This window comes from Fringilla coelebs (genome assembly GCF_963513975.1).
Source record: "Fringilla coelebs genome assembly, chromosome: 4".
Taxonomy (NCBI): Eukaryota; Metazoa; Chordata; class Aves; order Passeriformes; family Fringillidae; genus Fringilla; species Fringilla coelebs.
In genome coordinates, this window is record NC_140032.1 from 2,343,755 (window position 1) to 2,486,676 (window position 142,922).

General features: G+C 44.7%; 1 protein-coding gene across 1 annotated transcript; it reads left to right on the forward strand.

Annotated features, from left to right (window-relative positions):
• Positions 1 to 4,085: 4,085 nt before the first annotated feature.
• DNAAF9 (dynein axonemal assembly factor 9) lies at positions 4,086 to 74,536 on the forward strand. The gene is made up of 38 exons (XM_084204927.1): positions 4,086 to 4,180; positions 14,679 to 14,758; positions 20,996 to 21,115; positions 21,936 to 22,060; positions 25,325 to 25,421; positions 27,126 to 27,232; positions 30,391 to 30,468; positions 31,676 to 31,774; positions 32,524 to 32,579; positions 33,562 to 33,697; positions 36,063 to 36,144; positions 37,026 to 37,062; positions 39,642 to 39,729; positions 40,167 to 40,243; positions 40,511 to 40,555; positions 41,019 to 41,064; positions 41,353 to 41,464; positions 42,803 to 42,873; positions 43,645 to 43,695; positions 44,503 to 44,590; positions 46,685 to 46,788; positions 49,389 to 49,535; positions 52,129 to 52,217; positions 52,440 to 52,535; positions 52,792 to 52,909; positions 53,697 to 53,785; positions 55,797 to 55,973; positions 57,794 to 57,919; positions 59,897 to 59,934; positions 65,057 to 65,192; positions 65,539 to 65,625; positions 67,067 to 67,173; positions 67,813 to 67,887; positions 68,356 to 68,558; positions 70,126 to 70,191; positions 70,490 to 70,583; positions 72,002 to 74,225; positions 74,505 to 74,536. Exons 1-37 carry the CDS (start codon positions 4,098 to 4,100, stop codon positions 72,112 to 72,114), a joined length of 3,543 nt encoding a protein of 1,180 aa, XP_084061053.1. The 5' UTR covers positions 4,086 to 4,097; the 3' UTR covers positions 72,115 to 74,225; positions 74,505 to 74,536.
• The last annotated feature ends 68,386 nt before the right edge of the window (positions 74,537 to 142,922 follow it).

Consider the following 142,922-nt stretch of genomic DNA (forward strand, 5'->3'; position numbering starts at 1 on the left):
TTTCAGTGAGAGCTCTGTAGGCAGCAAGTCCATTCTCTGAGTGAACATCCATTGCCTGGAGGGTGGACTCCTCTGAAACATTCATGGGATCCCATAAATACAACAGGATCTCATAAATCTGAGCAAAAAGGAAGAAAAACAGTTCTAATGAAGCACAGCAAGGGACTACCTTGTTTGTTTACCATGCAAGCAGAGCACAATTCATGCTTTTTCTCCAAGAAATCAGAATTATTTCCTTAAAAGTGCCGTTGCAGTAGGAAAATAGCTCCTTGATGCTACAGAGGGATAAGGAAAAAGCAAATTGAAAGCCCTAAAGGATGGATCCTTGGCTCCTAGGATGCTGAAAGTGGGATTTGTGAGTCATAAAGCTTTTCTGTTTGGATTTTTTGGAGCTGCTGACTCTGTGGTTATTTCTGGGGTTGCCTTTGCCCATCAGGGATGGAGGCAGGTCTTCCTGGGGTTCCACCATCCTGCAGGATGGCTCATGGATGGTTCCTTAGTGTGCACCAGGACGTCAAAGCCATCCCACAGCCCACATTCCCAGCAGCCAACATTTTCCATGGGGAAGGGCTGTGCAGGTCCCAATAGAATGGGATGTACCCATAAATCTTTAAATAAATAAAATTCAGCCTCCAGCCTCACTGAGCAACCATCAGCCCAGGGTGGGAAGTTTAGGCATTCCTCATGGATGGGGGAATAAAGAACCTCTCCAGGTGCACATCTCAGGGCGAACAGCTAATTTTGGCCTCTCTGTGTGTACTACATTGTTTTCTCCAGCAGGGATTTGCTAAAAATAAACAGGTATCCAGGGAAGAGGGTGTGAAGGCAGCTGTCTCCATGGGGAGATGCCAAAGCTGAGGTACCCAAGCTGAAAACACAGCGAGGATCAGCCCCACCAGGTCACACGAGCAGGCTCAACCCACATCTGCTGTTTGCTTTTGGACAACATCTAGGTCAGGAGGATCCACCAAGCAAAGAACATCAGCAGCAACTTTCCCCCTCTTTCCAAACCACTCTGCCTGCCCTCTTCCTCTCTTTGGGAATTGTTGTGGGTTTCATTCAGCTTTTGCAGCCCTCAAAACGTGCAACAATAGTGGGATAGGGAAGCTGTGGAAGCTGGAGAGCAGGAACAATAGCTGATGTCATGTTCTTTCCTCTTCCACCTCACCTCACTCCTTCTCCAGGAAGCCTGACCTCTCTGTTGGGTGTTTTCCAGGTTGTTGACCTGATTTGTCATCCCGAGGGAAATACAAGGCTGCAGGCCACAGCAGTGGTGTGAAATATCTCCTCTTGTTGGCTGAAAGAGTTTTGGGGGCAAAGTGTCCTCCCTAAATCCCATCCTGGGAATATCTCTCTTCTCTCTCCTCTCCCACCACAGTCTTGCTGTGTTCCTGGGGCTTTGGAGTGCCTGGGCAGGCTCATGGAGATGAAGAGGAGATGGAAGAGAGGAGATGGAAGGAGCCAACACAGCACTCAGAAGTTGCAGGGAAAGGATGTGCTGTCAGGACGTGTGTCCTTCCTTATGTGGGTGTTGGATGTAGAGGGGGCATGGGAAATCTTCTGGAAGCTGGACTGGCATGGGACAACCAGCAGGAGCTCTGCAGGAGACTGTCCCACTCAGCAAACACAAGAGAAGCAGGAGGGATGCATTTCAGGATCCTTCTAGAGGCAAGCCAAGGGTTTTCAGCAATCCTCTCCACTTTCCTTCCAGGCCTTCAGCTCCTGTTGCTGATGCTGCCTTAGCAAGCTCAAAGCGTGTCCAGGGGCTCAAAAACCAGGAAGAATTTGGGATTGGGATGGTGCCAGCTCCTTGTCAGCACAACCTGTGCCGTGGGGACTTGTCCGTACATGGAACCATCAGAATTTTATCAAGGGCAGCTAAAATGCTTCCCAGTGGCTGCAGGGCAGCTGGGCCATGGCCCAGAATATTTATTTATCTTGTCTTTGCTCTGTGGCACTGAGCAAAGTCCGATTTGGTTTTGGGGGAAAAAAGAAAACAACACTTTGGAACGGGTTCTCACCTGCACCAGGTTAAAAGCGAGGTGGGAGTGAGAGCCCCTGAGTGTTCCCCACTGGATTGGAGTCCTTTGGGAAGGGAAAAGGAGCTTGCTCCAGGCAGCCCCATGTCTCCATCACACCCCAAAGCTGCAGATTTGGGGCTTTACGCTGCTGCTGGCAGATACTGGTGTAATTAAAATAAGATGCAGACAAGGGGTCTTATCCCACTCTCCACCAGGGATGAGGAGCTGGGGGGATTAATGGTGCAGGGAGCTGGTCACAGATTAGCACTGGGGGATGGGGATTAACGTTCTGGGGGGGAATGAGAGCCTCCACAGCAAATTCAGCTTTCCTTGATGCTCACTCAAGCTCTAGTCCTTCCCTAGGGGTGGGTGGTGAGGCAGGAGCTTGCAGGAGGAGCAGGATGTGTTCCCTCAGCTGAGGGATGTGTGATTAAGGGGTTTTCAGCCTTGTGCCCCTCAAAGCCCGGCTCCAGATCCTTCCCTCAGTCCTTTATAGCTCCCTGCAGGTTTTCTGTGCAGGACCCAAAATCCCTGCTCCTGCTCCCTGCAAGCTGGGGGTGCTGGTTTGGCAATGGTGACACATCAGTGAAATAGGAGAAGGGAAGGTTGGGGAAAGGGTGTCAGAGGCCAGACAGGGCTGGGATCTCTGGGCAGAGCAGGATCAGGCAGAGGAGGTAACACTCCTTTAATTTCTGGTGTAAAGAGAATAAAGAGTGTCTGCAAGGATGGTTGTGCAGGTTATAAGGACATAGCCAAGCACAGAGGGGTGCTGGTTGGAAAGGGGGGTTATTTTTTGGATCATGTGGGGTGCTGGTGACGCCCATGGGGTCCCATGGGGAGGGCAATGCTGGGGTGACACAAGGAGCCAGGGCATGTCTGTGCGCTGTAGGGGGTTTTTGGGGACAACACTTTGGGGACACTAGGGGACATCACTCTGTGGAGCTCCAGGACACACCATCCCTCGGGGCTCGGTGGGATGTCGAGGGTCTCCGTGTCCCCCTGCTCCTCAGGGCTCGGTGTCACCCCTCCCCAGAGGCTTTTGTGTCACCCCTTCTTGGGGGTCTCCGTGTCACCCCTCCCCGGGGTCTCAGGGGCCCCTTGTCCCCCTCTCCGGTGTCTCAGGGGGTCTCAGGGGTCCCTTGTCCCCCTCCGTGGTGTCTCAGGGGGTCTCAGGGGTCCCCTGTCCCCCTCCCCGGGGTCTCAGGGGTCCCTTGTCCCCCTCCCCGGGGTCTCAGCGGTCCCTTGTCCCCCTCCTTGGTGTCTCAGGGGGTCTCAGGGGTCCCTTGTCCCCCTCCCTGGTGTCTCAGAGGGTCTCAGGGGTCCCTTGTCCCCCTCCCTGGTGTCTCAGGGGGTCTCAGGGGTCCCTTGTCCCCCTCCTTGGTGTCTCAGGGGGTCTCAGGGGTCCCTTGTCCCCCTCCCCGGTGTCTCAGGGGGTCTCAGGGGGTCCCTTGTCCCCCTCCCCGGTGCCCCAGGGGGTCTCAGGGGGTCCCTTGTCCCTCTCCCCGGGGTCTCAGGGTGTCTCAGGGGGTCTCAGGGGGTCCCTTGTCCCCCTCCCCGGTGTCTCAGGGGGTCTCAGGCGTCCCTTGTCCCCCTCCCCGGTGTCTCAGGGGTCCCTTGTCCCCCTCCCCGGGGTCTCAGGGCTCCCTTGTCCCCCTCCCTCCCGCCCCTTCCCCGGGACTCCCTGACATCGGACGAGCCCACGCCCCATCGTGGGGGGAGACATCAGCAGCGGTGGGGGCTGGACGCGCCCAAGAGCGAGCGGGGGGGGCGTGAGGGGTGTGTGAGCAGGGGGCTGGACTTGGACGAGCCCATTCCTGCCGAAGGGGTGAGCAACCTCATCTCCTCTATGTTTACTCCCAGACAGGACCGGTATCCAAGAATTTCTGACCTCTCTTCCTGAAAGAGGAGATAAAACTCGGGATAAATCCTGAGCGGACAGAAAAGCTGGGAGCGGCGGGAGCGGAGCGGGTGCGCCATATCCTTCCCCCCCCGGGCCGAGTGGTGCGCGCCGGGCGGGGCGGGGCGCAGGGCCGCAGTGGCGGAGCCGCCCCGTCGCTCGGGCGCATCGCGGTCGCCATGGCGCTGTGCGGCCGCTCCGCGCTCCTCCCGCCGCCCCCTCGGCACCGGCCCCGGCCCCGAGCCCCGGGGCCCTTCGTCAGGTACCTCAGGGGACAGCGGGGAAGGCGAGGAGAGGGGTGACAGCCAGCGGCAGGGCTGCGCTCAAAGGGCTGTGCGGTGGGGAAGGGGTGTGCAGGGTGGGGGGGTCTGTTGGAGGGGCGCTGAAGGGGGGATGTGAGGGTTTTGATGAATTGAGGAGGAATTTGGTGTGCGAGCAGCTGAGCTTTTCCCAGCCGTGGAGCTGCTGTGCAGGAAATAGCGTTGAACGCCAGTTTGGGGGCGTTGGGGTGCGAGGGATGGGGGGCGCAGCGCTTCGGAGGCGCTGGAATAGAGGGGCTGGGCAGGGATTTTAAGCCTTAGGATGGGGTCTTGAGGGGTTCGATCTGGGAGAATTTGGGGTGTTCGCAGAGCTGAGGGGCTGATTTAGGGTACAGTAGGGTTTAACACCTATTGAAGGTGTTGGCGTGGGAAGGATGGGGGTGGGACAGAAGGGATGGGGCGTTCAGGAGAGGTTTTCCGGCGTGCCTTGGCACTGAGCTGTCAGATTTGGGATCCTTAAAGGGATTTGGGGGCGCTGGAGCTGCATGTGAGGGGCTGGGAACGAGAAGGAGAGGATTGGCCATGCTGGGGACAGGTAGATTGGGCAGGTGGCTGCCGGGAGGGAGGCGCAGGCCGGCAGACAGGGGCCTGATGTGACCTTGTGGATGGAGGGATTGTCAAAGGCGAATCCTGCTGGAGGAGGGAGTGTGGGTGAGGAGCAGCAGGACATCCCGGGGGGCTTGGAGCGGGGCTGGTGTGCACAGAGAGGCTCTGGGGTTGTGTTTCTGTAGGGGATAAACCTGGCACTGACTTGGGAGAGGTCAGCGTGGGCTATGTTGGCAATAAAAGAGAAAAAAAAAAAAGGCTTGTGAAAGGCAGGAAAAGTGAATTTTAGGGTAGGGTTAGCTGAGGGTTGGGAGGGGCTGAGGGATTATGGAGAGAAACAAGAGGTTGTATTTGTGTGGAGGGTTTGTGGATACAAAGGTAATAAAATTTCCTGAGCTCTGAAAATATGTTGGGTAGGGCTTGACAGGAGCTGGGGTGTGGGGACATGTGAGATGGTGGCATTGGCTCTGTGGGAGCTCAGGTGTCAGCTCAGGTATCCTTAGGTTGCCAGGGCTCTGTTTCCTTTTGGAGACTTAAGGTGCACCCATGTGTATGATGCTGCAACCCATTATCTGAATGCTTTGAATAGAGGAAACGGCCTCAAGGTGCACCAGGAGAGGTTCAGGTTGGATATTAAGAAATATTTCCCTGCTGGGAGGATTGTCCAGCACTGGAACATGCTGCCCAGGGCAGTGGTAGAGTCTCCAGGTATTTAAAAGGCAGTTAAAAACCATTTTTGTGGTGCTTAGTGATGAGATTGAATGGTGGCTTTGGCAGTGCTGGGGTAGCAGTTGGACTCGATGATCTTGGAGAGCTTTTCCAGCCCAATTGATTCCATGATTCTGTTTTATGGTACCACAAAGGACAACCCAGGAACTGAAGTGCTTGATGCTTTCAATAGTTCCAGCACAATACATGGAAGTATTCAGCAGTGGGAAGCCAGATAATCAGGGAAGGGAGACCTTGCACGTGAATTGCAGACAAACACTTGGCCAAGCTACCTGGCTCTGTGCTTGCTGGAGATTTTCAATTAAAAAACAAACAAACACCAAAAACAAACAGCTTTTTATCTTAAGTACAAGGGAACAAAAGCATTTTCACTTTTTGGATGATTTGCCAGTGAAAGGAGGAATTCTGCAGTGAGAGAGAGAGAAATGGAGGTTGTTCTGCTTGCTTGAAACATGTGAACACGGCTGGTTATGTTCCCTCTCTCCCTCTCTGAATTGAAAATAAGGCAGAAGGAAAAGTGACCTTTTCAAATAATTTTTCCACTGAATAAATGAATATTAATTATTTAGAAAGAGCTTAGTATTTCTTTAGAGCTGTAAAGTATCTAAAAAGTCATGATGGGTAATGAAATGTCAAGATGGTTAAAAAAAAATGCTGAAAGAGAAAATGGTTTCCACTCAAGCCTTCCTCTTCCTGAGTGATTTTTGTAATCTGAGACCCTGTTTTAGAGTCGTCATGAGAACATTCAGACTCTCTGAACATCTGCAAGCTTTTGAGCTCCACTGGGAGATGCAGCCAGCAACTGTAATTTGGTGCATTTGTAGGAGCCATGTCATCTGTTAATTTTTTTTCTTCCTTAACATTTATTCTTGTGCAGTCCTTTTTTAAAATTTTTTTTTATTGTCAGGCCAGATGGAGGCCAGTGCTTGCAATAAATTTCCCAGGCAGTCAGCAGATAGCAGGCAGTTAATAAAAATAACTTAAAACAAAACAATCTGTTACCCTCCCCTTCCTACCCCCAAGTTCCCAAACAGGAATGGAAAAATTCTTCAGACTATATAAAGACTAGAGAAAGAGCCAGAGATAATTCCTGGAGTTCTTCCACATACTTGAGAGTTTTGGTCTGCCATGTGGCACCTTGGGAGCTGGCGACCCTCAGCATTGTAACAAGTAAAGAATGGGTTTGAAAATAGAAAGAAAAAATCCCTGAAGTAAGAGAGGAGTGCTGCCCAAAAAAGGGGAAGTGTTTTTGGGAGGTGATGTCATCTTTCCTGTGCCTGTGTTTGGTGGGGGATGAGTGTTTTCCTTGTGAATGCAGGCATTTCTGAACAAAATTCCTGAGAAGTGCTTGTTTTAAATATCTGCATCAGAAAGTCAATGCAGATTTGTTCTATTTCAGAGCCTCTGCACCCACCCAATCTGAATTACCTTTATGTAAAACAGAGTAAGCACATCCTCATTATTCATTATCCGTGCTGGTAACATAATACAGATGAGTTCTCACCATGTGTCCATGTGGGGAAATGCAAAATGAGTCCTTGGGTTAATTTTTCTGTTGCCTCTTCCTTTGTGCTTAACATTCTCCTGCTCTAAACCGTTCTGTTGTTAATCACATCGTGGTTAAATATGTGGCTTTTTTTTTTTTTCCATGAATGGGGTATTTGGGAACATGGGACCAAAGAGTTGTTGTGCTTTCCCAACCAGGGGACTTGTCTGTGATGAAAGATTAACAAATTTTTCTGTGCCTTTATGTTCCTTATGTAATGATGCTGAGGTTCAGGATTTTGTAAGAGCACAGTTGCACTGGAATTAATTATTTTTTTTTTTTAAAGGAACGTGCTGTATTTTAGCAATGCAAAGAGAGAGCTGATTTAACTTGAAGTACAGGAAGAAAAAAAGAGAAACAACCCCCATTCCTTGAATATGGATGATTTTGTGCCCCCTTAGGGAAATAAGAATGCTTAGGGTCTGCTGCAGTGAGAGTTGAGGGGTGTGCAGCCATTTGATTGATGGGAATAGAGAAGAGGAAGAAGGGAAATTTGCCAGGGAGAGGAACAGAGCTATGGTGTGGACCTTAAAGCTGGAATTCTCCCTTTGTGATCATCTCAGCATCTGATCTGGAGCTTTGTGGCCACGTGGCTGCAGAGGTTCTGGACCAGGAAAGAGCCCTGAAGGTGAATGCAGTTTTGAGGCACTGAAAATCAGCTTTGATTTCTGCCCAAGTGTGCCTATCCTTTAATCACAGGGTGAGTGATGGCAGAATAATCACCCTGGAGCTGCTGCTCTTTGTCACTTTTTCAATTATTGTCATTTTCTCAGCGGATAATATTTTTAGAAGGGAATAGTTGATGTCCTCCATAATGTGCTGCAACATAAGAAAATGAAAACACAGACATGGTTTTTGTAATTCAGCCTGTTCAAGAGAGAGAACATCAAGGCTGAGGGTCTGACTGATGGGCAACCCATCATTTATAAATGTCCTCAAAAAGTTTGTGATTGTGCAGAATGGCATCAGGCAGTCCCAGATGTTTAGTAAGGAGAGATTCAGGCTTATTCATCTCTGAATTACAGAATTGAATATTCCTGTCCACTTCAGGTTAAGATTTGGTCCTGAAAATACATACAAAATTAAAATTTATTCATCTATGTCCATTTTTTTTTCACTGTTCCTAAAAAATTACTTGATCTCCTGTTTATAGTCAATATCCCCATGCTCACTGTAGAGAAATTTGCAAAATAGGTGGAAAATTGACTCTCATTTAAGGTGGGTGAATGTTGTCTTTTATGAATACCAAGCAGTGAAAGAGTTATTTTGAAATCAATGAAATTCTGAGAGTGTTTAGCTCAATCTGACTTCTGGTGTCTGTTTTCTTACCCACTAAGGTGGGGATAATGTCAGACTGTGGGAAATCCAGGAAAATCCTGGATTCTTAATAGAAGCAAACATTCCTGATAGAAATCATGAGGTCAACAAAAGAAATATAAACCTGATTTTTCGGGGACTAAAATGGAAACAGATGTTCACAACAGCGAGTTAACAAGAGGTTAGACTTGGGAAAAAAACCCCCAAAACCTGTGATTTATAATTCTATTTAATTTATTTATTTATGGTAAATTGGGCTGTTAATGGTAAAACCATTGAGTTTGGTAGGATCTATCTCTGATTTTCTTTTCCCTGCCATCCATCCAGCCTCAGCCACGTGGGGGTTTTTAGGGCTGCCAGGCCTTTGTGGGGGAGGAGTGAAACATCTGCCAGGAGGAGGTGAAACACAGGGAAAGCAGCGAAATGCCAGCCTTTGTCAGCTGAAATGGGCACAATGAGACACAGCTGCAACCTGCCAGGCTGTGGGAATGCACTGGGAATTGGGAATCCATCCCTGCCAGGCTGTGGGAATGCACTGGGAATTTGGAATCCAGCCCTGCCAGGCTGTGGGAATCCACTGGGAATTGGGAATCCAGCCCTGCCAGGCTGTGGGAATCCACTGGGAATTGGGAATCCACCCCTGCCAGGCTGTGGGAATTCTCTGGGAATTGGGAATCCATCCCTGCCAGCCTCTGGGAATCCTCTGGGAATTGGGAATCCACCCCTGCCAGGCTGTGGGAATCCTCTGGGAATTGGGAATCCACCCCTGCCAGGCTGTGGGAATCCTCTGGGAATTGGGAATCCAGCCCTGCCAGGCTGTGGGAATGCACTGGGAATTGGGAATCCAGCCCTGCCAGGCTGTGGGAATGCACTGGGAATTGGGAATCCAGCCCTGCCAGGCTGTGGGAATGCACTGGGAATTGGGAATCCAGCCCTGCCAGGCTGTGGGAATGCACTGGGAATTGGGAATCCACCCCTGCCAGGCTGTGGGAATCCATTGGGAATTGGGAATCCACCCCTGCCAGGCTGTGGGAATGCACTGGGAATTGGGAATCCAGCCCTGCCAGGCTGTGGGAATCCTCTGGGAATTGGGAATCCACCAGGAATCCCAATCTGGGGATTCTCAGCTTCTTTTCCTGCCTCTGTCAGGGTGGGGATTGAAGGCATTTCAGATGGTATTTTGTGTTCAGGCTTAGATTTGTTATTTCTTACTTATATTGCAAGTCATGAGTTCTACAGCATTCTACGAACAAGGCATAAAATGGTTAACTTTCTTTTGTTACGAAGTCTTTTAAGCCTAAACTACCCAATTAAGAAATGACACCTAAATTATTTTCATTTTTAACCCAATAACTAATCACTCAAAGTCCACAATGTGGATTTTTCTGTCCAGTTACAAAATACCACCCAAACCCACGAAGAAGAAGGTGAGGAAGAACAACCAGCCACCACCCTAAAACCTCCATCTTGTTTCATATATATATTACTGGATTCTAAAACATTAAACTCTAAGTTTTCCAGCCTGTTATTTTGCATTCTATATTTTGTATTCTATAATCTATATTCTGTATTCTGTATTATGTATTCTATATTCTATATTGCACACTTCTAATCAAACTACACACCTATAATCCCAGTGCTATCAGTCAATTTTTGAAGCGTTCTCCATGGTATTAGATCAAATAGAATATTTTCTTGTGGGTCTGTGCCTTTCAGCACAGAAATTTCAAATTCTCAGCATCCAGGATTCCAGCAGGGATCAATGCTGATGTCGGCGCTGCCTCAGTTCTGGATTACCACGTCAAGAAAAGGCAGCTTGCACTCAGGTTAAATCCAGCCAGCAGCCAGGGGAAAAAGCATTGTGGGAGAAGAAACAAGATGGAAATTCAAGCACCATGTGGCTTTCTTGAGGAAATGGATTTGTTCTTTGTGATTGAGAAAGGCACAGTTGTTAATATTCTCTTTATTTGCCAACAGACGTGCCTTGCAGCGCCGTGTCTGTTACCAAGCTGTGACAGGCTGGCTGTTGTAAAGCGAAGTACTTTGCATAATTAGTGTGAAGACGTGAACAGATGAGCGCTAATTCTTAGAAGTTAATGATTGTCAATTATCTCCCCCTTTTTTTTTTCTGGATCTAGTCCAAGATTAGTGGAATATCAAGTACCTCAAGGTACGGTTCCTTAATTGGCCCAAGCACACTTTATTGCCAGATGTCACCCCAAAACGTGGCTTTGCCTTTTGACCTGCTTTCATCAGCAGTCAGGTCAGCTTGCTGCTGTTTGAAAGCATTATTTTCTTTTTAATTCCTGGGCTGGAGGTTGTTTGGATCCATAAGCTGATCTGACCTGACACATGGCTTCCAGATCGTTAGTGCAGACAGAAAGGGGGTGACAAGGGTGAGGCTGTCCCTTGCAGCACCAGGAGATTTTATCCTTCCTTAAACCCCCGGAGAAATCCCAGCTCAAAAGTGCTGCAAAAATTCCCACTTCACCTATTTCAACTTCTTACCTGCTCCTCATAGGTGCATAAATAACTTCCAGCTCTTGTCTTGTCCAAATCTTGTTGGAATTCAGGATTTTGGAGCTTCCTTAGGACCACATTTCCAAACACACCTATTTTTTTTTTTTTTTTTGTTTCAGCAGCAGGTTACTGTAGGTTTAGCTGTGGTTATGTAGATGGGGGACCCAGAGACACAACTTCCAGGGAAGCATCCCAAGGCCCACAGGTTGGTGTGGAGGTTGTTTCTGTTTGAATTTGTGCTGCTGGAGCAAAATGAAAAGGAGTGCTTGTTTTAGAGATGGGAAAAGTCATGGATTTTTGTTCCCAGGACAGTCTTTTTGTTTTTGGGAGATGACTGTTTAATGTGAAATCCAAGAAAATGCCTTTATTTTCCCCTCTCTGACTTTATACACAGTTTAGCCTGTATTGTTTAAAAGCATGTTGTAAGAATTTTAATTATTCTCTTCCCTATTTCTGAATGGCATCTTTCTTCAGGCACACAAGTCTTCTGTGTTTAGTGTCAGCCTTTGAATATAATGATTTATCCACACTTGAAATGACATTGAAAATTTTTCTGTGAAGGAGCTTTTTCAAAGAATTCTCTCATTCTCTCACTTCTTAAATAAGGCTAGGAAAAATATTCTGCTAAATGTCTGTTTAGTAGTAGGAATGAAATAAATACCTTTATTGGACATAGCTTCTTACTGGGAAATAATGAATGTATAATTTGCTCTGTGCAAATTACACATTTTATGTCAGGACACACAGCAGTGACATCCAGATTTACCTGGCAGAAATATTTTAGCAGCTTAATCTGAGATCTTTAGGTATTTTTAAGGGCTGCACCAAAGTTAGAATTTATTTGAAAAATAATGAAAGTAATTTGAGGAGAGTAAACTTGCTAACCTGAAAACTTAAAATAAGGAAGGAAATGCCCAACCTGTGAGGTTTCTCCTCCCCCAGTTGTTCTTCCCTTTTTGTACCCAGCACTTGATCTAATCAGAAAATACTTCCCCAGAGCTCAAGAAGACAAAAACCTCATTTATTTTGCTTTCTCTGCTCTGGTCTTCTTGCACAGGCTCATTAACACTTCTTCTTTTAAATAATAAATGTGTTTTATTGGGTCACTCTTTTGTGGAAGCCTTTGAAATTAAAATTTAAATATCTTAGGAATAGCTAACCTTGTTTCATAGGTAATGTTTTTTGATAAAATGGAAGAAGTCTTTCCCCATGAGTTTCCATAATTGTTCTTTGTCAAATACAGTTCTAAGCATTTTTCTGTAAGTGATCAGTACAGGTAGGGAAAAAATAGTGGGAAAATCAAAATATCAAAATGTGTATTGCTGCTCTGTTTATGATGCATAAGAAATTCTAAAAATGTTACAGATCCTTAAACACCTGTTTTTGGCTGGAGAATTAAATTTGCCTTTACAGTTTACCTTGAGTAGCAAAAGAATTATTGCATCTTGTTTTTGAGGAGCTGAAGGAAAATCTCCTTCTTGTGCCCTCAGCATTTTTCCTGTTGACTGTTTCTTTCCTCACTTTGAGCAGGAGCAGGAACGAGCATCCTCTGATATGGAAAATGTTTGATTAAAACCACTCTGGGAGCTGCTTGCTGTGCCAGTGCAAAGTCCTTGAACATGCTTTTTCTCCCAGTCCTTCCAATTTACCCTTCAGATCCTCTCAGAAATCATGGGAACAATTCCTTTGCAGGCAGGTCAAGAAGCATTTTGAGAAGGATTTCACTTATGGATAGCTTTGTACAAAAAGTTGCTTTCATGTTTTTGGTCTTTTTTCACAGAGGCTCCAGCAATCCTGCAGCTGCTCCTCAAATAACTGTGGGCTTGTGTAATTTGTGTTGCTGTTTCCATACCAACAAATGAAATAAGTCCAATTTGTGCCCACAGTGAAGAGTCTGGGGATTTTTTTTCTGCTCTCTATCTCGTGATATGGGAAGTATACAAAGATGAGCTTTGAATAGCTTGGAGTGAATCATCTGTCAGCCAGCTGCTCTGGGCTCCTCTTTAATGATGGGATGGAAATTTTCCAGAATAAGATACAAAACCTTAATTTTGTGTTGCTGTGAGGTTCGGGTTTAGGTGAGGTCTGAAAGAACGAATAATTAGGAGTTGTTTAAATGTGCAGCATAAAGTTCAGTGTGGATTTCCTGGCACCACCCGTGTGGGCAAACATCTGATTGTGCCTGATGAAGTCTTTGCTCTCATCAGTGGCTTTAATTGCTGTTTCCATATCTAAGAGTGGATCAAAATGTCCATCCCTTCATCCATCCATCCATCCATCCATCCATCCATCCATCCATCCATCCATCCATCCATCCATCATCCCTCCATCCCTCCATCCATCCATCCCTCCATCCATCCATCATCCATCCATCATCCATCCATCATCCATCCATCCATCCATCCATCCATCCATCCATCCATCCATCCATCCATCATCCATCCATCATCCATCCATCCATCCATCCATCCATCCATCCATCCATCCCTCCATCCCTCCCTCCCTCCCTCCATCCCTCCCTCCCTCCCTCCATCCATATAATATAAATTGAAATATTTCAGGTAAAAAAAGCAATTCAGGGATTCAGAATTGAAACATTTGACTTAAAAAGGGATAAAATGAATGCTGGGGACTGCAGTGACTTTGTGCTTCCCCTGGAAGTATCTCCAATGAAGTGTTGTCTGTCCTTTATCACTGATATTTGAATTTCACTTAGATTTGCCATAATGGAAACCTTTCATGTACATTCTTTCTTTCAGAGAAAGTAGAGCATAATAATTGTAGTATTGCTGAAAAGACCTATTTGCTTTTTTACTTGGCCTAAGTAAAGCTGAAAATAGAAATATTTGACCTTACTTTATTGTTTGTTTGAACTGCTCATAAATTTAGCTCTGTTTGAGTGTTTCTGTGAGAGACATTTGTTTCCTGGAGCTGAACAGCTCATAGTTCTATAAACAAGTCTATAAACAAGAAATCCCATTCAGTAATATCAACAGTGAAATTTCTTGTCTTTTATCTGTATTTAAACAAACTCCCAGAATGGTGCCTGGAAGCACAAATTGTGTTGCTCTCTGTGTGGCTGTTGAAGTTTGAAAGATGCATATTGGGCAACTGAATTCAAATTTATGTAATGAACTATTCACTTTGATTAGAGAAAAATCTGTCTGGCTGTTGCAGATGGAATTTTTGCCTGGTTTAAAGATAAATATTGGACAGCTGAATTTAAATTTATATAATAAACTATTTATTTTTATGGTAAAAAAATCTCAGCAGTACTTGGCATTGTTTAATTTCTCTTTGATGTTTGAATTGATGATCTTGGAGGTCTTTTCTAACCTTATTGATTCTCCTGATGGTGCTGGAGGTGCCAAAACGTTTCCCCAAACTCCTGTTGGGATATTGGTGCACCCGTGGTCCCTTCTGATGTTAATTTGTTTTTACTTCTCTGGTAGAAAAGGGAATTTCTTCTGGCCAGGGGAGAGCAAACCTGAGCAGCAGTTTTTGTAGGTTGGAGATTAACAGAGCTCATGGGTTGAAGGAATAGTTAAAATTCCTGTCTTCTCTCAGTGCTGTGGACTTCATCTTTTAGTGGGCAAAAATAATCAGGAATGGCTTGATTTAAGGTTCATATCTCAAGAAAAAAAAAAACCCAAATTGAAGTGTGTCTATTTACTTTCTGTAACAAAAAGAAAACAAAGCTGGGTCAGCTCTTCAGCCTCCCAGTTTGACATTTCACAGCAGTGACCTTGAGGACAAATTCTCTTTTCTTTTTTTTTTTGCAGCTGCAGCCGCCTCCGAAATATTCAGACTATTCTGACACAGAGCAGCAAATCTCAGCCTGATGGAATCCTCTGCATTTTAGGTTAGTGTTACAATTTTTGTTCTCATTATGCTGATAAAGATACCACGAGTTTCTGAATGAAGAAATTCATCTTGCTGCTCCTGGCCCCAGCCTGGTTTCTCAGCTGATGTTACATTCTCTTCTCCCTAAACAATTCTTCATTCTATTTACTCATTTTGGACAAAGAATTTTAAAAAGTGGCCTAAGAAATCTGGAAAGCAGTTAGGAGTTAAATGTTGGCACATAAAATTCATGTGGTTTCAGTGGTTTATTTCTTCTGGGATTGGGAGAAAAGAGCAGCAGAAATAAAGGTGCATGTGCAAGTGTGCTGTGGGACAATAACAGGGGTTTTGTGTTGCTTTAATAGCATTTCATTGACTCTTGTTTCATATGAAATAATCAGTGTCAGGATCCTAAAGGAAAAATGCAGACATTATGATAGAAAACTTGAGTGCTTAGAGAAAAGGACTGAGGAGTAATTGTTTAAATAATATCTTGCAGTTAAACAGCAGAAATCTGATGTAGCCCTAAAAAAGCTCTGTGTAGGAAGTGATACCACAGTCTGCTTTTTTTTGGCTTTTATTCTGCTTTTTAATAATGTAGCAAGAGAACTTAAAGCTCATTTACTGGACCACAGAATAAAATTTATAAATAGATATATAGATGTCACCCCGTTCTTCTAAAGTTCTTCTAAGCCTTCTAATATTTACATTTTTGTAATGGAGTTTCTCACACACTTTTCATGTAAATAATGATTGTTTTGCATTCCTTTCTAGAAGAGCAGTGAATTGATGGACTGTTTGACCAGTGTGGTTAGAGAGGTAGCAATTTTATCCTCCAATCCATAGTCACTTTTGGAATTCTATAAATATCAATATTAAGAAATAAATGTACCTTTTTGACCTTAAACATCTCAGCATGTGAGTGCCATTCATTCTGTGTCATATTATGACATACATATTTATAAAAGCTGGTTTATAATAGATAATAATTTATAAAATTTCTAAATAAATAATAATTTATAATAGGTAACATTCTCTTCTAGTCAGTGCTAACTGTACAACATGAGCCTTTCTAGCCTGCATTTTCTGGGGTAAGAGGTTAAGTCTCTAAGTAGGAACTGTACAGCCAGAAGCTCTGTGAGGTCACTGTGTCAGCCTTCCAGTGAAACTTAATCATACAGGATAAACTCCTTGGGTTTTGCATTTGCTGCTAATTTAATTCCATAAAACATGTTAACTGATGACACTGCAGGATTTCTTAATTATTATTAACTCTGAGACTGCAGAAAGTCCCAGGTAAGGAGCAGTCACTGAAAGCATGGCCCAGCTTTAAGGAAAGCAGAGGAATTGCTTTGTGTAATGCTCAGTGTTGTGTGGAGGATTTCATTCTCCTCAGAAGAACATACCTCTTAATAAATAAGCCCTTGTGGTATGGAAATATGGGAGGTGTGTTTTGTTGGGAGATTTGTGCATTGCCCTGATCTCTAAGCACCCACAATGGGACTCTTGTCTGCTCTGGCCTGGCTCCTGTAGCCTGCAGAATTTCTGGCATAACTTCCATGAAACAGGCATGTCCCTGTTGTAAATGCATTCAATCTGTCATCAAACACGAGCTTCTGATGACAAAACCCATGTAGTTTTACATCCTCCTGACTTGTGTGGAAGTGGATACTCACAGCTAAGGTTTTTTACAGGCAGTGCATGTTCTGTTTCACTTGGCTGCTTTTAATGGCCTGGAGTTAATGCAGTTCCCTCACCTCAGCTTCAGTTTCATACTGGGCTGGGAGATAAAACCAGAATAAACTTCCTCAGCTTTCCTTCAAATTCATTAATATTTGTACTGAAATGAAACCCAGCATTGTGAGACCCCAGAGAGAGATGAGAACTGACCCAGTGTTAAAAGAAGTATTTAAATGGAGTTACAGCTGATTTTTAAAAGGAATTCTCTAATCTGATTTTGAAGGGGTTGCATGGTAACATTCCTGCATTCTTTGCTGGGGAGAAAAGGCCTCACAACTGGCAAGAAAAAGGAATTTGGAGGTTGGCATGTCAAATGGCTTTAAAAAGCTGTCATGTCTCAGCTGTGTTGCTGTTCAAGCTGATCTACTTAAATTATTTTCTGTCATAGTGGTGTTTCTTGGCATCTCATCTTTCAGCAGAGATTTTCAGCTCCTGGTTGGGTGATTTCTGAGGATGTGCTGTGAGCAGGGGGTGTCTGTAACTACTGGAATTGTAGCTGCTCTGATTGTGCATTAAACTGTTTCACCATTCAGCTCAGCTGAACTGATTTTGCAAACATTGATATTTATTTTCTATTCTCCTCAAAGAGTCTGGGGATACTTTCAAGGCCGTTCCAGTAAATATTTATTTTACTTTGGTTCTGTTCACATTTTGCTTTTTTAGATTAGAAATAATCTAGATTATTTATTTAGATTATATATTTAGATAATATATTTCATTTACTATATAAATATATCGTATATATAGAATCTAAATATATAATACATGACTTATAAAATGATAATATTATACAAAATATAAGAAATATAATAGTATTATATAATTATATAATCAAAATATAGACTATATAAAATAATATATAATATAGAAAATATAAAATAGAGATAAAAATATATAGTTTCTCCCCCATTCTGAGAACCTTTAGCACATTGTTCTGATTGTTCATCCCATTCCCTCTCCAAACAGAGACTATTTTAAGGATTATTTTGCAGCAGTTCCAGAATTCTGTTGCTTTTGGGCCAATATCTGAAGATGAATGTCCATTCCCTCCATCCTCTCCCTCCTGCTGTCCCAGGTGCATTTTCCATCCCTGCCAGTGCCCTTGGGTGTCTCACAGCAGACAGATTTCCCCCTGCATTTGGCCAGAAAGCTTTTGTGAAAAACACATATTTTATGATTGGCTCTTTGCAAATATTAAAATGAATATTGTATGGGTTGTGTTGGAAAGTTATGTTGTATTAATCTCTTTAAGTAGTGTGGTAAATAGAGTTTTTAGGCTATAGCATAATATTAAAATAGAAACTGTGTGATGTATTTTTGTAACTGACCCAAGAAATGGAAAAGATAACCAAGAAATTCTTCTCATTATCCTCTCTGGATGGAGATACAAGAGGATTCCAAGAAAAGAATGATTGCCTCCTTATTGGGAAGGCCCAGACTCTGGGGAACCAAGGCAATTGATTTACAAGATGAAGGGGGGAAGTTGACAATAAACAAAAAACTCCTCAGTTTGAAAGGAATTTTTGCATAATGTATGAGATATATGCATATGCAACAGGCAATTGCTTTTAAGGGTTAATCCTTTTTTAGAGAGCTCTGCTTTTTGGGGCTTAGTGCCCAGGAAGCATCTGTAGAGATCCATAATTCTTTGCTTTTATTGTCCTAACTCCGATTGTCCAAATTCTTATTGCTCTAATTTTTTTTTATTACTACTTTTTTTATAACTCTTTTATGACTCTTAAACTTTTACAATTTTCAGCCAAGTGATTGGCGTTTTTCACACTTTCTGCCAATTTCACAAGCCGAATGGGCTCTCTGAGGGGGAGCAGAGCAGGAGCCTCGGGCTCAGCCTGGCTCAGGGTGTGCCCACAGCCCTGCCCCGGGCTGGGAACAGGAGGGGGAGTTCCAAACTCCCAGCTCAGCTGGAGACAGGCGTCGGGCTTTCCTAATTAATGGCCTTGCCCATTGTTCTGGGGAGGATTCCTGATATGCTCTTATCTTGGTCATTGTTTCATTTCCTGTTTGTTTGCTGCTACATATCAGTTCCTTTAACTCCAGATGTTTTTGCTGTAGAATAGCATTAAAGCTCCTGTCTGGGCAGGATACTTGAAAGACCCAAGTAAACCACAAATTCCAAATATTCTGCAGAATTCATGGTTTTATGTTAAACAAATGCCTTCCCTCTGTGGCTGTCAGTGCTCTGCAAGCAATAATTCACCCATGTCCTCTATTAGAAGAGTTAAACTTGTCAGCTGTTCCCCCTTTAAGATCTTTTGTTTTCTCTTCCCCTCCTTCTGTCACTAACTGAAAAAGCAGGGGTCTGTCTGGAGTTTGGCTTGGAAGATCTTCCCTGCTCTAAGCTGCTGCACCCAGATAAAATCTCAAACTCTTCAAGTGATGGTGACATCAACTTTTTTTTTTTTTTTTTAAGTGAGGGCATTTTTCTCATTTTTCTTCTGATCTTCTGAAAATTAGAATCACAGGATCATAGGATGGTTTATGTTGGAGGAACCTTAAAAATTATATAGGTTCAACTCAGTGCCATGGCAGGAACACCTTCCACCATCCCAGGCTGCTCCAAGCCCTGTCCAAGCTGGCATTGGGCACTGCCAGGGATCCAGGGGCAGCCACAGCTGCTCTGGACACCTGTGCCAGGGCTCAGCACCCTCCCAGGGAACAATTCCTGCCCAATATCCCATCCATCCCCCTTGTCCTGTCCCTCCATCCCTTGTCCCCAGTCCCTCTCCAGCTTTCCTGGAGCCCCTTTAGCGCTGGAAGGGGCTCTGAGATCTTTCTGGAGCCTTCTCTTTTCCAGGCTGGACATTGCCAGCACTTTCAGTCTGTCTGTGCCAGATTATTGCTCCTGTGAGCCTTCAGAAGGTGCCTCAGTTAGGCAGGTGATCAGTGGAACAGATTATCCTCAGCAGATTGTGTGTGCTCCCTTCCCAAGGCTGCAGCTGATTCCATTAAATGGAGTTCCCTAAAACAATGGGACAGTTTCTTCCTGAAAGAAGGGAGTCTCCACTTGTTTGTAACTAAAATCCCACCTAGGCACAAGGGCTTTGGCAGCAATATTTGTGTGTTGAGTCCCATTAAACTTCAGATTACATTGGTGTGCCTGCTTTCATGGGGCTGAAAGTGTAAATAAAATAGAGGGACACCTATGAGGGAGAGGTCAGAAACAGCAGGAGAATGAGGATTCAAGGATTATGGCTGGAAAAAAAACCTTTGAGGGCTGAGAAAGCTGGGACAGATGTGAGGCAGCTTTCCACCAAATATCAGATACCTTGGAATACAAATACAATACAATTATCAGATACCTTTGAATACAAATACAATCAAATTATCAGATACCTTGGAGTGCATGTGAGCTACCAAAGTTACTGAGCAAACAAAGAGTTTGTTAAGATGTGGGATTCAGTAGCTGGACAGACACATCAGCTGGTTAGCACCCTAAAGCTGAAGCATAACTTGAAAAAGGAGCATAAACAGGAGAACCTGAGGTTTGTTCCAGTTTTTGCCAAGTCCAGGTGACTCCTGACTGGTTTGTTTTCCAGTTCAAGTGCTGAGACTCAGATGTTCAGGCCATGTTATTACATTATCAATGTCCTGATCTCTCTTTTGGCTGTGCTAACAAATCCTATTTTGTTGGCAGCCATCCCACTGTATCCTAATGTAATAAATCCAAATTTGTTGGCAAGGATCCCACTGAATTCTAATATAACTTGGTAGGAAAATTTGCCATTAGAGGAATTTTTTGGCAGTCAGGACTGGTGAGCTCTGTGAAATGTGAATGGCAAGGATGCTGCTTTATGTGCACTTGTTTGAAAACACTGGGTTTATGACAGTAGAATTATGACTGTGACTGTCATCCAGAGAGATGAAGATTGATGAAAATAGTTTCTAAATCTGTGACCTCATTCCTTTCTTCTTGAATTTATCTTCTATCTCTTCATGCTCCAGATCTTCAGTTATTTTCATTTAATTTTCCCAAGGACCAGGAAATTTTTTCTTGGAAGTTCTTTGTGCCCTATATTTTTTGTCAGAACATCTTTTCACAAATTGTCAGAAGTCTGCAGTGGCTCTCTGGTGACTCAGGGATTGCTCTATAACACTGATAAGATAATGTTTAATCATGTATTCTAAAGCAGGAGATTTGGGTCACAGGATTAGTTTGTTAGGAAGCTTCAATCAAGAACATATTAATTAGAATGCATCCAGACAGATGTTTAAATTACTAGAAAAAACCAGAATTTTGAATGCACAGCCCTGCAGAAAACAAGACATTTAAAATGTTTAAGGAATACTCATGGGTTTAGGTCGAAAGGGAGATGTCAGCATGTGGCAGTGATCTTGCAAAAACTCCCTTCTCCCTACCCTGTTCTCTCAGTGTGTTCTTGTGAGGAGTTGAGTTCATACTCCTGCTTTAAAGTTTAATAAATTGAGGAAAAAAATAAACTTTTCAGGTGTGCAATGTGAGGACACACACCAATTCTGCTGTGGTTTTGTTTTTCAGGGATAGACAGTCGATACAATGAAGGGTGCAGAGAGCTGGCAAATTATCTGCTCTTTGGTTTGTACAACCAGAACAACAATGACTTCGAAAGGACAGGTTTTCCTGAGGAAGTTCTGGATGGTGAGTAATGTTCTCAACATTTTTTACCTGTTCTGGACAGAAGATGAGCAAAAAAAGGGATATACAAAAAAAAAATTAAAATAAAGGTCATTAAGTCTCAGGTTATCTGTATATGTCTGAAAATACCTTCTTAGAAACACTGCTGAAGGACTCATTTTTAAACATATAAAGATATATTTCATATGTTTTATACTCCCCAATTTATCTCAAATGTTTTAAACTCACACAATTACAGTCCATTAGTTCAGTCAGTGTGTGTATGTACATGTGAATAATATTGTGTGATCACACCTCTGCACTTCTAAACTACTTGAGCTCTTTTTTACTTCAGCACTTTAACTCACCTTTGTAATACTTGGGATGTGGCCAATCCCTGTGATCACAGCTTATTCTTCTCTAATTTGCATGAAACTTTTGGATATCTCCCCTGTAGGCTGTGGTGTTGATAGTTCTTACTTGAAGCAGCTCTGATGTAACATCAGGCAAGAGCAGATGGAGTTTAGAATTCTGGAAGTGCTCTGGGAAGGCTCATCCTGAATCCTCTTGGCTGCACAAAGGACAGGCTGATGCAAGTTCTGTGCAAGACTTGGGAATTACCCCCCAGTTGTCTGGAACAGGAACAAGTGCTCTTGTGCTTGGAACTGTCTGTGGCTGCCAACTGCTCCTTCTGTTTGTTGAAAAGAAATCAGGAATTGCACTGCATTCAGATAGCTGAACAGTTTTCTTTTTTAATGAGGTGCATAATAGAAAAAATGTTTTCTGTTCAGTGTATTTTGTGTGTGGGTTCCTGATGCTGGAATATTTGTTGTGCTTGTTGCAGATATAATCATATTAATAAAACCTGACAGTGTTCATCTGTACTGTAACCCTGTGAATTACAATCATCTTTTACCCTATGTGGCACACTGGAGGAACTTGCATTTCCACTGTCTGACTGAAAATGAGGTAAGTGAAAAATGAATGCAGACAAGATTTGCTAATGAACTTGTTAATGAACTGCTCCTTAAAGTGAAACTTTAAAAAACATTCTTTCCAGAAGCCTTTTTTTCTCTTTCCTCCTCAGCAGGGGAGTGATATGTGTGTACATCTGGGTATTAATCATTTGCTAAAGTGTGCAAGAAGAATATGTTGTCAATACTTTTATTTGTTGGAGTGTGAGGACAAATTGCTCTTCTCTCCCACTAATTGCTGTTGTTTTGATCTGAGTCAGTGATCTTTGAATGAGGAAAAAAATGTGGCTTGTGAAAAATACAAAATGTGAATCAAGTATCACAGTCAACACTGAGATTTCCCACATCAGCCTTGTTTGCTGCCAAAGCAATGTTTGCATTGGCTGCCAGTAGTTTTAGAATATTAGGAAAGATGGGTTTAGCAAGTCCTTTAAAATAAAGAAATTTCATTATGTATTTTCATTTTAACTATTAAATCTGTCTGTTAAGAACTATTAACCTCACTTCCACTGCATTCCATGACTGATGTGACTTTCATCTTGAACTTAAAAGTCAAAGTATTCTAAAAAAAGTCCATTATTGTTGTGAAGTATTTTTAGAGGAGTAAAAAATGAAAATACTCGTTGTGGGGGTGTAGAATAAGGACCTTTTCATTCCAGTGGAGACTGGAAATGCTTCTTCCTCCATTGAGTTCTGTGTAGTTCCTTTTCTAAGTTAGAATTGTTCTGAATTCTGCAGGGAGTGGGTTTGGAGCCTGTGATGGTGGGTGAAGCCAGTGGAAAAAGGAGTGGGAAAGTCAGGGAGAGAAGCATTTTGTTCCCTTGAGTTTCCAGCTTGGAAGTGATGGGATTTATAATAGACTGATTGTGTTTTTATGTGTCTGCTTGATAGCTCAGAGCACAGAATTAGGAAATAATTCAGATTACAGGGGACCTCTGGAGATCCTCTTGTCCAACCTCCTGCTTCAGTGGTGAGATCAGATCAGATTTCTCAATTTTTTTTTTGCAGCTGGATGTTGAAAGCATCCAAGGATGACTGCAGAGCCTCTGCTGCATTTTCCCACTGTCCTCCTAGTGAAAAAGTGTTTCCTTTTGTCAAACCCAAACCTGATTGTTTTAAATCAAGACTTTTGTCATGGCCACTGTGGAGAGCCTGACTTCACCATCCCAATAATATTTTGCTGGGTTTGAGGTGCAGATATTGAGCCAGCCTGGATCTCTCCTTCTGGGACAAGTGCTGCATCCCACTGATTGTGGTGGCCCTCCACTGATCTTGCTCCAGTTTATAAATACCTTGTCCATGGACCCCAAAACTTGTTGTGGATACAATTCCAGGAGTGCAGCAGAGAAGGATAATTCTTGTTAGGATAGAACAGCTGAGCTCCAGGTTAAAACATGCCCCAGCAAAACCTAAAGCCTGGCTTCACAAGGCTTCTTTGTTGCCAAAATCCTTGCTGAAAAGGCAAATCTGATGCCATGTGCACTTTGGAATCAGGAGCAGAGAAGTTCTTACCACACAGTTGCCAGTGCAGCTGCAATTTCAGCTATTGAATTTTAAGCTTCATCTGCTTATGGGCTTTGATATGATTTATTATGGTAAAGAACCTTAATCACACAGTGTTACCATGATGTAACTGGCAAGGTGAATCTTGTGCCTTGTTCTTTGTGGAAATGAGGGGAAAGGTTTGGTTTTGGAAACTGAAAATAGAGTTCTGCTTCATTGCTGTTTGATGTGAATGAGCTGAGCACTTCCAGTCCCATTCCCAATGTATAAGAATTACCAATTTCTTAGATTACTGCTGAAAGACAAACTAAACCTTGCTGTGTCAGGTTTAAGTGCATCCTGTTTACAGGAGAACTGCCTGCAGTGGCTTTTAAGTACTTACTTTAGTGATAGAAATAACTTCGTAAAAATGAAACCAAAAAAGCACGAGAATTTTAGAAATAAATAAAGCAGTGCTGTACCTGGCTCTGGCAAAACACAGAGCTTCTGCTTCCTTTTTTCCTTCCTACTTGCTTTAACTAGACCACAGGAATTTATGAGAATATCCAAGTTATTGGGGGAAAAAAATCCCATATGACTGAAAAAATGCCCATGTTCAAAGTGACCAAATAAGATAAAATACAGAAATTTTCTGCAGTAAATTTTGGGGTGTCACAGTCAAACTGGCTGCAACAGCAGATTGTGAGCAAGCCTTTAGCACCCTGCCAAAACCCAAGTTCTTGTTCCAATGACATTTTTAAGTCTTGAGAAGCTGGCAGTTGTTTGGGGCTTGGCTTTGAGCTGCAGCTTTGATCTGGCTTCTGGTATTGAAGGAGGAACCCACCACGGAGGAGCTGGGGCTGCAGCTTAAATTCAGGCTTGGCTTAAAAGAACTTGTTCTCAAAAGAAATGTGTTGGGTGTACCCTGAAGCTCACAAAAAGCTCATAATCATGTCATTTGCCTTGATAAGAAGCTCAGAGCACTGCACATAAAAATAAAATAAAATAACATAGGCAAAACACCTCTGCCTTCTGATCTTGCTCCAGAAAACAAGTGGCTCTTGCAGAAGCCAGCAGGGCTAAACCTGTTGGTTCCAGGCTTGCTGCTAAACTGCTTTTCAGGTCAAAGTCAGTGTGTTTGCAGCTTTGTGTTCTGTTAGAAAAATGACTTGAGTGTGGTTTATCTCTTCAGTCTGGTTTTTATGCTTTTCTGAGTTAGGATATTTGCACTTCAGTCTGCTGAAGTCTTCAGACAGCGTTGCATGAGGGTTTCTCCTCTTCTTGCCTCCTCCTTTTCCTGCAGTTCACCTCTCCCTGAGATCAAAATTTTTTCTCCTTGCCTCATCTGTGACCTGGGGCTTATTCTGTCATTGATTTTCCTTGCTCAGTGTTGTTTAGCTGGTAATACAGTACCTTATATGAATTTTTTTCCCTCAGTGACACGTTTTTTGTGACACATCAGTTGGTATCCTCACAATGACTTTTATCTTTCAAATCTGGATGTTGAAAGACTTCACTGAAAGCTGAAAATAAAGTCTATAATTATGCCTTCATGTGTCATGATTAAAAACCTTGCTTTGAAGTTTGATTTTTTTCAATTTTCCATTGGCTTGAGTCCATCCCTGCCATGATGGGATTTCCAAAATACAGAAAGAGATGTTGGAGCTTCAGGAGGCTGTAGGTGATATTTTAGTGCTTTGAATGCTGCATCTTCTCTTTCCTGCCAATCAAATTAGGGCATGCCTAATCCAATTTGATTTGAAATGGCTTCTTTCAGTATGAAGATGAAGAAGCTGCAGAGGAATTCAAGATTTCCAGCTTTGTGGACATGGTCAGGGATTGCAGCCGCATTGGGATCCCCTACAGCTGCCAAGGTAGGGTGGGTGATGCTCAGAATTGTTGGTTTTGGGGTTTTTTTTTGGTCTATTTCTTGGGGGTTTGTTTTTTGTGAAGGTTGAGATTGAAGGTACTTGAGATGGTATTTCACATTCAAACTTAGATTTTTTTTAACAAATTTATGTTACAGTTTCATAAGCAGTGAGTTCTGTAGTATTTTACTAACAAGGTATAAAATGGCTAAGTCTCTTTACAAGGTCTTTTAAGGTTAAACTATCTAATTAAGAAATGATCTTTAAATTATTTTTATTTTTAACTCAATAACTGATCTTTTGTGTCCTGCAATGTGGACTTTTTTGTCTAATTACAAAATATTACTTAAACTCATGAAGAAGAAGGTGAGGAAGAACAACTTTAAAGCTTCTTATATAGCTTTGTATATATTATTATATTTTAAAGCTTTAAACTCTTAAGTTTTCTACTTTGTGATATCCCACACTCTTATTCAAATTGCACACTTATAATCTTAGTGCTGGTAATCAATTTTGGAAGCCTTCTCTACAGCCTTAGGTTAAATACAGTATTCTCTTGTGGGTCTGTGCTTTTCAAAACAAAAAGTTTAAAATTCTCAGCATCTAGAGTTCCAGCACAGAGTGGAAGTGTTTTTGCACCCTGCAGCTTCAGGGAATGAAGATTTCCTTGCCTTAGGAGAGAAATAAGGATTAGTAAGTCATTAGTTTCCTTTTAGCATCTTTTCCCTTAAGAGTTGAATTTCTTTCTGAGAGCTGGAAGCGCTCAGAGTTCATCTGGGGAGCGAATGCCCCCAGCGTGAGGCAGAGAAATGATTTGCATTCAGAGCAGTGTCTTAAACTGCTACAGAACTTCTCTGTTCCCATGGGAGCTCCAGATAAATCCTCCTTTATGGAAGGGGAGAATAAACATTTCTTTATGCAAGTTTCCTTTTTTAGAACTGAAAAAAACCTGCCCTGCACAGCTTCCTGTTGGGATCTGGAGCCAGCCTTGAGCCTCAGCAGTGTAATCTTGCATTCTTTTTTTATTCCTAATTCTTTATTGCTTCCCTTAGGGAAGACTGATATGCTCTGACTGCCTGAAAAGTCATTAATGGAAGTGCCAGGAGGAAGTTTTAATCTCCCTCAACTTAAAATTCTGATTAAATGGGGATCATGGAAGAAATTCCTCCTTGTGAGGGTGGTGAGGCCCTGGCACAGGATGTCCAGAGAAGCTGTGGCTGCCCCTGGATCCCTGGAATTGGATTCAGGGATCAGGATCCAAGCCCCATCCAACCAAGGCCAGGTTGGACAGGGCTTGGAGCACCCTGGGATAGTGGAAGGTGTCCCTGCCATGGCAGGGGGGGAATGGGATGAACTTTAAGGTCCCTTCCCATTCAAACCATTCTGGAGTTCTGTGATGTTGTATTTCAGTATTTAGTTAAGGCCAAGTATTTGATTGACTGGAGTAAGCAAAACTCCCTGTTTATTATCTTGAATTTTAATTTGTTGAAGTTTGCAAAGACATGTGAAATATCCTGAAAAAAAGGGACAAAATTTAGGGTGTAGAGGAGCTTCCAAAATTGCCGTGTGCACAAAAAATATTTTTCGCCTCAAGATTTTCGGTTGTACAAAAATGGGATTTTTCTACAACTGAATCTGTGAATCCAAATGTCTCAGGCAGAGCTGAAATGCCAGGATTTGTGAGGGGAGCTTGCTGTGCTTGCTTTGCAGGCCACCTGCAGATATTTGACATGTTCATCGTGGAGAAGTGGCCGATCGTCCAGGCCTTCGCGCTCGAGGGGATCGGGGGCGACGGCTTCTTCACCATGAAATACGAAGTGAGTGCTTCCCTTGGTCATCTCCTTCCTGAGGCAGAGCTGACTCATGAGGTTATTTCGTTTGGAGAGCGCTTTTGGAGATGATCTGGTCCTGACTCACTGCTCAAGTGAGCTGCTGAATTGGATGGGGGTTTTTGGATCTTGTAAAACTGTGGCAGGATGGGGAGCCTGTGGTGTGGCTGAGGTTCTGTTCTGGGCTGCTTAGCACTTTTCCCTGGATAAACCATTGTTTGAACATTCACCCCAGGCCTCTGCTGGGATTTAGAACTCTCTTTTCCTTTCGTTTTTTACTTTTACTTTTCCTTTTTCCCTTTCCTTTTTATCTTTCCTTTCTTCCTTTCCCTTTTCCTTTCCTTTCCCCTTTCCTTTTTTTCTTTTCTCTTTCCCCTTTCCTTTATCCCTTTCCTTTTTTATTTTCCTTTTTCCCTTTCCTTTTGTTCCTTTCCTTTTCCCCCTTTCCTTTTCCCCCTTTCCTTTTCCCCCTTTCCTTTTCCCCCTTTCCTTTTCCCTCTTTCCTTTTCCCCCTTTCCTTTTCCCCCTTTCCTTTTCCCCCTTTCCTTTCCCCCTTTCCTTTTCCCCCTTTCCTTTTCCCCCTTTCCTTTCCTTTCCCCCTTTCTTTTTCCCCCTTTCCTTTCCCCCTTTCTTTTTCCCCCTTTCCTTTTCCCCCTTTCCTTTTCCCCCTTTCCTTTTTCCCCTTTTCCCCCTTTCCTTTTCCCCCTTTCCTTTTCCCCCTTTCCTTTTACCCCTTTCCTTTTCCCCCTTTTCCCCCTTTCCTTTTCCCCCTTTCCTTTCCCTTTTCCTTTCCTTCCTTTCCTTCTAGAGCTACCTCTACCAATAACCAATTTTTTTCCCCCTAGATGGATTTTTTTACCCTAATTTTTTAGATGGGTTCTAGATCTTCAAGAGCAGAGCAAGAGGAGCTGATTAGTGCTGAACACCTTGAGATGAGCTCAGAAAATAAGACAAGACTATTCTTGGGTCCCTGGTTTTGACTGAAAGGATGCATCTCCTTCTCTCCCTGACCTTGTATATTCATGGGCCATCCTACCCTGCTCAACAGGGCAACAGTCAGAATTGAATTGCTCTTATATTTAATAATGATTTAACTCTGAGCAACTTTTGTCATTGATTTGCCCATTTATTAATTTTGCTCTGAACAGCATTTTCAGATGACAGCTTTGCATTTCTGTGCTTATTTAAAGCTTCTTTGCTTTCATTTTTTGAATCTCTGCCACAGCAATGCAGATGTTCCATTTTTCTTATCACTCCTCCATTTTTACAGCCACAATGGGTTTTTGTCTGACTCCTGATAACTGGAAAACCTCCAGAGAATTCATAGTTCCATTTTTAAAGTCTCATCATATCTATAATTGTACGTGCTTGCTCAGAAATATCCTCTGTGAGTTCCTGTGCCTTTCTGAGCACTGTTCTCTTTCCACTAGCTGGAAAATTTTAAGCTTCAAGGTTTTTTTCAGGGATTTTTTGTCATTCCATCACTGGTACTGTAACACTCTGTGGTGTGAACCTGCCCATGCAGTAAACACAGAGTACAAACTGATGAGACCTTTGGGGAGGGCAGTCACCCTTCTTGATACATAAAATGAGTTAATGAAAATTTAACTGCCAATTCAGGAGCTGTTGGGTCTTTAATTGCCCTTTAATTACCCCAGTTCATTTCACAAATCTGTAAAGGCTGTAGAAAAAAATGTTCAGACAGGGTGGCACAGACAGAACCTCTTCTGTGTGATCCAGGGAGCTGATTCTGTCCCCAAGCACTCCTGAGTGCTTCAAAAGGAGCAGGGAAAATTCTTGGACTCCTTTTTTGAGAGCAATCATGTTGGCTCTGGCAGTCCAGGCAGCTCCAGCTGGAGTTCTTGTTTGCTTCCTCCTTGAACTCGTGAGGGGATTTCAAATGGGAAGTGACATTCTGAACTTTGTTCATGTTTGTGTGGTTCTGTGTCACTGAGGGGGGAGGAAACCAGACTGGAAGCACATTTGGGATCACTGTAAATCATCTGTAAATTAATTCTTCTGCCATTATTAAAAGGGGAGGGTTTTGGTGCATTTTTAGCTCAGACTTTCCCTCTGAGATTTTTCCTCTTCTGTATGTTCTCTTAGATTGGAATATATGAAGGATGATAATTCAGGATTTTAAAGGCAGTTGCTCTTTTAGTGGATAAATCAGAGTTGTTCATGATGTTGTAAATTAGAAAATTTCCTGTGTTTATAGGAATGGAATGGAAGTGAAGTCTGGGAAATCATTATTACATGAATACCTGGAATAACTGTAAAGCAGTGGGTTAAGAAAATTCTAGCCAGTGTTGCATTTTTAACTGAGTGGGTGATGGGGAGACTTGTAAATGCAAAATCATTCAGATACAAATGTCCCTTAAGAATAGATTTTAAAATATTATTCTCTATATGCATCATCTGTAATTTAGAAAATTTCCTGTATTTATTGGCATGGAATGGAAAATCATTATTACATGAGTACCTGGAATAACTGTAAAGAAAACTGGTGAAGAAAATTCCAGCCAGTGTTGCATTTTTAACTAAGTGGGTGATGGGGAGTAAATGCAGAATCATTCAGATCCCAGTGTCCCTTAAGAAGAGATTTTTAAATATTGTTCTCCATATGTATCATCCTGCTACTTGGAAGAAAGTATTGCAAAGATAGACTGTCTTTGTCTAAATTTAATATTGCAAAGATAAACTTAGTCTAAATTTAATATTGCAAAGATAAACTGTCTTAGCCTAAATTTAATATTGCAAAGATAAACTGTCTTAGCCTAAATTTCCATCAGCTTGGAGCAAGTGTTGGCTGATATTCAGGATGACTAAACCTGGAATTGGTTCTTGGATGTTCTAACTCAGAAAACTCATCCTGCCCTTTTGCCTGCCCCAGCTCATGCAGTTCTTTGCTATTAAATTGAGAAATATTGTGAAATGATTTTTTTGGAGGATGCAGAGAAATCTTTGCACAGGGTTCAGACCCTCAGTGGTCAGGTCTTTGTAACAGAGTGGAAATAGTTGTGAAATCAGAATTAAGGAGCACTGTTAGACAGGGCAGTGTTCCCTAATTCTGTCTCAGCTTAACCCTGGATCTGTGGCCTTCTTTGTGATGTTTTTCACAGAAATGTGTTTAAAATCTCTTTCAGTTAATGGATGTCAGTGCTGATTTATGGAGGACCTACAGCAAAATGGATCCTGTGTCCTTGGAGGATTTGCTTTTTGAGGTAATGCAGGTGAAATGTTCTGCCTCAGCTCCTGCTTGGTGTAACCACAGAATAAAAGTTTGATTTTGTTTGGTTTTAATTAAGTTTATGGGCTTGATTTACAGGCTTTGCCTGCTGTTGTGTGCAGGGTCTCCTCTCATTCCTTAAATCTGCCACAAACACTGCAAAACATTAAAATAACTTGGTTTCCTTGAATTTATTGCTTTGTCTGAAAATCTCCTAAAAACTTTCCTTCATGTCATTAAACCATGTACAAAATACATGAAATTTCTCTGGTTTTTTGTGTTAATCCTCCTTTTGCAGCAAGGAGGGTTAAAAAAATCCCCTTTAACACCCAACCATTCTTCCAGGAGAAAAAAAAAAGCATTTTTCAGATTTTTGTAGCTCCTTTAAGTGGGAAACAGTGACACTCAGTGGCTGCCCTGATGCTTTGGGAAATCCAAACAGAGGGAAGGGATTCTCACATTAATGCCATGCTCTCATCTCAGAGGAGAAAGCATTGTACAAATATTAGTAGATGTAATTATAATTCATATTTATAATTTATTTATATCTATTTATATTATAATTCAGTTATCACAATTTATTATAATTTATTATAATTATAACAAGATATTTATAGTATAATGTAATTTATTTATATGTATAACTTATTAAATTAATATTTATACTTTAATAGCATATATTATTTTATAATTCTTGGTCTATATTAATTTTTAATCTGTTCCTAGCTTGACAGCAATTTAATATGTACAAAATTCAGCAGTAATTATCCTTTATTAATAACATATTGGTAGTTCACACCAATTTGGTTGTTCAGTCAACTGCTGTAATGAAAATTAAAATATCATAGAGTTTTTACAAGGCTCTCAGTTTAAGTGATCACTCTCTGATATTTCACTTCCCCTCTCTGTGTGGAAGTGAGATTAATGTCTGGGACTTGTCCTACACCCTGAGCAGACCTATTTATTATAATTTGAAGTTTTCAACCTGAAAGTTGTTGTTAAATTGACTTAAATTTTCTGAAAACAATAAACCTAAACCACACACCCACAAAAAGACACCCTGAAATCCAGCAGAATGTCCTTATCATCTAAAATATATTTGTTTTCCTGAGCTTATTGTTTCATTGGGCACTCTGTATTCCAGTGAAATGTCACCTTTGCCTTCATTTCTCTTAAAATAATATCAGCTATTTTCCTTCTAGGATTTAAAGATTTTTGAACACCAGTGGACCAACTTTTTTGCTAATTTTGACACTGAAATTCCCTTCATTCTGGAACTCTCAGAATCTCAGGCTGGGGAGGTAGGCCTGCTTCAGCAATCCTCCAGTATCCCTGCAGAAGGAATAATTACTCACCATTAATTTGGGTTTTTTTTTTCCCCCATCCCATCTCACTTTTCATGTTTGAGGGTTAAAAACACATAATTTGAATTTTTTAAAGTCACCACCCACCTGAAAAATCCGTGGTATGATGGCTTAGGACTGCAGGGCTAATTCACTCAAGTGTTTGCTCACTGCTAATTCAATTTCTATCTGCACAGGAGATATTTGGAGGTAGATTTCACTTGCATTTGGATGGAATCTGGTTTGTGCAGGGATTAACAAGTTCAATTTGCACATCTCAAACCTCAATAAAAACTGAGGGGGTAGCACAGAGCCTGGGAGGAAACAGCACAGCATTTCTGGGGGTGGCTGTTGCTTTTTGGATGCATTTTGTTACATTTTTGATGCTTTTTTGATGCATTTTGTTGCATTTTTGATGCATTTTGATGTTTTTTTGAAGCATTTTGTTGCTTCCTCTAGGATGGTGGAAGGTGTCCCTGCCCATGGCAGGGGGTTGAGCTTTAAGGTCCTTCCCAACCTACACCATTTAATGATTTAATGAAATGAGAGATTTAGTGGTGTTTGGGTTTGTTTGTGGAGGTTGGAAGTATTTTCTGAGGGTTCAGGAGTTTTCTCTGAGAAGGTTAATTGAAGTTTAATTAATGAGAGGATATTTCACACTTCTGTCCATGTATTTCTTAATAATTTTTGTTTCCAATTCTTCACAGCCCTTCAGAAGTTATTTCAGCCATGGCATGATCTCAAGCCATATAACAGATAACAGGTAATTATTACTCATTATTATTATTATTATTTCTCATTACTCCCTCTGGTGTCACTAGTACATCAATATTTTATTTCCATATCCCTGATGCCATAATGTTTAAATTTCTTTTTGGTATCACCTCAGTAGATCAAATCTCCTACTGAAAAAGCCTGTGCAGAGTTCCTTCATGTCCTGGAAGGATAAGCTGAATTTTCCCAGGGTTTAATGCTGTAATTCTTGCCTAGACCATGACATTTTGTTCATTATGATCAATTCCTTCCTTGTTCCATCCCTGGAAAAGGTTGGATGGGGCTTGGAACAACCTGGGACAGTGGAAGTTGTGAATAGTAAATAGCTGGAATGAGAGGATTTTTATTGTTCCTTCCACCCCAAAGCATTCTGTGATTCTATGAGAGACTTTTAACCAAAAGTTGTTGTTTAGCTGAAGGTTCTGCTGCAAAATCCACGTTCTGCTGTTGTGAGCTACTCAAGGTTTGTTCAGCTGATTCAATCTCTGCACATTCTGCTCTATTTGGAGTAAACCAGTGGAGTTTAATGCCCTTTATTTCTGGTAGCATCCTCTGCTGTTTGCATTGCATTCAAGAAAAGAAAATCCTTGACCTCTCCAGCTGAGTTTTGGGCCCAAAGCCAGAACTAAACCCAAAATAGTTTTGTTTGTTTCCAACACAGTCATTTCAGGGTTTTCAAGATGGTAAATTTTAAACTAAGCTGCTTTTCAAGGCAGTTTAAGATAAAAGAATATTTTCAGAGCATTTGGGAACAACCTTGAGATAAGTTCATTGTATTTGAAAGAAATTATCATTTTATAAATACAAGTAGATTTTTTCTTTTGAACTTGCTCGTTTCACTGTGAATCTTTGTGCAGCTTTAGTCATTTTGTATTATTATCATGAGAAATTCAGCAGCTGAAAGCTTTGATTTCATTTGTTTGTAAACTTCCTGCAAGTATTTTGGTGTTGATTCCCTGTCTCTTGCTCAGCCCGAGCAGGCAGCCCTTTGTCCTGTTTGGCAGCCACTCCACAAAGGAAAACTTGAACACTGGGAACTTTAATTTTCCATCTGAAGGGCATCTGGTCCGAAACACTGGCCTTGGTGGAAGCACTGCCAAGCATATGGTAAGGCTTTGGAAAAGTTTTCTGAGATTTTGAAGCATTTTCTCTTTTTCTTTGTATATTTTTTGTACTTTGATGAGTTAAATGCCTAATTCTTAACATAAAGCACCTTAGCAATCCATCAATTCAAGGAAGAAATGTGATTTTTCTTGCTCTTTCCAAGTGGAACCATACTGGATTCTTAATCAGGGACTGCTGAATGAATTAAAATAATTTATTCTCTAGAAAAAGACAACTTTTGCTGTAAGTGGGTGGGGGAGAGGGAAATGCTCTTTGTGTCCTGGCCTTCTGTGATACACTTAACTGTGACACACAGTTTCTACTTTAATCACATTTATTTAGCCATTTCTTAAAAAAGAAACAAAAAGCCACTTTCTTTGATAACACCTTTGTGAATAAACCTGGGATATACCACCATGTATCCAAATTCCAGTGTAAGCTTCAACAACTATTGACAAAACTCCAAAAAACCTTTCATAGAATTCCAGGACTGATCAAGTTGCAAAGCTTAGCTTATTTCCACTTCCAAATAAAAACTGGGTTGTTAAACATGATTAACTTGTTTCTATTTCCCAGGAAAAGCTGGGATGTTAAACATGGTTAACTTATTTCCACTTCCCAGGAAAAGCTAGCATGTTAAACATGCTTTAACTTGTTTTGTTAAACTTGAGCTTTTACTTTTACATGTTCAAGTAAAAGCTGGGTTGTTAAAGATGATTGGCTTGTTTCCATTTCCAAGTAAAAGCTGGGATGTTAAACATGGTTAACTTATTTCCACTTCCCAGTAAAAGCTGGGTTGTTAAACATGGTTAACTTATTTCCACTTCCCAGAAAAAGCTGGGTTGTTAAACATGGTTAACTTATTTCCACTTCCCAGGAAAAGCTGGGTTGTTAAACATGGTTAACTTATTTCCACTTCCCAGGAAAAGCTAGCATGTTAAACATGCTTTTACTTGTTTTGTTAAACTTGTGCTTTTAGTTTTACATTTTTAAGTAAAAGCTGGGTTGTTAAAGATGATTGGCTTGTTTCCATTTCCAAGTAAAAGCTGGGATGTTAAACATGGTTAACTTATTTCCACTTCCCAGGAAAAGCTGGGATGTTAAACATGGTTAACTTATTTCCACTTCCCAGGAAAAGTTGGGTTGTTAAACATGGTTAACTTATTTCCACTTCCCAGTAAAAGCTGGGTTGTTAAACATGGTTAACTTATTTCCACTTCCCAGGAAAAGTTGGGTTGTTAAACATGGTTAACTTATTTCCACTTCCCAGTAAAAGCTAGCATGTTAAAATGCTTTTACTTGTTTTGTTAAACTTGAGCTTTTGTATTTCCAAGTGAAAGCTGGGTTGTTAAAGATGATTAACTTGTTTCTTTTTCCCAGTAAAAGTTGAGTTGTTGAACATGATTAACTTGTTTCCATTTCCAAGTAAAATCTGGGTTGTTGAACATGATTAACTTGTTTCCATTTCCCAGTAAAAGCTGGGTTGTTAAACATGTGCTGAGGTCCATCACCCCAGGGATTTGGGATCCTCTGGCTGGAGGGCCTGGGTGGCTCCAGAAGGCAACTTGGCAGCGAAGGAGGAGAGAGGTAGAGTGTGGAGAGAGCTCCCTGCTGCCTCCAGGGGCTCTGGGAGTGGTGTGAGCCCTGAGCAGGTGGATGTGGCCATGCTGGAGTGAGAGCATGAGTGAGGCCATGAGTTGATGAGCTTGTCAGCATTTCATGTGCAGCTGCCTCAGGGATGGATGGACGTGGGGCTGCTGGGCACAAATCACGTGTGCAGAGCCTGAGAAAAGAGTGGTTTTGCATCTTGGTGAAATCTCATCCTCCATTTGCTGCTCTTAACGTTATTTCTGTGAAAACACTTTCAGTTCTGTCTTTCCTTCCCTTGTTAACAATAAGATGCCATCTTTGATACCTTTGAAAATGCAAGTACTGTGTTATTGTGATGTACTTGCTCCATCTGTTGTCCTCAGATTCTGATGCTGTTCTTAAAAAGGTGGTTTATTTACAGGTACAGGTGATACTGTTTTAATAGGGTGTCATGAAAATAGTAAATAAGACCAAGTGCCAGCCTAGTTATGGGAACCTGACCCACTTTCCTCTTCATGAAAAGAGCAGTTGGCATAGGAAATTGAAAACACAAGTCAGAGCTCATCTCCTTTCCAAAGTCTTTCAACCATTCAGGTCAAGTCAAAAGTGAAATAGACCTTTGAAAACGTAAGTTGCATTTTCACAATCCAGTTCTGTGTTGTAAACTTCTGTAGTCTGTCAGTGCTTAGAAGACTTAAGGGGAACGTAGTTAATTGTGAATTATTGCACCAGTTTGTTTTACTGATGTCTTTTGTATCTCATTAATACTGACTGCTAGGTAGTGCAGTGTGTATCTCCAAAGGGACCTCTGGCTTGTTCAAGGACCTATTTTTTTGGAGCCACTCACATTCCTTTCCTGGGTAAGTGCATGAAACACACCAAGGCAGTTATTACCTCTGATTCCATGGAAATTTGTAGCAATTAAAGGCTTTGCTTCCTTTTTGAGTGGTAGATTCTGTAGCCAGTGCATGAAATCAGAGCAGATTTTGTGGGTGAAATCTGTCACATCTGAGTGTTGAATATAAAATCTGTCAGATCTCAGTGTGCAGATCCTTTTTAAAGCATTAAACAAATATGAAAGTCCATGTTCCATATGGATTTATAAAAAAATAGTCTCCAAAATATATACTACAAACTGAGAATTGTCAAGTAACTGAGGATTTTTAGGATGAAGGAAATTCTTTCACTTCCATCTTTTATCCTGAGTGTAATGAGTTACAGTAGCTGTATTCCAAAATAAAAACAATGTAAATCTTTTAAAAACCATATTTTTATATAGTTTAAATGGCTGGAAGAGTCCATGAATGAAGTCAGTCCTTAGGGTTATCTTAAAAAAAAAAAAGAAAAAAATTTAATATTTTATAACATATATGTTATATGTATTATGTATTATAAATTGTATATCATGTACTATACATTGTATATTATATATTATATATTATTTAATATATAAAAGATATAAATATAAATATAAAACAAGTAAATATTTAAATATATGAAATATATATATATATAAAATACCTATAAAATATATATAAAGATATAAAAATATATATGTATATTAAAAAAATATATATATCTGGGCTCAGAACAGCTGAAGAGAGGATGATTGGAAAATTCGAATTACAGCCTGTGTTTGCCCTAGTAGCATAAAATACTGGCTAAATTCCATGTAAGATGTGCAGCAGAAATGTTTTTTTATTATTATTATTTTTGTTTTGGTATTTTTGTTTTAATACAGGGAATGACAATGAGATCCACAAGCAAGCTGAGCAAGTGTAAGCTGCCAATTTTTTTATATTATTCCTTGACTCTTCTCTCTTTCTACCTCGTGGCAGTAGGTGAAATCTGCTTTTAGTGGCTGTTGGCATTTGCAGGGACATTTTTATTCAGAATAATGTGCATGGGACAGGGCTGCAAAGGCAAAATCCTTGTGGGGAGTTTCAGTGAGTTGTTAGGAAAGGAAATATTAGTTAATTTTGCTCAAATTGCAGTAAAAAAATAATCTTGAATAATTTTTAAAGATACTTTATGTGAACCAAGGGGAAAAAGTCTCTCACACTGTAGCATCTTGCACAGATAGAAGAAAAAGCGATTTTTGGACCGGTTTCATTGACAATGTGGAAAATTTCTGATGCTCAGTAAAAATGCCAACAGGGAACACTCAAACCTGGGAAGAAATTCACTGTGTTCAAGTCAGATCAAACTTAATTTTCCCTAAAATTTGGGAAGCTGCAAAGTTTTTGCACATTTTAACCTTCTCAAAATCCCACTTTGTTTATCCATGTTGATGTCCACTTCTGTGCATGTTGTAGATCCCTGTCCAGCTTGGAGAACACAGTAGAAAATCTGCTTTGGTTCTGCTCTCTCTCTTGATTAACCAGATTTTTCCTTGGAGATTTTTGTCCTCCTTATTAGTTGGGATCATTTTAGGAGCCTCTTTTTGCTTCTGCAAAGCTTCATGACCTGGTAGCAAGATAATAAAAATATTAAAGATGTGTCAATGCTGTCACACTAAATACTGTTGACTCTTGTTAATTTTGAGACATAAAAATGGAATTACTGCACTGAGCAGCAGAATTTCCTTTTTTTAGAGAAAACTGAACTCCAAGAGGTGTTTTTTTTGCATCTATGTTCTGCTCATTTTTTATCCTCCTTCAAAAATCCTTTGTACTAAATACATTTAAATCAAGATGAGCAGAGAAGCTCTAAACAAAGCAGGGGTTGATAAAGGCAGTAATTTGAAAATAATATCTTTTTTCTTGGAAGCATCCCTGTAATGCTTCAAATAATCTAATTGCAACAACAGTAGTATAATTGACTTTTTTTGACAAACCTGAACTCTTGATTTTTAGCTTAGTTTGCAGTTGTGTCCTGCTTCTTACAGTTGTCAATATTTTTATAAAAAGTGAAATAAAAAGCATTTTATGAACATTATTCATTCCAAATTTGGCTGTACTGATTGTGCATAAACCAACTCTGAAAATTGAATGATAAACTGGGATAAATTTGGTGGTTTTATTTTTATTTTAAGAAGATGCTTCAGAAGCAACATGAAATCCTGTGCTGGTTTTTTTTTTTTTTTTTGTTTTTTTTTTCACTGCTAGCTTTAAAATGTTAAAATGGGAAGAAGAATAAGACAAAGGACACCTCACTGAGGTGTTTTCTTGCAGATATATGTGTGAATTTGAGGCAAAATAGGAATGGTTGCAAAGTCTGGAAGAATTGCAATGTAAAGGAATTACATTGCTTGAATGCAGTGAGAACATACTGAGTGCTTATGAGAGCACAGGAAATTACAATCCAGAAACCTGAAAACATAGTGAAAAAGCTGCATTTTCAAATCACTTGCTGCTGTTGGGGATGATCCAAGACAAGCTTTAGTGCATTTTGAGATTCCTCCATGTTTGGGATCTTCAGATGCTTTATTTCCATCCTTCAGGAATGCTTTGCATTTGGCTTGAATGCTGTATCCTTCTCTTCCCTCCCTCAATCTTGGCAGTGGAGTGATGAGAAAACATTTAGGGAGTCATTTTATTGATCTGCTCATTTTTTGATTGTAATTTAGCAGGAAAACAGAGGCTGATGTTGCTTGGTGGGGCACTCGTGGGTTTGTCCCCAGTGGTTCTGGAGCTGTAAATGTGTCAACAGCTGAAAGTCACTCCTGGCTTCACCTGACTTTGGTTTATTTTCTCAGTCCCCTTTTAAGAAGGGAATTGGACTAAGCTGGGATGGAGGTTTCATGGAATTGTGGAATGGTTTGAGTTGGAAAAGATCTTTAAAGATCATTTCATTCCAGTCTCCTGCCAGGAGAGGGAGGGACAGCCAGGGACACCTTCCACTATCCCAAGTGGCTCCTTGGACACTTCCAGGTGGCCTTGGGCACTTCCAGGGATCCAGGGGCAGCCACAGCTTCTCTGGGAATTCCATCCCAGGGCCTCCCCACCCTCACAGGGCACAATTCCCTCCCAGGATCTCATCCATCCCTCCCCCTGTCAGTGTGAAGCCATTCCCTCTGTCACTCCAGACCCTGCATTTAGGATGTGATTCTTAAACCCAACTGCAGCAAAAGGCAACAGTAAACCAGATTTTTTAATTCCTGACTAAGAAAAGCACCAGATACATTTAGATCAAGAGTCATTTCCCTAAAATATCCTGTAATTTCAGCAATTTCCTCGCTCTAATTTAATTTTCTTCAACAGAAAGCTTAACTATAAAACTACTTCACTTATTCCAACAAAGACCCCTTCCTTATTATTAAGGGAGTTGTGCAATGAGAGGAAAAAGTGCTCCTTTAAAGAGAGGAGGAAGAAAACTCTGCCTGTCCAGTAAATGTTGTGTTTGTATTTCTCTTCAGTACGCTGTTGTCGCAAATATATTCTGCTGTTGTAGAGGCTGTGCTTGCTGGCATTGAGTGCTATGCTAAAACTTCCACTGAATCCAAGGTAAATGAAGTTGGTAAATGAAATTTCATTGTTCTCTCTCTGTCATTGTTGATTTGGATTGCTTGCAGTATGAGATTGACATGCAAACCAAAATGAAAACCAAAAGAATGCCAAAAGTGTTTCTCTCGATGGAATAAATAACACAAGGTTCATACCCTGCCCTCCAAGCAGGCTCTGAATTCTGTTTAAAAAAAAAAATAAAAGAGAGATTTCAGAGTGTGTCTAATTTTACCCATCTCCAGTTGGTTTTCCATCTTCTCCTGAATTTTCCTGACCTCCTAGTAAGGAGAATGAGATCTGTGAAAGAACAAATTTTAGCCTGGTGCATCAGTGTGTTACTGTTTAGTGTCTCCTCTTGGTCTTAGGGTGCTCCTGGAGCTGCTGGCATTTGGAAAAGGATGGGAAAGGATATTTTAATTTTTATTTCCTTTTTTCAGGCAAAGGAGGTGGCAGAGCAGTTGCTGCTGTCTGTGTTAGACACCCTTGGCTTAGCACAGCTGAAATCTGCTTTACGGTGTGTATTTCCAGAGTGACTCATTTGGCTACTTTGGGGGAAAAAATATCAATTATAAACTGAAAAAAAGATTAATTTTAAACTGAACTTGCCTGACTGCCAGATTTCAAGACTTCATAATGCATTCAGCCTTTAAAAATCAGTATAATTATTCCATTTTCCAGTTTTCTTAATCACTTCTTTAGCTTTAAGTCTATTCCTGCTTATTTTTTTCCATTTAAAAATATAAAACCCACACATTTCACCTTTACAATTTCTGTTCTACAGCTCCAAAATTGCTTTTCAAATCCAGGCTGTGAACAACCATGGCAGGTTTGTATCACTGTCTTACAACTTCTTGTTATTATTTAGTGCTTTTCATACACAAATAAATAAATTTTTCTCCTCTGGATCTCCTGCAAAAACCTCTGTGTTTGATTATTTCACACAAGATTATCCTAAATGCTTTTGTGTATGAGGTAGTTCAGTGATTTCATATCTGTAATTCTGTGGAATCTTAAAAACACTAAAAGGAATAAAAAGCAGTTGGGCAGACTAATTTTTATTAACTGTTAATGAGTAGAAGCAGCATAAGCTCATTAAGAGTTTCCTTTAAAAAATGCTTTTAACTTAGTTGATATCACAAACTTGTGTTTATTTATTCCTCACACTAATTGACTGAAATGACCTGCACAAATAAGTGTTTATTTTAAAATAAAACAGCTTTTTTTGGTTGCTGTGAAGTCACAGAAAGATGATCTAACTTTTAAATAATTAATTATCATTGTTGTTCTAGAATTACTCCATTAGATAATGAGGACAGCCTGAGTTTGATTAAAACGGTAAGAAATAATAATATTTATTTAATCAGAAAACACAGCTCAAGTGTTTGTTTTTCTGGGACATACTGAGATTTTTATGTGAATACAAATAAAAGGGGAGACATGAGTGAGATTTCAGATGCTGGCCCAGGTTTAACAAGAAATCAGAATTCAGAATAAAACATAAACACAGATTTATGATCTCAGGCTTTAGTGGTTTAGGATGTTTGAAAAATACAATTTTTGCTTTTTCAATTGAAATATTTCAACTTCTGCTTTCTTTTCTCTCCAACTGCTGGATGGCTGCAGGCATCCATGATGGTGTTTGACATTCCAGACCTGTTCACAGGAAGAGGATGCTTGGGATCTGTTGTGTTTTCAGAGTCCTTCCTGACATCACAAATACAGGTCAAAGAAAAAGGTCAGCACTTTAAATTCTAAAATTCAACTCCACTCTTGTCCTTCTGTTGGCTTTGCTGTCATGGGAAAGCCAAAGGAATTCCAGTGGGTGTTTTTGCTCTTGCCTTGATGGGTTTGGAGCATTAAGAACAAAGGGAGGAGCCATGGAGAGATCAGAATAAATCAGAATTTCTGTGGAACTTGGGAGCATCCATGGAAAGATCAGAATAAATCAGGATTTCTTTGGAACTCTGTAGGTGCACAAGAGGACTGGGAGTTACTCTGCTGTGAAAGTTTCATTTAAACCCTCAGAAATCTTTAGAATAATCAGATTTTCATATTTATTACAGAAATTTCAAGTCTGAACAGTAGCATACTGGGCATTCTGAAGTGTGGGGGTGCTGTAAGTTTAGTGGCCATGGGGATATTAGGTCAGAGGTTGAAAATTCTAAAATTCAACATCACTCTTGTCCTTCTGTTGGCTTTGCTGTGATGGGAAAGCCAAAGGAATTCCAGTGGGTGTTTTTGCTCTTGCCCTGATGGGTTTGGAGCATTAAGAACAAAGGAAGGAGCCATGGAAAGATCAGAATAAATCAGGATTTCTTTGGAACTCTGGAGCAGCCATGGAAAGATCAGAATAAATCAGAATTTCTGTGGAACTCTGGAGCAGCCATGGAAAGATCAGAATAAATCAGGATTTCTTTGGAACTCTGTAGGAGCTCTGTATATATCAGAGCACAGGAGGACTGGTAGTTACTCTGCTGTGAAAGTTTCATTTTAACCCTCAGAAATCTTTTAAATAATCAGATTTTCATATGTACTATAGAAATTTCAAGTCTGAACAGCGACATACTGGGCATTCTGAAGTGTGGGGGTGCTGTAAGTTTAGTGGCCATGGTGATATCAGGTCAGAGGTTGAAAATTCTAAAATTCAACATCACTCTTGTCCTTCTGTTGGCTTTGCTGTCATGGGAAAGCCAAAGGAATTCCAGTGGGTGTTTTTGCTCTTGCCCTGATGGGTTTGGAACACCATGGAAGGAGCCATGGAAAGATCAGAATAAATCAGGATTTCTTTGGAACTCTGTAGGAGCTCTGTGTATGTCACAGCATAGGAGGATTGGGAGTTACTCTGCTGTGAAAACTCCATTAAAACACTTAAAAATCCTTAAAATAATCAGATTTTCATATTTACTATAGACATTTCAAGTGACATACTGGGCATTCTGAAGTGTGGGGGTGCTGTAAGTTTAGTGGCCATGGTGATATTAGGTCAGAGGTTGAATTTGGTGATCCTGAAGGTATTTTCCAACCTCAATAATTCCCTGATTCCTCTGCTTTGCTTCCCGTGGCTCCCCTGCAGATGGCAGCATCCACCCAGACTCCAGGCACGTTATCCTGACTGCAGCTATCCCAAGATTTGCTTCCTGGCTGGTGAGTGAGAGCACAGAGCTCAGCTCAGCTCATCCACAAGGCAGAAAACTTGCTTTGGGAGTGGCCTTGGCTGAGGGAAAATCTGGAACCTGAGCACTGAAATACAATTTTGTAATATTAACATGCCCTGGTTTTTTAGATTTGGATGATAAGTGAAAAAATTAAGCTGATGGTTCCATGCATAGCAGGAGTTTTAAATTATTATTATTAAAATTATTAAATATTATGAAATAATAACACTATTATTATTGTTCTTGTTATTATTATTATTTTAAAAATTATTTCATCTTCATCTCATCAGGTTTTTATCTTTTTAAAGGTCTGGTTGGTTTTGAAGTGCACAGTGTGACTTTTGAAAATTCTGTTTATTGTGGGGCATTTTAGATCACCCCAAGAGAAAGCAAAGTCTGGTTCAAGACCTCTGATGAGCTAGAATTCCAAAGAATGTAACAAAGCTGAACATTAGCCCTGGCAGTGCCAGCTTGAACAGTAATAAAAAATAAAACTGCATGCTTTCTATCCATATAATATTTTAGGCTATAAAACAAATTAATGGGGAGAATGTGGTGCAAGAAATTATTTTGGTCCCATGGTAACACAGTATTAAGAGCACAAAATTGTTTTTAAAACACTCTGGGCTCAGGGCTTTTTCTGTCTGTGGTACCTGAGGTTCTTGTTGGCCTCAAAACTTCTTTAATGCTTTTTATTTAATGTTATACTGTCTTTATTTATATAAATCACGATTCAAATGGAAGCTGTTTCTGGCTGCAGGTTGAAGACAGTGATGTGAAACTGTCTGAAAAGGCACAGCAAATATTGAAGGTAAAGTTCAATATTTTTGTTAAACTAAAGAAGTTACACTTTGATGAACCAGGATTTGAAAAACTTGACCTGCTACCAGACTCTCTTTTTATTATTTGTGTTACTTCTCCTCTCCAGGACTTGCCTGTTCTGCCCTGTCTTTTTCAAACTTGCACATCCAAAATAATATATTGTGTGTAAAAGTTTGAGGGTTTCTTTATTTCAAAGAATCATAAAACCCAAGAGCAAAAAGAGTCCTAATAAAACTATGATTTCATGGAAGTCTCACTAAACATTACTCATGGAGCTCATGTGTCTCCAAAAGCTCCTAAAACCTGATGCAACTTTCTTTTAACTTAATTAGCATGCTAATGTCTAAAGGAAAACACTCTAAGCACTAGGGGAAAAAAAAGAGTTTGGAATCTGGAAACATCTTAAATCACATGAGTTTCACATTTGTGGTGCAATTTGTGGTTCCCAGGAATGTTCATTATAAATAGATTTATTTTCATGTAATATACTTTTAGCTCAGCAAATGGACAAAGTAAAAACAAAAAGCTCAGCCTTGTGGTTGTGACAATAACTTGTAACTTCATAGCTGCTGGCAAAACCAAAATGGGGGGAAGGCTTTTAAAAATGACCCTCTTGCCTTGCTCTCTTTCCCTGGTCCTTCTCTGTCCATGTAGGATAAAACTCTTCTAAAGTTCTTGACTGATGCTGTTTGAAAATTAAATATTGTCTCTGGGAGCAAAGGCAGGAGAAAATGTTCCTGCTTGGGTTGGTCCTTGATCCAGTCTGTGATGTTGCTGTTTGGTTTTTCCTGTTTAGGAGGACAAATCTTTCCTGGGCACTTTACTCACTGGGGGTGATGGAGTTTATATCTGTTCCAGCAATCCACAGGCCATGCCTGCAGAAGGTGAGATGTAGTTGGGTGGTTTTCTTTTTTATTTTTGCTTGTTTTTTCTTGTTTTGGTGGGTTTTTGTTCTGGGATTCACACTCTGCTGAGCCATCATCTTAAACTTCCAATTTGCCTTTCCAAGTCTCTTGTCATTAGTTCCTCTGGTTCTTTTGTCCCCAATCTCTGCCTGAAAGTCCTGGAAGGAGAATTCCTGCAGAGCTTTGGGCACTGAGGCTTTGCAGCCCTTTGGTGGCAGGAGGCTTTTCCCCACAGCTCGCCTTCCCAAATGCACACACTGGCACCTCCTGTCCTTGCCAGATGAGCTGCCAGATGTTTTCTGCTTTTTCTGTCTCTTAAAAACATGAGGTTGGAAGGTTTGGCCATTGCAGAAGTGCTGTGGGCTCCCAGCTCAGGAGGAGAAGGCAAATATTCCTCCCAAAGCCTCCTCCTGGAGCTGACGTGTTCCAGCTTTCTGCCACTGCCATTTTCTCGCAGGAATTCAGAGTTTGGCAGCTCAGCTGCTCCCTGTGGCACAGAAAAATGCCTGAATTTGGTCCTTCTCACATCCAATCCAGTCACAGCTTTTTGACACAACATCCCTGGCAGCACTCTTGGATTATTCCTTTTTTTTTGGTGCCTTTTCCTTCAGGAACTTAAACATGAATATCCCAGGAATAAGACTGAAAACAATTTGATAGGACTGTTAAATTTCCCTCCCTCCTTGTGCCCTGAATGAATACAGACTTTTTAAGGCACAATACTTTAATTTTCTATATATTCTCTAATATATAATTCTATTCTATAAAATATTTCTATATATTTTCTATATATTTTTTCTACAGAGCAGGTGCTGCTGTCACAGTGCTGATGTGCAGCAGGAGGTGCTGAATATCTGACATTAAGTGCTTGGTGCTGACAGTCTTTAGAGGAGAACCTTCAGCTTTATTGTCTTTGCCCTGGGGTGTGGAGGATAAATAATGATGTGCAAGGCAATTAAACAGCAACCCTCACATAAGGGCAGCTGCTTTTGCTCTAATTGATCAGATTTCAAAGAGGAGAGGTTAATGCAGAGTGTGATGTTCTGCTGTTTTGCAATGCAGTGCTGTGGGCACTTATTCACTCAGTAAATAACTGGAGAACTCTGGATTCTATTTTATTTTATTTTATTTTATTTTATTTTATTTGGGCTTTTTAAAACTGGCTTGGTGTGCTCCCAAAGGAGCAATTTTTTCCTTTTAAAAAATTAAAAAAAAAATTTTTTTTGAGATTTGTGAAGTTCAGTGTTTTACCAACTCCTGAGCTGGAGAATTACAAATAGATGCTGTAAAGACCATTGGGAAACTCTGCAAGGAACCTGAAATATTTTTCATGCCATGACACTGAAGATGATTTTGTTCCCCAATTTGTTGTGCTCAAATTTGGGCTCTGCTGAGGTTGCAGCCCTGTGGTCTGGCACTGTGAGGTGCAAAAGGTGCATAAAATTCATGGAATAGTTTGGGTTGGAACATTTAGATCCAACCCCTTGCCATGGGCAGGGACACCTTCCACTAGCCCAGGTTGCTCCAAAAAAATTAATTATTAAATAAATTTTCATTTATAAATTATTTCTTTTAAGTCTAAATTAATGTTACATTTTCCACTTAAATATTTTTACACTTCAGTTTGTTACAATATTTAAATTTTCAATTGTTTTGGATGCAATCTTTATTTAAATTCTTGTATTGTCAATTTTGTACTTCTGGAAGTTTGAAATTTGACAGGATGAAATTTTTTTCTTTGCTTTTAATTTCAAAAACTGCCTCAGAATATTTTTGATAAGTGGTTCTGTGGGGTCAGATAAACTCAGATGAAGTTGTAGTCATGATTCCTGCTTTTGGTAGTGAAATCCAGTAAAGACTGAATGGTTGTAAATATTATTCCAAATAAAATAAATGTTTTTATTTAATTTTAAAAAATCACTAAATATTATCCCAAATCAAATTTTCTGCTTGTTAAATGCAACAAAATCCTGCAGGAACATAGATTTCTTCCTCAGGAAGACGAGACAGTCATCATGAGAAGCTGAAATGTTGATTTACACCTCATACAATTCTTTTTCCTTCAAATTCTAGGCAAATTGTATTTCTTCTCTGATGGAATTCTGTTCTGTGATCCCCACCATGGCAGCATTTCCATTTCCAAAAACCACATGAGTTCCATTTCTCTCTATGATGGGGTGAGTATTTTGTCTCTTTTTTTCTTTCAGAAAGTTTCCATCAATTTCTAACAACGATTCTGTTGGATCCTGGTACAAAGTTTAGATTTAAGTTTGAAGTCTCTGTAGAACTGTAATAACTCATGCAAATCAGTTTTGGTTTTTGCAGTTTTGGTGCTGATTAACTGAAATTAGTGAGTAAGGAGGAGAGAATTTTGTGTTGGAGTTAGCAATGTGCTGTTAGCAGTGTGAAAACTGCTTTTTGTTAAAGGAAAATGACACAAGGTGACATTCATCAAACATCTCACAGTGTGAAGGGATGGATAGAGAAGTGTTCAAGGTGTGGTGAAGTCAGAGGGTGTATTGGAAGGTGAAATTCTGCCTTTTATTAAAAATATATTAAAATATATCTCTTACTTGGCCACCAGAGCAGTGTTCAGGCTCAGTGGGAATTGAGAGGTTAATGATGGCAGCTCAGCTCTGTCCACCTCGAGGCACAAACACTGGCTTAACCATCACTTCTTCAGGGTGGAAAGGAGATTATTTGTGTTGGTTACTGTTTCCTAAACACTGGGGAAAAAAAAAAAATCAGTTTCCTTTGGTCTCCCTTTTGTTCAGGTACAGTATTCCCCATTTATTCAGCGGCCTCCTGCAGCATTGTGCTGGGTGATTTCATCCCACAATACAGGAAACCAGGAAAAAATACAATCAAAATGAGATTCAATTGAGATGAAAACCCAGCAGCTCAGAGAGTCTTACCTTAGCTGCCTTTTCTTGGACATCATATTGATTGCCCCTCGTTTAAGAAGCTATTTTAGCACTGACCTTCCTGGGATTGTTTGAGTCAAGACACTCACTTTCATAAAAGTTGCTATTTCTGGGACCTGGCCATCATTCTTGAAATGGTGCCAGATTTTTGTGTGAAGCTAAGCCTTGACAGGGAGTGTATTATTGTTCTACTGACTTGGCAGAATATGAGGGTGTGGAGGGTTTTGAAACTGTTAAGAAGTGACAGGAGGAGCAGGGGAATCGTTGGTTGCTCTTTCCAAAAGTTCCTGCAGCGATATGGATGGAAAAGAAAAAGGAGAATTTAATGTTCTGATTAAAATAAAAGATAGCCAACTTTGAAGTAATGCAAAATGCAGTTTTTTAGCAGCTTTAGCATGATGACTGAGAGATATTTTTCTTTTTAACTTGAAAATATCTGGAATTCTGCTCCAGCACATGCTGCAGACTCCTGTGCTGGGAGGAACTGGGCACTGAGCTCCTCAAATCCCTGGCACTCATGCATGGAGGGCAGGGGAGATTCTGGCCATTCATCAAGGGAAAAAATATTACCAAGCAATATTTGGATTTCCCAATGACATGAGCATCTTGTAAAACTTGGAGCTGGCTCCTTTCAACCTTGTGTCTGTGGGGATTATTGCTGCTGCTGCTGCTTTTCAGCTTTTTTCAATTTGTGGAACCCAAAATGTTTTCCAGGAGCAGATTTTGTTGGACACTTCTCATGCTGACAGCAGCATGGATGAGTTGGCCTTGGAGTCACTTCTCAGGAAATCTCTAAACCATCCTGCAGAATCCAGGATCTGTGGATTCTGTTCCAAAAGCCATTTTCTCTTAAAAGAAATTGTTCTCTTTGAGGAGAATATTTTTGTATGTTCTTCAGTGACCTCAGTGACTTTGAGAGGATTATTTTTATGATTAATCCCTCAGTCAGCAAAGCAGAGAGATTCTGTTTGCAAATGTCTCTGAGTTGATACCAATTCTTATGTAACAGTTCCCCAACTTGAGCTTTTTCTTCTCAACAATGAGTACAGTGAGTTCTTTGCCCATTTCTATTGAAAGTGAAGGGGATGCCACTAAAATTCTGATTTGAGCCCTAAATAATTGAATTCCCATTTCCCAGAAATGCTTCATGCTTCTAAATTGTTCTGATTTTCTAAAACTTCGATGTGAAAAGGACTTGAATATAAAACACTTCAGCATCCTGCAGGTTTGTATATAAAATCCTGTCCTGGATTCCACAGTCATGGAATGGTTTGGGTTGGAAGGGACCTTAAAAACCATCTTGTTCCATCCCCTGCCTTGGAGCTGCTTCCACTTTCCCAGGTTGCTCCAAGCCCCATCCAGCCTGGCCTTGAGCACTTCCAGGGATGGGACATCTCCCACCACTCTGGGAAAAAAAAAACTCCAAAAGAAACTAAAAAATAACCCAAGAAAAACAAGTCAGTGTTTTCACAGAACAAAAATGAAACCTGAGTTCAGTTCTTCTGAGGGAAACACAACCTGGGGGCTTCAGCCTCTCTTGTCACCTTTTTAGGTGGCATTGAATTCATTTTTCATCTGCTGTCTGTGTTGGAGATGTGGCTGTAAACAAAGAGTTGTTTGAAGCAGTAGCAGAGGATGCTGTGGACAGATTTTGGTGTGGACAAGAGAAGATATTAAAATTTAAGCTTTGTTTTCAGGACAAAAGTTTAGTGCTTCACTCAAACTCAGATCCTTTGTTTTGAGCTTGTGATACCTCCAGTAGCTGCAGATATTTGTGCTCCACCCCTCCTGCTTCTGTGTCATGCAAAGTAGAAAATATTAATTTGAATTTGTCCTATTTCTTTCTTTTCCAGGATTCCAACAGCATTGTTGCTGCTCTCTTTATAGACTTCAAAAGTTCCCTGCTTCCTCATCTCCCCATTGAATTCCACACCCAGAACAACTTTCTGATGATTGCACTTTTCCCCAAAAGAAAGATTTATAAAGCTTTTTATTCACAGGTAAAGGGAAAAAACTTGGGTTGGGGTGAGGGAGAAACCACGTAATTGCTCTCTGTGTGTTTAAGATGTGTGAGAAAAACTCAAATTTCTGTATGAATTTCCAGTGATGCTGCTGCTTGTTGTGTTTAATGCTCCCATGTGCTTTCACTTTGCCTTCTGGAGGCAGCCAGGGCTCTAAAATCTCCTTTTCTGAGCTTCATTTCAGTGTAGCTCTGGTGTCTGATTTGCTGCAGGGATTGTATGGAGTGGCAGAGGTTCCATTGTGTGTTTTTGTGGTCAGACACATTTGGATCTTGATCCTTGGGGAAGTGGAGTTAAAGATTTTCAGTCTCCCATATGGCATTGTATTATTCCCTAAGTAGATTGGCTTCTTGCATTGTGCTGCAGAGGCTTTTAATAAAGCCAGCTTTATAACAATAGTGCTTTTGAGGAAATGAGCCTGGAGATTCTGGGGCTTCACAAGGGTTTTAGGATGTGCTCATCACACTGGGTTGGAAAAGACCACCTAGCTCAGTGAGTAGTCCCCACTGGTCATGTTAATGGTCCCATAAAATGTCTCCTCCTTTTATCTTAAGTGTTTAAATTCCTCCCACTGTTCCACTCTGAATGGTTGGCAATCTGTTGTTTGTTTGTATTTAAATTTTCAGCCTATTTTATTAATTCTACTTCTAGATCTGATTTATTTTTCTTTTCTCTACCAGAACACATCCTTGAGATACTCACAAATCTCAGACCTATTCTTTCTGCTTTATTTGGCCTAATAAAACAAAACCAGATTTTTTTCAATCTCTGCCTATAAAAAGTTCTTTTTTCTTCTGATAGTTGTAATGCTTTTCTTTTGATCTGTTTTTTGGCTGTAGATATCCAAACTGTTTGTAGTATCTGAGATGAGGGTGTTTGTTTCCTCTGTTGCTTTTTCTCTATTTATTCCTGTCCTCCTTTGAGTTAATTTTTTTGAGGTTCATTTTGGGCAGTTTAAGTTTCTCATTTGGCACCACACTGCTTGCTTTGCTCAAGCAGATAAACCAAATCTTTTGTCTTCAGGATGTTGTCATGAACAAAACTCTTCATCAAATTGACTCTGCCTGATTGTGTAAACTATGGAAATATATTATTGTATTTTGTCAGGATTTACCTTCAGGGGTTTATTGATTTCCACCAAAATTCTTTCTAAAAGTCTGTGTGCCTCACAGCTTACTAAGATTCACTAAAATTTAGGTGCTGCTTCTACTCTTCTCAATTATCTGGCTTGATACCTCACTCCAGGAGCTGTACTTTGATTATTCCAAGCCTCCTGGAATCAGGGAATTGCAACTGCCCTGTTACCCAAATCTGGTTTGTTAAAAAATGAGATGAGCCCACAGAGGTGAAATCTGCTCTGCAGGATGAGGTGATGCCTTTCCCATCCTCACTCTAAAGGGTGCAGGAGGAAAATTTATTTAGGCTTTGGAATGTGCTGATTTCTCTCATTTTTTTTCTTTGATACCAAAGCAGCTCTTTTTTTAAACTTTCTTTAAGTTATACAAAAGGTTCTGATGTATTTCTTCTGGGCCTGATATATTTCTATATTTCTAACACTTGGTAGCCTGACCCATGTTTTCACTTTATCCCCAACCCTTTGACTCTTACAGAACACAAATTTCCCTTGACCATTCCTTTTTTCCGTCCCTCCCAGGCATTTCTTTGAGTCCTTTCTGTATGTTTTGAAGTGGATGTTTCTTTAGTTGTGTGGATCCTTCTGCATGAGCAAAATTGCCTTTGTTAATATCAAAAGTATCTTTTATTTTGATGGTTTTTATCTCCTACCCTTGTGTTTGGGATGCTGAGTTTTTAATGGAAAGCAGTCGTGTCCCCCCCAGTTGTTTTGTCTTGCAGACATTATTGTGAAAAATGACAATGGCTGTTGCCTTTACTTATGAAAAGAAGGGAAATTCCAAACACTGACAGGACTTTGTGATTCATCTGAATCTGATTTTTAGGTTCCCAGTGCCATTCAGATTAATGTGTCTTGGCTGGAGCAATTGGATGGGAGCCAGAACATTCCCTAGAGAAACGAAGGGTTTCCTTTTCTTTTGGGAGGGAACAGAGTTTTTCTTCAATTTTGAGTAATGATTGCTGCAATCTCACCTCATGAAAATTACAGCAGTGCTTCCAAGAGACTTGGATTAATTCAGTTCCTGCTGTAGAGCACTTGGGTTATAAACACCTACATTTCTATCAGGGAAAACAAGGCCATGTCAGGAAATTCCTAAAGCTCTTCCTGTTTAGCCAAAAAAAAGGTTGCAAAATCTGATCAGTGGATTTGAATTCTAGAATTGGAAGGGATCTCAAGGCACATCTCATTCCACCCCCTGGCATGGGCAGGGAACCTTCCACTCTCCCAGGTTTCTCCAAGCCCCATCCAACACTTGGACACTTCCAGGGATGGGGCAGCCACAGCTTCTCTTGCAGCAAAACCTTTATTGTGCAATATTTAATGGCTTGTGAAAATGTGTCTGGTTTTTTAGGTGAGCAAAACCAATTCCTGAACAAATTCACAGCAAATTTGGGAAAATAATTTGGGACGCTCATGCATAAATCTGGTTTATTCCAGGTTTTCTCTTCGTGGCAAAACCAGGCAAACTCAGGATTATCTTTAAGGGTTGTCCCAGAAGAATTCCTGTCTGAGGAACAAAAGAGGCTGTAAGTTCCTGCCAGTGCAGTGCAGTTACACAGAAGCTGCAATCAGAAAAATGCTGTTATTTATTGGTTTTGATAATAATTAGTTTTAAAAAAATGGCGCATTCTTTGTGCAACACTCACATTGTTTTTTTTATTGTACCATTTAATATGAGCCCATGTGGTTTAAAGAAGAGAAATTGTTAGGTTTCTCCTCTAAGTAATTAATTAATTTCCTTCTTTTAGGCATTCCAGCGTCCAGAAGCTCTTCAATGCTTCTTTTGCTTCTGGGGAAAGATGCAGGGAGCTGAAACTGTCTGCTGCCATTCCAGGATTGGAGAGGTGAGAAATAACTTTTGTGTTCAAGGGATTCATCCTGTCAGAAATGAGACAAAAATGTTTTGGTAGATGTGATAGCCATCTAAAAATATTTCTTAAATAATTCTGTCTTTACACTAGGATGTTTTTATTCTGAGATAAATTATTTCCTCTCTAGCTTGACCTTTTCATACTCTTGTTTTAGTAATTTCCCAGCTATTTATATGGATGAAATCTTTTGCTGTCAATTGTAAGGAAATAAACCTTTTATTTTTGGAAGGTTTGTGCAGCACTTCACAGTCAGCAGTGTCAGCACCAAGCCAGTGATGAGGGCACATCTTCCTGTCCTTCTCCAACAGTCAGAAACCATTTCTGACAGCAAAGCAGAAGGTGATAAGGTAAGGAAACAACTCCACAATAATTCCTAGCCCTCATATAGAATATTTGGAATGTTCTGTCAGTAGTTCTGTTGCAGTGTGATAAAATACTAATCCTGTTCAGCCATGCTCTGCCTCCTCCTCCACTACCACCAGTTTTTTCTCTTTTTTGTTTTCTGGTTATATACTTAATTCTTTTCCATTTAAACAATCTTTTGGAAGTGCAAATGATCTTTCAACCTGATGAAATAGAGGCAGAAAATGAGGTGTAGATCTTTAAGTGAAGTGTTTTCTCTAATGTCCAGAGAGACTTTGCCCTAAAGCAGGCAGCTTGTTTTTATGAATTGCTGAATAATTTAACTGAATTGTTCTCTGGAACATAAAAGTCCTTTAAATAGCATAGAGGTAGCACATGATATTTAACATTTGCTGATATTATCTGTACAACATTCCTTTCTCTATAGGGGCAATAACAATTGTCCAGTTTAAGGTGGGCTTTAAATAGCATTTTCAGAAAAAATGTTTCCTTGGAGCTTCCCAGCTTTTGAAATCTGCTGAAAACAAAGCAGCAGGAATGTAATCTTTGCTTGCAATATTGCTGGGGTCTGGTTCAGAGACCATTCTGGGAATTAATAAACCCTCAGGAATGTTTTAAAATCTGATTTTAAGCTTGGTTTAACTGTGGATTTTTTAAAAAAAGAAAGAAAAATCAATATGAATCCTAGAAAACAGCCTTTTTGTGTCTAAACCAGTGCTTCTGTGGTTATTTTGTGTTTAGACTTCCCTTGTCCCTGTTCCTGTGTTGCAGGTGATCATCACCATCCTCACTGGGCTGCCAGGGTGCCGTTCCAGCGACCTCTGCTCTTTCCTTGTCACTTTTACCAAGGAGCGTGGGAGGTGGGTGCAGCTCTGCTTACACTGATCACTAAAAACAGCTTGGCATGAAGGCAAAAAAACCCCAAAAACCCAAACTGTTTCATTTGGTGGTTTTTAAACCTCATTTCAGACTGACAGGTAGATTTGCCCTTAAATTTATACATTTAGACAGAAAAACAGCACAGGAGATTTCTTTGTTGCTTATTCCATGTGGTGAAGAGCTTCCATTTGTTGATTTGTGGTGATTCTAAAGTTCTAAAAGCCTTTTTTTCTCTTTTTCTTTTTTTGAGAAAAGACTGTACTAACAGTCCTTGCCACAGCATTGTTTTTAATTTAGCCTGATTTGAGGTGCATTCAGGACATCTGTTGTATGGCAATGAGATAAATCTGCTATAGGAATTTGCCACTCTGTCTTGATAGTACTTTTGGAAAAAAACCCAAATCATATCCTTTTAATTCTTATAGCCAAACACCTTAGCATTTAATCTTAGCCATGTTCTGCACTGTTCTTACTTTTAACTCAATTTTATCAGGTTGATTCAGAGCAGTTTTGTGGCTCTGTTATAGGGCAGACACGTAAGGTGACTTTTGAAGGTTGTGTAATAACACATCTCCTCATGTTTTCCTGCAAATGTCATTGTTACTTTCCATTTTTGCAGTGAAATATTTTCATGCCCAGAGTCTTGAATTGGATTTGTCTAATTTTTGTTTACTGCATCACTGCCAGTGATCAGAATTACTCAGATGATGTACAGCTTTGAAAAAAAGCTGGTGAACATTGTTTTATTGAAAAACAACAAAAGACACCCACAGACCCCTTTGGCAGCCATGTAAAGAATGTGCATATGCTGGAAATGATAGAAAGCCAAATAAATTTCCCTTCCCCATGTGGCCACGTGGAATGAGATCATGATGAGAGATGTGAAATCTTTGGGCTTGTCAAACTTCATTTTGGTCTGTTGCTTGAAAATAGGTGTTCTGATTTGAAAGCAGTGAGAGACTCCAAGTCAGAAATAGAATTTATTTGGAAAAGAGAAAAAACCCCCTAAAATACACACAATAATACATAAGAGAAACCTCTGAGAGAGTCAGAATACAACCTGACACCCTGTTGGTAGCAGTCCAGTTGGAATTGTGGCTGCAGCCCTCCTGGACTGTCAGGTGTGGTTCTGCTGGAGCAGGGATCCTGTGGAAAAGGCTGTAGTCTTCCTGTGGGAATCCAGTGGAAGAGGCAGCTGCTGTTCCTCTGGGAATGCAGTGGAAAGGCTGTTCTGCTGTCCCAGAATCTCAGATTGTATCTGGGTAGGAATGCTTGGCTCCTCCCCTGGGCAGAGCATCTCCCCATGGGATGATGGAATTTCATCAGCCATGCAGGGACACTCACTGGCCATGGACAGAAGATAATTAATGATTAATGGCTCATGAACAGAACCTATGTCACAGACATATTTTATGAAAAATCTTTTCTTGAAGGTCTTTTGAGAAGCTGAGAGACCTCAGAAATGAAATGTAAACACTGATTGTCTGCTGCTGTGGAATGCAACAGGTGGATCTGGGATTGGTCTCATGTGGTTGTTTCTAATCAATGGCCAATCCCAGTCCAGCTGTCTCAGACTCTTTGGTCAGTCACAAGATTTTATCATCATTCCATTCTTTTCCTTTTAAGCCTTCTGAAGAAATCTTTTCTGCTATTCTTTTAGTATAGTTTTAATATAATACATATCATAAAATAAGAAATCAGCCTTCTGAAACATAGAGTCAAAATTCTCATCTTTTCCCTCGTACTGGGAGCCATGTGAGCACCACCACAAACATAATTAATAATTAATGGTCCATTAGCAGAAGATATCTCCCCAGAGGGAGGATGGGTTGTGGAAGAGATAAAGAAAACTGCCCAATGAACAGCAGAGAACTGCCCCACCTCTGACAGATGGGGATAGAACACATCTTGCCTTGCACTCTAGGACAGCAGGGAGGATGCAGAGCTGTTGTGTGCCAGCTCCTGACCTGCCTTGCTCCCTGTGTGCCCCAGGTGGATTGTGTATCGGCAGACCATGGACAGCCCGCAGTGTTTCAGTGCCTCCCACTTCCAGCGCTTCCTGGCCGGGCTCCTGGAGGCCCAGCAGAACCTTGGGGTCCATCCCCCCACCCTGAAGAGCACTGGGAAACCCAATGGGAAGAGAAACAGGCTCCTGGTGGTGCTGCAAGGGTAAAGAATCCAAACTTTTAGAACTGTTGTGTAGAATAAGGCAGTTCTGGTTTATTTACGGACCAAACTCAGCTTTTCTGTCCCTGTTGGTTTTGTTGCTCCTGTAAAAAAAGGTGTGCTTAGCTTTCCTTCCATGTTCTGGGTGCACCCCCTGTGCTGGGCTGATCCCTCAGTTTGGGCAGCAGGGATGGGGGGATTCTGCCCCTGTGCCCTGCTCAGGTGAGATCTCACCTGCAGAGCTGCCCCAGCTCTCAGGTCCCAGCAGCAGGAGGAGCTGGAGCTGCTGGAGAGAGCCCAGAGGAGGCCACAGAGCTGCTCCAGGGCTGCAGCCCCTCTGCTCTGGAACCAGGATTGGAGAGCTGGGAATGCCCACAAGGCTCCAGGCAGAGCTCAGAGCCTCTTGCAGGGCCTAAAGGAGCTCCAGGAGAGCTGGAGAGGGACTGGGGACAGGGGACAGAGGGACAGGAGCCAGGGAATGGCTTCAGATTGAAAAAGGGGAGATTTGGGTGGGGTATTGGGAGGGAATCCCTATCTGTGAAGGTGCTGAGCCCTGGCACAGGGTGCCCAGAGCAGCTGTGGCTGCCCCTGCATCCCTGGAAGTGCCCAAGGCCAGGCTGGAGCAGCCTGGGGTAGTGAAAGATGTCCCTGGTTGTTACAGGAGGTTGAACTAAGGTGACCTTTAAAGGTCCTTTCCAACCCAAACTGTTCTGTGATTCTGACTCCAGAACTGCCAGCAGAGATCAGACTGTCAAAAATCTTGTTGCCTGACAGAGCAGGTGATAGCAGAGGAGGACTTAGTGATGTGTTTTGGATAAATGCCATTTTCCTTGTGGGATAAAGGTGAAGACTGAGCCACCTACCTGTGTTTGACATTTCCATCTCCAATGTAGCATTTGAGAACCAGGATCATCTTCTGAGTCATTGGAAGGTGACACAAACCAGTGTGAGGGAGGCACTACCCTGACCTGGTGCAGTGATTTCCAGTTCATCCTTCTCACTGAGGATATACAATGGAGCTCAGCATTTTCTTCATTATGGCCCATTCTGATAGTGTTAAAAACCATCATTTTTTTCCATGTTGGAGCCAGATTGATTTATTTTTTTTGTATAATTAGTAGGGATGGTGTTAAATCCATTGATGGGCAAAATAAGTGATGCTCTGGTAGCAGCACTGGCTTGAGGAACAGATAATTGGAAGTTTTCCATTCTTTATGGATAGTTGGGTGTTGGTGTAGACAGCTTTAGAGTAGCTGGAGTTCTCTAAATATCCCATTCAGCTGATAACTGAATAAAAGTTTGTAGATCAAAGTTTGTAACTGGCTGAGAAATCAACACCTGAAATGAAAACTCAGGTTCACCTAAGCCTTGATGTGATACAGAGATAAAATACAACAGTGGTGGAAGTCCTGATGAAAAATGGATTCATTAATGGTAGAAACATGTTGAAATTGGGATGCTGATAGCTGAGAGGGGCTTTTATTCATTTTTTAACTCAAATTTGGTTTAATTTGCTTGGCATTAGGCATAAAATGTTTGTGTTATATTGTGCTTTCTGTGCTTTCTGCAAGCTGCCAATTGTGCAGTGCAAAGTTTACACTGTTTTTCTCTGGATTGTTAATAATTTATTTTTAATGTAACTTCCAGTCAGTTTATTTGCTGGATTTGCTTAATTTGTTTGGATTAAGCCAAACTCTGAGCTGCTTTCCATCTCTTTTGGTAGCTCTTTTGGAAATCCAGCTTTCCTCCAAGCCATCAGTTTCTTCCTGAGTAGGGAACTGTTCTGGGTCTCTGAACCCATTTTTCATTTTGGATTCTTGCAGGTACACTGATGTTATTGATGTTGTGCAAGCTCTGCAGACTCACCCTGACCCAGATGTGAAATCTTCTTTCATCATTGGAACAGTCAACACCTGTGTGGAGCCTCTGAGCTGCTACATGGAACACAGGTGTGCTTTCAAATATTCTTACAAGTTTAACAGCAAATATGTCAATTTTTGGTATCACTTTTATAATAATTAGTGATTTGTGATGGTTAAAAGCCACTTAAATCCCATTAAAATTGCTTAATAATCCATCTTGGAGGAACTTGGAAGTGCTGTTTGGTTTATCAGGACAGCACTTGGTTTCCACTGAGTTTATAATTATATAGAATATCAATAGAAGTTCAGCTCCAATAGAAGTTCAGCTCCTAGAAGAATAAACAAAGATTATTTAAATACAAATCCTCTGGTTAAGGGCTTTGTAACATTTGGACAGTCATTTGTCCTTTGAATAATTCTCTTTCTTGCAGTCTTGTAGTAAGTCAGATTAAAAATGGAGATGTGCATCTCGTGGGTTATTGATTCTGCCCATACTTTTGGATGTTTAAAAAGAATTTACAGGTTTCAAATATGGAATTGAAGGGAAACAATCCCTGAAACGGGGAAGGGAATGACAAAGCACGGAAGCCAAAGCATTGCAAGTGTTAAAATCTGATATCCTGGGTTACTGCAGAGCCAGGGTGGGGAGGAAATGGTCACAGAGCCAAGTCACTGACCTTTGGAAATAATTTGGTTTCATAGTAAATGTGTGTGCTCCAGACTTCAACAAACATGGGAATCGTTTCTCAGACCTACCTGTAAAATTGTAACACTCCAATTTTTTAATTGTCCCTTGCAGCTGATTTGATAAAAGTAAGTTCCAGCAGTTAGAGTTTTTGGAGTTGGTAGCACTGCTTCTGTTTGTGATCAAACTGTGCATCACAGCATAGAGGAGAACTGCCCAAGCAGTTTCTAAAAGTGCATTCCTGACATTTCCTGGCTGTTCTTAAACACTAACCAAGGTGCTGCTTGTGCTTTGCAGTAGTCAATAAATAGACTTTACCTTGCTGCTTCTTCTTGTCTCTGTGACAAAGATACCAAACAAATATTTAAAGACTACATTAAAAAATTGGTGAATTGATGCTGGAGTGCTGTTTAAACTTGTTCTTTCCATAATTCTAGGAAAGACAAGTTCCATTTCTGTTTTATTTTTAACTTACTAACGTGTTACTAGTCATGGTACTGTGTAGAGTTTAGCAGCAGCAGCCTGCAGTCCTTTCACACTGTTTTTCTCCTCAAGTGCAGAAGCAATTGAAGGCAGAGGCTCAGCCTGTGCTGGAGATTATTTCTATTTTGCTTTGGAGTTTGTTCTGATAAGAATTTCCCAAGTAGCCACACAGTGCCAATGGCAAACAAACCTTGAAGTTGGGGAGCTTTGGTGATTTCACTGGGAGAATGGAACAGAGTGGATTTCATGTCTGGCTTGAAAGTTGCACTCAAGAAAATCAAACCCATTTCCTGCCTCAGAGTTCATCACTGTAGAGATCCAGCTCTTCCATGGGCATGGCATGAAGCTTTTCAGCATTTTTAATGAGCAGACCAGGGCAGGGGAGAGGGAGTTGAAGGGAACAGGTAAAATGCTCTTCTTGAGGTTTTGTGTCCATGATAAAGCTCCTGAAAAGAATTGTCACTTGTCTGACACAGCAGCAGAAATTGGCATTCTGTACATCCAGGCTTTCTATGGAAAGTTCTCACTCTTTGAAAGGCACAATTCTTTAGGGCAAACTTTAAATTCCTATTGTTTAAATAAGAATTGAAATAACATTGAAGCTTTTCTGCTTCAATTCTTAGAGTTCTGCTTCTATTTCTTAGAGTACAGAAGAAATTACACAGTGGGAATTAGCTCTTAAATCTGTTGGAGAATTAAAACCATCTACAAAACTGATTTTTGGGGGAAAAGTCCTGAAAGACATAACCTGTGAGGATGTTGCAGTTTCATGGATTGAGGAAAAGAAGCATGAAAATGGTTTGGTTTGTGAGACTCTGTCAGCATCCAAGTGAATGTAAATGTTTTACTTAAATAATAATATCCATTCTTGATATGTGAACTTTTTGGTTTTTTAGGCTTCTTTTTCCCAAGTTCTTGGACCAGTGTTCACAAGGTATGTGTCACTTTTCCTGGCTTTGAGCTCTACAGAATTGGTCATTGTTGAAGGAGAAACTGCAAAATGCCCAGGACAAGAGTAGCTGATTTTCTTGCAGTCAAAATGATGCAAGAATTACAAATTCCTGAGCCATGTGGCCAAATAAATACCTGTATTTATTATTTTGTGCTATTAGTACATGTAGCCAAAGAGTCATGATAAACTCTTGGAGGTAAGAACAGACAATCTCTGTCAAACTTAGGCAGAAAATGAAAAAATTCTGGAGTGTGATCCATTTTGAAGTCCTCATGTGCAGGATGGGTTTCATAAAATTATGAATGAAACATTCATTAAACTGCTCACACTGAACTGTTGTAACTGGGAGTGAAATGGGTTGGATTGGAGTTCCACCCTCCTTTGGGGATGTGTGAGGAAATAGAGCTTTCCTTTCATTTCTGCTCTATTAAAAAGGGAAAAATGAGAGGTGACCTTGTTCCCCAAAATGACCTTGTTCCTCTTGGTGTGGCCTGGAGGGTCCTGAAATCTGTCACTGGCTGCACTGTCCTCCTTGTCAGGCTTGGGAATTAAAGCAGGACTTGGCATAAATGCCCTCAAATCCCTGGCCCAAGTGTTCAAGGCCAGGTTGGGTTTATTTATTTTTGGGTTTATTTTTGGGTTTATTTTGTCTTCATATTTAAATGCAGTTGTTGGAAAATCAGAGTAGGACTCTGTGCTCTTCTTGTGGTTGCTTAAACTCTGATTGCTCTGCTTGGCTGCCAGAGTGCTGCCACCTCTTTTTCATGTGTGAAGAGAACTTTAAAGAATGAAGTTGTGAACAAGCTGGACAGAAAGTGGGTGCTGTTATATAAATCAATATTTTATTTGGAGAAAAGTGTTGGTGCTCTAAATTGGAAAATTATTATGTGTACAGCAATGGTAAAATTGAAGAGAGCAGGAGAATGTTAAGAATATGAAGAATTATTAATAACTACAGAGAAGTTAAAGGTGCAAATTGTTTTATGAAAGAATAAATAAAACAAATACTCAAAGCTTTGTTTTTCTTAAAGTGAATTTGTACAGATTGGGTGAGAATTGGTCATTGTTGAAGGAGAAACTGCAAAATGCCCAGGACAAGAGTAGCTGATTTTCTTGCAGTCAAAATGCTGCAAGAATTACAAATACTGGAGGTTAGAGGAATGTTCTTGTGGCAGGGAATAATTTCTGCACATTGCAAAGTGTTGTCATCCAGTTCTGTGATACAGAATGTGACATCAGATGGCTGAGAGGTCCCTTTGTGGAAAGAAATTGTTTCCCAAAAATAGGGGTAATTTTTGTGTAAAAGGTTCAGGAGGAAAAGGATGCTTTGAAGCGTGATGTGGCACACTTCAACTTTCCAGACAGATGCAGAATTGTGCTTTGTGTGTAGTAGTAGAGAATTCACATCTACATAATTCAAAGAATCACAGACTGGTTTGGGTTGAAGGGACCTTAAAGAGCATTTAGTGACACCTCCTGCCATGGCAGGGACACCTTCCCCTGTCCCAGGTGAATCCAAATCCATGCAACCTGGCCTTGGCACTGCCAGGGATCCAGGGGCAGCTGCAGCTGCTCTGGGAACAATTGAGAGAGAATTCATTGTGGTTTCACACACCTGGGAGTTCATTTCTGGTGCAACAACAGCAAGATTTAATGAGACATTTGCACAGAGATAATAATTGGTATTTTTGGAATGTTGTGCACCCCAATATTGTTTGTTTTGCTGTGTCACCAAAGGGCCAGGACTGTGCTGTGTTGGTTTTTGGATTTTTTTTTTAATTGAACTTGGGATTGAAGGTACTTGAGATGATACTTTCTGTTTAGTTTTGAATGTTTATTTTTAAAATTTATATTACAGTTTTATAAGTAGTGAGTTTTGTATTTAGTATCTTACTAATTGTAAGATACCTTGTATTTGTTACAAGTTTTTTAAGGTTAAACTATCTAATTAAGAAATAATACTTAAATTGTTTTTACTGTAACTTAATAATGAATTCCTTTAAGTCCACAATGCAGACTTTTCTGTCTGATTACAAAATGCCACTGAAACTTATGAAGAAGAAGGACTAGCTTTTGTTCTAAAACCTTTATTTTGTTTTATATATATTACTATATTTTAAAACCCTAAACTCTTAGTGTTTCACTTTGTGATATTATATGCTTTTAACTAAATGATACACTTGTAATTTTATTGTTATTAAAGAATTTTGGAAGCTTTCTTTATAGCTTCAGGTCAGATGTAGTGTTTTCTTGGGTCTGTCAGTGCAGGAAGTCTAAAATTCTCAGTATTTAGAGCTCTAAGAGTGCTGTATTGGGCTTTGGAGAGATCTGAAAGCAGAACTTTGTGGGTGTAAGAAAAGCCAAGTGCAGCCTTAGGCAAGGAGGAATTAATGCAACTTTGGATCTGTGATTTTTCCTTCTTCCAAGTGTGGGGAGTGAGTTGGGTTTGCCCTTTGGTGCCTTTCTGTGTATCACAGAGGTTTCTGGGCATGTTATCAGTGTGACATTTTCCAGAATTTCTGTTTGGAGAGCCCCAAGCCTGACAGAGGCAGATGGGGACTGGGGAGAACTGACAAAGCCTTGAGCAGAATGACCAACAGGAGTATCCTGTGCATACTTCCTTAAATTCTTAAATATCCCCAAAAATTCCTGCCACCATCTGTGTGCTATAATTCCCTTTTGTCTCTCTTTATTTTTTTTTTTTGTCTTTCTGTCCTTTCTTTCTTTCTTGCACAGAAGCTGTAAGATGATACCTTCCTAGTCCAAGGGCACCCTGGCATCCCTTGTGAAACAATTTCATGTAGAACACAAATTAAGACCTCACCATTGTTAAATATTCCCATTGTAAGTTTGGGAGCAAAGAGGAGCCATTATTTTCATACAGCATATGTATTTTTAATCCATCCCTCCTGTTCCTTTCCTGCTTCCATTGAACATGCTATTCCCCAGGCTGCAAGGGTTCTTTTCTTTAGAGGAGTGTATAAATAAAGATTTAAACAAAACTGGGTGGTCTTCAAAATGCATCTCTTAGAAACAGAGATGGCAGTGGCAGTTTAAATAGAAGAGGTTAAATTTGTTCATTACTGAAGCCTTGGAGGCACCTTCCAGTTCTCAGGAAGTTGTTTTCCTTTGGATCCCACTCCCTGTGCATCAATCCAGGGTCATGAACTGGTGCCTGTGACCCCAACACCTCCAGGATTTCTGCTGGGTGTGAGCAGAGCCAGGGCTCTGAGCAGGCTTCTCCTGCTTCCAGGGTGCTGTGGGAGTTCCAGTCAGGAGAGACAGAGGCCAGGCACACCCAGAGCAGGGACTGATGGAGGAGGAGCAGGGTGCTGAGAGGAGATGAGCTGCAGAGCTGTGTCATTTGCTAGGTTTGATTTTCCCTGAACCTTTTTTTTTATTTTTTAATTTAGAGCTTTTCCAGCTTAATCCTTGGCAGTTATGGATCCTCTCCCAGGCATGGTGCTGCCAGTTGTCACAGGGACTCAGTGGCAGCTCTGTGGCACAGCCACAGGGTGGTGGTGGGTGATTCAGGAATCCCAGAATGGTCTGGCTTGGAAGGGACCTCAAAACTCATCTCATTCCAACCCCCTTCCACCTTCTACCATCCCAGGCTGCTCCAAGCCCCATCCAACCTGGTCTGGAATAGTCCAGGGGTAGAATTACTATCTTATTCATGGTATAATTATCTCATTCATATTTTTATCCTAATTTCATGATTAATATCCCCACACCTGATATCATTCCAAGCCTGCACATGGCTTAAATTTCAAAGGGTGCTTGCTGCTCTCCTTCCCTCCTCCCCCTCCTCCAAGAGCAAGTATGTATTGGAGAAGACATGGCTGTTGCTGAAGTTGGAGTGGAAACTTCTTTGCAAGGTTAAAAAAGAAATGCAGTGATGGAGATCTGTGCTGTTAATGAAGTTCTGGCTTGGAAGGGTCAGTGATGCAAAGAGCAGTGACTGAGAGTTTGTGGTGCAGTGGAAGTGCCCCAGAAATGTTTGGTGCAGGAATTTGTGTGTAAAGCAGCCTTTGCATGGATTAATGTGATTTAAGACTTGTGTAAAGAGCAGGAATTGGTGTGATCAGTTGTTTCATCTTTGCTTTGAATAGTTGGAGGCAGAGGAAATGCATCTTGGCTCAGTTGTTCCTGGATATTGGAGATTTTCTATTCTTCCTTCCACTCTACTTGTAGTCACAGGAAAGTGTCAGAGCAGGGCTGCACATCTTGAGCAAAGAAATAACAGTTTTTGTAAAATTACAGAATTGCTTAGGTTGGAAAAGACCTCTAAGATCATCAAATGCAATGATCAACCCAGCACCACTCCCCATTACCCCTGTCAGGAGCCACATCCACGTTCTTTGAACCCTTCCAGGGATGGGGGCTCCACCACTGCCCTGGGCAGGGCTGGACAACCCTTTCCATGAAGAAATATTCCTAATATCTCATCTCAACCTCCCCTGGCACAGCTTGAGGCTGTTTCCTTTCCATTTCCTCTCCATCCCTCCCTTTCAGGACAATACAGACATCCTGGGGAGGCACCAGTGTTGACACTGAAGTTTCTTTGAGGAACTGGGCTGAAAGTCAAATCATGTCTCATTGGAAAGCAGGGATCCTAGAACTGAAATGAACTGCTTGGTTTTCTGGTGTCTTTTTGATGCCTCATGGGTTCAGTCTTGCTGTCTGAATAACCTTTTGGAGTCTTTAAAGACAAAAAATAACCCTCAACCCTTCTCTTGTGGCAACTGAGTGTCCAAAATACTGATTTTTAGCTGTTCAGTCTCTTCCTGCACACTGAATTCACCAAGAGATTTTACACCTTAGTGTTCATTTTTTGTTAAACTAGTCCTGCTCAGATTGATTCTTGTATGGATTTGTTATTTTAATTAATTGAGTCTGTGGATTGAGTCTAAATTGATTCTGTTAGATGAAAGATTCTCTGCTTGGTTTTTTCGTTGTAGTGGATTTTATTTGTCTTTAATGAAAGAATGCAGTGAGAGGGAAGGAAAATAAGAGAAGAATGGTTGGAATATCAGTGAATGGTTTATTAGTCACTGCTTACATGCCTGAGCTGTGTAAAATATCCCCTGATTTCCTTCCACAGGACTGGTGAGCAACGTGGTTTTCACAAGTCATGCCACAGAGCAGAGGCACCCACTGCTGGTGCAGCTGCAGAGCCTGATCAGAGCAGCAAATCCTGCAGTTTCCTTCATCCTGGCAGAAAATGGGATTGTAACAAGGTAACTTCCATCAGGATTTATTGCTTTTGGCACGTGGGCCAGCAGCATTCAGAAACTTCTGTTCTCATGTTTTTGCTCTGGTGATTTATAGGAAGGAAATGCAGATTTTTTCTTAATTGCTTCTCGTGCAAAAGGGATTTTCCCTTTACTTTTATGGGCATATAAATACAGGGATTAGGAAATGTGTTTTGTTTGCAGAGTGTGATTTATGGTGCTGTTACTGCCATACTAAAGGAAAAGTGCTCTTAATTTTACTGTCACTAGCACATGATGTTTTATGTAAGTAGATAGTGGCCATTTTATTTAACTTAGAAAATTAAAAATCTTCATTTTTATCTCTTTACAGGAATGAGGATATTGAACTAATTCTCTCAGAAAGCAGTTTTTCAAGTCCTCAGATGATGAGAGCTCGATATTTAATGTACCCTGGCTGGCAAGTATCTAGACTGAGAAGCATTAAAACTATTTTTCTAATTAACTTGAAGATTAAAATGTTTCACTAACTTCATTTATATATTTTTTTTTTCCCTAAGACTACTCACTTGGAACAGGCAGCAGCTTTGTAAATCATTTTTAAGAGAGCTGATGATTATTCTTAGTGGATACAAGATTGCTGCCCTTTTATGGGGGGAAAAAGCTCCTTTCTGGCCACTATTTCAATCAATGGCAAGATTACTGTTGCTTTCCAGAAGAATAGACAAGAACCCTGTGGGAATAAACTGGGAAGGATTGGGATGGGTGAGGTCAATAATGACTGGAGTAATTTCATCCTGACAGCTATTCAGCATTACTGGAATGAACTTGCTCTGTCAGTCTGGCCATTAGCAGAGCAATTATTCACAAAAGCCAGGAACCTCAGTGACAGCCCTGGCACAGCTCAGCCACAAACCCACGTGGCACCAAATTCCCACTGAACACCGAGGGAGATTTCTCCTGCCTCAGGGCTCTTCACACATCTTGTTGCAATTTTTTCTGCTGCACCTTTTTGGCAGAAATTTGCAGCTCTCAGCCATTGTGACTCCTGGCTGAGCAGGCTCTGTGCTGGAAACATTTATTTATCATACCTTGCAGCCCTCTGGATCTCTTTATTAATAAGTTTGGTTCTGAATTGGATGCAAGTAGCCAAGTAAAGCTACTGGAGTGAAGCACAAGGCTTGGGGTGAGGATATTGAATTAATATCATCAGAGCTGCTTGTGGATTGCATGGAGCCAAAGAGAGAGAGCAGGAAAAGAAAATATTTCAAACTTTTGGACAGCTGTTAATCTATTTGATGACAGTATGCAAGAATTGGATCTGGGTAGTGTGGAAGAGAAGGAAAGCAGCAGGAAGAGCATCAAAAGCATCCAGGGAGATCTTTTTGCAGCCTTGCAGTACCTAAAGAGGGCTCATAAAAAAGGAATAGAATGACTTTTTACATGGGTAGATGGTGACAGGACAAGGGAGAAGGGTTTTAAACTAAAAGAAGAGAGATTTAGATAAGATGTTAGGGAAAATTCTTCCCTGTGAGGGTGCTGAGCCCTGGCACAGGTGCCCAGAGAAGCTGTGGCTGCCCCTGGATCCCTGGAAGTGTCCAAGGCCAGCTTGGAGCACCCTGGGACAGTGGAAAGTGTCCCTGCCCATGGCAGGGGTGGCAATGAGATGATTTTTAAGGTCCATTCTGACTCAAACCATTTCATGACTCCGTGAAAAGGAGCCCTGAGTGCTTTGACCAACCAAATGCTATTGAAAGCACATTCTGATGGAAAAGAAATCTCTGTGTTTTCCTTCCTCTGAGCAAGGCTCATCTGTGGTGAAAGAACAGCTGTTTTTTGCTGATGAGAAGCAGAAGCTGCTGTGATTTCTGTCTGTTGAAGGTGTTTGTTTGTGTCTGCAGGTATGAGGGCAGATATGGGGCTGGGCCCGTGTTCCCTCCCATGGTTCAGATCTGTGTGTGGTTCAGCCGCCCTCTGGAGAAAACCAGATTTGTCACCAAATGCAAAGGTACCAATGAACTTTGCCTGACTTGATTGAAATCCAAGTTTGGGATGCTGAGGGATGGAGGGGAAGGAAGGCACTGACGTAACACAATTATTTAATCACTGCTGAAGTTAACTTTTAATTGAAAACTCAGCTTTCCTTCCTAAAAGTACAGTAAATTCTGTTCCTTAGTGTCAGCTCTGGAAAATTGTCCCATGATTTTTATTCAGATGAAAACCTAATTGAATTTTTGGTTTCTAGGACTGAGACAACTTCCTGTGTTTGCTTTTTTATTTTATGTCTCATTGTATTTGGTAGTGTTGAAATACAGTTTTATAAGTGACCATCAGCTTCTACTTTTTATGCCAAATAATTCTCTGTAGCTCCTAGAAAACAAGCTCAGCTCTAGAGTAGATACATTACCAAACCTCTCCTTCTCTGCTTAGCCAAGTAGTGTTAAGGAGGAGGATTTTACCTCCCACACACACCAAATCCATGGCAAAGAATGAGAAAATGAATGTGGGACTCCAAGGCACATGGCAGCTTTTCCTTTGGAAGCAGTGGGATGTGGATTAGGGATCAGTTGCACAGGTTTTACCAGAAGCTCCACCAAGGAGAAGAAGAATTAGTTGAGATAATCTGTTTATCTTCTGTTTCAAACAGCAATTAAGTCGTTGCTCAAGCCAAGTCCTTTTTCTGGAAACATTTATCACATCATGGGCAAAGTGAAGTTTTCAGGTAAGGGCAAATTGCTCTGAGGTGTTGTGATCACACTGCACCTTGTGGGTGTTTAAAAAAGTAATTCTGTCCTGGATTCTGTCTGCACAGCTTCATTCTATACCTGAGTTTACTTTAACAATGCTTTATATGAAATTTCTGTCGGTGCTGTAGCTGCCTTCTCAGCCAAAGAGGACATAAAATTCCTGGGTTTAAAGACATTTCAGATAAAGACAGTTCCCAGGACTGTAATTTTGAGTTTGGTTCTGAAAGATCAGAGGGTAAGAGCTGTCTGTTACAGACCCTTCAGCCCAACCCTAAGAGGGTCATTCCTGCCAGGAGGATTCAGGAGAAGGGGTCCTGGGCTGATGCTGAGGCAGAATTAACCTGGATGAGAGAAGAGCTTTCCTGCCTGCCATTGTCTCACTGTGTTGATGTTAGATTAGATCAGCAATTATCAAGCCCTTCCTTCTGTCTTCTCCTTGTTAGATGCTGATAAAGTCATTGAAGTGTGTCACAACACAGCAGCAAATTCCCTCAGCCTGGTGCCTGTTCCAGAGGGACCAACTCCTCCTGATTCCAGAAATGATCCCAGAGACTGCAGCAGTCAACAGGAATATTTCCTTGTGTTCATTGGCTGCTCCCTGAAGGAAGAGGATATCAAAGATTGGCTCAGAGAAACTGCAAAACAGGTTTGTGGGCAGGTTTCCTTTTGTTCAGTGCTTGGCATTTCTTAACAACCGAAGGAAAAATCTGAGTGGCTCAGTGAAACATTTGGGTTTCTTAATTAATCTCTTTTTTTTTTTCTTCTACCAAGGTATTGACATTCTAGGGTGCAAATGGATTTCAGGAAGGGGACTAAGAGTTTACAAATGTGTGTTGTAATCTCTGTATTGTTTTAGTGCTTGCTACAGCTTATTCATGGATTGATTTGCTCTTGAATGCTTGAGCAAATGGATTATGTCCAGGATAAACACAGGATGATTTAGCTGAGCTGTGATTGCCAAGGGCTGAAGTGTGCTGTGAAATAAATCTTCTTGCAGTACCTGAATGCTGGCAAAGCTGAAAATTTGTTTTGATTCACTAAATTAAACCTCCTTGGAAGTAATCCACTGAAATGGAGGGTAGAGTCCCGTTCATTTTGTCATCTTTAATTAGTGTATTTCTGCATGGCTGATGTATCCATGCAATGAGGAGCAGGGAGCAGGGAATGTGGCTGTTGTAGGGAGCTCAGAAGGCACAGTTTGCACAGAGGGATTGCCACAGCTGATTGACAGAATCACAGATCCATAAAATCCTGCAATGGTTGGAAGGGACCTTAAATCCCATCCAGTTCCACCCCACTGCCATGGGCAGGGACACCTTCCCCCATCCCAGATTGTTCTAAACCCTGCCCAACCTGGCCTTGGACACTTCCAGGGATCCAGGGGCAGCCACAGCTTCTCTGGGCAACTTTGTGGAACATTTGTAAGTTAAAAAAATACTCTATGTTACTTCTGTATGGATTAGGATTTGCACAGTGTCTCTCTCCAAAAATTAGTTTCCTGCAGACTGTGGCTGGAGCAGTTGCTAAAGTTCCAAGATTTCTGAGGTTTTGGAATTTCTGAGATGCTCAGGTTCTCATCTTCTGTTCCCCTGTGTTAATTCAGGGAATTAATCCATTTTCTGTGCTGATTATCTCATGCTCTGTACTCACCACAGGGGTAAAATATGGAGACAAATGCTTTGCCATGTAAGAAAGCTCTTTGTGGAATACTACTTAAATTTTATGAAAACTTGGAACTTAAATGCTTATCTCAAGTGTGAAGTGTTTCCTCTTTGAGCAATTCAGGACTATAAACACTTTTTGTACAGTCATGGCTAATTGAGGGTTTCAGATAGCTCTAAGAGTTACCACATGCTGCAGGAAAAAAAAGGGATTACAGAATTTCTCAGGCTCAAAACTAAGTTGTTTTTCTGTTCCTGTGCCAGCTTTCTTACAGTAAAGCTGTATTTAAATTGTCTTGTCTAAAATACTCACAGAATTTTAAATTTTTGAGTGTTTTCTGTAAGATCAGTGAATTTTTACTTTTGTTTTCAGAATATAGTTGTGAGTACCTTCATGGAACTGAATAATTTTAGAAATGAATTTTTTGAAATACATGCTTCTATGTGGTGGTTTGGATTTTTGTTTTTGTTTTTATTTATTTTTTAACCAACTAAGCTGTGGTATCACATTATCACTGTAGTCACATAACTGGAATCTCCTTCTTTACACAGAAACCTCAGAGGAAAGCCCTGAAAACAAGAGGAATGTTAACCCTTCAGGAAATCAAAAACATCCATGTAAGTAGGAGCAATAATTCACAAACCCTTCTTTTGGCTGATTTCCCTTGAATATCCAGAGCACCTGCCACAACAAGTATGCTGAGCACTAAATTATGACAGCACTTTTGGAGCTGTCCAGGAGGGATTTGAGGTATAAATCTGATCTCAGAGCTCCAAATTCACTCTGAAAAGCAGGGGAAGGTGCAAAATTGGCCATCTTTGCTTGCTGGAATGGCCCTTTAATTTTCTTTTATCTATTTGGGTTTGTAAGGACTGTCCCTACAGGTGTTTAATTTAAATTCTTTTCCTGCTGCAGGTGAAACGCCACTTGGATCCACTCCCAGCTGGTTATTTTTACAATGGGACTCAATTTGTGAATTTTTTTGGTGACAAAATGGATTATCATCCATGTATCCTTTAAAATGGGGGGTTTTGGGGAAGGTTTTAGGGAGGCAATGAACTGTGCAGCTCTGAAATGTTAAGTGCCAAAGCAGATATGGTAAAGAACCAGTTCCTTGCCAGCTAAAGCTTGGTTTTAAAACCTTTCTTGAGAGATAAGATCTCAGAAACAGAATAGAACCAACAAAACAAACCCCAAACTGCCCATGAGCTCATGCAAGGGAGTAATTTATGGACCACAGCTTGTCAAAGAAACATTTTTCAAACCAAATAGTGCTGTAATAGCACTGAATGCCTGGGCACGACTGATAAAACCTCCAAATGAATGTAATTTCATGTGTGCACACACTCAAGGGAAAACAATCATATTTTTGGCCTTAGTTTTACCCTGGGATTCCTTGCCAAGGTTCCTCTTGTCCTTGGTCACCACCTGGGGACCTGGGGCAGTGGTGGCCATGGCAGTGCTGGGTTAACAGCTGAACTTGGTGATCTCAGAGGGCTTTTCCATCATTAATGATTCTGTGATTCTCTCATTTTCATCAATTCCTTTTGCTTTTGTCTTTGGTCACCAGCTTCCAAATTGGTTTTATATTCCCAGTTTACTTTTCACAGTGACTTCTCCAAACTTGGTAAAAATCCAGGTGATGCTGCCTTGGAATAAGAACAGAATTATTTTCTGTGCCCTGTGGGACAACTTGAAAATTTGAAACAAACAGAATTCTGTCTGCAGGACACAAAACCCAACAGCAAACTTGAACTTCACTGGAAAATTCTTGCTGCCCCATCCCTGGGAGTGTCCAAGGCCAGGCTGGATGGGGCTTGGAGCACCCTGGGATAGGGGGAGTTGTCCCTGCCCATGGCAGGAGGTGGGTGAGATGGAATTTAAACCCCTTCCACCCCAAACCATTCCAGGATTCTTCACTCCACCTCCCCCTTGGTGTTTGGCAGGGAAAGCTGCAGGCCTGGTTAAGCCTTTTTGGGGATTTGAGTTTTAGGCTGAGTTTTAGACTTGTGCTTCAGCAGAACAGCTGGAAATGTGTTCCCAGAGTCCCAGAATGGTTTGGGTTGGAAGGGACCTTGAAGCTGATCTCATTCCAGCACCTTCCAGGGATGGGGAGTCCAAAACCTCTTTGGGCAACCTGTGCCAGGGCCTCGCCACCCTCCCAGGGAAGAATTTCTTCCTGCTATCCCATTTAACCCTGGTATGGTTTTGCTGTTCTGAGATCTTCCTCCTGGCTGGGAAATATCCCTTGTGCAGTTCCTTTATCCCCTGAGTTGGGGTAGCTCTGACTGTACAACTTCCAGAAAATAATATATTGAATTTCCACTTCCACTGAGTGTCCCAGAGCTGGCACTTCCTTCAAACCTGGATATTCTTTTCTACTAAATCCCACTTGCACAAATGTTCTTCCTTCACCTTTCCAACCAGTAATGGACCAGTTCATGAATGATTACTTGGAAGAAGCCAACAGGGAAATTGAGAAGTACAACAGGGAGCTGGAGGAGCAGGAGTACCACGACCTCTTTGAGCAGAAGATTTAAGCACGTGGATCCTGAGTGTTCCTGTCCTTGTGTCAGGAACCAAAAATGCTGTTTTGTCCTTCTGGCTCACAAGAAATCGAGTGAAATGTCTGTTTTCAGCACTCCTTCCCAAACTAAGGGATTGTTCCCCTAAGGTTGGCATTTAACATGGTAACTGCTTAGCTGTTTGTACTGTCAGGATTGCTTCCACTTCACCTTAATTCCAGACTCTACAAAGCATCACCTGGAATCTCTGGCTTGTGGTGGAAACGTGGGAAAAAGAAGAAGAAGGAGGAGGAGAACAGAAGCAAAACTGGATTTATTTCCTAAAAAAGGTCAGAATGTAATTGTGGAATTGGGCCATGGTGCAGATATCAAACACTCCCTGGGCCTCCCTTGGACATCGTTGCACAGGAGCAGCAATGCTCAGGGGGGAGTTCAGGATGTGGGATTGGGGTTCCCAAAGCCAGAAATGGGGGAACAGACTCGGAAGAGTCCCCAGTCCCAGAAGTTATTGGGTGTTCCCGAAGCAAAAAATGGGGAAATAATTAAAAAAAGTAAGAGAGTCCCTAATGCCACAGCTGCTGGGATGTTCCCAAAGCGAGAAATGGGGGAACAGTGGGAAAAACTCAGAAAAATCCCAAATCCCAGAGCTCTTGGGGTGTTCCCAAAGCAAGAAATGGGGGAACAATGGGGAAAACTCAGAAAAATCCCTAATCCCACAGCTCTTGGGGTGTTCCCAAAGCGAGAAATGGGGGAACAATGGGGAAAAGTCAGAAAAATCCTTAATCCCACAGCTCTTGGTGTGTTCCCAAAGAAAAAAATTGAGGAACAATGGGGAAAACTCAGAACTGAGTCCCTAATCAGCAGCTGTTGGGATGTTCCCAAAGCGAGAAGTGGGGGAACAGTGGGGATAACTCTGAAGAGCCCCTGATCCCAGAGCTGTTGGTGTGTTCCCAAAGCAAGAAATGGGAGAATGATTCAGAAACTTAGAATCTCTGACTCTGCAGCTGTTGGGATGTTCCCAAAGCGAGAAATGGGGGAACAATGGGAAAAACTCAGAGCTGAGTCCCTAATCCCAGAGCTGCTGGGGCATTCCCAAAGTGAAAAATGTGGAAACAGGGGGAGCAACTCAGAAGAATCCCTAACCCCAGAGCTGTCAGTGTTCCCCAAGTGAGAAATGGGGGAGCAGTGGGAAGAACTCAGAATGGAGTCCCTGATCCCAGAGCTTTCAGAGAGTTCCCAAAGTGAGAAATGGGGGAACAGAGGGAAAAGCTCAGATGGGCCCCTAATCCCACAGCTGTTGGTGTGTTCCCAAAGCGAGAAATGGGGGAACAATGGGAAAAATTCAGAATTGAGTCCCTGATCCCAGAGTTGTTGGTGTGTTCCCAAAGCAAGAAATGGGAGAATAATGGAAAAATTTAGAATCCCTGAATCTGCAACTGTTGGGATGTTCCCAAAGCGAGAAATGGGGGAACAGTGGGGAAAACTCAAAAGAGTCCCTAATTAACAGTTGTTGGGATGTTCCCAAAGCGAGAAATGGGGGAACAGTGGGGAAAACTCAGAATTGGGTCCCTAACCAGCAGCTGTTGGGGTGTTCCCAGAGTGAGAAATGGGGGAACACTCTCAGAATCCCTAATCCCACAGTTGTTAATGTATGCCCAAAGTGAGAAATGGGAGAACAGGGAAAAGCTCATAGGAGCATCCAATCCCACAGCTGTTGGTGTGTTCCCAAAGCAAGAAATGGGGGAACAATGGGAAAAATTCAGAATTGAGTCCCTGATCCCAGAGCTGTTGGTGTGTTCCCAAAGCAAGAAATGAGAGAATGATGGAAAAATTTAGAATCCCTGAATCTGCAGCTCTTGGGATGTTCCTAAAGCGAGAAATGGGGGAGCAGTGGGAAAAACTCAGTATTGAGTCCCTAATCCCAGAGCTGTCAGAGCATTCCCAAAGTGAGAAATGGGGGAATATGAGCACCTAATCCCACAGTTGTGAGGATGTTCCCAAAGTAACAGATGGGGGAACAGTGGGAAAAATAGAGGAATCCTTAATCCCAGAGCTGTCAGGATGTTCCCAAAGTGAGAAATGGGGGAACAGTGGGGAAAACTCAAAAGAGTCCCTAATTAACAGTTGTTGGGATGTTCCCAAAGTGAGAAATGGGGGAACAGTGGGGAAAACTCAGAATTTGGTCCCCAATCAGCAGCTGTTGGGGTGTTCCCAGAGTGAGAAATGGGGGAACACTTTCTCAGAGTCCCTAATTCCACAGTTGTTAATTATGCCCAAAGTGAGAAATGGGGGAACAGAGGGAAAAGCTCAGATGAGCATCCAATCCCAGAGCTGTTGGTGTGTTCCCAAAGCGAGAAATGGGGGAACAATGGGAAAAATTCAGAATTGAGTCCCTGATCCCAGAGCTGTTGGTGTGTTCCCAAAGCAAGAAATGGGAGAATAATGGAAAAATTTAGAATCCCTGAATCTGCAACTGTTGGGAAGTTCCCAAAGCGAGAAATGGGGGAACAGTGGGAACAGCTCAGAACTGAGTCCCTAACCAGCAGCTGTTGGGGTGTTCCCAAAGTGAGAAATGGGGGAACACTTTCTTGGAGTCCCTAATCCCACAGTTGTTAGGATGTTCCCAAAGTGAGAAATGGGGGAACAGTGGGGAAAGCTCAAAAGAGTCCCTAATTAACAGTTGTTGGGATGTTCCCAAAGCGAGAAATGGGGGAACAATGGGAAAAATTCAGAATTGAGTCCCTGATCCCAGAGCTGTTGGTGTGTTCCCAAAGCAAGAAATGGGAAAAATTTAGAATCCCTGAATCTGCAACTGCTGGGATGTTTCCAAAGCGAGAAATGGGGGAACAGTGGGAAAAGTTCAGAGCTGAGTCCCTTATCCCAGAGCTGTCAGAGCATTCCCAAAGCGAGAAATTGGGGAATGGTTGAAGCTTGGATGAGCACCTAATGCCAGAGCTGTCAGGATGTTCCCCAAGTGAGAAATGGGGGAACAATGGGAAAAACTCAGAGGAGTCCCTAATTAACAGTTGTTGGTGTGTTCCCAAAGTGAGAAATGGGGGGACAGTGGGGAAAACTCAGAACTGAGTCCCTGATCCTACAGCTGCTGGGGCATTCCCAAAATGAAAAATGTGGAAACAGTGGGAACAGCTCAGAAGAATCCCTAATCCCAGAACTGTCAGTGTTCCCCAAGTGAGAAATGGGGGAACAGTGGGAAAAATTGAGAATTGAGTCCCTAATTCCAGAGCTGTCAGGGTGTTCCCAAAGCGAGACATGGGGGAACAGTGGGAAAATTCAGAATTGAGTCCCTAATTCCAGAGTTGTCAGAGCATTCCCAAAGTGAGAAATGAGGGAATATGAGCACCCAGTCCCACAGTTGTTGGGATGCTCCCAAAGCGAGAAATGGGGGAACAGTGGGGAAAATCAGAACTGAGTCCTTGATCCCACAGCTGTTGGTGTGTTCCCAAAGTGAAAAATGTGTAAACAGTGGGAGCAGCTCAGAAGAGTCCCTAATTCCAGAGTTGTCAGGGTGTTCCCAAAGCAAGAAATGGGGAGACAGTGGGAAAACTCAGACCTGAGTCCCTGATCCCACAGCTTCTGGTGTGTTCCCAAAGTGAGAAATGGGGGAACACATTTCAGAGTCCTTAGTCCCAGAGCTGTCAGAGCAATCCCAAAGGGAAAATTGTGGAAACAGTGGGAACAACTCAAAAAAAGTCCCTAATCCCAGAGCTGTCAGGGTGTTCCCAAAGAGAGGGATGAGGGAACACCCCCACCCCCATTCTTGCCAGGGCTCAGCCCCTCTCAAAGCTCAGCACAGTTTGAGTCTGCACTCAAAATTCTGATTTTAAAGAAAAGCTATTTATACATTTCAGGGTGAAATCAGTGGAGAAATCTTAATTTCTTCCCAGTGCTCTCATTGGGATTCTGGAAAATATTTCCTGGCTGGCTGCAATGTGCACCTTGCTTAGATTATCCCTGGAGGATTCCTCTTGCAGTCCTAAAAACAAGGCAAGGCAAGGCAAGGGGGAGATTCTTCAGCTAAAGAATTCCTTTGCATGAAGAGAAATGATTTCCAAAGGTAAAAAATAGCAAGGGATGTTACTTGAAAGAGGCAGGAACTTGTTTGTGGAGCTTCCAGAAGGGTTTGCATGCCATAACATTTCACTGTGGTGGTGAGAAATCAGCTTTTTTAAGTACTTGCAACAGAATTTTTATAGTTCCTAAATGGTAGAACAGGAATGCTGCCAGCCTGTCCTGACTTAATTCAGTATCATTTTAAAGGAGGCTTTATAAATCCCTGCCTGAAGGATTATAAAGTACCTTAGCAGCTACTTACAGGTAATTATTGGAGTTTATTTGAATAAGCAGATTATTGTAGCATGCATGTGTTCAGAATTTAGGTGAGAGCAGCCCAGCAGGAATTTTTTATTTTCATATTCCTTTGCCTTAGGGACAGCTCAATCTTTTACTGCAACTGCAGCTTTTCTTTCTGACCAGATGTTTGTGATACAGCAAAAAATGGAATGAAAAATCTCTTGCAGGACACTTAAAATACTTCAAATGTATCTGCACAGCCTCATCCTGGGGCAGGAAAATGAGATTTACCCCCTGCCATCAAACCTGAGGCTAAATGAGAGTTTATGCCTTGCTAAAGAGGTGTATTTTTTACCTTTGGAATATGAAATCAGTGAAATTTCAGTGACCTGAAACACATTTTAGGTGGTTTTGGTCTTCATTGCTGGGTGCCTGTCCTGTGAGTGTTGCACAGTGCAGAGGTGGAATTCCAGGTGCTGCAGGCTGGGATAGAAATATTGATAAGGTTTCATTCCTTGCTTTCCTCCTAGATTTAAAAAGCTGTCTGAATCGAAGACTTTAATATTTAATGTTTTTTTTTTTTGCACACCACGAGACTTTATATAAAAACTACTTGTATCCTGTTAGAGGCCAGTAAAAGCCAGCAATTAGTTTGTGTTTTTAGGCTTTCCTGGGGTATTCCCTGGATCACAAGTGTGGAGCATCCTGATAAAGCTCGTGAGTTTTATCTATGCATGGCTAAATTTTAGTCTTAATATCCTGTAGTGCCTGTAGAGCAAAGGTAGCTAGCAGTGGGTTTGGGGGGGTCTGCCAGGGGTTTACAGCTCAATCATGAAATGATTTCACAGCCCAGAATTTTTAGGAATGTCCAAATTCTGGAGGCGGCGCTGCAATAAAAAGGGGCGTTAGGAAATGCAGCTCCAGTCGGAATTGCTTTGCCAACGAACTCAGAGTAAACCCAGCTGTTCCAGTCCCAGCTCTCTCACCTGCAAAGCCATATTTTTAGAGTAGTGGGATGTGATGTGGGAAGAAATTCCAGTGGTTGGGACAGCAGGCACGTGCTGGAGGCTTTGTCTCAACTCGTGAGTGGATCCAGAATAGATTTAAGTGCAATTGATTGAACATAGATGAAGATGCTGTAGCTGATTTTTGCTCTGCTGAACTCTTTTTAAGAACTCCAATTTGTGCAGCTCTCAAATCAATATGGATGGGGCTTGATCCAGCTGGAATTCTAAGCCCTGTGAACAAAAAAAAATAAAAAGGAAACAATTGGGTTGTGAGTGTGCAAATTGAGCTGTTCCTTAAAAACTGGAGCAGAAGAGCTCGGAACAAAGGCCTAGAACCCTCCTGTCCTGTGCTGCATGTGCTCTATGGTCATAGCTGTGTATTACAAAGACCTTTCACCAGACTGGTACTGGCTCAATTCATGTATTTTGGTATTGAAAGGAATTGATTACCTCAATTTTTATCCTTTATTTTTGAACTGTGACTTTCAACCAGAACAAAAAAAAAAAAAAAAAAAAGAAAAAATAAAAATACCGAAATAGTGAAACTGTGACAATGGAATCCTTTAAATGTTGTAGTGCCTTGCAGATGACACCATTTATTCCCCAATAAATGGATGTCAGGGGTTGCAACCCCCCTTTTTTTTTAAAGGAAAATAACGGTTTTGGTGAAAGGACTTATAAAATTTAACCTAGTGACAAATATTAGCACAAATGGTTAAACTGTTTAAAAGAAAACTCTTTGAGGACTGAAATGCCTGATGCTGCTGTTGAAGAGCAGTTGCTGATTTTTTGGGAGTCGATTCTAACGATCAGCAGCGCTTTTTGAATTTTATTTTATTTTATTTTTTATTTTTAAGAAGAGTGTAACTTTTGTACTCTGGTCAGAGCTGTTTGTACTGTATGGAATCCCCAGCCCAGGGGATTTGGTGTCCTCACTCCTTGGAGGTCAAGGTGAGGACAGAGCTCGAGGTTTGAACAATTTTTGCTACTGTATAATTAAAAAAAAAAAAGCACCATTTCTAACCCACTGATGTTTGGATACAGCAAAAGTGCCATTACACCTTTCCTTTTCTTTTACTGTACTTGGAAAAATTTGTGTCCAGGCATTCCTGAGCTTGGGAAGTGCTGAAGAGTCCTCAAGGGGTTTCCACGCTTTGCTGACCTTTGTTAGCAGCTTGTGGTGGTGTTTTTTTCTTTCTCCTCACCGAGAATGAGTGTGATCAGAAGTTACTGAAGTTATAGGATTCAAATGTGACAAACTTAGCAGGGGAACCTTTGCAACTCGAGCTGCTCTGCAATCTGGGAGTATTTGAATTTGAAGCTGTGCAATTTGGGATGAATCCAGTTTTACTCTTTGCAATTAACACACCGGATTGCAGGGAGGAGTTGAGTTGCACGTCGGGGTTCCCTAATAAGTTGGAATTGTTTTTTTTAATTATTGTTCTTTTTTAATTGAAACTTGTCTGAATTTGCACAGATTTAAGCTCTGGAATACTTTGGTATTCTTGAAAAGGGAAAAAAAAAAAAATTGTGACTAGTATAGTGAATTGTGAACTGTGAGTTGGTAGAACCACAAGGTTGATCTAATCTTAGCTTGTTAAAAATGTACCTCAGAAAGCTAGTGAGAAATTGCTTCATTTTTACCCAACAGCCAGATCCTGATGTAACACTTCTCACTTTACAATGTGCCAAAATTCACTTTTATACTAGTTCTCAATGCTTTAATATTTGCAAGTCTAAGTGAAAAACGTGTTATTTACAAACACTACTGTAACTTCAGTTCAGCTGAATGGTGTGATTGAAGCTTTTTGCCTCTCGTATTTATTACACAACTTGATTCAGTAAATATAAAATGACCTTTCCATTTATTTTTGTATTGTTTTACATGTTTATACCTGCAGTTTGTGTGACTTTTACACCTGTAACTCAGATGTGATGGAAAGAACCAATAAACAGTATCCATCCACTGCCTGGCTTTGACTCCTTTAGTAAACTCACAGGTTCCTAAACTGGAATTTTTAAACTTTGAGTGGTTTTCATTTAAAATTTTTCAACTGGTAGAAAGGTGAGTTGCTTATATTCAAATTAAAATAGAAAAATTTAAGGTTTTATGGGGTATTTTTTAGCTGCTGTTTTAAGTTTAGACCTTTTTGCTTGAGCTTTGAATTGGGTAAAATCCAAACTCAAAGAAGACTCATCTGCTTTGTGCTGCTGTCTCTGTTTTTCAGCAGCTGTGTGTGAGCATAAATTGATATTTACATCTTTACAAGTACAGGGAGGTGCCAAACCTCCCTCCTTGTGCTCACAGAAACGAGGATGCAGCTGCAGGATCCTTGGATCTCAGACCTGGCTGCCATGGAGAGGGCAATCCCACCTTACCCTGCTTTCCCTGAGGGGCTGAGCACAAATCAGATTTTTGCTGGTTAAGCTGAGCCTGCAGCTGATTTTGTGTCTCTGTTTTACATCACTTTTGCATTTTGGGGGGAGGTTTTGTGCTTGATTTGGTTTTTAAGGGCAGTTTATGTAAATCCAGCCTGCTTTGCATATTCCAGGTGTGCACATGAAGCAGCAGCTTCTGGGGTGTGGATTTTGGACTGGAAACCAGGAGTTCTCCCTTGCTGTGCAGCTGGGTTTGGAAATCAGCTGTAAATCAGGAATTTGGGTGGCAGCAGGACCAGGGCATCCCCTGTGCTGGCACTGCTGGGGCACCTCCAGTGCTGGGGGTGCTTTTGGGGGCTCCAGAGGAGCTGGGGAAGGGTCTGGAGCCCCAGGAGGGGCTGAGGGAGCTGGGCAGGGGCTCAGCCTGGAGCAAAGGAGGCTCAGGGGGGCCCTTGTGGCTCTGCACAGCTCCTGACAGGAGGGGACAGCCGGGGGGGCTGGATTTGGGATCATATCCCAGGGAACAGGGACAGGAGGAGAGGGAACGGCCTCAGGCTGGGCCAGGGGAGGGTCAGGGTGGATATTGGGATAAATTTCCTCATGGGAAGGGTTATTACTCATTGCTCAGAACTTCTCCAAGATTATCAAGTCCAACCATTCCCCCAGCACTGACCATGTCCCCAGGTGCCACATCCACAGGGCTTCTAAATCCCTCCAGGGATGGGGATTCCACCCCCTGGGTGCTGTGCCAGGGCTGGACACCCTTTCCATGAAAAAATGGGAGTTAAAAATGCTTTGAGAGGCTTTAAAAGATGGGGAACTATCTGAGTTTCATTTCCTAACAGAGATGAGGTAGATCTTCCTGAGCATACCCCAAATCAGGGGTTTTAGTCCCATTTCTTGCTCTTAATTATCTCATTTTGGTCAGTCTGGTGGTATCTGGAGAGGTTTCCAGCTCCCCTTGGCTTTTCCTGAGCTCCTCTTCCTTCCATGTGAACTCATCTGGAATTTCTTTGCCTACGTGTCCACCAACAAATGGTGCCTCTTTAGCTTCATAAATTACCAGCCTAATTAAAGTAATGAATTCCCAACAGGAATTGCATGGAAATGGGAGCACTTGTTAATTGAATAGCCCTGGGTTAGGCTCCCATTGTACACGTCCCACAAGGTGCTTGTGTGATCCCTCCTATTGAATTGGCTTAAAATAAACCTTCAGGGCAGTTTGATGTCTTGGTAGGAAAGAAAACACCCAACACAGGCAAGGCCTGGAGGATTTCAATGGCTTTACTGCTCCAGGACAGACAGAAAAACAACAAAAAAAAAGCATGGAAAAGAAAATGTGGGTGACCCATTCACGGCTAGGAATTCAGCAGGCACACAATGCATTGTATAGATCACTGCAAAACCTCCCCACACGAGTGAAACAGGAAATTTCTAATGGTTCCAATTGAGCCCTCGCTCAACCCCACCAAAAATCTTCCATTTTTCTGTGTTATCAAAGTTAGTTCAATATTTGCTTTATATACATCCTGTTCCGGACTTTGATTCCTCTATACAGCACCTTCCTGCCTTCCAATATCTGATTTATTGCAGAGCCCTTTTTCTTCCAAAGTTTTGGCTTTGCCTGCTTTAACTCTTTATCTTGTCAGCCTTGGCCACAGCCTTTCCTTGGGCCTCTGCTGGCTTTGGGAAGCTCTGGAGAAAGGATAAAGGAGGAGCTGGGAAAGAAGGAAGAGGCTCCTGGGGCTGTAGGGGTGGGTCACAGGATTTTTGGGACAGAGATCTGGAATATCCAAACCAGAAGTTGGGACCTTAAAGATCATCCAGTTCCAACTCCTTGTCCTGGGTAGGGACACCTTCCATCATCCCAGGTGGATCCAGCCTGGCCTTGGGCACTTCCAGGATCCAGGGGCAGCCACAGCTGCTCTGGGCACCCTGTGCCAGGGCTCAGCACCCTCACAGGGAACAATTCCTGCCCAATATCCCATCCATCCCTGCCCTCTGGCAGTGGGAGCCATTCCCTGTGTCCTGTCCCCCATCCCTTGTCCCCAGTCCCTCTCCAGCCCTCCTGGAGCCCCTTCAGGCCCTGGAAGGTGTTTGAAGGTGTCCCCACACCCTTCCTCAGGTCCTGGAAGGTGTTTGAAGGTGTCCCCAGACCCTTTAGGCACTGAAATGTCTTTGAAGGTGTCCCCAGATCCTTTAGGCCCTGGAATGTCTTTGAAGGTGTCCCCAGACCCTTTAGGCACTGGAATATGTTTGAAGGTGTCCCCAGACCTTTCTCCAGGATCTGGATCCTTCCCACCCCCTCCCAGCTGTGCTGCTGGATTGGGATCCCTGCCCTCCCCGTGCTCTGGGGTTCCTTGCAGCCCTTGCCCATCCCAGGGGAATGAGGAGGGAGTTCTCTGCTCCAGGTCAGGATGGATGGCACCAGCCCTCAGGGAAGGTCCCAGATCCAGGCTGGATGCTGAAGGCTCCTGAAGATGTGCAGCAATAGGGAATTCTGTTCCATTTCCCGGGGGAAACTCCTGAGGTGAGTGCTGAAGTTCCTCCTGTTCCAGCAGACACATCCCTGCTCCCTTTGCTGGCACAAAGGAGAGCACAAAGACAGAACTGCAAATTGTGGTGGTGCCTCCTGAACGCCTTGAGCTGGCAGAGCTGCCCTGCCCCATTCACTGTGCTCCATCCTGGATGGACCATGGGATTATAGGACACAGGGAATGGCTTCCCACTGCCAGAGGGCAGGGCTGGGTGGGAGATTGGGCAGGAATTGTTCCCTGGGAGGGTGGGGAGGCCCTGGAATGGATTTCCCAGAGCAGCTGTGGCTGCCCCTGGATCCCTGGCAGTGCCCAAGGCCAGGCTGGACAGGGCTTGGAGACACCTGGGACAGTGGGAGGTGTCCCTGCCCACAGCTGGGGTAGAATGAGACAATCTTTAATGTCCCTTCCAACCCAACCCAACCCAACCCATTCCATGATTCCCTGCATTCCCTGCAACTTTCTTCTAAAGATGGAGGAAAAAATCTCCTTGAATGATGCAGTTTCTCCCCTAAAATCTAAAAGGCCCTGCAGTCCCCTGCCCTATCCCTGGCAGTGGGATGTGGTCATGACAGAGCAGGGCTGATAAGAGATTTCTCTTCTCAAAGGCAAGGCTTGGTGAGTGCTGCAGATTAAAATCACTGCTGCAAAGCCAATGGAACACAAATGTTTTGGGCTTGGCTGGCTTTGGGAAGGGTGTCCCTTCCTCTGGCCGCTGTTTGTTTGCTTAGGTGAGGTGGGTGCAAGTTCTAATAATAAACTTTCCTGGGAACACCATGGGAGAGGTCAGGGAAAAAGGAGAAAGCAGCAGCAGGCATGGGATGGGATCCTGGGGGAGATGTGGGGGGATGGAGTGGGCACAGAAGGAGCTGGGATGTGCTCCAGCCTCTGTGTGTGTCTGATCCACCTCACAGGCAGGGAGGGTCATTGCTTTGGGTCCTTCCAGCCCTCCTGCCAAGGGAAGTCATGAAAGGGGTTAAACCAGTGGGGAGGGAGAGAAGAAGGGAAAAACAACACAGCAAAACAAAACAACAAAACAAAACAACAAAAAAAGCATGGAAATGAAAATGTGGGTGACCCATTCATGGCTAGGAATTCAGCAGGCACACAATGCATTGTATAGATCCCTGCAAAACCTCCCCACACGAGTGAAACAGGAGATTTCTAATTCTAATGGTTCAAATTCAGCCTTTGCTCAACCCCACCAAAAATCTTCCATTTTTCTGTGTTATCAAAGTTCAATATTTGCTTTATATACATCTTGTTCTGGACTTTGATTCCTCTATACAGCACCTTCCTGCCTTCTAATATCCAGGGTGGCTGTGGCTGCCCCTGGATCCCTGGAAGTGTCCATGGCCAGGCTGGACAGGGCTTGGAGCTACCTGGGGCAGTGGAAGCTGTCCCTGCCCGTGGCAGGGGGGGGCACTGGATGATCTGGAAGGTCCCTTCCCACCCAAACCATTCCATTATTACAATTTAAGGAAGGAAACTTGTAGTTTGAGCCTGCTGGAAACAGGGAGAGAAAAATCCCATGGTCAGGTCAGACCAGGTGGCTCCAAGCCCTGTCCAACCTGGCCTTGGACACTTCCAGGGATCCAGGGCAGCCACCCTCTGCCAGGCTCTGATAGCAAAGAGTTTCTTCCTAACACCTCTTCTAGGAGCCAGCCCCTCTACCTGGTGCTGGGGGACATGAGGAGGGACAGCTCAGCATCATCCAGGATCAACTGGGACAGCTCAGCATCATCCAGGATCTCCTAGGACAGCTCAGCATCATCCAGGATCAACTGGGACACCTCAGCATCATCCAGGATCAACTGGGACACCTCAGCATCCTCCAGGATCAACTGGGACAGCTCAGCATCATCCAGGATCAACTGGGACAGCTCAGCATCATCCAGGATCTCCTGGGACAGCTCAGCATCATCCAGGATCAACTGGGAAAGCCCAGCATCATCCAGGATCAACTGGGAAAGCTCAGCATCATCCAGGATCTCCTGAGATAGCTCAGCATCATCCAGGATCAACTGGGACAGCTCAGCATCATCCAGGATCTCCTAGGACAGTTCAGCATCATCCAGGATCAACTGGGACAGCTCAGCATCATCCAGGATCTCCAAAACTCCATCCTGCACTCGCTGCTGCCTTTGGGATGCAGAATTCAGCTCCTGGGGAGCTCCTGCTGCCCCTGGCTCGCAGACAGAGCTGAGCTCACCCATCTGCTCAGTCTTGGCAGCAGGGGAGGGGAGGAACAACAATCCTTTTCAATCCAAGCCTGGTGTGTGCACAAAGAGCCCTGAGGATTCCTCTGGCACAGCCCCTGGTGGGGGATGGCTGCTGGAGGGGGCCAGGGAGTTTTCCCCCTGTCCTGGCTCTACCTTTTGTTGGAAGTGAACATTTCTGAGTGTCTGCAGCCAGCCTGCCGTGCCTGAGTGTCTCTTGCTCTCCATGGAGGTGTTCTCATCCCTTTTGTGCCTTTGGGAGTCCATCCAGCATTTCCAGCACAATTCCTGCACTGTTGCAGAGAGCCTTCAAAGGCTGAGCCATGAGGACACTGCTTTGGGACTCATGGTTTTCTCCCAGCAGGTTTCCCATTGCTGCCCAGGCCAGCAATCCCCATTCCCACCCTACTAACAGGGCAGTGAGGAGCAAATCAACATTTTCTTTGTGATCTGGACATTAGAGAGGTTTAGTGATCATTGTAACCCCTGGTTTTCTGCTCTGGGTGTGCAGTTGTCTCATCCAGACCTGTTTTCCTTCCTGTTCCCCCCAAGTGTGGGCACAGAGCAGCTGTGGCTGCCCCTGGCAGTGCCCAAGGCCAGGTTGGATAGGGTTTGGAGCCACCTGGGACAGTGGGAGGTGGGATGAGATGATCCTTAAGGTCCCTCCCAGCCCAACCCATTCCGGAATTCTAAAGCAAAAGGTGAAGGATGCTTTCAGCTTTTCCTAAGGAAAACACATTGCTTAATGGGCTGGAAACATCCTCAAGGCTGTCAGTCAGCCCTTGAGGAGTTCCCTGACACCTGCACAGCACTCAAATTTAGGGAAAACCCGTCTCAACCAGGGCATCACACCAGATAAATTATTGTGACTTAATTGAATTGCCTTTTTTTTCCTATTTTTTCCCCTTTCTTTTGTCTCTAAGTCAGAGGCTTTCAGTTATTTGTGTATCATGTGAAGCCAGATTTCCTCTCATTTCCAGTGGAAGAAAAGGGAGCTGGTGAACCCTGTCCAGAAAGAAAAGCTGCTGGGCTTTGGGGGAAATGGTGGTTTCTGGTTCAAAGCCCAGCCCTAGTGCTGAGTTGTTTGTGTCTTTGCTTCACCAGCAGCTTTCTGCTGCTGTATCACTCCTGGTTTGCATGGTGAGAACCCTCTGGATTCCTCCTTCCATGGAGTCTCATCCTTCTTTTCCTTGACGGGGTCACTTGATCCACAGAGGAGGCTTTGAACTTTTCTGTTGGGTTAAAAATCCATTCTTGGCCTCAGTGCTGTTGTGGAGCTGCCTCTTGTAGAAAAAAAATGGGGAAAAAAAGCAAAATAATGGGAAAAAGATGCAGAGTGAATGCCCTCTCAGGCTAAGCTAAAGAAGACTCTGAACACCAAAATGCTCCCATCTGCTCCTGCTTTTTAGTTGACCCTACAGATGATGTAAAGGAAGGGGACAGCCTTGATTCAGCTGGTTAAATCCAGGTCAAAGTGCTTAAAACTCCCAGTGTGAAGTTCTGTGGGGCTGCAGAGCTCTGCATGGAGCCCCTGCCCCAAATCAGCAGAGCAAGGAGCAGAAATTCCTCTGTTTTTTCCTCCCAAGTGAAGATAAAAAGAGGGTAAGAGAAAGAAAACCAAGAGCAGAGCTGTTTCCCTGCTCCTGTGTTGCCTCTGCTGAGGGTTATTTTGGGATCTGAGCTGTGTTTTGTTCTCTTTTTGAGATACCTGAAATGTTCAGTTCAGAATATCTCAGGGGAAGGCTTAGGGGAAAAAAAAAAAAGAATGGATTCAGCACATTTCTAGTAAAGTTACTGAAGTAAAACCTGAATTTAAATGTTAATAACATGACCTGGAAATGGACCCCCAGCCTGGCTGTCCCATCTTGTGATGCCACCTCGACCACAGGTGACCAAGTTCTCCAAGGAAAGGAGAATTTCTGGATCAAAAAAACCCCTAAAATAGCTAAAAACAAACAAACAAAAATTCCATTCTGTTATGTTTATAAAGCACAGGTGAACAAAATTCTGAGTACAGCAGCTGGATCCTCTCTCAGCTCTTGGAAAGGGGAAACTGAACACATCCTTGGAGCCTGAGGCTAATAAGTGCAAAATGAGAAACTTTTTTGATCACTGGTTCCCCTGATGCTGCTTGAGATCTGCAGCCTCTTCCCAGGAGGTTCAGGGGTGCTTGATCCTCACCTGGCTCGTGGTCATTCCCAGGAACAGGAGTGCAACATCCTCTCCTCCAGCTGGATAATCAGGAATGCCCCCAAACCATCACTGCATGTGAGGACTGGGTCAGCTCCCAGCCATTCCTTGCAGCAGGAACTGCCCTGAAGATAAAAAACCTACATTAAATATCTCAATATTTCCCAGCAGGGCTGGATTGAGATACTCTTGGGATTTCCTTGGGGTTCTCTTGGGAGAAACCTGCAGTTCACCCCAGGAATTCTTGCTGTGGTGCAAAAGAATTGGAGAAGAACTTCTCCTTCAGGAGGCAGTAAGGAAAATGGAAAGGTGAATTTGGTGTGTGCCAGGGTGGGGATGCAGGGTGCTGGAAGCTGGAAGGGTGAGGAGAAGTGAAGCTCTGGTTGTGGAGACTTTACATCTGGGGAGACCTAAAGGGGGTTTGCAGGAAGGCTGGAGAGGAACTTTGGGCAAAGAATGGAATTACAGGGCTAGGGGGAACGGCCTTCAGCTGAGGGAGGGCAGGGTTAGGTGGGATTTTGGGAAGGAATTCCTGGCTCTGAGGGTGCTGAGCCCTGGCACAGGGTGCCCAGAGAAGCTGTGGCTGCCCCTGGATCCCTGGCAGTGCCCAAGGCCAGGTTGGACAGGGCTTGGAGCACCCTGGGACAGTGGGAGGTGTGGCTCATGGCAGGGGGTTGGAAGATGGTTGGAAGATGGTCTTTAAACCCAACCCAACCAAGCCAAGCCAAGCCAACCCAACCCTTCCAAGCCAAGCCAAGCCAAGCCAACCCTTCCAAGCCAACCCAACCCAAGCCAACCCAAGCCAACCCAAGCCAACCCAACCCTTCCAACCCAATCCAATCCAACCCAACCCAACCCAGCCCATTCCATGGTTCTGGGGTTTATTGGCTGCCCTGTTTGGGGTGTGGGATGTGTTTTCCCATGCTCAGGGTTTGGTACAGCACAGCCCTGTTTCATCCCATCAGTGCACCACCAAAAAGAGGGAGGGGGAATTTTGCTTTCTCTGGGAACAGAACTCCCAGGAGCAGAACCCCAGTGACCCTGGTGACCACATTTCATTTGTGCTGAGCAGAAAGGCTGGGAGGAGAAGTCCTTTCCTCACCGCTGCACCGAGCACTCCGTGTACCCACAGAGGGGAAGAGGCACAGCAAGGAGGCAAGAATGACTCTGGTGAGACAAGAAAAGTGTTGTCAGTGTGGTGTCACAGGGTTCTCATCACTCCAGTGCTCTTGGCAAGCCCCTCCTGAGCAATTCCACTCTTTGATACAAGGAGAAGTTGTTCCTTCTCCCCTTTGTTCTTGCCCAGCTTTACGTCCCGTGGAGATTTGTTTTTGTAGCTCCTGGAGATGAAACAAACTCTGTGTGAAAATGCTAACGAGCTGTCCATGCTCAGATGGCTTTGTAAAAAGGGGGTTGTGGTTTAAATCCTTAATCATGTTGGATTTGGGAGGTATTTTTGCCCAGTCTGCAGCCTACCCAGGACAATACCTGGGTTTTGTCATAAAAATGCCCCTTTGTGGCTTTCCTTTGGCTCTGGGAGGTCTCTCCTGCCCCGTGCAGAAATTCCTGCTCATAATTTCCTCCCTTTTCCTGCTGGAAGTGAGACTTCCACAGCCAGAGCTGTGACTTGTGCTGTTTCCTCCTTCTGCTCCTCAGGGAATTTCCAGACTCCTCTTTCCCCGTGTTCCCAATGTCGTGTCTCCAGTCTGGTGAGGAGGATGGCACCTCCAGATGTCTGTTTGTCTGCAGCCCCTCCTGTGCTCCAGGCCCTCTGGAGACACATCTCACAGCCAAGCTTTCTCTGAAAAAATATTTTTAACCCTTCCTGCCTCCCACTCGTCTTCCCAAGCCAGATCCCCTGGGAACTCTCTGAACAAGATTGTTCTCACTTACAGAGTCTCTGGTGGCTGCACAGAAGAGCTCAGCTCTGCTTTCAGAAATAAACTTCTTACACCTGTTTTTCTTGTCTATACCCAGTTTTTTTCCCTTACATTTTCACACGAAATCCCAGTTGTCAGGCCAACAAGGGGAAGTTTGAAGCCTATTTGAATTTTAACTTGAAGAGGATGATTTTTTATTTAATTTTTTTTTCATCTTTCTCTATTTTGAAGTCCTTTGGGCGATGTTAGGCCTGTTTTTCCGAGCACATTCTCTGACCTGATTGACCAAAGTTTTTGTGCTGTTCTCATACAAATTTTGGAACTTTTTTGATGACGTGCAGTCTTTTATTTAGTCTGGTATTTTAAAGCTGTGTGTCCTGCCCCTGTGCAGATATTGTTGCTGTTGTATCCCACACTTGATGATTGGACTGGATGACCTCAGAGGTCTCTTTTAACCTTAAGGATTCTGTGTTTCCATCACCCCCAAGCTGTGGGAGCAGCACAGGGCAGTCTCTCATCCAAGATGGACCACAGAGTGGGGTGAAACCTCCTTGCATTGGGTTTGTGTGGCCAGGTTTTGCTAGCCAGGGGCTACAGGGCTTGCTTCTGGGAAGCTGCTGGAATAAATTAAATTAATTCCCCCAGCTGAGTCTGTTTCACCCATGGCAGTAACTGGTGAGTGATTCCTGCTCAGTTTTTGGCCGTGCACAGCTCGGTGCCTGCCTGGAGGCCTCCTCCTGACTTTTTGAACCGAGTTTGCTCAGAACAAGGTGTGTTTCATAGCTGCAGGTATGTGCTGTAATCTCCTTCCCCCTGATTTAATCCTGCTGGGCAGAGAGGAGCAGGGATGTGTGGGTTTGTTCTCATTGTTGTTTCACCAGTGACGCTCAGCCCAGGGCTGTTATTTTTGGAGAGTTTGGTGCTCGTGTTTATTGCGGAGGCTCCTCAAGCTCTGGGGCTTTGAGGTGCATAAATCTAAATAAAAAAATAAGGATGACATTTAAAATAGGTTGCATGCTCTCCCTGAGTGTGCAGAGAGGAAATATGAGTAGACTGACTTCAGATACTTCAAGTAAAACAATCCCCCGTGGGAGTGTCATTAAAGTTCTCAGCACCTCCAGGTAATTATATTCTGACATAAGTTGTTTGGACCACAACTCAAGGTAACTCTAATCTGGACCTCATTATGATGGATAAAGAGGAATTAATCACTGAGCTGGAAGCAGGATTGTTCCCTGGAGGCCTGTGGTCGTGACCTGCCTGCTGAAATTTGGGCAAAGATGGGATGGTTGGAGCTAAAATCCTGTGTGGAAACACAGATACAGGAGAGGCTCCAGAGGGTTGGGCAGCACAGCTGACAACAGTTAATGGGAAAGGAAGGATTGGGAAGGAAAAGGACATGGAGAGGGAGATGGAAATGGAACTGAGAGTCATGGAATTGGGTTGGAAGAGACCTCAAACACCACTCAGTGCCACCCCCTGCCATGAGCCACACCTCCCACTGTCCCAGGGTGCTCCAAGCCCCAATGTCCAACCTGGCCTTGGGCACTTCCAGGATCCAGGGGCCACCACAGCTGCTCTGGGCACCCTGCACCAGTCATTTTTCTTCTCACAGACAAAATTTTTCCACAAAAACCAAGAGAAATTACAGTTTTTGGGAGCCTGCTGGGTCTGCAGGTACAATTTCCCTTCCAGAGCTGCCCCTGGACAATGGACAGCTGGGAAGCTCCCAGGAGCTCTGGACAGTGGAGGAGCAGCATTCCATTTCTCCTTGGCAAGGAAGGCTCATGCACAGGTACTCAGCTGAGGGGGGAGTTTGGAGGACAACAGCCACTTCCAGCACTTTTCCAGGCTCTGACTTTTAGGGCTGGATTGTCTGCTCTGCCTTGTGGGGAGCAGAGGTTTTTTTGTCTAGGGTTCTTCCCATCCCTGGCACAGCTGCCCAGGGCAGGGGTGGAGTCCCCATCCCTGCAGGGATTTAAAACCTTGTGGATGTGACACTTGGGGACATGGTCAGTGGTGGCCTTGGCAGTGCTGGGGGAATAGATGGACTCAGGGATCTGAGTGGAATGATGGAATAAATGATTCTGTGAGTCTGATTCTGAAAGAAACACACGGGGTCTGAAGTCCCACTGTGCTTCTCTTTCCCTTATCCCTTTTTCTGATATGGAATATTGAGAACATGGCTGAGAAGAGAAAGAGCTGGGGAACTTCTTAACTTCTCCTGCACCACAGGCAGGAGTTCAGCTCATCCTGACTGGTACAAGCTCTTCCCCTGGGTGAAACTGGTCCTTATACTTTGTTCTTCAGGGGAATCTTCCAACACAGCAGCGTGGCCCCAGCAGGTTCCATGTCCAATGTGGATCCTGGTATTTTACCTGTAATAATTATTTCCTGGCCCAGAAAAGGTTCAAACCTACTTGAGCTTTAGCTACAGCTCAAATTTAAATTGCCAGACCTGGAGAAAGCAAACCATGTCCCCCCCCTACCTTTGCTGTAGCATCCAAAAAATAGCCCAATTTTTTTCCTTCATCATTGCAACCAGAATCCCCCTTTGAAGCATCAATCCAGGCCAGCTATGGAGCAGTGTTCCCTCTGTGCATCTTTTAACCCACCAAAGTAGGAACATGGGGTTGTCTTTCAGGAATTTGGAGGTTGTCAGAGTTTAAGGGCAGAGTTGCTTGTGATTTCTGTCCAGGGATGGGATGTTTTGCTTCCTTGCCTGCTCCCTCTCTTTGTTTCAATCCTTTTTATATGAATCCTCAAGATTTACACACCATCCTTGATAACAAAGGCCTGGAAGATATTTTAAAGCTATAGATGATAAAATACTGCATCTCCACTTTCCTTCCCTTTTCCTCTGCCCAAACAAGAAGGCTTTACTCGCTTTACTATATATTTACATTTTAAAAAATCTTGCTGCCATCTGAAGCTGCTGGCTCCAGTTTGGGCTTTCTTGGGTGGTTTTTTTTTTTTTATTTAATTCATTTTTTGTTGTTGTTGTTATCCTCTGGAGAGAAAGAAACCGCGCGGGTTTCCAAGTTCCTTGAATAAATGTCAAATAAAACATTCCAAACAATTATTCAAGCTGGTAATAGGCAGTGAGACATCCTTCCTGTAGAGAAGCTGAACAATGGTTTCCTCTGACAGGAGCACAACATTAAGAGCCTTCCATATGTTGGTGCTGATTTGAACGGCGGCAGCATCTCCGAGAGGGATCCAGTGAGTATCTGGATATCCTGTGGGAAGAGAAGCTCTGTGGGTAACACCCTGACTGCCCCTGAAAAAAAATCCTGGGAGTTTTGTCCCTGTCTCCTCAACATCCTCCAGTTTTGAGAGCATTTGCTTCCTTCCCTGGGATTTTTGATCCTTCCCAGCACATCCAGGCTCGTCCCTCAGGGAGGCAGGTGAGCCATCCCTCACCTCCAGCTCCAGGATGGTTTCCAGGGAGGAGCAGCAAACAGTTTGGCCAGTTTGATGTGTGAACACGTCCCCTTCCCATTTTCGTTCCAGCAACACACCCTCTCCTCCATGGGCTCTATTCCCTGGGGAAGGGATTCCCCCTGGGCTGGGAGAAGCAGCAGATAACAGTCACAGATATCAACAAACTCCTTCTTTTCCTTCTAAATTCCTTATTTTCCTTCTCCTCTAACTCCTTTTCTTCCTTCTAAAAATTTGCCTTCTCCCAATTTTTAGATGCCCAAACGTGGGAGCACAAAGCTCACCCTGACTTTCCTCCTCAGGTGGTGACCAGGATGAGCCTCTCCAGGTGAAGCTGGCACTGCTGGTGCTGTCCTTGCTTGAGCTGGTGGCCACCTTGGCACTGGGGACATGGGGAAGGTGACACTGGGGGCAGAGTGGCTGGGGTTGGAAAGGCTGGGGCTCCTGGAGCTGATCCCACTCCTGCAGTCCAGGCTCAGCCCACAAGGGAAGAGCCTGTTCTGGTTGATGGGTCCCAAAGAAGGAGTGAGGAAATTGGCCACGTTCCTGGATATGGTGCCTCCTAAATCCTGCACAAACATGGACAGCTGGGAGTGACCTTGGAGAGGCCAGAGCTCCTCGGGCAGTTCTTGCTCAGAGCAGCATCTAAATTTTTATTAACCACCTCAGACATGGCCAGAAAAAGGTTGGGATGTCTGGAGAGTCAGGAGCAAAGTTCCCCTTTGGGCTGCTCGCCTTGATGCCAAAATCCTCAAATTTCAATGAAACCCCCAGAAATTAAGAGGGTTTTGGGGCAATTTTTCTCTGTTTTTGGGCTTCAGATATTGGATCTGGTAGAAGCACACCCAGCTGTTGTCCTGGGAGTCAATGAGGTCAGACATTGGGGGAGTCACCTCGATAGTCACTTGTTCACCATCACCATCCCATGAACATCCTCTCCACTTGTGGTGTCCTGGATTTTGGAGAGCTGGAGGTGAATCCTGTTCCTTCCTTGTAGGAGATCCCAAACCACTGCCATGTTTTAGAAATTATTTTAATTTTCCCGTTATTATCATTATTAGCGCTATTAAAGTAATTTTTTCCTAAATTTTGGCCTCCCCAGATCACAGAAACCCACAAGCTCTGGCTCAGGGTGTGTGTGCTGCCCAGGGAGGAGGGGAGAGCGGGAGGCCCAAAGGAGAGGTGCTGGTGGTACAGCACCACTGAGGCTCTTTCCCAAAGATTTTTTGCTCTAATCAGCCTCCAGCTCAGGGTCACCACTCACCACCCCATGGTCACCAGCAGCGGCTCAGTCTGCTCCTCCAGGCTTTAGAACCCCCCTGGACCCACTTTCCCAGCAGAAACAAAGAGCCTGTGGGGATGTCACCGTGCAGGGGAAGTGTTGTGGTGGCCTTGGTGTCAACCCAACCCTCCGTGCGCCGTGTCCTGCTCCCCACAAACCCAGCCTGCTGTACAAGGGACCAGTTCTGGGTGCAGGGAGCCTCCTGAAGGGATTTCCCTGGGCTCCTGGGCAGGAGGGATGTCTGCCTGAATTTCAGTGGGGACAGGGAAAGGTTTCACAAGCCCTGAAGAAGCTGAGCCAGTCTCACCTCAGCACCTCAGCAGCTCCATATCCCACACGACGCCACGGGGCAGCCTGCCTAGAAAACCATTGTTAAATGATATTTCCGACCTCTTTATTTCCAGGTATCACCAAAACCATGAGGAAAACAGGCACAGACAGCAAGGCCTGGAGTCCTTTTCTCTTTGCAGGGCCTGGCAGCGGCGCAGAGCCGAGCTGCGGCCCTCGAGGCCGTGCAGATGAAGCCTGCCCTGCATTCCGAGCTGCGGCCCTCGAGGCCGTGCAGATGAAGCCTGCCCTGCATTCCCCCGGCTGAGCTGCGGCCCTCGAGGCCGTGCAGATGAAGCCCGCCCTGCATTCCGAGCTGCGGCCCTCGAGGCCGTGCAGATGAAGCCTGCCCTGCATTCCCCAGGCTGAGCTGCAGCCCTCGAGGCCGTGCAGATGAAGCCTGCCCTGCATTCCGAGCTGCGGCCCTCGAGGCCGTGCAGATGAAGCCTGCCCTGCATCCCCCCGGCTCCCCCAGTGCCCAGGGATGGATTGTCTCCCATCCAGCGTGTGGCTGCTCTGCATCCTCCCATCCTCACCACGGTTTTGCTGGAGAGAGGGGAGGAGGGAGCCCCGGCCCAGCGGGAGCCCTCGGCCGGGCCCGGCACCCGCGCCCTGCACAATGTCCATTTGTTCTGGGTGCTAACACGAAATGACAAAAGACTCCAGATTCATGCTGAACAAAATTGTCCCCTTGCTAATTATTAGATTATGAAATGTGTTTCATAATGTAATGAATAATGGTGGTGGTGGGGGGGTGTGTTGGCTTATTTAAATTTTTTTTTTCCTGCTTGAATCTGGATTTTTTCATTGTTTGCCCCGGAGTTTTTGTTGGTAGGTTGAAACAGAGATGCGAAAAGAATGGGAAAGGCTGGGTTTTATTTGTGCCTTGCCTGTTAAAGCTGTGACTTGGCTCACACAGTAAGTGCAAACAATTCTCTCCTGGCAAGTGTTCAGTGGAGACATTACTGATGACAGACTTTATTAAGTGCAGGTTTGCTTGTTATTAAATTCGCTCTGTGCTTGTTTCCGAAGCTGCTGGCCCGGCCGGCTGCATCCCATTAGGATCTTTAGGAAGAAAGAAAGGAACAGAACATTGTCTGCAGCACAGCCAGCGATGAGGTGATGGGGAAGCCAGAACTGGGGAAGGAGACCCAAGGAGATAATTAATTGCTACGTTTTAAAACAAACATTTGTTTGGTTTATTGAGTTAATTCGAGCCGTCCCTCGGAGATTCCTGGTTTCCAGGTGAAGCTGGGCATGTCTTCCCATGTCAGCACGTTCAGGGCTGTGGGAGGTCAATGTATGTTGCATTAATTGTTTGGGGGGGGAAGAAAAACCACCATTAAAGTAGAGGCATGTTTCTAATTTCTCAGAGCCTTGTTTAAACTCTTCCCTTTTCCCATCCCAGCTATTGTATGGACAGCACGCCGCCAATGACAGCTTTTCTATACAAAATAAATATCTTATAAACTCCTAATCTCATGACTGAATGCCTGCACTGCTGCAGTTCCCAACCCTAACTGCCCAGGCCATGTTAAAAATGAAAAGGTTTGAGCATCCAGCAGGTGGATGCCAGGTATTTCCTGAAAATCAGGTCCCTCTTCAAGGTGTCCCAGCTCCAGGTCCCATCAGAGGGTGATTTGTGGGAAGAATCTTGGCTGATAGTTTGGAAGAACTTGAAGCAAATGGGAGCTGCTCAAATTTAATAGAGCAGAAATTGATCCACAGTAGTCAAAGAGGAAAAACAGGCTGATTTTGCGCTGAGGATCCCAAGAGTTTTTAGACTGAGATTTTTCAAGTGTACCCTGTGAGGTGATATCTTGCTCCCATCAGCCTAGATCAATATAATCATAATTTTGGATCAACAACTGGTTTGGTGTAGACATCTGGGTTTTTTTTCTCAGTCTGAGTTTGTAATTTGTTCTTTAAAGCACATTTCTGATATGGGGCTGGCTGTTGAGGCTGCTTGCAGTGGTGAAACAGCTCAGGTTAAGTCCAGGAATTATGGTTCTTTTCCCTGCACAAGGTAAGAAATTCACAAGGAGAAACAGAAAAAAAGTTGAATTTATCTTTTTCCCTGCTTCTAATGGAACACTGTCCTTTCACCTCAATTTTGGGGGGGAAAAGGAAACTGTGCCTGCTACCCAGTGAATTTTGTACTTGAGGGACAAGAACTGCTCCAGCCAAAGAGGTTCCCAGGAATGATGAGGTTGGGATGTGCCAGGCAGGTTTGCTCCCCTGGCATCTCTTGCTGCCAGCAAGGACCCAAAGCCTTCAACTGGCCCTGGGCTCCATCTCTGTGTCCTCTGACTATCAAAAACCACGGGAGGGAGGGGACAGAATAACAAAATACTTCTCTTCCCTCCTTCCTCCCTTCGGGCTTTTGAGGCACCGCTAATGGCAGTGGATGAGAGTCTGAGTTTTGCAATTTATCACTTTGGCACCCGGATGAAGGGACTGGCTGCACTCCTGGTCTCTCTTTTCCCTCTGAGGTCACAGACATTGTGTTGTTTGGGTTGTTTTTTTTTTGCCTGGGATCCTCCCTGGAGACCTGGGCCTGGAAGGAGTTTCTGCAGGTCTCCTCCTTTTGCCACAGAGGTGACCTTGGGTGAGAGGTGAAATCCCCTCCCTGGGATGCTCTGAGGTGGAGAAGCACCACGAGAACTTTACACAAAAAGCAGAATTGACTTCTCAACCATTCCAAATTTAATTTGATTTGCACAGGCCACTCTCTGCTCAAAAGCTCTGTCACAGCCCATCTTGGCATCCTGGAAATACTGGAGCAGTTTGATTTCTGGCTAAGTAATAACCTCCCTCAGTCAAAAGCTTTCCAGGGTGCTTTGTGTGCTGTCCATTTATTTTCTATAAGGCAGATGACTCCCCTCAACCTGAGATTGCTTTATCTCCCACTTTGCTCTCTTGCTGAAATAAATTGCAGGAAAAATCCATATACTCCGAGGAGAATCCAGGGGAGTGGATGTACAAAGGGTGCCTGGGGAAAATGAATATTGTGCTGATTCCAGCTGAAAAATCATTATAAAGCTGCAGTCACAGAAAACCAACTCCACCCCCCTCCTTTCATTTTAAAAAACTGGAGCAGGAATGTTTCAGGCCATGTTTTATCTGGGAGTCTCCCTTCCCAGCTTGGGAACACAATGAGGATTGTGTCCCAGGTATGTCGGAGCTATTTTGCTACTGTTGGTGAATTTAGATGGGAAAAGTCAGGCACAAAAGGGCTTAAGTGATTTGGTTCAATTAACTATAATTTATGAACACTAATTCCCAGTTTACTAATCAGAGTATCACACAATGGCCCTGATTTCAGAAATTGCTTAAATATGTGCCTCTGCTCTGCTCGATGTTAAACGTGTGCATAAAAATAGGCAGATGGGCCATTTTGGGAGGAGAAATGTTTTCCAAATGAGGTTTTGTATCAGTCAGATTTAGCCCCTGTGTTTAATTTACCTGCTTTTGGAGAAAGGAGGCAGAGATGAAGACTGAAGGGCTCTGATGTTTTAAAAACTCTCTGCTCAAAGTTTTCTATGACACGAAGGGCTGGAGGAGCTGCCAGTGAGGGCTCTCAGGGACACTCAATGAAGTCAGAAAGGGAGAAAAAAATCATCATTCCTGCAGGGTGAAAGGAGAAGACACCATGGAAGGAGCAGGAAAACCCTCAGCGTCCCAAGTGGTCCTGAGGGTGGATGGAAAGGGAAGGGAGCTTCCTCCTCACCCTCAGAGCTTCACCAGCTTCAGCAAGGGAGGACTGAGCTCATATTTGGCCTTTCATTGTCCCCTGCCCTTGTTTTTCTCTGTTTTTCTTATGGAGATGCCCAGAGACTGAAGTTCCCAGCTCTGTCCAGCAGCCTGTTGGGATGACCTGCAGAGGAGATAATTTTATGGAGTGATTCCCCCACCCAGGCCTTTTATTGAGGACATATTCCAATACTCCATCTGAACCCAGTTTAAAGCTCTTCCAAGAATTTATGTGTGATTTAATAATCAAAAGCCCTCTTGGTTCCAATTTAAGCCTGACTTTTCAAACCTTCTGGCTGTCCACAACTCCCTGACAGGAGGGGGTTGGGCTCTGCTGCCAGGGGACAGGGACAGGAGGAGAGGAAATGGCCTCAAGCTGTGCCAGAGGAGGTTCAGGCTGGATATCAGGAAGGATTTCCCCATGGAAAGCATGGTCAGACATTGGCAGGGGCTGCCCAGGGAGGTCTGGAGTCCCCATCCCTGGAGGTGTCCAAGGAACAGCTGGACGTTGCACTCAGTGCTCTGGGCTGGTGACAAGGTGGGGATTGGTCACAGGTGGGACTTGGTGACCTTGGAGGTCTTTTCCAACCCCACTGATTCTGGGGTTCATCCTGTGCAGTCCTGTTGACCTGAAGTTTTGAGGACACTGTTGGATCCATGAAAAGCTGTTATCTCTGCCTCTTGCTCTAGGTGATGTTTCATTCTCCTTCTCTTTTCCCCATGCTCAGCTAAAAACAACCCACACTCACTGGTGTTTTAAACTGCTCTCAGCAAGATAATTACCTATTAGAAATTCCACAATTATTTCATTATGTATTATTACAGAGAGGAAAAAAAATTAAAAATGCAATCCCATCATGCAGTTAATGGAAATTATTAAGTTCTACAAATAACTTCCATGAGAGTCATTATTTGCTGAACATGGGCTGAGGAATCCCGGGCAATTACATACGGAGCCACATCAGAGCAGAGTTGCTGTGAAAATGAGGATTTGTCACTTTGTAAGTGACACTCACCACAGATTAAAAACAAGTTGCAGGGGGAAGGTCATCATCTGGAAAGTTCCTGCCCCAGGAATGGTGATGTTTCCATGGAGATGATCCATGTTTCCATGAGTCTCCACCACAGCTGAGGATGAGCAGAGTAACTCCATGGATCTTCTTGGAGGTGTCTCTGAAAACAGGGGCTCCAGGTGACTCCAGAGGGTGTTGGAAGGGTTGGGATGGACACTCTGGGACGTGTCCAAAGTCAGGATGAGCTTGTCCATGTGTGCTGGGGACCCTGCAGCGGTGTCACCAGGAGGCCCCGCGGCGTTCCAGACGTCCTGCTGTCCTGCTGCTGGCACCACCCGTCCCCACCGGAGCCTGGGCTCCAGCCAGACCCTGGGACCTCCACGCAGCTCCATCAGAGCCAGCAAGGGAGAGAAATGCAGACCAAACCCTGCTCTGTTCTTGCTTTCTTGGAGAGCAACCCAACCTTCATGGTGAGTACAGCTCCTTTTTCTTACAGCCACGACCCCGCTCGTGCTCTTGGACAAGTTCAGCTCTGGTCCTTCTGTCCCCACAGTGACTCCCAACCCTCATCCCTCATGTTCCTGGTTCTGGTTATCCCAGCCCTCATCCCTCATGTTCCTGGTTCTGGTTAATCTGTCAAAGCCAGATGTGCTCCTCCATCCATGAGGAGGAGGAGGAGGGAGGCAGCTGCTCTGCCCAAGGAAATGGTGGGTCCAGGAAATCACAGAAAGGTTTGGGTTGGAAGGGACCTTAAAGATCATCCAGTGCCCCCCCTGCCATAGTCAGGAACAGCTTCCACTAGCCCAGGTTGCTCCAAGCCCCATCCAAAGTGGCCTTGGACACTTCCAGGGATGCTGGGGCAGCCACAGCTTCTCTGTACACCCTGTGCCAGGGCCTCCCCACCCTCACAGAGAAGAATTTCATCCCAATATCTAACCCCAAACCTGTCCCCTGCCAATTGAAATGATTCTGGTTGTGTGGCAAATGCCACACAGAATGTCAGATGTCCCCTCCTCAGACCTTCAAGGGCCTGGAGGAGAAAGCCCAAGGTGAGTTTTACCTGCACATCTCCTGGCAAAAATGGACACACCCAGAGCACAGAGGTTTGTAGGACCTGTTGTGGATCTTCTGAGAGAGAGACTTGAGATTCCATCCACATCATATTCTAGGAAAGGGAAAACACCACTCAATTCCAGGCCAACATAAAGCCTATTATTCCCAAAACGATCCCATTCCTTCTGCCCAGCCCTATTTCTGTGCCTACCCACCCTGGAAGCCATGAGAGCTCTTTCATCCATCATAACTCAAGGAGCAAAGAGCTGCCAAGGCCCTGGGGCTGCTGAGTTCCCATGTGAACAAGCCCTGCCCCATTCAGGGGAGCACAGGACACTGGCATTGTCTGCCACACATGGATGTCATAGGGTGAAGGACACAAAGCTGGCATTGTGCTGCCATTCCCGTGTCCCCAAATGACTGCTGCCAGCCCTGCTGCATTCCCATGAGCAGGGAAACAACCCCCAGTGCACTGAGGGGGCAGCAGGGGGGCTTTGCTGGTGTCTCTGGGGGTCTGGGCTCACCTGAGGGCTGGAATCATCCTTGTTCCATGGTGGGAATCAATCCCTGCTCCAGGCATTTTCCTGAATTTGAGAGGGGGACATCGCAATTCACATCTGCAGCAGGAATACTGTAGGGATTGTTCTGCTCTCCCTGTTTGGATTTGATCCTAAAAGTCTGTCCCAACCTTAATGATCCCATGCATGCCTGAATCCAGGAGGTGGGTTATGATGAAAGGGACCTTTCCTGCCTACCAAACCATGAACCAGACTTAGAACCACACTGCCCACACCCTCTCTCTCTGGGATTTGGGATCAGTGGGGTGATGGAGGCCTGGATGGACAACCTGGAACACCCAGACTTCACCTGAAGAGGGGAGGATGGGTGAGTCAAAGGGAACAGGGTGGGTGGGTGGCTGTTCCATGTGCTGGATTTGCTGGAAAAAACAATACATACCACAAAACCCCCAAACCTGCTTTTTTTTTTTTTTTTCTCCTCCACACTTTGAATTTAAAATGCAAAAGTACAATTTGTGGCAGAATGGGGTGTTTCCCCCCTTTTTCTAGGCCTGGTTTTAGAAAAGCCTCAGGGCTGGGGTTGCAGACTGGAGGAAATGAAGGTGGCATTTCCCACTCCTTTGGATCAGCTGGTTGGGATGGGCAGTGCCATTGCTCTGGTGCCCTCTCTGTCACTTCAGCGTGTCCTCTGGTCCAGAATATCTTGTCCTAGACATGGATCTCTCCAGTGGAGCTACTTTGCAACACTCAAGCAGTGCCAGAAGGCTTCCAGCCCTTCCCCAATTATCATCTCCCTGTGTTTATGCAGAAGAGAACCAGGCTGGTGGCTCAATTGTTTTTTTTTTAATTTTTTTTTTGAGGCTGTGAAACCTCACTCAAACCCATGCACCAAACTGAGTGGAATGGGATTGTATTTTTGCCCTACCACTAAAATTTCACTTTTTAAATCCCCCACCTGACCCCAAAGAAAGCCTTCCTGCCCCTTCCTCCCATTCAAACATTCCCATTTCTGGACTCTTTCCTCCTTTGTGATAGCACAAGCATTTTTAGCAGCAGGCCTTTCTTTCCCTGGGTTAAATTTAGTCCAGCTCATTCCTCCAACGTCCTGCCTCTGCTATTTCATTCCTCAAAGACTTTCCTGTCTCAGCCATCTGTAAGATAGTTTCACACAGATGGAAATTCCTTTCTTTTTAGCTTCTGGGAAATGTTGCTGTTGTAATGGCTGAAGATTTTCCTTGGGGTGTGGGTTTTGAAAGGAATTAATGCAGCCAGGAGAGCACCTGTGTCTAAATGATGATGCTCGTGCTGCTCATCCATGTTTCTGTCACGAGGCTCTTGTGGCACAGCCTGCAGCTGTGAGGCAAACAAATAATAATAGTTATTCCCGAGGAAAAAAATCTATTACTCAGCCATCCAATATCTGCCTCCTTGCCTGTCTGATCCCAAGCCTGGGCTATTCTTTGTTTCAGATGCTGATGGTAAGGAGTAGGTTGGAGGTGAGAGCTGCAAGGTTCCCAAGGGATCCCAGCCTCGATTATCATGGAATCATAGAAGGGTTTGGGTTGGAAGGGACCTGAAAGGTCATCCAGATCCACCTCCTTGCCATGGGCAGGGACATCTTCCACTATAAGGTCGACTTAGAAGATCCTGAAGAAATGGGGCAGAGCATTCTGCAGTAACTGCTGGTCCAGCGTTTGGAGTTGAAGGATGGAGCAGTTTCCTCTAACACCACCCAGGAATGATCCTGCTGAAACCCTTCCCATGGCCAGGATGGATGGATGGCTGCAAGCAGTCTGGAAACTACTCCTAAATGGCCAAGAAACAGGTCCAGCTTTCACAGAACTCACAGAATGACCAGGTTGGAAGAGACCTTCAAGACCATCCAGTCCAGCCCAGCCCCAACACCTCAACTCAACCCTGGCACCCAGTGCCACATCCAGGCTTTGTTAAACACACCCAGGGATGGGGACTCCACCACCTCCCTGGGCAGAACATTCCAGAACTTTATCACTTTTTCTGTAAAAAACTTTTTCCTAAAATCCAACCTGTATTTCCCTTGGTGGAATTTAAAACTATGACCTCTGGTTCTGTCAGTGCTGCTGGACAAAGAGAACAACCCCTTTTTGCACCTGCACTGCCTGGGGCTCTCCCTCCAGCACCCTGGGGGAGTGGCAGCAGGGCTTGGTGGGGACAGGGGACAATGCCGTGCCCCACAGCACCAGAGCCAGGCAGCAGAGGTGCAATACCCCACTCGTGGGTGGTCAGCAAACTCCTCCACTGCTGCTCTTGGCTCCAATAATTCCAAAGTGCACCAGGTTTTAGTGCAGCTGGAGCTTTGAATAAACAGGGAAACAACTTGTTCCCATGACTCCCCACTGCCTTGGAGGTATTTTTGGTTGTTTATTACCCTCTTGTTCCTATCTTCCCAATCCCTCCTCCTCTCTCTTCTCTTTTTAATAGACTAGGTAGACTCTGAAATCCTCAAGCATCCTCCTTCCCCGAGGGATGTTTGGCCTCGGGCGAGGTACAAATTACAGGTTTAACAATAAGGGAGAGCACAATTAGCCCTTGTGCCTCTTGGCTGTCGCTAATGAGCTGACACGGGAGCTGCAAAGGTTCAGCGTTTGCTGCTCAGGAGGTTGTGCTGACCCCGGGGCAGAGATTACACGGACAATGCCTGGGTCAGGGAATGGGGAGGAATGACAGGATCCAGCTCCCTCCCTCCGGGCTCCCGAGCATCCAGAAAGCAGCAGCATCATGTAAGGACAGAGAGCCTGAAAGGACACAGCCAGTGCTTCCTCCTCGAGGAAAAACAGCATTTGGGCTGTGATAGATATCAAGGGGTTGTTGCTGGATCCGTGGGGTTTTTATGGAGAAAGGAGACTGGAAAAACACGGCCTGTGCTGCCTCGGGGTATCCTGAGCTCTGTGCTCCTTCCTTTCCTCTCCTTCTTGCATTTTTCTAGAAGGTTTTCCAGGATTCCTCCAGCCCCAGCAATCCTGTCTGGGACCCTGAAAAAATCCTGTGTATGATGAAACCAGCTCTGCATCTGGGGGGCTCAGCCTGGAACAAAGGGGGGACCTTGTGGCTCTGCACAGCTCCTGCCAGGAGGGGACAGCCAGGGGGTCGGGCTGTGCTCCAGGGAACAGGGACAGGAGGAGAGGGAACGGCCTCAGGGGGATCCAGGGGAGGTCTAGATTGGATATTGGGAATATTTCTTCATGGAAAAGGTGGTCACGTGTTGGATTCCCCATCCCTGGAGGGATTTAGAAGCCACGTGGATGTGGCACTTGGGGACACGTCAGTGGTGGCCTTGGCAGTGCTGGGGGAATGGTTGGATGATCTTTGGGGATTTTTCCACCTTTAATGATTCAGTGACTGTATCTGCTGATGGCACCATCTCTGTTCCTGCTGAGTGAGACCAGGACATCCCTGCTGGCCCATGTGTAGGACAGGAGGTGTCTGCATGGCTTTAAAACTTCCAGTCACAGCAGAAATCCCTACTGGTCTTCCTCTGGGAACTTTTATCCTGTTTCTCCTCTTCCAAACTGCCAAGCCTTTCTTCATCATGGAGGGCTGGAGAGCAACTTCCCACAGTGACAGGGAACTTCTGCCCAGGGAGGTTTGGAGTCCCCATCCCTGGAGGTGTCCAAGGAACACCTGGATGTGGCACTCAGTGCTCTGGGCTGGTGACAAGGTGAGGATTGGTCACAGGTTGGATTTGGTGATCTTGGGGGTCTTTTCCACCCTCAGGGATTCTGGATTTCTATGAAAATCTTTCCCTCAGGAGAAATCCCACCTCCCTCCCCCCTGTATGTTTATGTTTTGCTCTGATCCACTTTTGCCACTCAGGCAGAAAAAACCTGATCGTTTTGGCATTACTTCTTTGCCCTTGAAATGTGGGTGTGCTGGGTGAGAAGCTTGCAGGAGAAAACACAAGAAAAAGTGGAAGGGCAGGCTCAATTGAGGATCAGTGAGGGGTTAAAGCTGTGGGTAGAGCCAGCCCTTGCACCCCCTCAACCTCTCACGGCGCTCGCCAGTTTTATCTCGGTTTCGCTTCTATTTGCTGTTGTTGTTTTTAATCATAAAATGACTATTTGTGCAATGCAAATAGCAGAGCCTGCTGTGAGCCACTTAGCAGAGCCCAGAAATGTCACTCTCCACATTCATCCAGCCTCTCCCATGCTGGGTTTTCAACAGCTGCACTGGGGCGCCGGCCGCGCTCTTCCAGGAAAGCGCGGTGTCACTCATCCCTCTCGGCACCACCCTGCCCGTCCCCTCCCTGCTGGGGATTCAGGCTTCCACTGCCTTGTCCAGGAGGGATAAGAGCTTGTGGCTGCTCCAGGCTTGGCCAGTTTTTTTTTGGTTATGATGCCTCAGGTTTTTGCTTTTATATTTTTCTTATTCTGTGCTGCTTTAGTGTGCGAGTCTGGGGTTCAGATGAGGGGATGGTGAGCTCTGTGCACAGAGCAGGGAGACAAAACAATTCCTGCTCCAGCTGGGCACCAAGGACAAATGATCCAAATCTCAGCCCAAGAGCACAAACCCTGTGGGCTGGAGAGAGAAAAACAAGAAGGATGGGACTGCATGGGCTAAAGCTGGAATGGGACAATGAACTGCAAGGTGCAAATGGAGCAGAACTGTTCAAAGTGAGAGACCCTGTGACCAGTTGTGCATTTTTGTGACCATTTTGGTTCATCCTGGGTTCATTTTGTGACCATTTTGGTTCATCTTGGGTGCAGCCCTGGCTGGGCTCTTGTGCTGCCCAAGGTGCATCCACTGAGGCCTCCTAATAAATCCCTACTTTATTCTTTAACTCTGTCCAGTCTCTGTCTTAGGTCAGCCGGCACAAGGCATCAGTTATTAACACTCACTCAAACATTCAAATGTTGAGAGGGTTCCAACAGCTCCAAAGGGTTAATCCATGCTGGATGCTCAGGTTCACTTCCTGACCAGTCAAAGGTTGGACTTGATGCTCTTGGAGGTCTTCTCCAAGTTTTGTGATTCCATGATTCTGCACTCAGAGGGTGCCCCAGTGGCAGGATGTGCCCTGGATCCGTCCTGAGTGCATAGGATGGTTTTCTTTGCAGGAAAATCACAGAGTTTTACTCTTTCTTTGAGGAATTTGGGGGTTTCAAGCCAAATTTTTTTTCACAGCTGTGCTTTATGAGCACGAGATTCTGTCCTGCCTTCTCTCATGGCATTTGGGATAAATAGTTTGGGATCAGGGTGGGAGATGTCCCCACAGCACTTAGCCCATCTCAGAAATACTGGAAAACCTGTGTTCTCTCTGCTGACTGAAAATGTGAAAATGTGAAAATCCTCACTTCTTTGCCTGGTTCTATTCTTTAATCTGAGCACTTTTCCTTGGGTTTGAACTAATATTTTAATTCAGTTCCACATTGCTTCTGCATCTGTGTCTCCAAAAGGAATTTAGGCAAAAGCATCACTTTGATATCAGCCTAAAGACTTTCCCTTCATGCTTCACACACAGCCTCTGGCAGAGAAATCCCTAAATCACTGCTTGCCAACAGTCAGAGCAGAGGACAACAGGGGACTGCTGCTTTCTTACCCTCCCCACAAATTTAATCTGTGGCTGGAGAGGACAGGTGCCATCCCTGGGACACTTGTGCTATCAGCAGGCTCTTGACTCACAATCCCAGACAGGCATTCCAGTCTGCTCAGAGCAGATAAATGCAATTTTAAAGCACCCTGGGCAGCATTCATTGTGGTAGCCCTGTGTGGTGGCAGTGTCAGGAGCGCAGGAATTGCTTTGCCTCTTGTGGGCTGCAATGGCAGCAGCTCAGAGGTAAAGTAGATCAAGTGGAAAACCCCCACAAGATGAGAGGAAGAAGCCATCTGACATCCCTGCAGCATCCCTGCTGTGGGAGCCAGCCTGGAAGGAGGTGGAGAGGGAAAGGGGGAAGGTTTGGGAAGGGCTGAGATGGCAGAAAAACCTGTTGGGGTGATGGGAAGGAGATGATCTTTAAGGTCCCTTCAAACACAAACCATCCTGGGCTGGGCTCTTTCTCCAGGCAGCTCTGACAAAACCAAAGCACACAGCCTCAAGCTGCACCAAGGGATATACAGGTTGGATAGCAGGAAAAAGTTTTTCACAGAAAGAGTGATAAAGTTCTGGAATGTTCTGCCCAGGGAGGTGGTGGAGTCACCATCCCTGGGTGTGTTTAACAAAGCCTGGATGTGGCACTGGGTGCCAGGGTTGAGGTGAGGTGTTGGGGCTGGGTTGGATTTGATGATCTTGGAGGTCTCTTCCAACCTAGTGATTCTGTGAGTTCTGTGAATTCTGTGATCCAGTGATTCTATGAATTCTGTGATTCTGTGGTTCTGTAATTCTGTGATTCTGGGATAAAGAGAGCACCAAAGCAGAGCCAGGCTGGATCCCCCTCCACACGGGGATGTGACATTTTTCCCGCTGTGGCACTGGGAATGAAGCGGATGGAGCCAAGGGAATAACTGCAGAGGGGTGACAAACACCTGGGAGATGAACCCCAGAGGGTCTCTGAGGTGGCAGGAGACCCTGGGCAGATCCAGAGTGGCAGAGCCAGCAAAGCCTTTGGAAAATTTGGAAAATGAGGATGTTCCTAATCACCCTACTCCTACTCATCCTGCTGCTCCTCACCCTGCTCCTGACACAGCCCTGGCTCCCTGGCTGGAGCAGAAGGCAGGAGGCTCCTGCCAGCCCCTGCCCCTTTTACACAGGTGCCAAACCAAGCCTGTGTTCCTTTTTTTGTGCCTTGCTCATGTCAGGAGGGCTGAAAATGCTGTAAAGCAAGGAGGAATGTGCCAACAGAGCTGCTGCCAAGCAGAGCCTCTGCAGCCCTGGCACTTCTGCTGCACACAGGGTTGTATTTGTGGGGGGTCTGAGGGGAGATAAGAGGTTTTCCCTTATCAGTGGCCAGGTTTCTGGCAGGACAGCCTGGCTGGCTCATGTCCATGCCCCCTGCATGGGGAGGGCAGCTGCCCAAGCAGCCAGTTTGGGTATTTCTGCAGGGTTCCTCCTGCCTTGGTTTAATTTCTGAGCATCTTTCACTGTGTTCTTGCAGTGATTTGAATTTCATCATCCTGGCTTTGCCCTGGTAGGGATTTGGGGAAAGCCATGAGCTGGTGTGATTGTCTTTTCTCCCTCTCATTAGAACTGCTTGGAAAGACCTGGATGTCTTGTGGGATGCCCTTGGAGCAATTCATCATTGCAATCCCTGAATTTATTGCATCCCTGATTTTCCCTCTCCTCTGCAAAACCCCCAGTGCCATCAGGCTGCACCTGCAGGATTGCAAGGGAGATTCTTTTTTCTGGTTTTACAGCTCAGGCTGCTTTGAAAGCCCTGTACTCTGGGAAGTCCCCACTGCTCATCAGGATTAAGAGCACAGTCTCATAGAGGTGACTAAAAATTTGCACCATGGATGTTGTAATATTGTTCTTTATTATTATTCATGTTCCACTAAGTGGCATCATATCCCTTTTTTCTATTCCCTCAACTTAACTCTGTCTCCAAATATTGAGAATTTTCTTTATCAAGCAGAGAGAAAATAATGAGGGAGGAAAAATCTTTGCCAGTTGAAGGGAAATGTGTTTTTTGAGGATTTTTTTCCCAGTTTCTGGCTGAAAAAAAAGGAGAAAAAATTGCCTTGGGAAAAAAAGAGAAACATTTCATTTAAACTCCCCTCCTGGCTTGCTCCTTTTGCCTGGGGTTTGGCTCCTGATCCTTCAGGTTCCCCCAGTGCAGGGCTGGCTCTGTTGTGGATCCAGCAGCCACTGTGTCATTCAGGTCCCTGCCCTGAGACCTTTCTAATTTGCAGAGAATGTTTTCAAAATGAAATTTTCACAGCCAGTGGGTTTTGGCAGTGAGAGGCTGCCAAAGGGAGAGCCTTTGGGGAGAGGGAATGAGATTCCAGAGCTCCAAGATATTTCCAGTCATGTGTGGCCAGTGATGGGTCTGGTTTGAAATTAGTGTCCCTGTGCTGGTTTCTGCCCAGTCCAGAGAGCCAAGGAAACACTGCAGAGGTTCTGGAGCAAAGAAGAGAGGAAAAACCTTCAAATTGCACCAGGGGAGGGTTAGGTTGGATATCAGGAATAATTTCTTCATGGGAAGGGCTGTCCAGACCTGGTACAGCTGTGGTGATGCCTTAAGGAGCTGGAACAGAGCTGGAGGGAGTTAAGAGGAATAAAGTGGATATTTCTTGATATTTATTGAAGTGCTTTCAAAGGCCCCACTGTCATGGCTCTGCCTGGATGACTCCAAGATGGAAGCAAAACAGGGCTTGGTCATGAGATCTCACATAAAATGGACTTTTAGAAGTTTTAGTCCATTTGCATATAGGAGTTAACTGCCCAATTAAGAGCTTCAAATGATGAAGTTTCATCCTCCTTGCTTGCCCACCCTCCTCTTTTCTTGTGCTTTGTGCCTGAAGTTTGAAGAGCTTGTCCTTGAGTCTCCAGCTGGAACAGGATTGTTTTGTCTTCACCCCCCTGTGACAAGATCCCGGTGACATTTCATATAAAGCTAAAGCTGCACACCAAAACAGAACAGAAAAACTGAAACCCCAAGGTATCAGTGGAGTCCCCATCCCTGGAGGGATTTAAAAGCCACGTGGATGTGGCACTTGGGGACATGGGGCAGTGGTGGCCTTGGGAATGGTTGGACTCAATGATTTTAGGGGGTTTTCCCAGCTTAAACAACTCTGTGATTCCATGATTCGGCTTATCCATGCTCATCAGTTCTAAAAGAAATGCACATAGCCAATTGCAGTGTCTTATTTGGTGTTATTATGCACAACTCTGAGGACACAGCTAGAATTTCTAGGTATTTCATAAGGTTTTTATTTTTAATAAGTAGTGATCATTTCTAGTGAGTATAAAGTTGTGAGAAATACTTGCATTGCAATGTAAGCATCCACTTTGCCTTTTCCATTGCTGCCACCAGCACATCAAAGAAAACAACTTAATGTCACCTTCAAAGACCTCTGACCCATTGAAATCTGTATTGCATGATACTGAGGCAGTGGTGGCCTTGGCAGTGCTGGGGGAATGGTTGGACTCAATGATTTTAGAGGGTTTTTCCAGCTTAAACAACTCTGTGATTCCATGATTTGGAACCAAGTGAACCAAAGAACCAAGTGAGGATGAACTCTGATACACAGGAAGTTGTTACTGTCCTTGCTGAGCAGCTCTTTTACCAGATGAGTAAAAGAGATTTAGATTAGAAATTAGGAAGAAATTCCTCCCTGTGAGGGTGCTGAGCCCTGGCACAGGGTGCCCAGAGCAGCTGTGGCTGCCCCTGGATCCCTGGCAGTGCCCAAGGCCAGGCTGGACAGGGCTTGGAGCACCCTGGGACAGTGGAAGGTGTCCCTGCCATGGCAAGGGTGGGATGGGATCATCATTAAGGTTCCTTCCACCCCAAAGCATTCCATGATTCCATGGTGTTTGAAGGGTGAATTAAAGCTTTTGCAATGTAAATTGAAGGGAGAGCCCACACCAGACTGACCAAGGGCTTCACCAAAAAGTGATGAGCCAAGATGGGCTGGGCAGCTCTACTGAGCACCAGGAGAGGCAAAGGGGTCTGCAGGAAAAGGGGAATTTTCAGGGAGGGTTTAAAACAGAGGGAGAAGGTGCTGCTGTGCTTGCATTTGGGGGCTTTTCTCAGCATGAAGCCAGACAGGAAAGTAGCACAAAATCCCTTGCTTGGAGATCCAGCAGCTCACAGAGGATGAAGCAGGAGCCTGGAGATGGAGGTGGGACCTGAGGTGACACAGGAGGGGACACAGAGGCTTTAGAGAACTCAGGCCAGTCCCTTCTTCCCTCCTCTCATGGCTGGAACTGTGCAGAGGGTCAGGACACCCCAACCTTGCCCTGACCACTGCAAACCCTCTTGCAGAGAGGAATGGAGGCAAATTTACATCAGAGGAGCCCAGAGGAGAGGCTGTGGCAGTGACCCCGTGCAGAACAAGAGCTGGAAGGGCAGAGCCTTGAAATTCCAGGGGCAAGGATGAAAGCGCCAGGGATGGAAGAAAACCTGTCCACACCAGCTGAGGCTGCTGTGGATTTGATCCTTGTTATCCACAGGAAAGGGAATTTCTCCCTTCAGCTGGAGCTGTAGGTGGGGGTTTGAAGATCAGGCTGGCATAAACAGAGCTGTGCTGAGCCCACTATGGTCCCAGGACATGGAACAAGATAAAAATGCCCTGTTGGGTTGGATATCCCCATCCCAGAGCCAGGGCTTTGCTCATCCTGCAGAGCAAGGATGAATTTCAGGCAGACAAACTCTGCAGAGCCACGAGAAACGTGGGATTCCAGTTAGTGCCCAGCTGTGGGCTCCCAAGCCAGGCTGTGGATCGTGGTCCTGCAGCTCCCACATGCACAGTAATTTTCATTGTAGCCTTTTCTTTTACTTTTACACCCTTCCAGACTCAGGGAATCTCTTGGCTCAAAAGCTGGGAACTGTTTTTTTGGTGTTTTTTATATAAAGAGCTCAGCAGGACTCCAGAATTTAAGAGACAAGAGAGAATTGCTCACCCTTCAGATATTGGCAGCAAGCCGCTCTTCCAGTGAATTTCCCTGGAAAGAGGGGAGGAATACATGGAAATAAATCCAACCCAGTGTTTTAAAACCCTCCAGATAAGCACCTTCACACCTAAAGGAGCTGTGGGATGGCTTTGCAAGCCAGCAGCTTTCCTCACCTGCCAGATCCAAGCAGGGAAATTCAGAGCTGGAAAACCAGCACTGGGCTATGCTTGAATGACTGATTCTGTGAAAATGGTCCATTAAAATGTGCAATTTTGAGGGTCAGGGTCACCTTGTTGTGCTGTTTGTACCATACCTGCTGGGCTGGGGTCAGTGTCTGAGGGATGCTGCTCATGTCTGTGCTTCCAGAAATCCCAGCTGGAGAAGGATTCGTGTCCTGGGGCTGTATTTGAAAGCAGGAAATGTTAAAAAAAAAAAAAAAAAAAAAGCAAAAAACAAATAAACAACCAAAAAGAGATGAGTGAGTGATGCTCCACAATGTGTTAATTTGGAGGTCTGTGTTACATTGTATTTTGAAGGAGTTTTTTATGCTGTTCATGAAAAAAATATTTGGAAGATGGGATTTCTGCTTTTCCACCTGAGGCAATAAGGTCATATTGGATCATGGATTCATGGAATGGTTTGGGTTGGAAGGGACCTTAAAGACCTCTAATTCCACCCCCTGCCATGTTCAGGGACACCTTCCACACCCCAGGTGGCTCCAACCCCAAAGTCCAGCCTGGCCTTGGGCACTGCCAGGGATCCAGGGGCAGCCCCAGCAAATCTGGGAATTCCAGCCCAGCCCCTGCCCACCCTCCCAGCCAGCAATTCCTTGCCAAGATCCCAGCCCAATCTCCCCTTTCCCAGTGGCAGCCATTCCCTGGCTCCTGTCCCTCTGTCCCTTGTCCCCAGTCCCTCTCCAGCTCTCCTGGAGCCCCTTCAGAGACTCTGAGGATTCCCTGGAATTTTCCATTCTCCAGGGGAACATTCCCAGCTCTCCCAGAGCAAAAGAGCTCCACAATCCTGGAATGGTTTGGGTTGGAAAAGACCTGAAATCCCATCCATTCCCACCCTATCCATGGGCAGGGACAGCTCCCACTGCCCCAGGTGGATCCAACCTGGCCTTGGGCACTGCCAGGGATCCAGGGGCAGCCACAGCAAACCTGGGAATTCCAGCCCAGCTCCTCCCCACCCTCCCAGCCAGCAATTCCTTGCCAAGATCCCACCCAAATCTCTCCATTCCCAGTGGGAAGTTGTCTCCCTGATTTTTTAAGTTTTTCAAAGCCTTCTGATGTTTACATTCTTGTAAGGAACTTTCTCGCACACTTTATGTCAATAACTCATTGTTTTGCATTCTTCTATGGAGGAGGAGAAATTGGATGGACTGTTGGTTTGTCCAGTGTCATTGGAGAGGTGGCACTGTCACCCTCCAATCCACTGTCACTTTTGGAAATCTATAAATATTGAAGTCAGGAAATAAACTTTTCTTCTTCTTTCTTCTTCTTCTTCTTCTTCTTCTTCTTCTTCTTCTTCTTCTTCTTCTTCTTCTTCTTCTTCTTCTTCTTCTCCTTCTTTCTTCTTCTTCTTTCTTCTTCTTCCTCTTCTTTCTTCTTTTTTTTTCTTCTTCTTCTTACCTTGAATTCCAGTGTCATTGGAGGGGTGGCATTGTCACCCTCCAATCCACTGTCACTTCTGGAAATCTTTAAACATTAGAGTCAAAAATTAAAAATTCTCTTTTCACCATCAGAAAGCAGTGTGTCTGCCTTGTGTTATTTCACGTCCTATAGCAACAGGAAGCCATTCCCTGTGTCCTGTCCCCCCATCCTTTGTCCCCAGCCCCTCTCCAGCTCTCCTGGAGCCCCTTTAGACACTGGAAGGTCACAGCAAGATCTCCCCAGAGACAAATCCCAGAGGTTTGGCCACTCCAACCAAACGTGGGCTGTGGTGGGTCCAGCTCACCCCTCTTCACCAGGAGCTGCTGTGGTGCCAAGGAACTCAAAGAACAACAAAGGAATAACAAATCAGACACCTCTGTCACCAGGTTGCCCCATCTCATGCATGACTGTCTTTGGTGACCTCTCTCAAGAGCTTTCTCTTCATGAACAGTTTTATTTTCTGCCAAGTGAGGAGGGACACAGCGCCTGTGACGCTTCCCTTCAGTCATCATTTCCTTTGTTTGCCTTTGCTTTGTTTTGCCATTTCTTTCAGGTGAATTCTTGAACCAGAAATGAATCAACTTCTTCTTTTTATTTTTTTTAATTTTTTTTGGATCAAAAGCACGAAATGTCCCGCAGAGACTGGGCACATTCTGCTCTCTGAACTCAGGGCTGGCACCACAGCACGAGGAGGATGTGTCTGAGCAGCTCCTGATGGCACTGCAAAGAGCTGTCCCCTGCTCCTGGCTCCAGGGTCACACTGGAGGCTTTGAAGCCTGGACAAGTTTTGAATTGACATCACTGAGCTGGCCCCGTGTCACCGTGCTGGAGCTGTCAGAACAAAGGGAAGGAACAATGGAAGTGACCTTTCTGTTTAGAGGATGTTGGAGCAGTGGGAAGAACAGCCAAGAATTAAGAGAAAATGGGATTCCTGAGGCTTTTCCATGATTTTATACCCTGTGCCATGAGGTATGGGAGGGACTCTCAAGATCATCTTGAGGGCAGGGACACTTTCCACTATCCCAGGTTGCTCCAAGCCCTGTCCAAGCTGGCTTTGGACATTTCCAGGAATGTGGCAGCCCCAGCTTCTCTGGGAAACCTCTGCCAGGGCCTCCCCGCCCTCTCAGGGAGGAATTCCTTCCTAATTTCTAATCCAAACAGCTAATACCCAATTTAATTTAAAGCCATTAATGTCTGTTTATGTCGTATCCCAGAAGGAATGAGTTGTGCTGGATGTCCAGTAAGGCTCTTAGTGCTGGGAAAATTTCCAAATGCAACTTTTGGGGTGAAAAAATTGTTGACCAAACCTCCAGTTCCTTGAGATCTCCTTGCCAAAGGCAGAGAGTCCAAGGGATCCATGTGGATCCCACATCAGTTCCCAGACCTGGAGGAGAGGAGAGGAGAGGAGAGGAGAGGAGAGGAGAGGAGAGGAGAGGAGAGGAGAGGAGAGGAGAGGAGAGGAGAGGAGAGGAGAGGAGAGGAGAGGAGAGGAGAGGAGAGGAGAGGAGAGGAGAGGAGAGGAGAGGAGAGGAGAGGAGAGGAGAGGAGAGGAGAGGAGAGGAGAGGAGAGGAGAGGAGAGGAGAGGGGAGGGGAGGAGAGGAGAGGAGAGGAGAGGAGAGGAGAGGAGAGGAGAGGAGAGGAGAGGAGAGGAGAGGAGAGGAGAGGAGAGGAGAGGGGAGGAGAGGAGAGAGGAGGCCACCAGGAATGTGATGACTAAGATAAGGGTCTCCTCTCAGTCTTGGAGGTTTATATCACACCCAAGATAGCTCAGCCACCTCAGATGGCATAGAATCAGCAGGATGGCTTTTGTGGCAGTGTTGGAAACAAAAAAAAAAATTAATAAAAGGCAAAATAACAAAGCCAGGGCGAGAAGTTCTTGCTCCTGGTAAAACACCTCCCAAAAGCCATTGGTTTCCTTGTTCTCTTCTTTTTCTGGTAAATTGCTTAGGCAGGACTTTTTGGCTCCTGTCCCATTGGCCATCTTTAAGTTTGAGGTGAAGTCCCCCAGGTCCTGTGAGGTGTCTTTTCACCTCATTGAGGAGAGAAACTTCTGGGCTTTTTTCCTTTTTTAGGAGACAAAAGATAATTTTGTCGCTCCATCAACAAGGAGCACGATGCTCCAGATGACAAAGGCACCTCCAGCTTGCCCTGGCCATGTCACCACGTGGTGTCTGCTGATTTTCTCCTCCTTCCTTCTCCTTTCCACCCTCCCTGACTCAGAGCAGCCAGGGCAGGCTGCTAGCACAGAAATGTGCTGCTATTTATTTTTACCCATCCCTGCTTCGTGTGGGAAGAGCAAATGATCTGTCCTTGCAGATTGGAAGGGAGGGAAGAAGTAAACAGGATTTTAAGGCAAGATTGGGCTTGAAAAGCAGCAAGGCTGGATTTTTAAGCATGATTGGGCTCAGAGGTGATTTTATAAGGAAAATGTGTCACAGACATATTTTTTGAAAAATCCTTTTGACGGGATTTTTTCTCCTGAGAAGCTGAGAAGTCTCAGAGGAAAAGAAAAACAATAATTATCTGCTGCTGTGGAATGCAACAGGTGCATCTTTGATTGCTCCATGTGAGTTGTTTCTACTTGATGACCAATCACAGGTCCAGCTGTGTTGGGACTCTGGTCAGTCACAAGATTTTATTATCATTCCATTCCTTTCCTTTCAAGACTTCTGATGAAATAATTTCTTTTATTCTTTTAGTATAGTTTTAATGTATCATTTTTTATTTTAATAGAATATATATCATAAAATAAGAAATCAGCCTTTTGAAACTTGGAGTCAAGATTCTCATCTCTTTCCTCAAACACCTCCACAAAAATGGGTGGTTTTCATCCCTGGCACAAGCAGGAGAAGAGAAAGCCAGGCAGGGGAAAGCTCTGAGAGGAGAAGCCAGGCTTTCTGCAAGGGTTAAAGAGGGAGGATCCTCTTCCACAGGGGCCTGGCCGTCAGCACAGCAGGCACTGGCTGTGCTTGGGCTGTGACCATGGAATCACCATGGAATTACCATGGAATCAGGAATGGATTGGGCTGGAAGGGACCTTAAAGCTGCCCAGGGCAGGGACACCTCCCACTGTCCCAGGGTGCTCCAGCCCCATCCAGCCTGGCCTTGGGCACTGCCAGGGATCCAGGGGCAGCCACAGCAAATCTGGGAATTCCATTCCAGGGCCTCACCACCCTCACAGGGGAGAATTCCTTCATAAATCCCACCCATCCCTGCCCTCTGAGAAGCCTCTCCCTTGTCCTGCCTCTCCATCCCTTGCCCAAAGAAGAATTTCTCCCTGGTATCTAATACTGGATGATGCAGGATTTGTGGGCACCCATGGAGGATGTTCTCCAAGGGTTTTGCCCCATTTAGAAGGGCTGGGTGAGTTCTGGATGCTTCTAAGGAAAGGTCTGATCTGATCCTGGCTGGCATCAGCTGTGGATGCAGTGTTCTCAGCCCAGGACTGTTTTATTGGATTGATTATCCTTGCTGGTGTAACCAGCAGCTCTGTAATCATAACTCTTATTCTTCATGGGTCCCCACAGACCCATTAAACCCCATTGTAATCTCTAGGATCCCTGGAGGATAAGGAAATTAATAGCAGTGCCTGTGCCTCACAGTTACCACCAGGCAAAACTCAGACATTCCTTTTTACTGGAAAGTTCAATTCTCTGGAAAACAGTGATTCAGAATGACCAAATCTTAAGAAAACAGGACTACTGAAATAAAACACCAGAACTCCTTTTCTCAGCTATTTCACCTTGAGCTGCTCTAAGGGAGATCAGACTATTTTTCTTTTAATTTACTCTTAGTGTTGTGTTAAAAAAACCCACCACAACCAGCTGCTACTCTAATTAACATCGAGTGAAACAGCTTCTTTAACCATCTAATTCAAAATGTCAAACAACTCCCAGCAGCGAGACACACCTCAAACAAGCAGATAAGATGTTTCATTAGAGCAGGAGCTGCTGCAATATTGTGGAAAATTGATAGCAGGAGAGAAGAAAAGCAAAAAAATGAGGAGCTGGAGTGGGAGGCAGGCAGGAGAAATCCTAGGTGAAGTTGGCACCCAGCTGTTGTCCCAGACAGATTGTTAGGTGCAATTTTTTTTTTACTCTTTTTATTATATTTTTTTTTTCTTGGAAAATGGATTGATTTCCAAGAGAAATTTTCAGTCTTGCCAAAACTTCATTTTTTTCTGAGAAACTGCAGTCGTGATAAACCTGCAGCACCCACGGAACCTGTGCTGGGAGGTTCATGCACACCCCCAGGAGATCAGACAATCCATTTTCTGCCCATTTTTCAGCCAAAGAAACATCCCAGCAGTGACTGAGTCCCTTCCCCAGGGTGTTGGAGCCACAGGTTGGTCTTTAAGGTCCCTTCTAAGCCAAACCATTTCATGATTCTGTGATTAATCCATGTTTAATCACTGGCTTGGAGAAGCTGCAGCTCCTCCTGTGGAGCAAGAGCTTTGAAAATATTCAGAGGACAACGTCTACTTTGGAAAAATCTCAGCTCAAGTCCATAAAATCGTAGTCAGGGATGAAAACAAGAATAATTAATGTAGGAAAATGGAAGAAATAGGAATAAATTCCTGAATGTGAGGGTGGTGAGGCACAGGGTGCCCAGAGAAGCTGTGGCTGCCCCTGTGCATCCCTGGAAGTGTCCCAGGCCAGGCTGGACAGGGCTTGGGACAACCTGGGCTAGTGGAAGGTGGAATGAGATGATCTTTAGTGTCCCTTGCCAGCCAAGCCATCCCAGAATTCTGTAAATGTGAAGCAGCATTCCTCCCCATGGAAAAGAAAATGAGTGGAGGCTCCAAGGCGCTCCTGAATCCGGCCCAGGACTGAATCTCCAGGCAGCAGCTGAGCTGAGAACCAGGCCCACAATGACACTTACAGCTGTGGAAAATGCCTGGGAAAGATGGAATTGAAGATTTGTTTAGGCTGGAAAAACCCTCTGAGATCACCACCCCGAGCATTCCCAGCACTGCCAAGGCCACCACTGCCCCATGTCCCCAGGTGCCACATCCACATGGCTTTGAAACCCCTCCAGGGAGCTTTTGCTAAGCTGGACTTGAACTTCAGCTCTGCTTTTGACCCTTGGTGTCCAGTGAGGGCTCCAGATGTGGCCATGGGGTGGGTTGGGAGTGTGACTGTGGATTTTGGAAGGGGTCAGAGGCTCTCCCACAGCCTGACCCCCTTCCTACTATTTTCTTTTCTTTTTTTTATTTCCTGGAGGCTTTCTGACAGAGAATTTTTAGGGATTCCTGCTCTACTCCAGCCTGGGTCTGTTTGTAGCTGCCTGTGCAGGGCAGAAGGGTCAGAGAGGGGTTGGCACCACAGATGGGGTGAAACAAAAAGGCAGGAGGAATCTGCACAGAGGTGTTGGACTGGGCTAGAGGTCATGGGAGACGCTGGGAAGGCAGCTGGAGAGCTCTCCCTTCCTTTAGGTGGTGTTTTTAGAGTTCCCCAGTGAAATAAAATTTTGTGGACACTGGAATTCAAGGTAAGAAGAAGAAGACAAAAGAAGAAGAAAGAAGAGGAAGAAGAAGAAAGAAGAAGAAGAAGAAAGAAGAAGAAGAAGAAGAAGAAGAAAGAAGAAGAAGAAGAAGAAGAAGAAGAAGAAGAAGAAAGAAGGAGAAGAAGAAGAAAGAAGAAGAAGAAGAAAGAAGAAGAAGAAGAAGAAAGAAGGAGAAGAAGAATAAAGAAGAAGAAGAAGAAAGAAGGAGAAGAAAGAAGAAAAAAGAGAGAAGAAGAAGAAAGAAGAAGAAAAGTTGATTTCCTGACTCCAATATTGATAGAGTTTCAAAAGTGACAGTGGATTGGAGGATGAAATTGTCACCTCTCCAATGACACTGGACAAACAACAGTCCATCCAATTTCTCCTCCTCTGGAGAGGAATAAACCCAATCATTATTTACATAGAAGTGCCTGAGAAACTCCATGACAGAAAGGCTTAGAAGAGCAGGGTGACAGCCCAGGTGTGACACAGACAGGTTTAGTGGGATCACAGATTATCCTGAGCTGGAAGGGACCCCCAGGATCATTGATCCAGCTCCTGTTCCTGCACAGACACCCCAACAATCCCACCCTGGGCATCCCTGGGAGTGATATCCAAACTCTCCTGGAGCTCTGGCAGATTTGGGGCTGTGCCCATTCCCTGGGGAGCCTGGGGGCACCCTCTGGATGAGGAACCTTTCCCTGATACCCAAACCAGACCCCCCCTGACCCAGCTCCAGCCCTTCCCTGGGCGCTGTCCCTGTCCCAGCAGGGTTTGTGGGATCCCTCTGCTGAGCCAGCAGCGCTCACAAACCACCCTGGATCCCCCCCAGTCCATCTCCATCCTCCCCTCTGCTCCCTGCTGGCCCCTGGGACGCTCAGGGACAGGGGGACAGCAGGGAGCACTCCCAGAGAGGGCAGTGGTGCTGCTGCTCCCCGTGGAACCGAGTCTCCTCACATTGTTTGAGTAACAAACAGAGGAAATCTCTGTAATCTCTCTTCCCTGCCACTCCTAGGGAGCTATCTCATGGCCTTTCCTGTGGAGTCCTCTGCTCTGCTTCTGCCTGTGGGAACTGCTTCCCAAATGGATTATTCAAGCTTGGAGCAGTTCTTAGTTTTTGGTTTATTTTATTTTTTTTCCACAGAGTTCCCTTTTTGCACATCTGTCTTTCCTGGCAGGAGGAAAAGGATCTCCAGTTTCTGTCTGAGCTGGGATGCTCTCCAGCCCAAGCTCACTTCTTGATGCTCTGATCATTGCTGACCCTTCTGAGCCACAAGGTCCCCCCTGATCCCCTTTTCTCCAGGCTGAGCCCCTTTCCAGCCCCCTCAGCTGCTCCTGGAGCTCCAGACCCTTCCCCAGCTCCTCAAACAGCTGATGCCACAGCCCCTGAGCTTGGGAGGGCAGCTGAGGATCCTCACTCCTCTCAATGCAAGCTCCTAATTAAATCCCTGCTAATTACATCCCTGTCTGTATTCTCCCCATGAGCAGATTCCCATCCTGTGCTCCCTGGTGAGCAACCCTCACCCCAGCTGGCACAGAACTGCTTCTCTGAGTGGTTTTGGGGAGAAAAAAGGGTTTTTTAAGCTTTGGAGGTTTAGGATGACCCCTGGCCATCCATGGTGGAAATCTCACAGCCCTTCCAGCCTTCTCTGCCAGCAGCACATTCCTGCAGGTGAGACACCCTGCAAGAGGGCAGGACTTGTTTCAGCTCCCCCAGGTCCCCCAGTTTGGCTGAAAACTTTTTGATTTTGGCAGAAAATTTTTTGAAAAAAAGTCTTTGGCTGAAAATGTTTTGATTTTGGCTGAAAACATTTTGATTTGACTGAAAACCTTTTGGAGAAAAGATCTTTCTAAGCTATGGAGGTTCAGGATGACCCCTGGCCATCCATGCTGGATACCTCACAGCCCTTCCCAGCCTTCTCTCCCAGCAGCACATACCTGGAGGTGAGACACCCTGCAAGAGAGGCAGGACTTGTTTCAGCTCCCCCAGGTCCCCCAGTTTGGCTGAAAACTTTTTGATTTTGGCAGAAAATTTTTTGAAAAAAAGTCTTTGGCTGAAAACTTTTTGATTTTGGCTGAAAACTTTTTGGAGAAAAGATCTTTCTAAGCTTTGGAGGTTTAGGATGACTCCTGGCCATCCATGCTGGATACCTCACAGCCCTTCCCAGCCTTCTCTCCCAGCAGCACATTCCTGGATTCAAACACCCTGCAAGAGGGCAGGACTTGTTTCAGCTCCCTCAAGTCCCCCAGTTTGCCTGAAAACTTTTTGATTTGGTGGAAAACTTTTTGAAAAAAAGGTCTTTGGCTGAATTTTTTTTGATTTGGCTGAAAACTTTTTGATTTTTCCATTCCCCCTTACCCTTGCACCGCTCCAGCACCTCTTTCCTCCAAGCATGGCAGTTTGGGTTCAGCCTCTCAGCAAAATGAATCTCACCAGAACCACCCAGGATGCTCCAGTTGTGGTCTTGGTGCCATCAAAGCTTCCTGACCAGCCCTGGAACATCCCATGTGCCAGGATGAATATTTTTGCCTCAGTTTCTCAAAGAGAAATCTCTCCCATGCCTGTTTTTAATCCCCTTCCACCATTCCCAAACTGTAATTTTCCCTTTTTTAATCAAGTTTTGTTTGATACCCTCAGCCCAAGCTCTCATAACTTATTAAATTCCCCCCTTTTTAGCTCTCAGGCTTTTTGTCTTTTATGATAATTTCCAATAAATTCTTCCCTCTGCAGAGTCTTTATCTCTCTCCCCACAGCAACCATCAGCTTCCTGCTCTTCCTTCAGTCCTAACAATTAGTGAAAATATATATATATATTTAAGAAAGGTGCCCAAAGTCTCACATTTCAACTCCATCAGGGACTTAATTCCCATCCATTGCTTCCTGTCCCATCAAAACCTGGCATTGTCCACCCCCTGCTGCTCCCTCATCCTCACAGATTCCAAACAAATCCTCTTTTGGTGGGATAAATAAGGTGCCAGGCACGATGCCAGCAAACAGATCAGACAGGAGACCTCTCAAAATTCACTTTCCTGGGAAAACTCTGGTTTGTGGCAGCAAATCAGGGCTGGAGGCACGGGAGGAAAGGCACAGAGGCAGCTCCTGCTGTCAGGAGCAATTGTCCTGGGCTGCAGCTGATTTCCTACCAGGTTCATCCCACCTGATTTTTGATGTTTGGATCCCTCATGCTCAGGAGGAGGAGCAGGCCCAGGTCTGTCCCTCACTGATTTTATTGATGTGATGCCACAGAATTGTCTGTTCCCTGCAGGGTAAACACAAAATTCAGCTGCTGGAAGAACTGCTCCAGGCTGAGCTCCCGATGGTTCCTTGGCATGGGAATGTTGGAAATGTGGATTAATCATGGGGAAAGCACTAAATCCCAAACTGTGTGTGGGCAGGACATGGAGGGGGAGATGGGCAGCACAGAGGTGAGGTGGGGATGAACCAACCGGGCTGAATCCCACAGGAGCCCCTCTGCTCTGGGGCCAGGCAGGGAGAGCTGGGGATGCTCACCTGGAGAAGGGAAAAATCCAGGGAGAGCTCAGAGCCCCTGGCAGGGCCTGAAGGGGCTCCAGGAGAGGGACTGGGACAAGGGATGGAGGGACAGGACACAGGGAATGGCTTCCCACTGGGAAAGGACAAGGTTAGATGGGATACTGGGAAGGAATTCTGAACAGGAATTCTGAAATATGAATTTCATTCCATGGTACAATCATGGAGTGGTTTGGGCTGGAAGGACCTTAAGGACCATTCAGTTCCAACCCCCTGTCAAGGTCAGGGACACCTCCCACTGTCCCAGGGTGCTCCAAGCCCTGTCCAGCCTGGCCTTGGGCATTCCAGGGATCCAGGGGCAGCCACAGCTGCTCTGGGCACCCTGTGCCAGGGCTCAGCACCCTCACAAGGAACAATTCCTGCCCAATATCTCACCTAAATCTCTCCTCTTTTATTTACACCTTAGTGCTACAAAGCCAAATGTTGCTCCTGTCTTTCTAGCCCAACTCCAGACTTACACTAAGACCCCCCCAAAATGATAAATTTTCCCATAAGGCACCCAAGCAAGAGAAGAAAATATAAAATGTGCATGTGTCAGGTACAAGTAAAATACTCAGTGTGGAATTAACCAATTTATAGGGTCAGAATCCCCTTGTTAGAGGTGAGATGAGAGGCAGGAAAGACTTGCTGAATTTTTCAGAGCACTGAATTTTCTTTAATTGGCATTTTCCTCACGTGGACCTGTTGCTGACAGTCCCCAGGACAGAGGAACTTTGCTCCATCTCTGTTTTTTTTTCCTACTATAAAATCTTTCAGGCACAGGCTGAGGTTTATTTTGTCACCCCAGGTGGAAACGCTGGAGACACGACCATGAATTTATATTTTCTATTTCCTTGGACATTTTCCTTCCAGAACTGGGCATTAATGAAGCCCACTCCCAGGCAGAATTGTCTCACCAGCCTCATTTGTGTGCTGAGAGATAAGGGAATGGATTTGGCTGGCTGTCAGTTCATTAACAGGGCACTGATGAATTGGTGCCACTCTCTGCAGGGTGTTCTCACCCTCCTGGGCACCTGCTGAACTCTGGGGGTGGAGGACAGAGAGTTCCAGAGAGTTCTGTGACATCTCTGCTGCAGAGCTGGGCTCTGCCCTCTGTGCCCCCCTCCCAATCTGAGCACTCTTGCTACTCCCAGATACCCCCAAGCAATGCATCTCTCTAAATTCAAATAAGAAAATCCAGGGCAGGGTGCCCCCATGGCCTCCATGCTGTGCACACCCCCAAATTTTAATTATTCAGGCTGAACACTTGCAAGAAAATCACACTTTTTATTAATTTTTTTTTTTCTCTGAACAAATGATGAAAAAATCCCAGGGTTTGGCAGTGCAAGGCTGCTGTCAGAGGTGGCTTTGGGGAAAATCCCTTTCTGCTGCATGTTTTGGGGACTGAAAACCCTTTTTTGAGAAGGGGAGCATCTGCTGAGGGATGAGTGAAGAGAAAATATGTGGCAGGGGAAGGAAATGTGCAGAGAATCATCTGAGCTCAGGTGTGAAAATAAGCAAATGATCATTTGTAGGTTCTTAACCAACTTTGTTCATTCAATTTTTTCCACTCTGTCTTGTTCTCCTTTCTTTGCTTCTAGTCTAGAAGGAAAGAACCGGAAAAAATCCATAAAATAATCATGAGATGTTTTGGATTTTGGCAACATTCAGTTGCTCAGAGAGGTTCCAACCCAAACCATCCCATGATTCTCTGGCTTCCATAACAATTGTAGAGTGCTCCAACTATTCCTGAGGAATTCCAGTGGCAGCCTGAGAAGGTTTTACAAAGAGAATGGGACAAATTCCTTCGATTTTGGTGTTCTACAGAGCATCCCAGGATGCTGTGCAGAAGATTGGCCTCGGGGATCTCAAAAAAGCCCCTGAAACACAAACCCATGGCCTAAATTTGTTTATTTACACACCATCAACCCACAGGAACATCAGATAAGCCATGGTGGGGAGTGCTGCCTGGGAAGCAGGGGCTGGAAGGATTTGGGGACTGTCCTGTTGACTCCTGGCTCCCACTTGGATGCTGTGACCAAAAAGAAGCTCTCAGGATTCTCTGTGTGTGCTGTGGGGCAGCTCAGGTAGGAAGGTGACCTCAGGTAACTCAACCTCACTTCAAGAAATGCAGCCTGAAAATAAAATTTTTGGATGCATCATCATTAAAAACAAAAAAACCCAACCAACCAACCAACCAACCAACCAACCAACCAACCAACCAAACAAACAAACAAAAAAAAAAGTTCCTCCGGATTCATCACAGAAATGGCCTCCAAAGCCATTTTTTTTTTTCACCCTGTGCAGATCCAGCCCAGATCTCCCTGGAGCTGTGAGTTGTGTTGTATTAACTGGGAATTACAAATGCCAAGGAAATGCAGGGCCCATAGTTTCATTGTTGATGCAACATTCACCTTGTGTTGCTAAAACAAGACTTTAAAGGAGCCCCCAGGGGACTGAGACAAGCAAACCCTTGGGATTTCAGCACGGGGTGAGTGTGGGCTTCCTTCTCATGGGAAATAGGTGGCTCCTCTTTAATCTGTTTTGCCCTCAAAGCCAGAGAAAACAAAACATCTCATCTCGTGGTGAAGGGAAACATTTGTGCAGGTCTCCCTCTTCTTAGATAATAATCCTCAGCCATTTCTGGTTTGTTGTTTACTTTTCTTTCTTCTTTAATTGAAGCCCCGCTGTAAAGGATTAAAAGCAAACTATTTTGTAAAAGGGCTGCACATGGTCCCAAGTAAATCTGTGTGAGCTTTCCCCACTGCTCAGAGCTCTGGGATTTGCTGATCTGTGCCTTTCTGCACTCTTTGGCTTTAATTAAAAATTGCTTTTTGCTCCTTTGCCTGTGTCTGCATCCCTCCACTTCCCTGCCAGGTTTGGAAATGCACCAGCTCTGATGGAGAACCTGCAGGACGTGGACAGCAGCAGCAGCATCCCTTGAGGTGCACCATGCTGGTGTTCTCCCATCAGCTGAACATCTCCCTGTCAGCAGCCCTGGGGCCTCCCTGCTCCCATTCCACATCTGTCAGCACCTCCTGGAGCACAGGGAAAGGGGAAATCAGGGAATGAAGCACAGAGGCCAGCAGGGAGGGAGAGGTGAGGGGCAGAGGGGATGTTTCCACACTTGGCTGGGAAGATCTGGGGTTTAAAGAGGGGATGAGCCAACAAGAGGGGGTCAGCACGATTCAGAGCTGGTCAGCAGCTCCCTGTAGTCCAGGCTGATCCTCAGCTGGGGCACGTAGAGGTGAATCCTGGTTGTGGAAGCTCCTCCTGCCCTGTCACCCTCCAGGACAGACTGAGGAGCCTTGGGAAGCCCATCTGCCCTGTACAGCCAAGGGCAAGGATAAATAAGGCTGCAGTGCTGGGATTTCAGTCAGGAGGCCCCTGGAAGTGCTCGTGAGGCGTGCATTTGTCTCCAAATCTGCTGTGGAAGGGCTCATCCCGCTCCAACATGGGGCAGAACCTCCCTGGTGGATATCAGGTGCTTCCTCTCGGCTCAGATTCACTCTACATCTAATAAGAGCTTGCAATGAGTTTTTAACTGCTCTGGAGAAGCCAACCCAGGCACCAGGGAGAGCAGAAAAAGGCAATTTCTGCCGATGGCACGGAAGGGAAGAGCGGCCTTTACTGGACGAGGATGTGCCATGGAGCAGAGCGATTTGGCACCGATCCCCCCCTGGTTCTGATGATTGGGGTATCAATAACAGGGCTAATGGCCCTCTGGTTCCAGATACAACGTGCAAGGCTGTTTACAGCCTCTGCCGAGAGCCTCTTACTTTTACTCTCGTTGGCAAATCATTGTTTACGTCTGGCGTTTCGAAACGCAGCTGGGCTCCAGCCTCCCCTCACCCACCGGCGGGGCCGAGCGGATCCCTGCCCCATGTGCTGCTCTTTAGCAACACAAACAGCACAGCCAGATCCCACTGAGCAGGGTTTGCTCACTCCCCAAACACGCAGGGCTTGGCTCCCGGCGCGCCGGCTCCTTCCTGCCGGCTCCCCGCGCGCCGCGGGAGAGGCACGGAAAGGATGGAGGGTGGCTGAGCATCCCTGGGGTGTCCTGGGACCAGGGTGGGCTCCATTCTCCTGGCAGGGTCAGGGGTGGGCTGTGGTTCGTCTTCTTGGTGTGGCCAGGTCACCTTTCTTTCTTCCCAGCTTTTTTGAGGCTGGGTTGGCAGCTGGGCTGGATGAGCGCGGAGGTGTTTTCCGACCGAAAGGATTCTACGGAGTCATCGAGTGAGTGAGGTTGGAAAAGACCTCCAAGCTCACCAAATCCAACCTTTGACTGATCAACTGCACCTTGCCAACCTCATCAACCAGCCCAGAGCACTGAGGGCCACGTGCAGTCATTCCCTGGACACCTCCAGGGATGGGGAGGCCACCACCTCCTTGGGCATTTCCAATGCCTGACCACCCTTTCCATGAAGAAATTCCTCCTGATGTGCAACCTGAAATTCCTCCTGGTGTCCAACCTGAAATTCCTCCTGGTGTCCAACCTGAAATTCCTCCTGGTGTCCAACCTGAAATTCCTCCTGGTGTCCAACCCCAGCATCCCCTGGCACAGCTTGAGGCCACCTCCTCTTGTTCTGTGCAAGCACTCTCATCCCTCTTTGTGGGCTTGTTGTCAGCCATGGGAAGAAGGGGCACAGCATCCAAAAAGCTGAAAAATTGTAGCAGGAGCATTTGAGGGAGGGGTAAATGCTGAATTTCAGCCAACTGGGCAATAAGGAATTGCTCAGTGAGAAGGTTTGAGAAGGAGGGGCTGAACCTGTATTTTGAGCAGAAGGAAAGAGAGGAAAGAGAAGAAATTTAGAAGAAGGAAGGGCAGAGCAGAAAGTCAGCCCAGAGCTTGTCACTTCATCCTGTACAGGTGGGAAATCTGAGGTCACAGAATCACAGGATGGTTTTGGAAGAGACCTTAAAGTCCATCTCATTCCAACCTCCTCCATGGACAGGGATACCTTCCACTATCACCCCTGACTCTCTGGTGGCCAAATAGACAAAAAAAAAAAAAAAATTCAAAAGAACTGGTCCTGTTTGCCACTCTGCCACCTTAAGCCCTTAAATCTAGAGAGGAAAGATCAGCCCCCTATCTCCAGTAACCCCTCAATGCTCAGGGGAAACCTCATTCACTGAATTTGCTCAAAGGGATTTCCACGTGTGTCCTAAAGCATCTCAGGACCTGCTTTCATGCACGCCAGCGCTGCTTCACAAGACAGGTTAAAAATCTCCCTTTCTCAGAGCAGACAGCACTCTTTAAACAGATTTATTCTGCATTTTTTTTTTTGTGTTTGAGCAAACAAAACACATCATGGAAGGGTTGCTGCCTGTTGGCCACCCTGGGATCCCAGGGGGCTGCCCTGTGCTCTGCTCCTCCTTGCTGGGAAGCAGGCAGGGCTCAGAATACCTGGCAGAAATCCCTGATTTTTGTCTCCCACCCTGGTGCCACGTCCAGGTGGCTGATGGAGCAGGGAGCAGTGGCTGATTTGTGTTTCCCAGGAGCCCCACAGAGCCCCTGACCCCCTCTGGATCTGTGTTACGTAAAGGAGACACCCCCGTGCCAGATGTGCTGCATCTCATTCCCCTTCAGCAGAATCCCTGGGCTCTCCAAACCATGCCATGTTTATGTAGACTCCCCAGCACCAATTTTGCAATCTTTCCCATTCTCTCCAGCCAACACACATCCAGTTAAACTGTCCAGTTACCATGGTTTCCTCCTCACCAACCTGGGGAGTTTGGATGGGGGGTTTGTGGAAAAGAAAAAGTGTTTTCTTGTGAGGAAATGTGCTCATTGGGCTGATGGGATTGAAATTTTGTGTTCAGCCCACGTTGTGTTTGGGGGTTTGATGATGTTATTGTGAGGGGGTTCTTTGGGTACTGAAATCCATGGAAAGGGAAGAGCTTGTGAATGGTTTACCATGACAAATGCATTGTTTTCAGAGGCAATTTAAGCAGCAAGAGAGGAGGACTGGAGCTGGGGAATGTTTGCTAGAGTATCTGAACGTGCTGTTGGAAATAGTTTGTTGTTGGTAAAAGCTGGGTTTAATTGTATTCTCTTAAAACCCCTGAATGTCATATAAAGAAAAAAAAAAAAGCTTTACAACAAAACATGCCTTTCAGGGCAGAGCTGGAAATGAATGTAGAGCCTAGAAACAGACTGGGGTTGCCTGGACTGGATTAGTAAACTCTGACTGTTGTCATGCAGCACATTCACCATCCTGCTTTTCAGGATCCTTCCACAGCAGAGGAAGCTGGACTCAAACCCCTGTCTCCATGAAATACTTGCAGAATCAAACAAGGAAAAAAAAGGTCAAGACTCACTGAATGCTCTGCAGAGAGCTGGAATTCATCACATGGCATGGCCACCAAGGAAGTGACAAAGGTGGCTGACCTGGCCAGGCCAGGTGATTGGCAAGGTCCTGGAGGAATTTCATCCAGACACCTTTGGCTCCCTCTGGTTTCTTTCTCCTCTCCATGGTCAAGGGAGATGAACTGAATTTGAAAGAGGAGGGACAGTGAGGAAGTATCAGGATGATATCAGAGGACACCTATTCTACAAAAAACCCAAACCTCAATTCCCACCAAAAAACCCAAATCACCCAACCAACCAACCAACCAACCAAACAACCAACCAACCCACCAACCAACAAACCAACCAACCGACCAACCAACCAACCAACACAAACCAACAAACAAACAAACAAAAAAACATGCCCAAAATCCAACCAAACAAAAACCAACCAAACAAAAAAAACAAACAAAAAAATCCAAACAAAAATCCCCCCACCCAAACCAAATCAAGAGTTGCTGGCCATTTTATAATGCCATAAAAACCAGGATGGAAAATGGGTTAAAAACCTGTCAGATGATCATCTCAATGGTTTCATCTGCTCAAAACATTTTGGCCTGCTCTGTGTCACATCCTAACAAACCCAGGAATAGGAGGGATGCTCCAGAGGTCAAGGCAAAGAAACATGGAATGGTTTGGGGCTGAAGGGACCTTAAATACATTCCACTATCCCAGTTTGTTCCAACCTGGCCTGCAACAATTCCAGGGATCCAGGGGCAGCCACAGCTTCCCAGCTTAGGGAAAAATTAAAATTACAGCCAGAGGTCCACGAATAAGGGGGATGCTCCAGAGGTCAAGGCAAAGAATCATGGAATGGTTTGGATTGGAGAGGACCTTAAAGACAATCCATTATCCCAGGTTGTTCCAAGCCTGGCCTGCAACATTTCCAGGGATGCAGGGGCAGCCACAGCTTCTCTGGGAACCCTGAGGCTGCCTTGCTCCAGTCAGAGGATGGGGACTGGGACTGGGAGCTCTCCCCTTTCCATCAGCTCCCTGGTGAGGAGCGTGGCCCGGGCAGTGTGAGCTCATGAGATCATTTGCTCCCCCGAGGTCAGCACGGAACAACATTTCACCACTGGTGCAAGCCCCCGAGCCAAGCCAAGCCGCTGAAGCCATAATTATGTCTTTATTGTGCAGGGCTGGGCCCTGTGGGCTGGCAGGGAGCCTTTCATTCTGCAGGGCCTGGGGCATTCATCCTGCATTACACATTGTGGGCTGGGGCTGGGGGTGCTGCTGGATTCGCGGCTCCATTCACAGCGCGCCCTCGGCCGCAGCGCTCTCGGGGCCACGGGGATGGAGAGCCCAAAAGCAGGGATTTTGTTGTGCCTGTCTCCCAAGAAAGATGCTCCTGGCCACCAGCACAGGGAGTGATGTAAAAGGGCTTTGTGTGGCTTGTCAGCAGGAAGGCTCCAGCTGGGACCGGCAATGGCACGCTCGAGGTGGGTGCGCGGTGGGGAGGAGGCAGGAGAGGAGGAGGAGGGAGCAAAGGTGGGTGGGGAAGGGGGGGAATGGGCTGTGGCTTGTGGGAAAGAGGTTTTGGAAGTGCAGGGGTCTGCTGAGGAAGGTGGAAGAGTGGGAAGAATTGGATTGGCAGGTTTGAGGCCACGTGGGGGGATGGATGTCAGCGGCAGAGGGATGCTGGAGTCCCAGAATCCTGTGATCATCCAGATTGGAAAATCCCTCCAAGGTCATCAAGCCCCACCTGTGCCTGGTCCCCACCTTGTCACCACAGCAGGGCACTGAGTGCCACATCCAGGCACTCCTTGGACACCTCCAAGGATGGGGACTCCACCACCTCCCTGGGCATGGGAACTTCCCATTCCAATGCCCTACAACCCTTTCCATAAGGAAATTCTTCCTGAAGTGGACATGGGGTGTGAGTCAGGGCTCACTGAGCAGATGATTGCAGGGCTGGAGGATGGCAGAGCAGCCAAGGGCTCAGCAGGGTGGTGGGAGATGTCATTGATGTGCCAGGGGTGACCAAGAGGGACAAATGGGGTGGAGATGGCAGGAGAGGGGAAGAGCTCTTGAGGACTGGGGAAAGGCAGAGTAGAAGGAATTTTGATTATTAAATGATAAGGAATGAGAGAGAAGAGTTGAGTCAAGATGTGGAGGGGATGAGAGGAAGGGTGAGAGGAGAAGGGTTTGAGAGAGGCTGTCGAGGTGTCAAAAATACAGATTGCAGGAGTGGGGCCACCTTTCACTCAGGGATCTGTGACTGCCCCTTACTGAAAGAGAAAATCCAGGATTTGATGAAGCTGATTTGACAGCTCCTGCCTGTCTTGTTTCTGATCAGGAGGCTGCAAGATGCTCGTGGTGGTTGGGCCACGAGGTGCTGGGCTGGACCAGCAAGGGAGGGATGAGAACTGGACACAGGGACATGCACAGTTTGAACTGTTGGGCTGTGGACACGTCTCCCTGTGCCTTGGAAATCCAAGGGGAATCTTGAAGTAGGCTCAGAATAGCCTGTCAGCCCAATCCTCAGACAGCAGTGGCCATGGGAAGAGGAACACCACACAAACCACAGCAGAAATTCAGGGTGAGCGAGGTCTCTGCTAATAATCAGACATTATCGTGCCATTGCTGCAAAATGTGTTTCTTTCCCACAGGACAGCCTGCAGCAGCAATCCATGAAATTCCCCAGGCTCCTCATCCACCTTGGCCGTGCTTGGGCTTTGTGTCACGAGCCAGGGGCTGGTCCAGGTGAGTTCCTAAGGGAGATCTGGCTCTGCAGGAAGGGGATGAGATGCAGTGCTCTGCAGTTCATCCTCCAGAGAGGTTTATCAGGAGAAACACCTAAAATGTGCTCCAAAGCACACCTGGGACATGTCTACACCTCAGACAGAATGAGCAGGGAGACACTCCCCATGGGAAGATGCTGGAGATACCAAGACTTAGGGTGAAGGAGAAATGGGAAGTTTGTTGGGTCCAAAATGGTAAATTATATTTAGGCACTACCAGACCAGTTTAGCCACCAGGCTGGGACTCAGAGGCTCTGCCAAACTCGAATAAATTGGTTCACCTCGTGCCACCTCAGCAGAAAGGGGAGGTTGCAGGCTCCTCCAGCAGGGCTGCCAGCATTTCTGTGTGTCCTGCTGTGCACCACAAGGGGTGACAGCAGCTGTAGAGAGCAGCCAACCCCTGGATGCAGTGAAAGGTGTCCCAGCTAAATCAAATGAAAGCACTTCTAGGCCTCAGAGTTATTTCAGGCCATACCTGAGCTGAGGAGCATTCATGGAAAAATTGTGAGGATGAAACCCCACCCTGTGAAATACTCAAAATGACCCATTTTGGAGCAAAAGCCAGGGAGAGATTCCCTGGAGAAAGGACCCAAGCTGGTCTGCAGAGGATACCCAGGTCCTCCTGCCTCTCCTAGAGGAAGGATGAAGGATGCTGCATCCTGATTGCTCCAGGCAATCCCACGTCCTCCAGTCAGCAGGAAAACACCTTTCCCTTCCCACTCTGCCTGTCCTGGTGTGACAGGGAGGTTCCCTGGCGAAGGAAATGCTTTGTGCAGCACAAATGCCTTTTGTCACATCAGGGACAGAGCATTTCTGAGTGTCTTGGCTCTTCCACATTCAGGAAAAAGAGAAATTAGCAACCTGAGTTGCCATGGTAAGTAATACAGCAGCACCCTTGCTTAATGCCACTCTGCAAATACTTTAATATTGAATGACTGTAATTTTGCTTTAGAGTCTGGAAAATAGATCCTGAGACCAACTGAACAGCAGCTGATGAAAGCAATTTTGCAGTGGTCTCTTAACACAGCCAGGCAGGCAGAGGCCAGAAAAATGAGAAACCTTATAGTCAGAGTTTTTTAAAGAATCTCCAAGCAGCAATTGGATGGTGGATGTGCTATCAGTGCACTCGGTGGGGATGTGGGTTTGGTGGTGCTGAATGGCAGGAATGCCTTCAGTGTACATCCCTGTTATTTATTGAGTAGTGACAGTGGCTTTAGAGCAGCACATGGCAGAGGAGAAGTCCCAGTTCTCCAGCACAGGGCTTTAAATAGCTCTTAGGAGCAATGCAGCTTCAGGGGAAGTGCTGAATGTGGTGGGGAGCTTTGGAAAAACAAACCAGTCCAGGACCCTCTTCTTCCCTTCCCTGATGTTTTCTCCCTGATTTCTCCTCCATTCCCCTCTCCCAGCAGCTGTGCTGACTGGAGAACATAAATTACACTCTCTGTGGCAGGACAGAACACAACTTCACACCCCCAGAACTTGATCCTTGCCTGGTGAGCTGTCAGTCCGTGCTTGCCCAGGCTCCTTCCCAGGGGAGATGTTCCATGATTCAATTGCAATGGAGCAGAGGAAGAGCTCAGCAGACTGTGCTGAGCAAAGAGACATCAGGGCTGGACTCTGCCACTGCTGTCCTGCTCCTCCTTGACCAGGGGACAGCTCTCTGTGCTGGCTTTTTTGGGTGAGGAGCTCATCCCAAATCCAGAGATGCTGCTCCTCTCTGGGTTTGCCATCTCCCACCAAGTCCATGGGGTGGAAGAGGCTGAGGTGACCTTGCAGCTGCCCCTCAGAGGCTCTCCCAAACTTCTCAGAGCAGCAGCTTTTTGCCATGGAGTCACAGGAGAGCTGGACTGAAGTCTGATCCTGTCACCCTCTATGCTGTGGGTGGCTCCAGCACCACTCAGATCCTCTGTCCTGGAGAAAGAGGGGGGACCAAAAATGCCCTGAAAGGAAAATCTTCAGCCTTTATCCAAGATACTGATCTTGGTACTTGGTCTTTATCCAAGATATTGCTCGGCCAAAGGGCTTCCTGAAGAGGTGGAGTGTGGATTTTACATATTCACTGAGGAGAGGGAAATAAAAACACTCAGTAAGACTCATCAGAGTTTTTAATTTGAGGCACTGAAGAAGTACCAACCCCAAAGCCCATTTGGAATATATTCAGTGTCTTGCCCTGTTGCTGACATCAGCAGCTCACAAGAGGAGAAAGGATTGGCAGGTGCTGGGTTTTTGTCTCCTGAGGGTCTGAGAAGGGTGGAAGGCTGTGGTGAGCAAGGTGTATTTGATTGCATTTTCCCTTCTTTAAGAAAAACTCAAACCAACAAAACAGAAGCAACTGCCTGTTTTGTTTAAAAAGTAACAGAAAAGTTGAGCACTAATATCTCAAAAAAGAAAAAAAAAAAAGGAGAAAAAAATGAGAAAAAAAAAAGGAAAATGTCTCCTCCAGAAACAAGCTGTATCTTCTCCTGGATTCTGGTGTGGAGGGAGGATGACAAATCCCTTGCCCTGACAAAACACCAGTGGTAGGTCTCAGAACAGCATGTGAGGCACCAGTTCCTCCAGGAGGTTTCTCATTCATTCACAGGCCTGGAAGACATGGTGTGCTTCAACCACTGGGCAGGCTTGTGCTGTCAAGTTTTCATTCCTCCCTGTGGTTTTGGCAACAGAGGAAGCTGGAAATTGGGATTACTTGATATTCCTCTGCCCAGCTCCACATCATCCTGCTCTTTTCCCACACAAAAATCTCCTTTTGACAGAGCACCATCACTCATCAGAGACATCAGCCTTTCTCCAGAGCTGCTTGGGCACAATCCACAGGTTGGCAAGACAAAACTTGCTGGTGGCTGGAGCCCTTGGACCTTGTCTCTAAATCTTGGGTGATGGCTTGGACAGTGATAAGAGAACAAACTTTTCTTTTTCAGGGCATTTTGCTAAATTTCTCTCTAACACAGCCTGGTCCTGGGAAGATTTCAGCACTGGCCTTGCTTGGCACATCACGGGGTTGGTCTTTGAGTGGGTCATGCCTCTGTCCCCAGAGATGGCTGGGATGGATTCTCCACGTTCCAGGATGGTTTTCTGTGATGTGATGCCCACCAGAGCTGGTCTGAGGCACCCTTCCCTCTGGGGAGATGCCCCAAGCAGGGCACTGAGGTAGAGCTGAGCATTTGGGACAGGAAGGGTGAGGAAAGGGGGCAAAGAAATAATTTCCACTCATTCATTGGACTGATGCCCTTAAAGATCTTTTCCAACCGAAGCTGTTCCATGATCCCTCCTCAAGGACATCTCCCACTGCATCCTGCTGGGGTGGAGGCTGCTGCAGGCTCAGCACAGACCCCAGGAGTGCTGTTCCCATCCCTTTCCTCCCAAAACTGGGCAGCCATGACTCCATACCCTTGGCAAGTCCCAGATTTGCAGAGGAGAGGGATTTCCCACAGGTTTGGAGATGGAGAGCTGTAGTTTCACCCTTCTTCGTGTCTCCACTCCCAGGGTGTGTCATCCCTGACAATGTGCTTGATTTGCCTTCATGATGTTCATGCCTTACAGAGAGGGACTTCCCTTCCTCCCCTCCTTTGAGGTGGTTTGTAAAAAATATGAAGACAGAGTTTTTAGTAGTGCCTGTTGTGACAGGACGAGGAGTTGTTGGCTGTCCCTGGATCCCTGGAAGTGCTCAAAGCCAGGTTGGGCAGGGCTTGGAGCACCCTGGGATGGTGGAGGTTGGATTCCATGACTTCTAACATCCCTTCCAACCCAAACCCTTCCACGATTCCCCCTCCCTGAGAGCAGCAGAAGCTGCTCCCTGACTTGGGGGCTGCACACAAAAATCTCCACCGAGATTTCTCAGGCGGCCAAAACCTCCTCTCCTCCTCCTGGAGCCTTTGTCACCCTGATCCTCCTTCCTTCAAAGCCACCCCTGCAAGGCCAGATCTGTCACCAAGAGGAGGCTGTCAGGGCTGCTGATAAGAGCCCAGCACGCCCAGTTCCAGGGGACATTTGCTGTGGGCATGGTTTTTAGGGCAGGTTTTCATTATGTGGGAAGCGTGCATCCAAGCTGTCCTGCAGGGTGGCGTGGTGCCTGTATTTACAGAGCTGGCAGCTTTCAATAGCAATCTATTTTTAATGAATCCAAGCTGGAACGTGGTGCCTAAAGCCCTGATTTAAGGCAGATTTCTAAAGGGAAGATTTACGCAAATTTGCTTGATTGGAAATTAATTACTGCAACAGTCGAGTTCAGCTCAAATAATCTCGCAGAGACGGCTGCAGGAGTCAGATAATTCATGCTGGAGAGAAGACATCAATTTACATTCCTTACATTTCCATCTGGAAGGTTTCCTAATTCTAGAGTGAGCTGGGGGCATCACAGACAAAGCCAAGGGTGAGGGGGACTGGTGGCAAACTGGATGTGCTGAGGGGGACTTGGTGATCTGGGAGCTCTTTTCCAGCTTAAAAATTCTGTCATTCTGGGTCATTGCCCAAAACGCTCCCAGGAGAGCCATTGTGCCACTGAGTTATGGCAAACTGGGTTTCAAGAGGGGTGAAATATTCCAGACCCTGTTGGTTCTCCAGCTCTGCTGGATGCTCCTGTGAAGGGGATTTTTGGGGGTCCAGGTGTGAGAGGGAAAACATTTGTTGGTCTCAGTGAGGGAAAGGCTTTGATTTGCAAGTATGTTGTTTTTTTCTTTTAATTATTCATCTTATTTTGCTGTGAGGAGCTCTTATCAGATTTGGGAAGGCTCTGTTGGGCTCTGATCCTGCTTGCATTTCACAGATCCTCTCCTATTTCCTAAGCCAACAGCTGAATTTGGGGAATGGGAGAGGAACTGAGCCAGCCCTGGGGTTCAACAGGTGATGGGGACATGAAATGTTTGAAGTCACTCCTCATTGCAGCAGTGCCCTTAGCCATATAAGTTGTTTATTTCCTATTTATTTGTACTCCAATCCTTAAAGTATAACAGGAAAGCAGAAGTTTGGTGTGCTCACAGAGATGGGAGCCCCTCACCCTCCCAGCCAGGGCTTGCAAACTTGGTATTTCATTTATTTATGGCTGGACTGAGACGTGGGGTTTTCTCTTCTTCCCCTGTGCTTTGCATGATGAGCTTAATGAACCTTAACATTACAGAATGAATCACAGAATGGTTTGGGTTGGAAGGGACCCTAAAGATCATCTCATTCCACCCCCTGCCATGGCAGGGACACCTTCCACTGTCCCAGGCTGCTCCAAGCCCCATCCAGCCTGGCCTTGGGCACCTCCAGGGATCCAGGGGCAGCCACAGCTTCTCTGGGCACCACATTTCTCCTCCCAGACAAAAGCAAGGCACAGTTCTTCCCAAGAATATTTCTTGGGTGTCACACTCTCTGAAGCTCAGAGAAAGGGAAAACACAATTCTCATCACTTGCTGTGCCTGTGTTTGTGCCAAAGTAGAATGCAATATGGAGATTGTTTACCCACAGTGATGGGGTTTTGTTTCCTTGGCCTGTCAGGGCCAGGTGTGTGTGTGTGTGACAGTCACAAAATTCAGTGTAGTTGTGTGCTTGGCAGATTCAGTTTAGATATAGTGAAATATAATATAGAATAATATAGTATAATAAAGTAATAATTAGCCTGCTGATACCATGGAGTCAGATGCATCACTGCATCCCTCACATCAGAGTCCCCTTTGATTTACAATATAATATAATATAATATAATATAATATAATATAATATAATATAATATAATATAATATAATATAATATAATATAATATAATATAATATACAATCATAAAGTATAATAATGAATTGGCCTTCTGATAAGATGGAGTCAGATGCATCATTCTCTCTCCCCTCGTTGGGGGTTGCCTGCAAATGCTCCAGTGGGGTGCCTGCCCTCAGCCCGGGAATTCCAGTTGGGAATGATGAACAAAGCTCAGCTCTCCTCCTTGCCCTGGGGCTCAGCTCTCCTCCTTCCCCCATCGCTCCCAGGCTGTGCTCTGTGCAAACCCAGGGCACTGGGAATGTTTCTCTGTCTGCTCTGGGGTGCCCTGACCCCCAGGGGAGCTCTGACTCTGACCCTCATCCATGGAGAAAGTTTCCCAGACTTCAAGATAAACTAGAATCCACAGAAGTGTGAAGTAGATTATAGAGAGCAGTGTAGGTGTGTCACTGGGTGAGAAATTGAGGGTTTGGGATTTTTAGTATGTTGTGGATGGCAGCAAGATGGAGGGCACAGGGTGTCATCCTGGGTTTCTTCTTCATTCTGCTTCTTCTTCCTTCTCCATGGGTCTGGGTGGCATCTTACAGCTAGGTGGAAAAATCCACATTGTGGGCTTTTAGGGGTCGATTATTTGGTTAAAAGGGGAAATAATCCAGGTGTCAGTTCTTAAGTGGACAGTTTAGCCTTAAAAGACCCTGGAACAAGAGATTGTTGGCTATTTTTGTGGTGCTTTTCCAGTGTGCTGAGCCTGGTGTGGGCAGCGTGCAAAACTTTAGATAAGATAATAATAAACAAGAACCTGAAGGCCAAAAAAATCCAGTGTGTCTCTCTCTCCTGACACAAAGCCACTCCAGGAGGGTCTCCCCCAACAGGGGGAGACCAGAAGTTGGAGAATCAGCAGCAGACACCCCAACAGTGCTCAGGGTTTGCTCTCCCAGCTCCTGTGACACACAGGGAGGCTCTGGCTCCGTCTCTTGGGTTGTTTCCTCAGCCTCTCTGCACCTCCAAACCCCTTTTCTTCAGGGAGCAGAGCTGGGCTGGCAAGGATACTCTGAGTCTCTGCAGGGCTGAAGGCTGCGCCTCCCTTTGGAGCTGGATTGTTTTCCCAGCCTTTCCCAGTTTGCTGTTGATGTGTGTGACATCTCCTCTCCCCCAAAAGCACTTCAGGAATTTCTCTGATCCCTTCCTTAGCCAGAGGGGAGAGCAGAACATGCTGTCCCTTCTCCTCTCAAAACTCCATCAAGAAGATGCTCCTAGCTGAGCTGTCACGCCCTGGAACTCAGAATGAACCTCATGGGTGGGTGTTGAGGTTCTCCCTGTTTGCCACAGCTGCCAAGAGCTTTGTGGCCATTGTGGCTGGGAGCTGCTGTGACACCTGGCAGCTCCTTGAGGGATTTCTCTGAGGAAGAAAAGCTGGGTTGGATCCCAGAAATGCATCTTGCTAAAAGGGTTGGCATCCCACTGAGGTCCAGCTCTAGCCCAGTGCAGCGTGATTAATGCAGGAAAAAGCTGTTTGCAAACCAGGACACTGAAACAGTAATTGATCCTGGACTGAAATGTCATCTTGCCCATGCTCTGCCACGGGACAATAGGAAAAATACAGGGATGTTGTTGTGATGCTTTCCTGGGGCTGCTCAGCCTGGAGAAGAGGGGGCTCTGGGGAGACCTTCCAGCACCTTCCAGCGCCTAAAGAGAGCTCACAAGAAGTTTGGAGGGGGACTTTGGGCAAGGGATGGAGGGACAGGACAATGGGGAATGGCCTTAAGCTGCCAGAGGACAGGGATGGATGGGATTTTGGGAAGGAATTGCTCCATGTGAGGTGGGCAGGCCCTGGCACAGGTGCCCAGAGCAGCCCCTGGATCCCTGGAGGTGTCCAAGGGCACTTTGGATGGGGCTTGGAGCACCCTGGGATGGTGGAAGGTGTTCCTGCCATGGCAGGGGGTGGGATGAGATATTTAAGGTCCCTCCAACCCAAACCATTCAATGTTTCTGTGATGCTCTCCCAACCTCCAACCATTTGTTTAGGATCTTCCCAAACCCGAGCTGTGTGCATCTTTCATATCCTCATCACGTTTTTCTTCCCTGGATTCTCCCATCCCAACTGGAACACGTGCAAGGCACAGATGTTTTATCTGGAGCCCCAAATTCTGCCCCCACCTCACCCCAGGTGACCTCAGTGATGTTTCCAAGGCTCTGGGCAGGATTCCTGCCCTCCAGCTGGGCTGGCTGAGCTCTGACCCACCCCGGTGCTGAGCAGCTGGAAGGATCCAGACTTTTCTGGAAGATTCAGTCAGTGGCAGCTCTCCTCCAGCTTCTGGGAACTGCCAAGTGCCTTTGGAACACCTTGGGGGGCAAACAGATGGAGAACACCACGGAGCACAAGCTGCATTTCCTAAGGAGACCTGGAGAGGAATAAATAATGGTGATTTGAGCAAGGAGGAGTAGACAAGCGTTTTGTTTTCCTGCCACAGGATGCCATGGGTACAACAAGTAACACAGAACATTCAATTTGCTTCCAGAAAGTGGCTGACAGCATCCCTTTCTGCTAATTAAAGTAATTCTAGGTAGCTTTTTCTTGCTTGAAATGAGGCAGGGGTAATTTAATCATATTTAGGTCACCCTCAGTGCACACACTGCATTTAGCATTGCAGGCTTTTTTTTTTTTTTTTTGACTGATGTGGTTGTCTCTGCCTGCACTCATGAATATCTACAGATTTTTTTCTTTGTAGATATTCATGCATCCCAGAATGAGAGATGAAAGATGAAATCTTGAGAATTGCTGATGGTTGTTCTCATCAAGGAGCAGAGACTCCCCTTGGAGCTCAAGGAAGGGAAGGCTGGCCTACATTTTGTGTGGGAGATTGCAAACAGTTTTGCAGGGACACAGAGATGGTGTTTTCTCTTTGGTTGTTCACCATGCTCTAATTAGTCCAGCATTAATGGGAATTAAGTGTCCTATTTAGCTGGAGCAAGTGCCCATGCTAATGTTATCAGTGCAGCCAGCTGCAGCTGATATTCCTGAGCACAACAGGGGCTCTGGCACCTCAGAGGGATTCTCTCCTTGGTGAGGAATCCAGAATTCCATGCAGGCACCACAGGATTCACACAGTGCCTGGGAGACAAGGATGAAAAGCAAGCAGACCCTCACCTGGTGTGAAAAAAGCATTTCCTACACCTCAGAAATTCTTGGCCAGCACCAAGCAGAGAGCCCATCCAGAAGGATGTCAAAAAGCTGTCGTCCCAAGGTCCACTGAGCACAGTGCCCTGTCCCCAGGAGGGAAGGAGGGATGATTAGATAAATAATAAAAAAAAAGAGGATAAGCAATCAGCAGGTGACAGCTCCAGAGCAGGACATGACAGCTGGAACAGCAAATTTATTGCTAGGGGAGGAGTTATCCTCCAGAAATGTCATCAGCACCCCAAAAGTCTGTGGATGGGGTTCCCTGGGAGGGGGGCACAGGTTTTCCAGAGGAGCTGTGGCTGCCCCTGGATCCCTGGAAGTGCCCAAGGCCAGGCTGGACAGGGCTTGGGGCAGCCAGGTCCTGGCAGGGGGTTGGAACAAGGTCCTTTCCAACCCAAAGCCGTTCCAGGATTTTATGATAATTCCTTGATTTCCAAGGCACTGAGCTCCAGCAGGTCCCAGTTCAGGTGAGAGCAGCACCCACCTGTGTCTGTCTGCTCAGGGCTGCACCTTTTGTGTCTGGGAGTTAAATTAAACCAACACCTTCCCACCCTGCCATGGACTCACACCTCGGGTGGCTGGGTGGCTCAGGTGACAACTGTCATTAAAGGAATTTCCTGCTGTCCTGCAACACAATCAGGCTGACACTAAATTTTGGATATAGCACTAAAAGTTGTTCTTTTCTGAGCCTTCTGCACCGTTCAAGAGTGAGGGCTTGTGGGTTTTTCCATCCCATGCCAGGAACCCTCAGGGTGCACAATGATTTTCTGGGGCTGTGCTACCTCAGGGAATCTTTTGCCCAGCTAAAAACCTTTCAGTCAGAAGTAAAACACTTTTTCCAAGAAATGGGGGGAAAAAAAAAATAAAAATAAAAGACTTGTCAATGTCTTCAGTCTGGATTTGTTCTTTGTGTTATCCTAAAAACTCAGAAGTACCAGCTGACGACCCAGATGGATCTGTGCTCATTTATGGGATGGAAGGACACTCCTGCTCCCAAATTGCCCTACAATTGATGTGCCAGACAAGAGCCTCCCAAATGGTTTTCCAGGAAGGTTCCTGGCTGCTTCCACTGATAACCAGACACCTCTGCTGGTGGATGTCACAGGTTTTTCATCCAATTCACAAACACAAAGCCCAGGGCAGTGCCTCATCCCTCTGGCCAGGGGCAGCCTGTCCCTCCTGCTGGCAGATTGATCCCCTGGGTTCAAAGCCTCTGGAGCTGCAACCACCACAGGAGCATCCCTGTGTTGCCAAGGCAACCTCAGCCTTCACTCCGGGGATCTGGACACACGTGGCTCTGTCTCCTGGCTCTGAAACACCTCCTGAAGCTTCCTCCAATCTACTTTTCCCAGGGATTGTCTCTGGAAAAGGCAAATTTCTGCACTCAGATGGGAAGGGCTCAATTTATGGAATGATTTAACTCTTGTCCCAGCCTGCTGGAGTTTTCTGAGCTTTAATTCCTCAGTGACACGGGAAGGGCCAGGACCAGTGACCAGCCTTACTCCTGACCCTGCTTTTGACATTAATCATTCCCAGCTGCTTCAAAGAAAGATGGAAGAAAATGCTCCACTTGATAAATTATGCAATTTTCCCACAGGAGAAGTTTCATCCTAATGGGCTGTTGGTAGCTTGTTTGTGCTCTGCAGCATGAGAATTGATATCCCTTTTCAGACCAATCTAGCAGAGCTGTAGATGCTCCAAAAACAGAGATAAATTCCTTTTTCTTTCTCTTTTTTTTCATTAAAAAAAAAAATTTTTTTTTTTTGCAATCTTTCTAACCTCTGAGCTTGCACAATCGCTCTTGGTGATGAGTTCCACAGCTTAATTAGGCATTGTAATCACACAGTTTAAATTGATGAGGTGCTCTGGTTGCCTTTGAACTGAGTTGGATGGGTTTGAGGGTTTTTTCTAGACATGATGAAAACAGTGGAGGACGGGATTCCCAGCCTGCCCATTCATCATTCTGTGTCTTCTTCATGTCACCTCTTCCCCCTCTCTGCTCTGTGCATCCCCCAAGGCAGGGAAAAGCCTTTCTCCATGCCCTCATCTAAAATCATTTTGAAACATGGGAAGAAAAGTCCACCTTTCTCCATGGATGAAGACAAAGTGTTTTCTTCCAGCTTTTGCCTTTGAAAGAGGGAGGAGAGAGAGGGAAACGACATTCAGACTTCACCATCTCATTTTATTTTGACTTCTGGGCTAAACTGAGTCAAAACAAGATGAAGCAAGATGCTGTGAAGTTAAAATAATGATTTTTTTTTAAAAAAAAATCCCAATAGTTGATGAGATAAAAAAAGGAGACAGATGTCAAACATCCACCTTAAAATTAATTTTATTTTATAGGGATTTTAAATGTTTGGAGGAACAAATATCCTGTTGCTCAGGAAGCCCAGACTAAAAACCCCAAATATTCCTATCAGGAGATAGGATGAATTATGTTGTGGTTAAGAAAACTTATTGGGGCTCAGGGAATGTGGATTTATTTCCTGTCAGGCATACAAATACCCTCAGTAGCTCTGAACAAGCCACTGGGAAATAAATCTTAGCAGGGATTTAAAGATCCCAGTCCTGAGCGCTTCATTACCCATTTTTGAGGTGTTTACTGCCTGCAGTGGGACTGAATTCCCAGAGAGAAGGGAATGTGGGCCAGGGAAAGCATCCATATGGGAGAGCAGATTTTCAGTCTAGCAGATTTTCTCATTCAACATTCCTTTTTCCTGAAAAAACCTTGTCCTTCCAGTCCCTTCACAACACACAAGGCAGGGAAAAAGGGAGAGACTTGAAAGATTTTTTAGAGGGGGGAAGGGGTTGTGATACAAGAAATTTTGGGGGTGTCCTTGCTTTAGATTAATTTATTTTTAGTTTATTTGGTCTTTATTGTTTTGGGTTTTTTTTTCCCCCCTGTGATTCTTGCAGGTGAAATAATGCAATAATCATGGTTTGGGTTGGAGGGGACCTTAAAGATCATCCAGGGTCACCCACACCTCCCACTGTCCCAGGGTGCTCCAAGCCCTGTCCAACCTGGCCTTGGGCACTTCCAGGGATGGGGCAGCCACAGGGCAACCCCAACTTCCAGCTGGAAAAATGACTAATTGCTCTTTCCTCTGGAACTGCAGGATTTTCCCTGCACTGACACAGCTGGAAAATGGGTCCCAGCTCTCCTGAGATGCTTTGCAGAGCAGAGGGAAGGCTGTGCTCAGCCACAGGATGGACACAACATCAGCTGGGCTCTGAATACTGCCGCTATTTCTTTTGTGCTGATGGATTTTTGTACCAAACAAACATCCTTGGGCACAAAGATGACCCACAGAGCTGGGGAGCAAAGGGAAATCAAACTGCTCACCCGCTGTGGCGTGGCTCTGTCCTGCTCCCACGGAGGTTTGGCACGGCCAGGAGCAGCTGTGACATCTGGGAGTGTCCCAAGCCTTGTCCCACCTGCCAAGAGCAAACCAACATTCCATTTTCAGGCAGTGAATCTCAGCTGGAGGTTGGAGACTGAGACCTGACTTGGTGGTTGAGGCAGAGCTTTGGAATCAGGGAATATTTCACTCTGTGTCCTGGAGTGCTGGGTCCAGCTCTGGGATCCCCAACAGCAGCAGGAGCTGGAGCTGCTGGAGCAAATCCAGAGGAATCCATGGAAATGCTCCAGGGTTGGAGCCCCTCTGCTCTGGGGCCAGGCTGGGAGAGCTGGGGGTGCTCACCTGGAGAAGGGAAAAATCCAGGGAGAGCTCAGAGCCCCTTCCAGAGCCTAAAGGGGCTCCAGGAGAGC

Coding starts and splice junctions, on each gene's coding strand:
- DNAAF9 (XM_084204927.1), top strand. CDS start 4,098: ATGGCGCTGTGCGGCCGCTCCGCGCTCCTCCCGCCGCCCCCTCGGCAC. Junction 43,696..44,502: donor AGGCACAGCAAATATTGAAG/GTAAAGTTCAAT, acceptor TTTCCTGTTTAG/GAGGACAAATCTTTCCTGGG. Junction 49,536..52,128: donor ATAAAGCTTTTTATTCACAG/GTAAAGGGAAAA, acceptor GGTTTATTCCAG/GTTTTCTCTTCGTGGCAAAA.